The following is a 143,513-nucleotide window of genomic DNA, read 5'->3' as shown; positions in this document are numbered from 1 at the left end:
CCAAATCGAGTGGATTTGGGGGGTTCGAGCCGAAAATCCATAAATCGGGCGTCACGTGCGCGCGTTAGCAGGGGGGGTGCAAATCCCCAGCCCGTGGGCCTTGCGCTCACGGGCGGCTCGGTCTGTTTTTGCTGGTTTGGTTCAGTCTGAACCAAACCAGTTTGGTTTCCGGTTCTGGTTCGATCTGAACCAAAACCAAACCAGAGTTTGGTTCCGCGCGTGAGGAAGCGAAGCAGCGCTTCGGTACTGTCCGCGTCGCGTGAGGATGCGAAACAACGCATCCGCGCGTGAGAAGAGGAAGCAGAAGCAAAGTGTGCGTCCGCTGCTTCAAGTGTATAAATACACTTCCTCACTTCCTTCTCAACTCACTCCGAAGCAAAGCATTCCTTCTCCTTGCTGCTTCTTCTTCTTCCTTCTGAGTTCTGAGGCTTGGTTCGCGATCTGAGGTTGAGTCCGAGTGCGGCGCTCGTTTTGGAGTGCACCTACGAGCGACGCGAGCGGTTGTCGGATCTTGGGAGGATTTTGCCGGAGAGCCTCTGCACCGTGGGCGGCAATCAATTCTCTAAAGACAGTCGGCACGTCCGACGCTTCGACCGGAGATACACAATTTCTTAACCCTTACTGTTATTAACGTTTATTGCATGCTCGTCATTTATTGGTGCAATTATAGATTACTGTATTAGCGTAATTAGTTCTATTTCAATTACTACAGTTTTAGAGAATTGATTGTAGCATCAATAAACATGATGAACGATAGGGTAACGGGGTCTGATGAGGCTAGCGCCCGACCCGAAAGATTTTTCGGGCAAAACTTCAGACGTTGGCAACAACGAATGAAATTTTAGCTTACTACGCTAGGGCTATTCTCCGTTATAGAAACAGACCCTCCTTCACCCAATGAAGAGGAACCTGCCCGTAGTGCTGCCTTAGAGAGGTTTAAGCAAAGAGATTATCTCTGCCATGGGAGAATCCTATCTGCCCTCTCAGACGCACTATTTGATGTGTACTGTTCAACCGCTTCAGCTAAAGAGCTGTGGAAATCTTTGGATAAAAAATACAACTCTGAAGATTCTGGTTTAGAAAAGTACACTGTGGCAAAATTCCTAAACTTCAAAATGGTTGAAGGCAAATCTGTGATAGAGCAGACACATGAATTCCAAGTCCAAATTCATGGTCTTGCTGAAGGAGATATGCCATTACCTGAAAAATTTCAGGTCTTGTCAATCATCGAAAAATTGCCTCCGAGTTGGGAAGATTTTGGCATGACTCTTAAACATCGGAGAGGTAAAATCTCTCTCGAAGATTTGATGATTGCCTTAAATATCGAAGAAGAACATCGGAAGCAACATAAAAATGATGATATAAGAATGTCTATGGATTTTATTCCAAAGGCGAATGTAGTAGTCTCATCTGACAAGAAGAAATTCAAAAAATAGAAAATGAAAAACAAGATGAAACCCAACCCAAAGGTTCAAAAGAAAACTGGAACCAAACCTAAGTCTTGCTGGGCATGTGGACAGGTTGGACATTATGTCAAATTCTGCCCTAAGCGAAAGGACAAGGAGAAAAACCAAAGCAATATGTCCAAGGCACAAGTAAATGTCGTGACTGCTAGTGACGACACCAGCGATAGGTTTGTTACCTTCAAACCCTAACTAAACTTGATCTATCAACCCAATGAATGGTTAGTTGATACAGGTGCTAATGTACACTGTTGTGCTGATCGCTCAGCCTTCCTTACTTATCAGGTAATTGAAGGCACTTCCGTGACCATGGAGAACCATTCTGCAGCCAGGGTGTTTGGGATAGGACAAGTTGACCTGAGGTTCACCTCTGGAAAAGTCCTGTCACTGCATGAGGTGCATCACGTTCCAGCGGTCCGTCGGAATTTGATTAGCGGATCAAAGTTAGTCCGTGCTGGTTATAAGTTGAACTTTAAATGTAATAAAGTTGTAATATTACATTTAGGAACCTTTATTGGAAAAGGTTACCTTAATGAAGGTTTATTTAAACTCAATGTAGAAAATGCTACTTTAAATAAATCTTCTGATATTGGTTGTTCATATAACATTGAGTCTTATGATCTGTGGCATGATAGATTAGGACATGTTAATTTTAATACCGTAAAAAGGATGATGAATCTTGACATGATCCCTAAGCATGCTATAAATGATAAGAAAAAATGTGAAATTTGTGTGCAATATAAACAACCCCGTAAACCCTTCAAATCAGTTGATAGAAATTCTGATATTTTAGAATTAATTCATACTGATTGTTGTGAGTTTAACGGTGTAATAACGAGAGATCATAAAAGGTATTTCATTACCTTCATTGATGATCACTCTCGTTATTGTTATGTTTATTTGCTAAAAACCAAGGATGAAGCTTTAGATAAATTTATGATTTTTAAATCTGAAGCTGAGAATCAAACCGATAAAACTATTAAAAGGTTAAGGTCTGATAGGGGTAGAGAATTTACCTCGAACCTGTTTCAAAAATTTTGTCAAGATACATGTATAATCCATGAGGTAACTGCTCCATATAGTCCTCAATCCAACAGTATAGCAGAACGGAAAAATCGAACCCTTGAAGATATGATTAATTCCATGTTAGGCAGTTCTGGGTTACCCAACTTTATGTGGGGGAAGGCTATATACACTGCATGTCATGTGCTAAATAGAGTCCCAATGAAATCAAGGGATAAAACCCCATATGAGCTTTGGAAAGGTCGAATGACAAGTTTGAAATACCTTAAAGTGTGGGGGTGCCTGGCAAAGGTACTAGTACCTGAACACAGAAGGAAAAAATTTGGTCCAAAGACCGTAGATGGTATCTTCTTGGGTTATGCTCAAAATAGTATTGCATATAGGTTCCTGATTATTAAATCAGAAATTCCTGGAATAGATGCAAATACTATTGTAGAACTTCGCGATGCTATAATTTTTGAGGATATATTTCCTATGAAGACGAGAACACCTCAATCTAGTATTCCTACTAGAAATGAGCCTTCTTCCGTATAGGTCCCACTATCCGTAGTGGGTACACCTTCCTCAAGTCACTCTAGACTAGATAAATCTAGTGAGTATATAGAACCAAGAAGGAGCAAGAGGCAACGTGTGTCTACGGATTTAGGCCAGGACTTTATCACCTATAATATAGAAGGTGATCCTGTGATATATAGAGATGCTATGGCTTCTCCTGAAGCTAAACACTGGAAAGAGGTCATTAAAAGTGAAATGGACTCTATTATCTCTAATGCCACTTGGGAGTTGGTAGATTTACCTCCTGGGTGTAACACTATAGGATGTAAATGAGTGTTTAAAAGAAAACTAAAACCTGATGGGTCAGTAGATAAATTCAAAGTCCGCCTAGTTGCTAAGGGATTCAAACAGAAAGAAGGGATTGACTATTTTGACACTTATTCTCCTGTTACCAGAATTACTACAATCCGAGTGTTAATAGCATTGACGTCCATATATCATCTTGATGTCCATCAAATGGATGTTAAAACGGTATTCCTTAATGGAGATCTTGAAGAAGAGATATATATGGATCAACCTGAGGGATATGTAGTTTCTGGAAATGAGAACAAAGTCTGTAGGTTAGTCAAATCTCTTTATGGTTTGAAGCAAGCCCCAAAGCAGTGGCACGAAAAATTTGATAGAGCTATGTTATCATTTGGCTTTGAAATGAATGACTCTGATAAATGTGTGTATGCTAAAATGAAAGGTGATAATTGTATTATCTTATGTTTGTATGTAGATGATATTCTACTGTTTAGTTCTAACATTTCTATTATTAATGAGACTAAAGCCCTCTTAAGTGGTAAGTTTGATATGAAGGATATGGGTTGTGCTGATATGATTTTAGGGCTGAAGTTGACTCGTTCAACTGATGGAATAGCAATTTCTCAATCACTCTATATTGAGAGAGTATTAGAGAAATATGGCTATAGCCAAGTTAAATCTGTAGTCACACCCTATAATCTTTCAAAAACTCTCCACAAGAATAAGAGTGGTGTGGCAGTGTCTCAATTAAGATACTCACAAATAATAGGTAGTCTAATGTATTTAGCAAATTGTTCTAGACCTGATATTTCTTTTGCTATATCGAAATTGAGCAGGTTTACCAGCTGTCCGGATAGAACGCATTGAGATGCATTAGATAGAGTACTCAGATATCTGAAAGGCACTATATCCTTGGGCTTGTGGTATGGGAGATTCCCTGCAGTCCTGGAGGGATATAGTGATGCCAGTTGGATAGCTGACACTGCTGAGTGTAAAGGCGTTACTGGTTATGTCTTTACACTTGGAGGCGGTGCAGTTGCTTGGAGGTCTGTTAAACAGACGATTATAACCTGTTCTACATCTGAGGCAGAATTGTGTGCTTTGGATACTACAGTAACTGAAGCTGATTGGCTTAAGGGTCTTCTTTCTAAAATTCCCTTAATGATGAAGCCAATACCTTCTATTTCAGTGCACTGTGATAATCAAACAACAATAGCTCAGATTAGAAGCTCCAAGTATAACCAGAAACAGAAGAGACATGTACGAATAAGATTGAAATCTATTCGTGAGCTAGTATCTCTTGGAGTGGTGTCATTGGACTTTGTAAGTTCAAAAGACAATATTGTTGATCCACTCACTAAAGGACTTGATTCTGAGAAAATCAAGAGATCCAGTAAGGGAATGGGACTGAGGCCTGTCCTGGTTTCATCTATAGCGGCAACCCAACCTATCTGATTGGAGATCCCAAAAAGTAGGTTCAATGTGGTACAAACAAGCTATAAGGGTGAAACGTAAGCATCAAATTGATTGAGATGTAATCTCATAGTCTCTTCCCTGGATAGATGCTTGACTGCTAGTAAGGATGAGCTTAGGAGCTCTTAATGAGTTCAAGGTCTTAATGACAGGATGCTTGCAGTATATCCTTGGAGAACTCACCTATGTAAGTGTAACTGTGAGGCCGCAGTGTGGGGGGTCTAGGCAACTCTCCTTAGCACTTATGAAACAAGATTCGGTGGCATGGCTGTAATGCACCAATCCAGAAGGATTCAACCGTCGCCAGTGATGAGTTGTTACCAATTGATCTTCACATATAAAAGGTTTAAGATCAAGACTCTATTCTCTTCAAACCTATGTGAATAAGATTGGTGTACTTAGGTGAAAATTCAAACCGGAAGGTATTTTCACTGAAAGCTCATTGCAACCAAGCCTCAGAACATATCTTTGTTTTTGACTAAAATGATTTGAATTTGTGGGGGATTGTTGAATTTTGTTTTTAAATTCAAAGCATTTTTTTTGTAGTGTTTTTAGTCCCACATTGCTAAGTGGAGAAGCTTGGAAGGGCTTCTTCCATCCTTGCTTAGCAATGATAAGAGGACCTACACGCATGCGCGGGCCAAGCCCAAATCGAGTGGATTTGGGGGGGTTCGAGCCGGAAATCCATAAACCGAGCGCTACGTGCGCGATTAACGCTCGCAGGGGGGTGCAAATCCCCAGCCCGTGGGCCTTGCGCTCACGGGCGGCCCGGTCTGTTTTTGCTGGTTTGGTTCAGTCTGAACCAAACCAGAGTTTGGTTCCACGCGTGAGGAAGCGAAGCAGCGCTTCGGTACTGTCCGCATCGCGTGAGGATGCGAAACAACGCATCCGCGCGTGAGAAGAGGAAGCAGAAGCAAAGTGTGTGTCCCTTCCTCTGCACTGCTTCAAGTGTATAAATACACTTCCTCACTTCCTTCTCAACTCACTCCAGAAAGCAAAGCATTCCTTCTCCCTTGCTTTCTACTTCTTCTTCCTTCTTTCTGAGTTCTGAGGCTTGGTTCGCGATCTGAGGTTGAGTCCGAGTGCGGCGCTTGTTTTGGAGTGCACCTACTAGCGACGCGAGCGGTTGTCGGATCTTGGGAGGATTTTGCCGGAGAGCCTCTGCACCGTGGGCGGCAATCAATTCTCTAAAGACAGTCGACACGTCCGACGCTTCGACCGGAGATACACAATTTCTTAACCCTTACTGTTATTAACGTTTATTGCATGCTCGTCATTTATTGGTGCAATTATAGATTACTGTATTAGCGTAATTAGTTCTATTTCAATTACTACAGGTTCAAACGAGAAAATCCAATTTCTTCCATAGGTGCTCATTTTTCAGATGCATCCAGTTTCTTACGTATGTGCTCATCTGTCAGATGGAATCTTCGGAGCATTGTAGACGAGTGTAGACGAGGTTGAAGAAACGCGAAACGATTTTAGGGTTTAGACGCTTTTTGGTTTAACAGAACCAAACCGCTTTCCGTTGAAATTAACCTGGATTTATTGAATTTTTGAATTAAAATTGATTCCATTTCGCTTTTAAAAAAATGCCCTTTACTCTCTCTCCATTTCCGCCTTCTATTCAAAATTTCTCCATGAAAAATTATTCAAATTAAAATCTCCCTCGTCGCTCTCTCTCTCTCACTCCCTCCATCTCCGTCATCCATTATTCGTCGCTCGTCGGACCTCGCGCTTCCGTCGGGAAAGTTTCACCGACGTCTTCAATCTCACAGCTGCTGTGAGAGCTTACTACCTCTCTCCATTCCCAATGGTAATTCGTTTCATTTTAATTTGTTATTCCCCGCCGTTATAGCATATATATATTTGAAGGATTAATGCTATAATGTACAGGGACGACGCCGACTACAAATGCTTGCAGGCTACAACCACGTCTGCGGGTTAGCTACTACACGTTGTAGTAGCTACAAACGTGAAGCAACCACTTGGTAAGTCATTTTTTTGGTAGCTACATTTTCTAGCAAATATTACCCCTACAAATATTTAAGTTCGTGTATTTCAACTTGGTAAAAAATTATTCAAAAATTTTTTTTACTGATGCAACGCCTTTGCTTCATTTCTAAATATTGCAGCAACTACTTTGCAGTAAATTGTCCTTGTAGCTGCTACAATTTGTAGCAGCTAACTTAGAATGCTGGTCGTAAAAGGAAGGAAGGATTTATGCTATGTCGTGCAAAGCTGACGCCTGCTACAAACGTCTGCAATCACTTAGACTTTCCTTTGCTGCTATAAGTTATAGCAACTACTTTGACAATTAACTGCTACACCTTGTAGCAGCGTGTAATAGCTACTTCGGTAGTTAACTGCTACACCTTATAGCAGCTAACTCTCCATGTAGCTACTACAACTTATAGCCGCTGCTTGGTAAGTCATTTTTTTAGTAGCTATATATATTTTCTAGTAGATATTAACCCTAAAAATATTTTTATAGCTGTATATCAACTCCCTAAAAAATTATTTAAAATTATTTATGCTGCTGCAGCGCCTTTGCATTGACGCTACACGTTGTAGCAGCTACTTCGACAAGTAACTGCTACACCTTATAGCAGCTAACTTTCCATGTAGATGCTACAACTTGTAGCAGCTAACTTGGAATGTTAGCTGCTACAACGATGTAACAGTTCTTTCTTCGTTTACACTCAACAAGATGTTACACTGCATTTTCAACCAATAATAGATCATAGCTAATCTCAGTTTTTTATTTAGATCAATTAAATGAGGTTCTACACATTGTAGAAGCAACTATAGCACGTTGAAGCATCTCTACACGTTGTAGTAGCTTGTCAAGAGTGGCTGCCACACTGTGTAGCAGTTACTTCTAATTAGCTGCTACACTTTGTAGTAGCTACTCTAGAATAGCTGCTACAATGCGTAGTAGGTACTGTTGATCTCCAAATAACCTTTTCTTACCAATTACCTTTTTGCAATTAATGTGCAAATATATATACTGTGCAATTACATTTTTATCCTCATTGGCTAAAGGTTTAACCCCTAAACTTGCCGTGTGAAAAATATTTTTTGAAAGAATATCAATTATAGTAGATCGGTGCCCACACGGTGTCTTTGTCAATCAATCTCATCGCAACGACTTGTTTCTCATCCAAATCTTCACCTCCATCGTAAGTATTCTATTAGGGATGAAAGTTTTGAGTCATCTCGTTTTGTTTAGGGGTTTGAATTTTTAGGGTTTTGATTCGTATCCTAGCTACTACAATGGGGTTTAATGATTTTAGGACTCTTGGGTTTAAGATTATGGTTGAGGGAATAGAGTGTTTAAAAAAAGTTTATCTTTGTTGTAACAGCTACTGTAGTTGAACCCTATTGATTGATACAACGTGGTTAAACCCTACAGTCTCGATTGGCTTCTCGCTATTGTAGCAGCTACTTGACCCTAACTGCTACAACATGTAGCAGCTACTCATGTTTAGCAACAACTACTCACATTGTTACCTAGGAGAAATTATTGACATTATAATGTATCGAATTATGGTTAAAAAATAACAGTGTAAAGTATTATAGGTGAAAACCAATTGCATTACACTAAAGGCAACTGAGTATCACTAAGATCTTATGTATTTGTTTGACATAATTAAATGGTGAGCCAGAGAACTGCTGCTTCCCTGACATATCGTAAGAAAGTGCATTGGAAAAGTAATTACCCACCCTTCAAGGATTTTTTATCATCACTATACATAAATGACCGACAGATAGAGATGATCAATAGAAGCCCATTTGCTTGGGCAGTAGCCATGCCTGAAATTATAAATATCCAAAGCCTTATACAAAATATGTTTGACAATTGGGATGTTGGAGCCAGATGTTTCATCTTTCATGATAAGGAGATTAACTTCACGAGGAAAGATATTTCAATGATTCTAGGACTCCCAAACCAAGGCGATGTAGTAAATTTGCAGCATCATGCTGCCACCACCCCACTATTTCTTCAATACTTCAGTAATGTGGAGTGTACACAGAAGGAGTTAGAGAACAAGATGATCAGCCTCAGCAAACAACCTTCATCTGCTGAATTTGATACTCTCTTTTGCCAATTTTTAATATTGTATTTCTTTATTTATATTTTATTTACTATTACTAGCAGTATATCTAGATTACCAGTACAGTCACTAATAGATTGTGTAAATGATTTTGCTAATTTAGGTAGATATAATTGGTGTAAGGTTGTATATAACTATATGAGCCCACAGCTGGGGGTGATTGGTGTGATGCTTTCACAGAGGTCGAAACCAGAGGGCCTTGGGGGAAATCAAGCTCCCATGCTCAAAGGGTTCGCATATCTCCTAGCTGTAAGTGCTTAAATATAATGATAGTCTCATAAGATTTATGCAGAAAATATCTTATTTAAACAATTTTATTGTATTGCAGGTATGGATGTGTGAACATGTTAGAATAATGGATCCTTACAGACAGCATGCCCTTCTAAGAATATGCAGATGGAAGTGGTCAGGCTCCCGTGTGGAGACAATAAAGTCTAGGATCGCAGAATTGTCTGCTGCCAAAATAATTGTTGATTTAAGTCCATTTGACCTAAAGACATATCTGCTCTCAAACGATTCTCTAGAAGATGTTGTAGAGCATATAGATCAACAAATTGCTGAGGGGATTTTACAATTAGCTGCTGAGCAAAATCCTGAACAGGTTCCTGAGCAATTTCCTGAACAGGCAGCCGACGCTCAGGAAAATCCCCAAGCATGTCCTAAGCAGGAGAAAGAGGCTTATACAAATTGTCAAGCAAGGGAGGCCGAAATTGTTCATTTGGAGTCTATGGTTGAGGGCAAGGACCGACTCATTGCTCGGATGGAGGCCAGAATTAGTGAGTTAATTGTTGAGAATAAATTATGTGCCAGTGATGCAGAAACTTCATTAGTTTCCAAGGACAAAACAATTAATAAGAAGGACTGAATTATAGATGTAAAAGATCAAATTATAATAGAGCAAGATAGAAAAATTAAAGATCTTCAAAGTCAGTTGCTTGCTAAGGTTATAGTGTCATTACCTGTCAATTGGCCATTAACAAGGGCAAAGAGGTGTGCTACAAAGAGATGGGCACCCCCAACTGCCAAAGAGATTAAGGGAGTGTCCTTGACCAAAAGGAGTAAAAGATTCATTTTCCAAGATGAGCATGAGACAGAGATGGCCAAGGGCAAAAGAGAGGAAAATGTTGAGCCTCCTGTTAAAGTACAAGAACCCCATATCTTATCTACTGATATAGCTGCCACATCTTCATCAACTAAACTCTTGTATATGCTTGTCAAACAAAAATCCAAAATCATTAAGGTACGATTTTGGTTGATTAAATGTTTTGTCTTTTAGTCCTAATTCACATATAATTACTCACATAGAAAACTTATCTCTATGTATTTGTTCAGCAAGCGAAGTCATATTTTAAGAAAACTTAAGATGATGTGGTGGCAGAGGCATTATTAAAATTGAGTCGGCTAAAGTGAGTCAAATGTTTGTTGAGTTATACACTTACTCTAATGCAATTATATGATGAACTATGTTAATACTTCTATTGTGAACACAAGGATAAATTACATTGGAATTACCTTTTTATTGTATAGTCAAATAAACATTTCATATTGTTGAATAAAATCGACCATGGCTGATTTAGAAGTTGCTATAACACATATAATTTCTGTAACTGCTCCAATTGTAGCAACAATAGACACTATTGATGTAAAACCAAATTTATGGGCATGTTTTATTTTTGGTTGATGTAGGGCTATGACAAAGCCAATATGGTCCAACAGAACGATTTCATTGAATATGTCATCTTTCCTGTGTATTTTTTATTGGATTATCGGCAGAGATGATGATTACATAAATACATATTTTGCAATCATTACAGAGGAAGCCAAATCTTCTGGCATATCTTATTGGTCATTTATATTTTGTCCTGTTGGTTTTACTGTAAGTATAACATCAACTCCTACTATCTAGTTTTTTATTCTCCATATATTCCTCCTGTTGGTGCAATATTCCTCAGGTCAAGGTTGACCGTGTTGACTGAGCTTGAATTGAGTCAAGCTCGAGTCTTGATGTTGTGGTTTCGATGTTTGACAATACATGTAGTCAATACATGAAAATTGCAGGTGCAATTGTTCATGTGTGAAGGAGAGTCAAGTAGGTCAAGGTAGACTGGATACTTGACGTGGAAATCCTGGTGAGTGAAGCCAGGTGAAAGTCCTAACTGGGAAGTTAGACAATGGGAAATCCTAGTGAGTGAAGCTAGGTGAAAGTCCTGGTGAGTGAAGCCAGGCAGATGAAAATTCCTAACTGGAAAGTTAGGCAATGGGAAGTCCTAGTGAGTGAAGCTAGGCAGAAGGAAATCCTGGTGAGTGAAGCTAGGTGAAAGACCTAGTGAGTGAAGCTAGGCAGAAGGAAGTCCTGGTGAGTGAAGCCAGGCACGAGGAAATCCAGATAGATCAAGGCTGATCGGACATCTGGTGTTGGAAAGTCCAAGTAGGTCAAAGGGATTGACTGGATACTTGGCACGAGGAGAAAAGTCCAAGTAGGTCAAAGGGATTGACTGGATACTTGGCACGAGGAAAAAAGTCCAAGTAGGCCAAAGGAATTGACTGGATACTTGGCACAAGGAGAAAAGTCCAAGTGGGTCAAAGGGATTGACCGGACACTTGGTGAGGGTGTCCTAGCAGGTCAAGGGTGACCGGATGCTAGGCACGATGAACCAACAGGTCATGGTTGACCAGATGTTGGTTTATGAAGCTTTAGACTTGATTTTGGGAGAAACCATGAGCTGGATCGATCAGCCGATCGATTGGCTGGATCGATCAGCCGATCGATTGGCTGGATCGATCAGCCGATCGATTGGCTCATGCCCAATCGATCGACCAATCGATTGGGCGAGTCTTGCGACAAGCCTCCTCCCAATCGATCAGTGGATCGATTGGGACAAGTGTGCGATCGCACAGAACAGCGCTGGATCGATCGGTCGATCGATCCAGAGCCCCCAATCGATTAGTGGATCGATTGGGAGCTGTGATTTCGCGCGATAAGCCCTGGATCGATCGGCCGATCGATCCAGGCAATTCCCGAGAGCACAGAGGCGCTTTGGATCGATCGGTCGATCGATCCAAAGCCTCCCCAATCGATTGGGAGCAATCCGATCGATTGGGATCAGACCGTTAGCGTCGTATTTAGCTACTGGCGAGCTGTTCTCTCGGCAGAACTTACACTGTTTCATCTCAGATCTTCACAGGGCTTCCAAAGCTTCTCCACAAAGTTCTCACCGCCAGATCTTGAGGGTTCTTGGAGGTTTGTCCAAGTCAAGAGGTGGATCTACAGCAAGAAGAAGAAATCTAGGGTTAGGGTTTTCTTGTGCAAACTTGTAAGCTTTTGCTTGTATTTTGTTCCCTTTCCCTTTCTTTTTGTAGTGTGAACTTGTAGGGCTTCTCCGCCTTCGGTAGTTACCGTAAAGGAGTGTTTTATTAGTGGAGGGTGCGTGAGTGTGTGGATCCTTGGATTAGTCACCTATTGTGAGGTGGATACCAAGTAAATCCTCTTGTTAGCATTGTGTATTTTGTTTCTTTGTATTTTCCGCTGCATATCTTTGAAGAAACAAGCAATGACGAGCACGAGATCGCATCGAGCTATTCACCCCCCCTCTAGCTCCATTTTCGGTCTCAACAAGTGGTATCAGAGCAAGGTCGCTCTTCACCGGAATCATCGGTCAAAAAGCTAAAGGGTGAAGAAGTTGGAGCAAAATTCTCCAAGTCAAAGATTTCTTCAAGCTCAACTTCAACATGGAATTCCAAGACAAACTTGGATTCGACACAAGGGTGCCTCCATCATATGTATCTACAAGCTTCGATTCTTGGAGATCAAGAATTGAAAATTTCTTGATGATGGAGATAGAGCAATGGTTTGCTCTAATGGAAAGCTTTGAGGCTCCAAGAAATTCAAAGGGCAAAATCCTCAAAAAGAGCAACTGGAGCCAAGAACAAATTCAAAGGTGTGAGGCGAATAGCAAGGTAACCAAATTATTAGTTAATTTATTGTCAAGCACCATTCGTTGCAAAATTGGAGAATTTGAAGATGCAAAGGAATTGTGGAGCAAGTTGGCCAAACTTCATGAAGAACCCTCCATTGTACCAAATCAAGATAAATCCAAAGAGGGCGACTCATTGGAGTAAGACCAAGAGAAGGAGGACTCCGAAGTTGAGAGATGCTCAACTTCCAAAAAAGAAGAAGTCCAAGAAGCCTCATCTTCAAAGGAATGCAACGAAAAGGGCAAAGAGGGTGCATACTCTTTGTTTCTTGTAGAAGATGAAGATGAAGAAGCCTCCACCTCTAGGATTGAGGGGGAGCAATTTTCGATGACACCGGATCAAGAAGAAGGAAAAGTCTCCACATCCGGGTCAAGAGAAGAAGAGGATGAAGAAGCTTCCACCTCCACAAGTCGAGTCGAATCTATTGGAGGAGCATCATTATCGGATCAAGAGGAAGCCTCTACCTCCGGATCAAAAGGAGAAGATGTCATCCCTACACATGAAGGTATAAATGTTTCAAATAAAAATAAAAATCATATCATATGTTTTGAGTGTAGGGAGTCATGGGCATTATAAGAGCAAATGCTCTAAATTGGCCAAGAAAAAGAGCCAAGTGGCACCAAAGGGTAAGGAGAAGCCCAAAGAGACCGCTCCCTCAACAAAGAAGAGCAAGGAGCACATTGTGTGCTTTTTGTGCAACCAAAAGGGACATTATAGAAGTCAATGTCCCAAGGGGAATAAAGCGGTCAAGGCTCAAGAAGGAAGCACAAGTCAAGGGGGAGCCTCCAAGGTAAAATGAAAGGTATCATTTATTGAGCCTACCCCTTTAAATCATGGTAAAAAGAATGCTAGTTCTAATTTATATCATTTTAATGCTATTTACCATAAACATAAGAAGCATGATAGCATTAAGGGAAATCATATGGCTCTTCATGCTAAAACTACCACACCTAGAGTTAGGAAGGTAGATAGGAATTTAGGCAATAACTCTAAGGATTTTAGTTATAAGCCTAGAAATAGAAATGCTCATGGACTTAATGATAAATCAAAAACTAAGGATTTATGGAAAGAAAATCAAGTTTTGAGGTCAAGACTTGATAAATGGAAAGGACCCTAAAAAGGATGGAAAATATCCTAAAAGGGCAAAATGAGCAAAACCTAGGTTTAGGACAACAAAAGTCATCCAATGGCCATAGAGGTTTGGGATACAAACTTAAGGCTAAGAAGGATATAATTTCTTACCATAGGGTTCCATATAGCTATGGAACCGAGTCTAGGTCTAAGGGTCAAGTCAAAAGTACAAGGGAAGTTATCCCTAGGAGTATTTTTACAACTAAGGTGACTAAGACTTCTAAGAAGTCTAACAAAGTCACTAAAAAGATCACAAGGGAAGAAATCCCTAGGGTTGACCTAGAAAAGGTGACCAAGGCTTCTAAGAAGTCAAACAAAGTCACTAGGAATGTATCTAGGGAGGTTATCCCTAGCGAGTACCTAGAGCATCCAAGGAGCACCAATAGATTTTGGGTTCCTAGGAGCATTGTTTCTACCCCATAGATGAGTTAAAGAGTGTCAACTCAAATTGAAAGGATAGTTAACCTAATCATGATGAAGTTGACACTCAAGGAGCATTTTCAAGGTTATTATTAACCTTTGAAAATGAAAAGGACTATCATTTACTCTTAATTGGAGTAATACGTGCTATGAGTTGAGAAGTTTTGATGTATTTTCAATGGCACAATAAAATATGAGTGAAAGAAATGTCAATTTGGGATTTTGGTATTTTCTTAGAAAGTTAAGGGCAATTTAGGCCTTATTTTTAAATGGTTACTCTTGTAAGAGAAAAATGTGCCAAACCTTGAGGAATTGAGTTTCTAAATTAAATTGGCAAAATTGGGATAATAATAATAACTACCAAGTTGATATTTTGGTAGTTTCTTAAGGGATTAAAGGCAATCTATGTCTTAACTCAAATGGTTACTCTTGGAAGAGTAGATTGTGTCAAAATTTGAGGAATATAGTTAATTTTAATTGGCACAAGAAATTAAGTCTAAAGAAATGCCAAGTTGGGAGTTTGGCATTTTATTAGGGACTTAAGGGCAATCTAGGACTTAAATTTTAAGTTAGCCAAGGTTTTCGGATACTTAGATAGGCAATCTAGGCCTTTTATATGTCATGACATTATATTTATTTACTTTGGCATTCATGCTTTATTATGAAAAATACCAAAAATATCATGTCATGTCATACATACATCATGTAGTCATAAGAAATTTTCTTTTGAAAATTATTTATCTTTGATGTATGCCATAACACATCATGCATTATTTTAATTCCTTGCAATTAAGGACCAAATGACATTTGTTAACAAGTAACACCCTTGGTGGATGTTCACAACCTCAAAAATGCCTAGGTAGATATGCATGATCCCTAGACTAGGGCAAAACCAAAATTTTACATCTCACACAAAGTATAAGGTGACTTGTGTGTGTTTTCGTACACATTAGATACAAGTGAGATGTTAGGATGATGAACAAAACTCAAGATTAGGGGTGTAAATGAACCAAGCCGCTCGTGAGCTATTCGAAGCTCGATTCGATAAAAGCTCGTTTGAGCTCGTTTAATGAGGCTCGTTAAGATAAACAAACCAAATTCAAGCTTTGCAATACTCGGCTCGTTAGCTCGTGAACACGTTCGTTAAGCTCATGAATCAACTTTTAAATTAGAAAAAATAATAGTTTTGATATTAAATTTATAGATTTTACACTCTATTAATAAAAAATATAGACAAATATATTAAAATTATTTATTAAAATAAAATTATAAATTTTAATAAGAATATTATAATTTTATCTAAATATATAATTTAATTTTTAATGAATATTTGAATTTATAATTTATACTTATTAAGCTCGTTTAGGCTCGATAAAAGTTCGAATAAGCTCGTGAGTCATGAATATATTCGTTAAATAAAGCTCGAGCTCGGCTCGATTATAAACGAGTCAAGCTCAAACATTCAAGAGTTCGGCTCGGCTCGGTTCGATTACACCCCTACTCAAGATGTTGATTTAATGCATTCTTTTGAGTTTTTAGGTTCATCAAACATATAGTTATGTGTTTTCCAATCATTGGGAAAGCTAATGTACAAGTCATGTGCATTGAGCCCAAGAAACATGGTTGGATATTGGTTTTGAAAATCATTTTAAAATGCTTTTGGAAAACTTTGGTGAAGACTATCTTTTGATAGTAATCATCATTGAATAGTTGAGCACAAACTTGAAGAAAACACTAAAGTGTTTACAAGTTTTCAAGTTTGTGTCAATCTTTGAAAATATGAAGTATTTTCTTAGAAAACTATTTTTTCATGATACTATATACCCTAAATAATGTCTACAACGATTTTTATGATTTTTGAAATTTTGTAGATTTTTCTAGGGGTTTCTGAAATTTACTGAAATGGAATTTCAACTTTTTCAGAACTTCAATCAATCACCCGATCGATTGAAGGGTCTCAATCGATCGGGCGATCAATTGAGAGCAAGCTTCTTGGATCGACCCTCCTGAATCGATCAGTGGATCAATTCAAGCAGGTTCAATCGATTGGGACCCAACTCCAATCGATTGGGAATGCTGATTTTGGCTAGTAAAGCCTGATTTCAGTATTTTGGACCATCTTTAGTCTAGGTAACCATTCCAAACCCCTCAAAACATATTTATACACATTTAAGGGGAGTCTTCATGATGAAAACAAGGATGGATTGGTTAAGGAAGACTAAGTCGAAGTTTAGGTTGAGGTTTGATTTCATTATTGAATTTATGAACCTCAAAACTTCTAATTTTGGGTTTCCTAAAGGTTTAGGGATTCCAAGTCATTGTTAGTGCAATGACAGAAGTTTCGTGCATGTCTTTAGGGGGAGTTACTCTTTAAGGACATGAAAAATTCTTTTCATACACTTTGGATGGTGGTTAACCTTCTTTCACGAAAATGCTCAAGGTTGAGCATTTGAAAATAATGGAGAGTGGATATCTTCGTTATTCAAGGGGTGTCTGCTCAAGGATGAGCATTTAATAATAATGAAGGGTATGAGACATTCATTATTGTGTTGTGAGCAACGAGTGAAGTTGTAAACAACGAAGGGTAACTTTTCAGAAGGAGAGTTTGTTTTTTTTATGAGTGTCCAAAGATTGGGAATGAATTTGATGTGTGCCAATAGGGGGAGAATGAAGGGTTTAAGTTAGGCCTTCATTATCTAAGAGGGAGTTTGCCCTCTCAGGGCGAGAATGTAGGATTTAACTTACGTCTTCATTACCTAGTGGCATGAAGAAGGTTGAGGCTATGGGATTAGCCTAACTTAAAGAAGGTATTGTCAAACATCAAAAATGGGAGATTGTTGGTGCAATATTCCTCAGGTCAAGGTTGACCGTGTTGATTGAGCTTGAATTGAGTCAAGCTCGAGTCTTGATGTTGTGGTATCGATGTTTGACAATACATGTAGTCAATACATGAAAATTGCAGGTGCAATTGTTCATGTGTGAAGGAGAGTCAAGTAGGTCAAGGTAGACTGGATACTTGACGTAGAAATCCTGGTGAGTGAAGCCAGGTGAAAGTCCTAACTGGGAAGTTAGGCAATGGGAAATCCTAGTGAGTGAAGCTAGGTGAAAGTCCTGGTGAGTGAAGCCAGGTGAGTGAAGCCAGGCAGATGAAAATTCCTAACTGGAAAGTTAGGCAATGGGAAGTCCTAGTGAGTGAAGCTAAGCAGAAGGAAATCCTGGTGAGTGAAGCTAGGTGAAAGACCTAGTGAGTGAAGCTAGGCAGAAGGAAGCCCTGGTGAGTGAAGCCAGGCACGAGGAAATCCAGATAGATCAAGGCTGATCGGACATCTGGTGTTGGAAAGTCCAAGTAGGTCAAAGGGATTGACTGGATACTTGGCACGAGGAGAAAAGTCCAAGTAGGTCAAAGGGATTGACTAGATACTTGGCACGAGGAAAAAAGTCCAAGTAGGTCAAAGGAATTGACTGGATACTTGGCACAAGGAGAAAAGTCCAAGTGGGTCAAAGGGATTGACCGGACACTTGGTGAGGGTGTCCTAGCAGGTCAAGGGTGACCGGATGCTAGGCACGATGAACCAACAGGTTATGGTTGACCAGATGTTGGTTTAGGAAGCTTTAGACTTGATTTTGGGAGAAATCATGAGTTGGATCGATCAGCCGATCGATTGGCTCATGCCCAATCGATCGACCGATCGATTGGGTGAGTCTTCGCGATAAGCCTCCTCCCAATCGATCAGTGGATCGATTGGGACAAGTGTGCGATCGCACAGAACAGCGCTGGATCGATCGGTCAATCGATCCAGAGCCCCCAATCGATTAGTGGATCGATTGGGAGCTGTGATTTCGCGCGATAAGCCCTGGGTCGATCGGCCGATCGATCCAGGCAATTCCCGAGAGCACAGAGGCGCTTTGGATCGATCGGTCGATCGATCCAAAGCCTCCCCAATCGATTGGGAGCAATCCGATCGATTGGGATCAGACCGTTGGCGTCGTATTTAGCTGCTGGCGAGCTGTTCTCTCGGCAGAACTTACACTGTTTCATCTCAGATCTTCACAGGGCTTCTAAAGCTTCTCCACAAAGTTCTCACCGCCAGATCTTGAGGGTTCTTGGAGGTTTGTCCAAGTCAAGAGGCAGATCTACAGCAAGAAGAAGAAATCTAGGGTTAGGGTTTTCTTGTGCAAACTTGTAAGCTTTTGCTTGTATTTTGTTCCCTTTCCCTTTCTTTTTGTAGTGTGAACTTGTAGGGCTTCTCCGCCTTCGGTAGTTACCATAAAGGAGTGTTTTATTAGTGGAGGGTGCGTGAGTGTGTGGATCCTTGGATTAGTCACCTCTTGTGAGGTGGATATCAAGTAAATCCTCTTGTTAGCGTTGTGTATTTTGTTTCTTTATATTTTTCGCTGCATATCTTTGAAGAAACAAGCAACAACAAGCACGAGATCGCGCCGAGCTATTCACCCCTCCTCTAGCTCCATTTTCGGTCCCAACACCTCCAACAATATTTGTGTGCATACACAGGATTTGTTTGCAATGGTAAAATATGAGGCATTTGGTCTATCAGCAAGTACTGACACTGACAGCCAGTCAGATATATATTCTATCCATTAAATAATGCAGACGATCACTTACACCTACTGATCATAGACCTCCAAGAAGGTCACTATATGCATTATAACTCCCTTGGAGCCTCAAAACTCTACACATCTAAGTTTCAAAGTTCTGTAAGTACCTACCATGTTGAATCATTATGTAATGGATTTATGTGTGTATTAGTTACTTACAAACTTCATCCTAATGCAGGTAGATTTTTTAAAAAATGTGGACCCATCTTATTACGATATGTGGAATCCAGGGCTACCTCGCTAATGTCAAGAGACTTTGACGTATCTATAGTCTCGGGTCCTACACAAGTAAAATTGTAAGTATATGTTTATCCATATTTTTTATACATCTTCACACTCCTGGTTGCAATTAGATTATTAACAGTGTGAAATCAATTCTATCTTTCAGTTTAGATTGAGCAAATTTTGTTATTCGATACGCCGAAAGTTTAATGTACAGAAGACCAGCAAACTTCGGACAAGCTGGAATGAGAGCATACAGTTTTCATGTTGGTCATAAGATTTTCACTAACAAACACTAGATTACTGACAAGTTGGTGGTGTAAATTTATTATAAAACTGATATTAAATTTATTGTAAATCCCATAAATTTTGCCTAGGTGATGTAAATATTTTGTAATATTGTTGTAAGTGTCTTGTCAAGCTACTACATGGTATAACAGCTAATATCGAGTAGCTGCTACACGTTGTGGCAGTTAATCGGCAGTAGCTGCTACAACGTGTAGCAGTCAATCGACAGTATTGTGAAGATGACAAGTCCACCTTATAGCAGCTAACTGTCCATGTAGCTGTTACAACATCTAGCTCCCACTTGACAAGTCGTTTTTATAACAACTATATTTTCAAGCACATATTACCCCTAAAAATAATATTATTATTTATATCAACTTGGTCAAAAATAATTTAAAAATTTTTTAATCAGCAGTAGCTACTACAACATTGTAGCAGCTAATCAGCAGTAACTGCTACATGTTGTAGCAGCTACAACATAAAGTATAACACTATAGAGTAAATGCTACACGTTGTAGCAGCTAATCCGTAGTAGTTGCTACAACGTGTAGCAACTTATCGCCGGTAGCTACTACAGGGGATAAATACATAATGCTGGATTACAACGTGTAGCAGCTTATCGGCAATAACTGTCACACGCTGTAGCTTCTAGTCTCAGTGAGCGGTTATTACTTATTACAAGTTGGTGGTATTCTTTCTACTCTGAGACTTATGCTATTATTCCATTAATAATATGAGATGTATTACATAAAGATTAACTTTTTCTTATACTAAATTAATTTAGCGATTGAACTTGCTTCCATCATCATCCCTCTTTCTTCCAATTCTTAATTAATGGATCTGAGGGTCTCCCACAGGAGAAGTCATAATCTGAATTTAACAGGTTTAGGACAATGAAGGAAAAAGTATTTAGGATGTCATCTATATAAGGGTTTAATTTGCATAAATTCCATATCCAAATTGCGAGGCGTGGTGAAATTTATTTCAAGGAGGTGAAACATCATTTGCAAATAGCACATTAAATGGAACAAGGGAAGTTGCTAAAATGTAATTATTATAATCATGATGATATTGTAGCAGTTACTCGTCCATAACTGCTACAACACATACTTCATTCTATAGCTGCTACACGTTGTAGCAGTAACTGTGCAGTTGCAGCTACAACGTGTAGAATTTTAAAATTTGTAAAAATAAAACAATATTCATTGGACAGTGTTCCATATTATTAATTTTTTTATCAGTGTGTAAGCACTGTAGAGCTAGTAATATTTTTGATTGAAACATTTTAAGCTGTGACACGTTGTAGTAGCTTTTGTACTTTAGGTGCATGGAAGAATTCAATGCCCGACGATTGGTTATCCTTATCTTTACTATATGTCTTATAATCTTATCTTTTCCCAGGTGTTAATGAGTTGTAGTGAGTCTTTTGATGACCCATGGTATCGAAAAGAGGCTTTTGTTTAACTTGTCTTTATCAAGAGTTAGGGTTGCTTGAGCCTCTTTTCCTATAAATCGGCTATTAACCTAACAGACTCTTTCACGTTACCTTTCCTTTAGTCCACATTATAGCTCTTTCATGATCATGTCTTGCTTTAGCAGGAAGATAAAACTCACTGTGGGTGGTGTTAAAGAACCCTCTATTGAAGAGGATTCAAGCTCTACGGCTTCTTCCCTTGAAAGATCATCTGTATCAGTAAACTTGTATGCTTCTCGGTTTATATTATCCATTCTTCTTGTATTATATATATATATATATCTTTCTTTCCTTGGAATCAAGAATTTTCTAAAATAATCGTAATAGGTATCTAAGTCTAGCCATGGAACATCATGTTGTTTGTGGATATATTAAGATTCTCATAGAACAATGGAACCAAGCGAAGAAGGAGTTAGAAGTTGCCCTTTTTTGATAGAAAAAGAACTAAACTGAACTTGTGCAGCTGCGACGACAACTGTCCCAAGTCAATGGGACATTAGAGGATGCTATAAATCAAAAGAATGAGTGAAATATCATTCTTTGTGAAGCTCAGTCTCACATCTCCCTAGCGATGTTGCCCTTCTATGAGAGAAAAAGAATCAAACTGGATTTGTCCAAGTGTGACGATAACTATCTCAATTTAATGTAGCATTAGAGAATGCTATAAAGCAAATGATTTTAGCATTAATGTTTGTATTAACTTTTTGGCTTAAGATCTTGTTTGTCTTATGTTATTATCTATGTTTAGAATATTAATATTATTCTATTCATGTATATCGAATCCAACTATAGTCTCCAAGTCTTCTTCGTTTACGCTCAACAAGATGTTAGTCTGTCAATCTCAGTTTTTTATTTAAATCACTTAAATGAGCTTCCACACGTTTTATCAATTAATCTATAATTAGTTAGAAGCTGCTACATGTTGTAGCAGCTACTACAGCACATTGTAGCAGCTACTGCAGCACATTGTAGCAGCTAGTTGTCCGAAGCTGCTATAACGTGTAGCAATTTCTCAAGAGTAACTGCTACACTGTATAGCAGTTACTACGGATTAGCTACTACACATTTACGGAGAAACTCCAGACACGTAGCTGCCACATCGTGTAGCAGTTACTGTGGATTAGCTGCTACAACGTGTAGCAGCTACTCCAGAGTTGTGAGCTACCACAACATGTAGCAGCTACTGGTGATGCAACTAACAAGCCCTACTCTCTATTAAAAATTCTAAGGTCAGTTATTTATTGTAAAAATAATAAATTTATGTAGACACATCAATAATTAATGGTGGCCTACGACATCTGGTCCATTGATCCGTGACGCCCATAAAATGACCACTCATAACTGACATATATGAGAGGTATGACTAGTCATACCTGTCATAAACCATGACTTGTGAAGAATTCAAAAACCTGCTTTGTCAGAAGCCCAACTGTGGATGCGTGAATACAATTATTCCCAGATTGAATACTAAGCTCCCTTGTTTTCCTATATAACATAGGTAGCCAGGCTCATTTCATGACATCCAAAGATAAAATGAGTAGCTTATAAATGGATTGGCGGCATTTTCCCCACACCACCTTCACAATTTCTTTCATGGCATCTAGTCTACATCTTCAAGTGTTTCTTGCTCTGGAAGCGGGAATGAGAAAGTGGTCATGTTGCCTTCCACGGTCTAGTGTATGCTCCCATATTCGTAAAGGAATTTCTTTAATGTGAACACCATTGTCTAGCCCAGATCAATGCACATGCCTGAGTTTAGGCCATTCAAGGAGTAGTCTAAAATCTGAACAATTTCCTGTGTTCGCAACAAAGAGCCTCAGGAATTCGTTGAGGAATCCTCATGGAGTAACCATAGGATTCTGGCCTCGACGAACTTCTCTCATCCCCGAGCAAATGACGTGAGGCAAATGTAATCTTTAATTGACAATATTACATTTACTATGTAATCTCTGTCATATTGACAATAAATGTATTATTCTAATTTTATTTCTTAGCTATATTGTGATATGATGATGTAGTAAATTAAAATGGACTCATGAGTCATTATCAAACTCACGAACAAGGAACATGAGGTCCACGTTGTAGCAACCATAATGTGGTAGCTGCTACACCCATGTAGCAACAGGTGGAGTCGGTGAAATTTAATTATACTTAAATTGATGGTGTAGCAGTTACGGGTCTGAAACAACATATAACTTTATGTTGTAACAGTTATCTATCCGTAGCTACTACAACATAGAGAGAGACATTATGCAAGACATCTCAGATCATTAATAGAATAATAGCATAGAAATCGGAGTAGTAGCAGAAATTCTACCAACGTATAGCAGCTTCTCAAGAGTATAAAATGCAAAGACCATCTTGTTGAGCGTAAACGAAAAAAGACTTGGAGACTATAGTTGGGGTTGATATACTTGAATGGAATAATATTAATATTCTAAATAAAGATAATAACATAATATAAACAAGAAGATCTTAAGTCAAAAAGTTAATATAAACACTCAAGATTTTCCTGTCAATATAATGGAGGTATTCTCTTGATTTTTATCAATGTACGCTTCAGAAGGTCTTATTACATCCTGTTTACTTACAAAGGATTGGTGCATAGCGCCCCTAACCCAATTAACATATGTTTTTTCCTATATTAATTAAATAGATCATTTATAATCATGAACAAAAATATTATAGTAGGATGAGAGGGAATTAAAACTTAAATTGAAATGAAATACCAAGTAACTGCTCTACGTTGTACCAGTTTTCTGTCCAAGTAGCTGCTACAATGTGTAGCAACTGAATTTCCAAGTAACTGCTCCACGTTATAGCAGCTAACGTCCCAAGTTGCTTTAATAGCGTGTTGTAGTTAGGACATGTACATTGTAGCATAAATCTTTGATTGTTCCTAGAATGACCACTCATAGCAGTCATAACTCATATGACTAGTCATAGCTATCATAAATCATGACCCGTGACTACTTGTATAATTCTGCTTTGTCAAAAGGACAACTGTGGGCTCATGACTACACCTATTCCCAAATTAAATAGTATAGCGTCACTGTTTTCCTATATAACAAAGGGGTGCAACTTTCATGACATTCAAAAGAAAATGAATAGCTTATTCATGGATTGGCGACATTTTCTCGACACCACCTTCATCATTTCTTTCATGCCATCCTCTGTAAATCTTGAAGTATATCTTGCTCCCAAATGGGGAAGGAGAAAGCGGTCTTGTTGCCTTCCATCGTTTAGTGAAAGCTTCTATGTTCATAAAGGAATTTCTTTAAAGCGACCACTAGCGTCTAGCCCCGATCAACATACATGGATGAGGTTAGTTTGCTCATGCAGTGGTCGAACTTCTACCCAAAATCATGTGTTCGCGGCGAAGAGCCTCTGCAATGCCCTGAGGAATCCTCTTGGAGGAACCATAGGATGCTCGCCTGTACAAATTTTTCCCATCCCCGACCAAAGGACATGAGGGAGATGGAAAATAGCACATGGTGTATGGTGTTCAAAGCACTGAGTACGTTGATCAAGGGTGATTGCTCATGGATAATACTGTGGACACAACTCGACCAATACGAAAATGACACAACTTGTGAGAACAATGTGAGCGCTCATAGGGGTTCTGACCACTGTGTTTAATATTAAACTTATGATGTAATCGAAATGTAATTTTATTCATAATATTTTGTCAATAACGGTATAAATGTAATTTATAGTTGCTACACCTTGTTTTCTTACATGTAAGTGGCTGCTACATTATGTAACAACTACTGTCAACTAGCTGTTGTGATTATTCTGATTTCTGTGGGCTAGATGTTAAAGCATATAAATTTTTTTCATTTATCATTTGTATGCCCTTTCAAAAGGTCTTATTTTTTTTTACCCTTTACAGCATTGTAGCAGTTAACATTTTAAGTAGCTGCTACAGCGTTATAGTTGCTACAGTGTTGTAGCTGCTACAACGTTGTAGCAGCTAACCATGGTAGTTGCTGCTATAATGTTGTAGAAGCTAACCATTGAAATAACTATTTTAGTGTTGTAGCAGGTATCATTCCACGTAGCTGCTATAATGTTATAACAGCTAACTGTCAAGTTAGCTACTCGATATTAGCTGCTACACGTTTATCATCTGTATGTCAGTAATAGAGAGGTGGTAAGCACAACAGCAGCTGTGAGATTGAAGATGCCGGTGAAACTAGAATAGACGAGGGCGAGAGAGAGAGAGCGGCGAGATAGAGAGTGGCGAGCCAAGTAGCTTGCAGCGCCTTTGCTTGTTAGTTGCTGCTATATATTGTGGCAACTCACAACTCTAGAGTAGCTGCTACAATGTGTAGTAGCTAATCTACAGTAACTGCTACACGTTGTGTTAGCACCCATCTCGGGAGTAGTTGTTACAATGTGTAGCAGCTAATCCGCAATAACTGCTACACGATGTGGCAGCTCACGTGTCTGGAGTTTCTTCAAAAATGTGTATCAGCTAATCCGTATAGCTGCTACACAGTGTAGCAGCTACTCTTGAGAAGCTGCTACACATTGTAGCAGCTTCTAACAAGTAGCTGCTATATTGTACTGCAGTAGCTGCTACAACATGTAGCAGCTTGTAAGTAATTATACGTTAACTGATAAAACGTGTAAAAGCTCAATTTAAGTGATCTAAATAAAAAATTGAGATCGACAAACTAACATCTTGTTGAGCGTAAATGAAGAAAGACTTAGATACTATAGTTGGGTTTGATATACATGAATAGAATTATATATTAATATGATTTACAATACAACGTACACGCCCTGGAATTCCATGTTTTCCAACAGATGGATGGCCGCTTTAATAGTTATTTCGGTGTCTCGTGGAGGTAACGGATTGTTCCTCCCACCCCAGATAGGGGTGTGTGGCTGAATAACATGGTGGACAAAGATGAGGCATTTGCTCCATCTGCCTACGTTTATGAGACTTACCTTCGCAAGTCTATGAAAGAGAGTCTATCTCCGAGTTGGCTCGGTTTAATTCATATTGTAAGGACATTATTTTATCTGCTTGCTACTCCAAATCTTGCTGTTGTTGCGTTATTAGTCGACCATCTGCTTGGGTCTTCTTTGTCAGGATGGTGATCACGGAAGCATGCTTCAATCCCAGGTCATCCAGTTCGGCGGTCCTTTGCTCTAAGTATAAATAGGCTTTTTCTCTTAAGGCGACCTCGGCTCGAATTTGGGAATGAGCAGCAGATAGACGCACCTCAAGTTCTCCCTGTTGTGAGTGATGAAGATCCAGAGCTTGCATTGCCTGTGCTAGGGATCGTTCTTTCTTGAATAATAGCTGAGGCCAAGGGGGAAAATCTGAATTCATAGCTCTTAACAATATACTCAGGAGAAGATGGAGAAAGAAAAGGTAAGATTAGTCTAGCGAGAACGACCAAAGGTAACCCCCCCTCTTTTTAATCAGGTCATGGGACATAGGATGTAGGTGATGTGGTGGTCAAAAGTCTGGGTCAAAGTTAAATTAGCGAAATATTCCTCACATGAGATGGGGATTCACCAAAAACAAAGTTCCTGAGTCCATCCCACAGCGTCCTATAGTAAGATGTTACAAGTTATAGCAGCTACTTCGATAGTTAATTACTACACCATGTAGCAACTAATTGTCCATGTAGCTGTTACTGTTGGAGTGTATACTGAAAGCCTAAGCTTTGTAAACATTCATTATAAATAAAGAATCACATTTGATCAAATTGTCTACATTTGTTGTAGTTGTTCATTTAATTTATATTGTAGATAACATAGTATGTGGTGTCACATACAGAAGATGATGTTATCAGTACATTATAAATTATAAACAGTAGCTCACGACTAAAATGGAAAGGAACAAACCATTAGAAGGTTGTAGTGTAATTAGGTATTAGTTTATCTTGACTATATAATTACACTAGTACACTCAGAGTGTATTGAGTAGGATCATTAGAGGTCGTTTCTTTTATACTGACTTTATAAAGGAACAAAGACCTCAATTATTATGGAAGTGTGTGCTCTTAATCCTAATATAATAACAAGCACATATGTTTGATATTTATTTCTTTAATTTATCAATGGGTGAGATTTAGTTCGATGAATCAATAAACCCGATAAGTTGGAAATGGTATCACTTATAGTGTGTGTTGTTGATTATAGAAGAAAACTGTGTCCTAGAGATACTAGGTTGATAATGTCCCCAAGAGGAGCTCATAAGGATTGCCATGTTAAACCCTGCAGGTGGACTTAGTCCGACATGACGATAAGGTTGAGTGGTACTACTCTTGGACCTAGATATTAATTAAATGAGTTGTCAGTAACTCACTTAATTAGTGGACATTCGATATCTTAAACACAGGGAGACTAACATGCTCATAATAAGAAGGAGCCCAAAAATGTAATTTGGGATTGGTGCGGTAGTTCAATGATAGTTCTCTAGTGGAATGAATTATCATTGATAAAATTAAGTTGTGTGTTCGGGGCGAACACGGGATGCTTGATTTTATCGGGAGACCAAAACCAATTCCTCCTCTCGGTCCCTATCGTAGCCTCTTATTTATAGAGTACTATACCCACCTATACTCACCTTCTATACCCACTAATAGGGGGCCGGCCAAGCTAGCTTGGGAACCAAGCTAGGGCCGGCCTAGGTATGAATTTGGGTGGCCGGCCCTAGCTTGAACCCAAGCTAGTGGGGGCCGGCCAAATTAAATTAAAAAATAAATTTAATTTTAATTTTTATTATTATGTGGAAGATATAATTTAAAGAGAATTAAAATTAAAATATCTCTCTTGTAAAAGATCTACAAAAGATTAAAGAAAGAGATTAGATCTCTTTCCTTATTTGTAGATTGGAGAGATGTTTTATTTTCTCTTTAAAAATTATTCACATATTGATAAAATTAAAATTATAGAAATTTCCTTTTATCAACCATGAAGAGATTTTAAAGAGAAATTTTATTTTTTAAAATTTCCGGAAACAAATTAGGAAGTTTTAATTGTTGATTAAAACTTGTCCAATTTGTTCTCCAATGATGTGGCCGGCCATGAGATTGTAATTGGGGAAATTTTATTTTATTTTTCTAAATTAAATCATGTCAAGGAAATTGAGGAAATTTTATTGTAATTAAATTTCCTAATTTGCCTAGGCCAAGGAATATAAAAGAAGGGGTGAGGGTGCCTTCAAGAGAGACAACCTTTATTATTTCTCTCCCTCTTTTGTTCCTTGGTGTGGCCGGCCATCATCTCCTTCTCTTCCTCTTGTGGTGGCCGAACCTCTCCCTCTCCCTTGGAGCTCTTGTGGTGGCCGGATACTACTCGGAGAAGAAGAAGAAGAAGGAGAGAAAGCTAGCATCTCTTGGAGCTTGGTTAGTATTTTGGTTTTTCTCCTTGGTGAAGTTTTCCTTTGTGGCCGAACCTTGCTTGGAGGAGAAGAAGGTGGTTGGTGGTTTCTCATCTCGGTAGATCGTTGCCCACACAACGCCCGAGGTTAGAAGAGGAATACGGTAGAAGATCAAGAGGTTTTTCTACAAGGTATAACTAGTAATTTTTCCTTTCCGCATCATACTAGTTATTTATGGAAATAATACCAAATACAAGAAGCTTACGTTCTAGAATTTCGAATATGTTTTTCAAAGTTGTGTTCTTTTGTTTTTTTTCTTTTCCTTGTGATTTGATTGCTCTCTTTGGTTAACCTAAAGTTATTTTAGGAAATTAAATATTATCTTTCTATAAAAGGTTTTGTCTAGTCGGTGGTGGTTGCTCCCATATCCAAGAAGGCCATGTGCCTCGCCACGTCAGTACTGGGAACCAATTATGGAAATTAATATTTAATGGAATTAATAACTTAAGGAGACTTGGGTCAAACGTGTTAAGTTCCGCAGGAGATCCAAGTCAAAACCTAAAAGAACAAATAGATTAAGTTTTGGATCAAACGTGTTAAGTTCCGCAGGCGATCCAAAATTTAATTTAAAAGAACACATGGTAGCTAGGAAAAGGTTCAGACCTTTGTACAAAATTTTTGTACAGTGGAACCTATAGGTTTTCCGAGTAGCAACCAACAGTTACAACGTGTAGCAGCCACTTGGTAAGTCATTTTATTAGTAGCTTAATTTTCTAGCAGATATTATCCCTAAAATTATTTTTGAAGCTGTATATCAACTTGGTAAAAATAATTTTAAATTTTTTTCCCTGCTGCATCGACTATGCTTTGTTGCTACACGTTATAGCAGCTACTTGGACAAATAACTGTCACACCCTGTAACAGCTAACTGTCCATGTCACTGCTACAACGTGTAGTAGCTTACTTGGAATGTTAATTGCTACAACGATGTAGCAGGTCTTGCTTCAACAAATAGCTTACTACTGCACGCTATAGCAGTTAGGCAGCAGTTGCTGCTACACCATGTATATATTACTTCTCCCACAATTGCTAAAACGTTAAAGTGATAGACTATTTACCCTTCTGTCAAGGCTTCCACGAACATGACCACTACTAACTCATACTAAGTTCGGGAGTAGCGACCATCGCTTCGTCTACCAACCTCACTGCGACGTCTGGTTTTTGCCTTCGAATCCTCGTCCTTGTCATAAGTTAATTTGACTCTTCACTTAGGAATTAACATTTGAACTTTTAGGGGTTATATGGTTTTGAATCGCCTTCTATAATAGCGTAGTTAACTCTACGAGCATTTAAATATTTCCTCTATATTATATTTTGTCCTAATTAATCATCATCATTGATTGAAATTTATAAATTTATTTGGAGCTAAATATGTCATTCTCTAGCAATGGAAGACACCTATGATGCTAATCAGCTATACATTCCCCAAGTTGCTGAAGATCAAAAACCACGAATTGGGATGAAACTTCCATCATTGGAGGAAGCATTTTCGTTCTATAATCAATATGCACGTGAAGCCCGATTTAGTGCAAGATTAGGCAACAACAAGAAAAATAAGAGGACAAATGAAGTTGGATGGAAATAATTTGTATGCTTTAAAGAAGAACATACAGATGATAAATGGAAAAAAGAAGCATAAGTTGATAGTGTAAAGGAAAGAGCACGTGGCGAAGTAAGGACTGGATGTAGGTCAAAACCTTCACTTGTTAAAGAACAGATCGGGCTAAATTGGATTGTCACAAAATTCATGGAAAGTCATAATCATCCACTCTCCACTCCTTCGAAGGTGCATTTGCTTTACTCACATCGCCATATTTCTGAAGCCAAGAAAGTATTAATACAGCAGTTTCCAGAGGCTAATGTGCCAACTTGTCAACAAGTATGATTATTGGAGATAGATTCTGGAGGGCCTGAGCATCTAGGTTGCACAAAACAGGATATTTGAAACTTTGAGAAAGAGCTAAGGGATGAACAAAAGGGAATTGATGTCGAAACACTGATTGAGTTATTTGCAACTAAGAAAGAAAAGAATTCAGCTTTTTTCTATAATTATGAGACTGATTCAACAGAAAGATTCACTAGATGTTTCTGGACATATCATGTATCAAGGAGGGCATACAACGTCTTTGGTGATGCAGTTGTATTTGATACCACATATAACACCAACAAATATGGGTTGATTTTTGCACCCTTTGTAGGAATTAATCATCATCATCAGAGCATTGTATTTGGTTGTGTCTTTCTAAGTGATGAGAAAACTGAGTCGTTTGTTTGGTTGCTTAAGAAGTTCATAGAAGTCATGCCTAAGGTCCACCAACTGTGATCATCACTGATCAGGATCCAGCATTGACGAAGGTCATTACCCAAGTTTTCCCTTGCACGGTGCATCGATATTGTTTGTGGCACACACTCAATAAATTTCTCGATAAATTACCTCCTTTGACTTTTTGCAACTACTATCAAACCATAAATGATGTAATTGTTAGCTCCTCAACCCCTGATGAATTTGAGAAGTCATGGGAAGAAGTTATCAGGTGTTCTGGCTTGGAGAAAAATGATTGGTTAACATTGATGTATGAATTACGACAAAGGTGGGTCCCATTATTTTTTTAGCCATGTATTTTCTGCTGGAATGTCAAGTAGTCAACGATCTGAAAGCTTACATTCATTTTTCAAGAAGTATATATCACATAATAACTCATTGATGGATTTTATCACGCGTTTCAATAGAGCATTACAACACTAAAGACACAATGAGTTAGTTGCCGACCATATTGATATGGTCAAGCAGCCAAAGATTAAGACAAACTGGCCTATGGAATCTCAAATGGTTAGGGTGTACACCAAAAATAAATGGTTGGATTTTAAAAGTGACATGCGTGAGTCATGGTTATTATGTGCAACAAGCATCTATAGTTGGTGAATTAATGGTTACCATGTCATGAATTTTCAAAGTGGTTCATCTGCAAAACCAAGGGCCCTCACGCATGACAAACATACAGACTACATATCGTGTAGTTGTAGTAAATTTGAGTTCGAGGACATTCCATGTAGACATATGTTAGCTTTTTTCCGTATCAACCAAGTGTTTCTATTGCCTGATAAGTATATACTCAACAGATGGATAAGAAATGCCAAGGTTAGGGCAATCTATGATTTTGGTGAGCAAACTTCCATCGACAGTCCAAATGCGAAATTGATGCCAAGACACTCGAGGTCGTCCTATAAAGCTCAGTAGTTATCGATGATGCATCTTTGAATGATGAGGGGACAAACTTTTTGGATGACCAATTCGATTGTATATACAGTAAAATTCACGAGTTGAACATTAGCAGAAAATATGACAATCAAAGTCAAAGGAAGAAAGACATTGATGGGACCCCCTCTATTGTTGATCCTTCTTTAGTAAGGGCAAAGGGTTGTGGGACAAGATTGAAATCTTCAAAAGAGACGTCAACCTCAAAGTCTAGGCTATGTCGTGGATGCGGTCATTGAGGTGTCTCACACGACAAGCACAACTGCCCATTATTACAGCAAGGGTATGCGTCCATTATTTATGCATTTGTTGTACAAATTTAGTTGAACATAACAATGATTTTTATCCATTAATAGTAAAGTTAATGACGAGTCGATTACCAGATCAACTGCTACAGAGAAAGATAATACCAACGATGACAAATCCTATGAAGAAGATTTGGCTTCTATAGCTGGTACATTCTAGTTTTTATTTAACTATATTACTGAATCTTGATAATTTGCAGCTTATAATTATGGCACTATTGTTGTAGGTTCTAACACCTTGCCCTTTGCATCATGAGGCTAGGTTTACCAAACTCTCGGTGAGCGGTTATTACATATTACAGATGATTTTCCTTCTACTCTGAATCTTACACTATTATTCCAATAAGAATATGAGTTGTATCACATAAACCTAAATTTTGGTTATAAGAAAATTATTTTTCCATAAAACTTCCTTTCATCATCATCCCTCTTTTTGACATTAATTAATTGATGAGACTGATGGTCTCCATAAATTCAATAATTTCAAATTATATAAGTGACCATTGATTTATTAATATAGAATAAGGCTCGTTAGCTGAATAGGCAGTAGCTACTACACTTTGTAGCAGATCACGTCTCTGAAGTAGCTGCTATAATGTATAACAGCTAATCCGCATTAACTGTTACAGCGTGTAGCAGCTAATATTCAGTCACTTATTCTACTCAGATTTTCATGCTATTTAAATTATATAACTGACCATTGAGTTATTAATATACAGTGTAGCAGCTAATCCGAAGTAACTGCTACACAGTGCAGCAGCTACTCTTAAGAAGCTGCTACATCGTGTAGCAGCTCTTTATACATTAAGTTGATATAATGTGTACAAGCTCATTTTTTTATCGAAATAAAAATCACATGTGGGAATAGTTGTATTCACGCATCCACTGTTGGGCTTCTGACAAAGCAGGTTTTTAAATTGATGTTGTAGCAATTCGGGGTCAGAAATTGCTACAACATATGACTTCATGTTGTAGCAGCTATCGATCCGTAGCTGCTACAACATAGAGAGAGGCATTAGGCAAGACATCTCAGATCATTAATAGAATAACAGCATAGAAATCAGAGTAGTAGTAGAAATTCTACCAATCCTCATTATTTTAGGAAAAAGGTAACGGTTTGAGTAAACCTTACCTTGCGTAAAAATCAAAAGAGGAAACCAGACATATAGAAAATGAACGGAAATGTTTGTGAATATTCTATTATAATAGTTAATCTCTAATTATAGGCAAGGTGGCATATACATACGCTGGTCTACATATTTGTAGCAGCTATCATACTTGAGCCTAACTGCTACAACGTTGTAGCAGCTAACCGTTGAGTTAGTTGCTATAGATTTATAGCAGCTATCATTCCAAGTAGTTGCTACAGCGTTGTAGCAGCTACCTATGGAATTAATTATCTGTTTATCAGCCGAGACATCCAATAAAGATAATCAAGGATACAACCTGTAGCATATAGTCAGCCCAAGCTGCTACAACGTGTAGCAACTTCTCAAAAGTAGTTGTTACACTATGTTTCAATTAGCTGATACAAATTGAAACAGCTACTCCAGAGATGTGAGCTACTACAATGTATAGTAGCTACTGTCGATGCAGGTAACAAGGCCTAATCTCGATTAATAATTCAATGGTCACTTATATAAATTGAAAATAATGATTTTATGGAGACACATAAATAAATTAATGGCAACCTACTAAATCTAGTCCATTACTCTCTCATCGTCCATAAAATGACCACTCATAGCTGTCATAACCCATATGGCTAGTCATATCTATCATAAATCATGACCTATGACTACCTCTCCTGGTAAAATCCTGCATTGTCAAAAGGGAAACTGTGGGCTAGTGAATACACCTATTCCGTGATTGAATTGTATAGCACAAAAGTGTCCCTATATAACAGAGTGTGGCTCCATTCATGACATCCCAATGGAAATGAGTAGCTTATTCATGGAATGACGACATTTTCTCGACACCACATTCATCATTTTTTTCATGTCATCCACTGTAAATCTTGAACTGTATCTTGCTCCCAAATGGGGAAGACAAAGCGGTCTTGTTGCCTTCCACCGTCTAGTGAAAGCTTCCATGTTCGTAAAGAATTTTTTTAAAAGTGGCCACTAGCGTCTAGCCTCGATGCGTGTATGTTGAAGAGGTTAGGCCACTCATGGAGTGGATTAGGGAGAGGGTGATCGCCTTGAAGAACTTTTCCCAACCACGACTAAAGGATGCGAGGGAGGTGGGAAATAATATAAGCTGGTTAGTGTTCACAACACTCTGTACGTTGATGAAGGGTGTTCCCTTATGGAGAAGACTGTGGACATAACTCGGCCAATATGAAATTGTCGTTGTACAACTTATGAGAGCAATGTAAGCGATCATGGGGGTTCTGAACACTGTTCAATATTAAACTTACGATGTAATCGAAATGTAAATTTATTGACAATATTTTCTCGTGTAAAGGTATAAATGTATTGTGTAGGTGCTACACCTTGTTATCTTACTCCTAAGTAGCTGCTACATGATGTAGCAACTACTGCCAGTTATTTTTAATCACCCAATTAATTTATTTTTGTAGATATTATTCCTATTTTATTTCTTAAATATGTTGTCATATCATGAAGTTGTAAATTCAAATGGACTCATGAATAATGATCAAGCTCGCGAACACAGAACATGAGGTCCACGTTGTAGCAGCTAGTTTGTGGTAGACATAAACATCATTGTAGGAACTGAAAAATCATTTCCAAATAACACATTAAATGCAACGGGAGGAGTCGGTGAAATTTAATTTTATTCAAGTTGATGTTGTAGCATTTACTGGTCCGTAACTGCTACAACACAGACTTCATGTTGTAGCAGCTACCTATCAGGATCCAGTATAACAAAGACAATTATAAGACGAACTTTATCAAGATCCATTATTGAAGTGATTTACTATAACGTGTAACAACTTCTCATAAGTAGCTGCTACACTATGTAGTAGTTAGTGCGGATCGGGGATGAAAGTCCACTCCTATCAATTTTATGTAGATCGGTAGAAAGCCCGCTCGGTCGTCGAGTTAGCTGCTACAGCGTTGTAATTATTTTGGCAGCAGGTAATTCTGCGATCCTAAACTTTATTGTCTCCACACGGGAGTCTGACCACTTCTATCTACATATTCTTGGAAGGGCATGCTATCTATAAGGATCCATTATTCTGACATGTTCACACATCCAGACCTGCAATACAATAAAATTGTTTAAATAAGATAAACTTTTTTTAAACACTCTATTCCCTCAATCATAATCTTAAATCTGAAAGCCCTAAAATCATTAAACCCCGTTGTAGCAGCTAGGAGACGAATCAAACCCCTAAAAATTCAAACCCCTAAATAAAACGAGATGACTCAAAACTTCATCCCTAATAGAATACTTACGATGGAGGAGAAGATTTGGATGAGAAAAAAGTCGTCGCGGTGAGATTGATTGACGAAGACACCGCGTGGGCACCGATCTACTATGATTGATATTCTTTCGAAATATTTTTCACACGACGAGTTTAGGGGTTAAACCTTTGGCCAATGAGGGTAAAATGTAATTGCACAGTATATATATTTGCACAATAATTGTAAAAAAGTAATTGGTAAGAAAAGATTATTTGGAGATCAGTAGTACCTACTACGCGTTGTAGCAGCTATTCTGGAGTAGCTGCTACAAAGTGTAGCAGCTAATCAGAAGTAACTGCTACACAGTGTGGTAGCCACTCTTGACAAGCTGCTACAACATGTAGCAGCTTCTGACGACTAGCTACTTCAACATGCTGCAGTTGCTTCTATAATGTGTAGAACCTCATTTAATTGATCTAAATAAAAAATTAAGATTAGCTATGATTTATTATTGGTTGAAAATGCAGAGTAACATCTTATTGAGCGTAAATGAAGAAAGAGTTGTTACATCGTTGTAGCAGCAAGCATTCCAAGTTAGCTGTTACATCGTTGTAGCAGCTAACATTCCAAGTTAGCTGCTACAAGTTGTAGCAACTACATGGAAAGTTAGCTGCTACAAGGTCTAGCGATTATTTGTCGAAGTAGTTGCTACAATGTGCAGTAGCAACGCAAAGGCGCTGCAGTAGCATAAATAATTTTTTAAGAAGTTGATATACAGCTACAAAAATATTTTTAGGGTTAATATCTGCTAGAAAATATAGCTACTAAAAAAATGACTTACTAAGCGACGGCTACAAGTTACGGCAACTACATGGAGAGTTAGCTACTACAAGGTGTAGCAGTTAACTATCGAAGTAGCTGCTACAACTTGTAACAACAAAGGAAAGTCCAAGTGGCTGTAGGCGTTTGTAGCAAGCGTCGGCCTTTCACGTCGTAGCATAAAATCTTTCTTTCCTTCTACAACCACCATTCCAAGTTAGCTGCTATAAGTTGTAGCTGCTATAAGGACAGTTTGTTGCGAAGTAGTTGATGCAACGTTTAGAAGCGAAGCAAAAGTGCTGTATCAGTAAAAAAATAATTTCAAATAATTTTTTACCAAGTTGATATACATGAACTTAAATATTTGTAGGGGTAATATCTACTAGAAAATGTAGCTACCAAAAAAATGACTTACCAAGTGGCTGCTTCACGTTTGTAGCTGCTATAACATGTAGCAGCTAACGCCCAGATGTGGCTATAACCTACAGGCGTTTGTAGTTGGCGTCATCCTTGCACGTTATAGCATTAATCCTTCTAATATATGTATGCTATAAAGGTGGGGAATAATAAATTAAAATGAAACGAATTATCATTGGAAATGGAGAGAGATGGTAAGCTCTCACAGCAACTGTGATATTGAAGATGCCAGTTAAACTTTCCCGACAAGAGTGCAAGGTCCGATGGATGACGGATGACGAAGACGGAGGGAGCGAGAGAGAGAGCGATGAGGGAGATTTTAATTTGGGAAATTTCCCACGCGGAAGTTTTGAATAAAAGGCGAAAGGGGAGAGAGAATAAATGACATATTTTTGTAGCAAAATCGAGCTGGCAACGCCACGTCTGCACATCACTCACGATCGCGCACAAAGCTTCGCTCAGCATATCAAATCTGATATACATATAGATTATTATATCAGAGATATTATATATCCATCGTCTGTGCTACATCTTGGGATAATTGGATGATCCTTTTATGGTCCATTTGGAAGAGATGAGGAAAGGGTAAGTAAAGATAATGCAACTTTTACCATTATTTAGGAAGGAGGTGAGGTGAGGGAAGGGAAGGGAAGGAGAACTTTTACCCTCTCTTACCACTTATATGATATATTTCTTTACACCTTAATTTGATGTGTAAGGAAGTTATCCTCCTTTTTTTCTTTTCCTCCTTTCTCTTTTCATTAATGAACCTTCTCTCATCCCAGATGATGTGAAATCGACAGATCCGATGCGGCGAGCACCCATCGGATGAACCTTCATAACTTGGTAAACGATATGGCCTCACCGAGGTCATCGACCTTGACTACCTTGGTGGTGTTGGAAGATGTTAATAAAAAAAGTAGTGAATGGAAGATGACTAGAATTTATTATGAATGAGACGTTATTTTTATATTAGGAGTTGAGAGACACTAAGGCTGATTTAAAATAAATCACAATTATAAAAGTTGAGGATGTGTGCACGTAGCCTGCGTGAGAGGGTGAGAATCCAAGGTCTAGATTTCTCTAGCCAAGGTGACTTATGTTTAAACACTACTTGCATGCACCAAATGATGTTAGGTATGAATAAATTGAATCCGTCGATATTTGCTACCCATATCACTTTTTGCTTCTTGCTCATGTGGGAAACAAATATATTAATTTGTCGTATCTAAAACGATATGATGTTAATGACTAATTCATAACCGCTGGATAGAAACAATCAATTATTAATGGCTAGTAGATGTCATTACACTCATATATTAAATAACCTTCATTTTGTCATTCAAGTGCAGCTAAGGGTCAGAGCCCTTATATAGGGAGGTTATGAGCAAGAGGAGAAAGAAATACTGACGAAAAAGCTGAAACTCCATCCACTTTGTTTCCCCTTCAATTTCTTATTTTGTCATACATATCGCTCGACAGATCTATCCGTGATAGCATTCGAGTATATGCTTAGTTCGCCATGAACTTGTGTTTTATTGTGGGCGTGGTTTTGTCGTTGAATCTTAGAAATAGACATCCAACGTGACCTCAAAGAATCGCGGGAGAAGATAGATCTATTTTAAAGAAATTGTAATGCGGGCCTTGGTTTCTACCGTTCTGACTCATCGCTTAAGCAACAACGACTCACTCAGATTCAAGATCACTTCTCGAGTACTCAACCTTGATTCTTGATCAATTAGGCATCCTCCTAATCACGGTGACTCCGCTCCCGAGCATTTGACGATCCACCCAGTCTTGGCTGCCTTGACAGTCAACAATCGAGAGATGTAAACCATTGGCGCTCGAGTGACAACATTGCGCAAACCATTCTCTGGTGACACAACCTCTTGACCTCTTGACTCGACTCGCAAGCATCGGCGACCCATTCAAACTCGGAAGTACTAGACACTTGGACAACGACTTCCCACTCAGGTTCGGGAAGCGCTCGAGCCACTCAGACTCATGACACTCGAGATTACTCAAAGAGCGCCTTGTGCTCGAGTAACATGGCACTTTGGCTCTCACGGAACTCGACCAACACAAGTGGGTGATGGTTGAGCATTCAGCAACATAAGTTTTGATCAGATTGTACACTTGGAGCATGACCTGACTGAAGACTAAGATTATCAGTTTAGGTCATATCGACAGATAAATTTGAAATTGAATTTTGATTGTAATAGCTCCTAATCTTAAAAGAAAGATTACACATCAATATTGTAACAAGATTATCTGTGGCACCTACGGCAGCAACAACAAGCCCACCACACTCTGTGTGTCTCATCTTGAAGATACTTCAGATGCACACAGATTGTCATTGAGTTCATCAAGAATGTCGAGTACAACTAAATCGACTCTCTTAAATCATCTTGATTGATTCTTTCAGCTATTTGCATCATAAGATTAGATCCTTCGTTGGTTTATTTGCTTGGTGTGTTCGAGCTTTTAGGGGTTCTATACATGTTAGAGTAGGTGCCCTGTAAAGCCAACTATTTGTTAGGATTTTATTGATTCTTGTAAATAAACAAATTTTAATTTAATACAATTCAATTCAGTTTGGTATTTACTTTATCTTTATACTTACTTTATCTTTATACCTGTGATCGATGTATAAATAAAGTCCTTGAATATACTATAATGAGATGTGATAGTACATATGATGATCATCATGAAATACATTAATATTCACTATATATTATAAATTTATTCTTAGGCAATTGAGTCGCCTAATAAACAAGGATAAAAGATCGCTCGAACTAGAGACTAACATCTATGATGTAGTGTACCACGTTTCATTGGTAAGGACAGAGAGATGTTCAAATATACACATGGTGATCATACGATGAGTTCGTCAAATATCCCTTACACATACTTCCAAAATGGTTATCATTTATCAAGTAGATAAGTCATTAATTCTGATTGTACATTAGTAATCCTAATGACCCGAGATAACACTGAGACTCTATATGCTGGAGTTGTATTTTGACTCATTTACCGACTCTATTAGGGTCATCAGGTGGTAAGATTAGGTGTAGTAATGAACATATAAGAGTCAATACATTATAGTTGGGGATCCACCATACATCCACGAGTGTGAATATCTTATATAATGTATTATTCTATAGTGTATGGAGTCTCCAATCAGAGTGATTGGATATGCCCGATGCGGTGTGTATTAAAAACATGTTTCGTAAACATACACAGTGAAGACTTAATGATAAATAAACTAATTTATTACACTACACATACCACACGTATACAAGATACAATCGCGTAGACAAGATCATAAAATAAAACGAAATCGAATAACAATTATTCTAGAAATACCTTACGGATAACTTGTAACGAGAAGGGCATCTACCTTTTGCGATGTTATCGAATCTCGTCTCTATTCGTATCCACGCCGAGCTCTTCAAGACAACTCCAAGAGTACAAGCTTCGCCTTCGGAAGGTACAAGCCACGAGCAAAGGAGAAGGATCAAGTAGAGGAAAAAGAAGCAAAAGGAAGATCTTCTTCCTTTGGGTGGCTCATGGCAATAAGAGGAGACCCTCTTGTTGTGGCTGACGACAAGAGAGAGAGGTATCGGGTTTAGATTTTTAAAACATAATCAAGTAAATAATGAATTGTGTATTAATTCTCTTTTGACCATATCAATATATAGTCCTCTTTAATATGTTGGATTAGAAAGCTCAAATCCAACCCATTATGCCTTAACAAAAAATTAGTTCATTAACTCCTTGGTTTGATTCACAACTAAATCAAGTTGGTTCATGGCTAAACCAAATAGGGTCCAGCTCTTTCATAAGAGATGTGGCTCATCCGCGCTTATGTTCCGATAAATATTTCTATATTTGTCTTATGTATGGTCCAACCAAACATTTATCTCTTGATCTGAGAATCTTATTCTCTAACTTGTTTTACGTTTTTTAGAAACTTGTAGTATGTGTGACCCAATAGGTTCCCGATTTATCTTGGTTGTCTATAATTAACTACTTAATCATGGAATGATCGTGAATGGCACCTAACAGTATATCATGATCTCCAATTAATCAAAAAAGTATAGTTGATCTTAGAACTAATTTGGAACCCTTCAGCAGCTATAGTGAGTCATATCTCGTTCCTTTCACCCGTCTTATACTCACTTAGTTCAGGACATGATCTATGTGTATGCTCCCACTAGGCTAACTACGTCACACATAGCCTAAGTAATACTTTCTCGTTCTATGGATTCAAATTACTCGTACATGTATACAAAAGTCTTATACTCTTAATATGTGATGCTTTAACCAAAGATTTTGAGTATAATTTTAATGAGTGGTCATAGGGTATACATCTTCTCATAAGGAGCGGTGAATTCTCTGTGGGATTTTCAAACATCTTCGAGCACTTTGACTTATATCCAATCATCTCGAGTCCACACCTCTAAAAAGATGTTTACTTAAGATGTCAAAGTATAAGCCTCCATGACCAAGGTGATTTATATACCTCAAATCTAAGGAAACTTGCACTCGAGCTACAGTAGAGACTTCACAGACATATCCATAAATGTAGAGAATCATATAAAGTCTTACTGCAAGTCACTCCAATAAACTAGTTAATATAACTAGCATTCATATTTAATTCTCGACATCCCAATGTTTCTAGCTAGTGAGAAATAGTTGATTGGTCAAATCAATGAGTATAACTCATGCTAGTCTTACAGAATTGATGATGTCTGAATGCACCAATTCGATGACTAGGAAAATTCCAATACGTTCATCATTACACATGTAGAGATAATCACAAGTTGTGATCCAATCATAAATTCTCTCATGCTATGAATTGTATTACAGACATTCAGTAAATGAGTTTAAGACTATTCAAACATATAATATGTACTCAAATAGTGAATCTATATTTATCAAATAAATAGCAAAACCATAAGGTGATTGTCTTAGAACATCCCTCAAAATCTAACACAGAGCTATAAGATGTGCTTTAGGAAAGGAGTTTCCTAGTTGCACACGTGTCGTCACTATAAGATACTGTTGGATCGCGACAGCCGGCTAGAAGGGGGGTTGAATACCCTGGAAAAAAAAGCACAATCTTTCTCGATTTTTCTTAAACTAACACTTGCAAAATATAAAAGCAGTAAATTAAGACAGAAAAGAAGAGGCACGCAGGGATTTACTTGGTTACAACCGGGGAGGTTGTTAATCCAAGGAAGATGTCGCACTAGTATCTCCTTCAGGCGGAGAAGCCTCTTACAATGATTAAGCGCAAAAAGAAAGAAGCTAAACTCTAAAGAAGCACACAAGTACTGGAATTACAATTCTTGAGTTGATGTAAAGCTTCTGGACCAAGGCTGTATTTATAGCCTTGGTCGGGGCGCCCTGAAGTGTTTCAGGCGCCCTGGGAGGATAAAACTTTATCCCCAACTCATAGATCTCGGTTCGACCGAGATATGGATATATTTTCAGTCCAAGCGCCCGGAAGGATTTCGGGCGCCTCGGACTGTTCTGGGCGCCCCGGGCAGGAAAGTTAACCCCGTTGACTTTTTCATCCCTGGTCTTCTGCTCCGGCTCCATTAGCCTCAGTCCGAGTCTTCCACTCTCTTGGGTGATCTCTGCCGTCCGGAATAGGGCTCACCCGAACCCAACTTCCGGTCTTCTCGAGTAGGTTTCCGCTCCGATTTCTCGTCCCTCAGAATCGTCGCGTGCTTCCTTCTCATCCGCCAACGTACTCATCCGTAGTCCTCGTCCCTTGGTCGTAACTCATGCCGACCTTCTCACTATCTGCATCTCTTGCTCCCCCAGCAGTCTTTCGCTCCGGCTTCTCGTCCCTCGGAACCACCTCACGCTTCCTTCTTGTCCGCCGGTGTACTCTTCCACAGCGCCTCGTCCCTCGGACGCACCGCGTGTCGTCCTTCTCGCTAGCTGCGTCTTCCGCTCGACTACCTGTGCTCTTAAGCTCCTGCACACTTAGACACAAGGTTAAAATACACACAGGACCTAACTTAACTTGTTGATCACACCAAAACAATCTTGAGGTTCCAACAATCTCCCTTTTTTGATGTAAGTAACCCAAGTTAAGCTAGGGTAAATAGACATAAAAAATAAACTAACTAATTTTGCAATAAAGTGCAAAAAGATAGAAAGTTTAAATTTTGGTGTACCTCCCCCTAGACTTATACTTTACCTTCTCCCCTTTTGATCACATAAAAATTGGGGTTCAAAGAAAAAACTCTAAGGGAAAAAAAATTATGAAAATTTTTCTAAGTAAAAATTTAAGCAGAATTTCTAATTTCAGAAGGACTTTTAACTTATTTTTCTAAGTAAAAGTTTTACGCAAAAATTTTCACATAAAGAGTCTCTAAGTAAAAAAAAAATTCTAAGTAAACTTTAAGTAAGAAAATTTTTCTAAGAAAACTCTAAGTTAAAAAAATTTTAAAAAAAATTCTGACTTAGGCAACTTTGCAAAAAAAAAATTCTAAAAAATAATGTTTAAAGGACTTTTTAAAGCATTATTAAATTTCAACCTTAATGGTTTATCAGAAAGTTAATTAAACATTTTATTTCAATATTTTGACTTCCAGGTCGTGGCGAGGCACTAGGCCCTCTTGGTTATTGGAGCAACAATCACTTCCTTAAACAAAGCCTCATAAAGAAACTCACTGTTTAATTTTCTCACTGAAAGCGCAAAATCTGATTAAAATTTAGTTTAAGAAAGACTTAGGAACCCAGTATAGGTTCCAGCCAACTGGATTAACTAAGAATTTCTTAGGGGCATATTTCTTTGAAATATTTCTAATTTGTCTCTTATGATATCTAAAATACCAATTTAAATTGTTAAATTTTCTAACATTGAGCATGCATATTTTTTTAAGTTATTTACTTGTACTTTTAAATTATCATTTTCTACTTTTAATTTTTTATTTTCTAATTTAATTCTGTCGAATTCTTCTATTGGACAAGATTTAGCTAATATTATTTTCAAATTTTTAATTTCTTTTTCTAATTTACAGCAATTCTTTGTTAACAATTTAACGAACTTAAACAATTTGTCGGGAAGAAGAGATCATACATGACTTACGTTGTCGATCTTGTTGTCCGTGTCTCCCCCTAAATTGCTGCTTTCTTTCGACGCAGCTCCCCCTTCATCGATGCTCTCGATGCTCATTTCGGAAGAGCTTGAATCGCAATCGTCATCTTGATGACTCGCCATTAATGCAAGTCCGGAGAAAGCTTCGACTTCCGATTCGGACGACGTATCATCCCACGTCGCTTTTAATTCCTTGCACTTTTGGACAGGCTTCTTTCTTTTATCCTTGTCCTTGTTCTTGTTCTTTAGCTTAGGGCAGTTATCCTTGACGTGCCCTTCTTCGTCGCAGTGGTAGTAGCGGATGGTCCTTTTCTTTTTACCCTGCGGATGGTTAGTTTTTCTAGACTTACAAAGATTCTTGAATTGTCTTACCATCACTACCATTTCCTCGTCGTCGAGAGAAGACTCCGACTCAGGTTCGTCTCTCGATGCTTTGAGGGCGATGTTGTTCTTGGGCTTCTTTATACCTGCATATCTTGATTCGTGCACTTCAAATGTGGAAAAGAATTCTTCTAATGTAATTTTTTCTAAGTCTTTTGAAATATAAAAGGCATCTACTAGTGACGCCCATTTTGAATTTCTAGGAAAGGAATTTAGTGCGTACCTTAGCGAATCTCGGTTACTTATCGTCTCTCCGAGATTCGAAAGTCCAGTGATGATTTCTTTAATTCTCGATTGCAGATGCGCAACTATCTCGTCTTCCCCAAGTCGCAAGCTGGTGAGCTGATTGCGAAGTAGATCTCGTCTAGCGAGCTTGGCTTCGAACGTTCCTTCGTGCAGCTCAAGGAACTTCTCCCAAAGTTCCTTTACGGAGTTGTAGTTGTCGATCTGGTTGACTTCTTGTGGCGGAAGAACAGTTAGTAGATGGTACTCTACTTTGTCGTTTGCCACGTAGTCGGCCTGCTCCTTTTTCGTCTAGTGGTATTTCTCCTTACGTTCCGGTGCTGTAAAACCGAATTCCATAATTAACATTAAATCAAAATCAATTTTGAAAAATACCTGCATTCGCTTTTTCCATCTAGCGAATTCCCCTTCGAACTTCGACGAGTAGATGCTTGGTCCGGCCATTATTTCGTTGCTTCATTCGGCGGTTAGTCCTCCTGAAGCACGTTTGCTCTGATACCACTTGTTGGATCACGGAGGCCGGCTAGAAGGGGGGTTGAATAGCCTAAAAAACAAAAGCACAACCCTTCTCGATTTTTCTTAAATTAACACTTGCAAAATATAAAAGCAGTAAATTAAAATAGAAAAGAAGAGGCACACAGGGATTTACTTGGTTACAACCAGGGAGGTTGTTAATTCAAGGAAGATGTCGCACTAGTATCTCCTTCAGGCGGAGAAGCCTCTTACAACGATTAAGCACAAAAAGAAAGAAGTTAAACTCTAAAGAAGCACACAAGTGTTGGAATAACAATTCTATAGTTGATGTAAAGCTTCTGGACCAAGGCTGTATTTATAGCCTTGGTCGGGGCGCTCCGAAGTGTTCTGGGTGCCCTAGGGGGATAAAATTTTATCCCCAACGCATAGATTTCGGTTTGACCGAGATCTGGATATATTTTTGGTCCGGGCGCCCCGGGCGGGAAAGTCAACCCTGTTGACTTTTTCAGCCCGGGTCTTCTGCTTCGGCTCCGTTCGCCTTAGTCTGAGTCTTCCGCTCGCTTGGGTGATCTCTGTCATCCGAAATAGGGCTCACCCGAATCCAACTTCTGATCTTCTCGGGCAAGCTTCCGCTCCGGCTTCTCATCCCTCGGAATCATCGCATGCTTCCTTCTCGTCCGCCAACGTACTCATCCGCAGTCTTCGTCCCTCGGTCGCAACCCATGCCGACCTTCTCGCTAGCTGCGTCTCTTGCTCCCCGAGCAGTCTTCCGCTCTGGCTTCTCGTCCCTTGGAACCACCGCACGCTTCCTTCTCGTCCGCCGGTGTACTCTTCCGCAGTGCCTCGTCCCTCGGGCGCACCACGTGTCGTCCTTCTTGCTAGCTACGTCTTCCCCTCGACTGACTGCACTCCTGAGCTCCTGCACACTTAGACACAAGGTTAAAAATACACATGACCTAACTTAACTTGTTGATCACACTAAAACAACCTTGGGGTTTCAACATATACATCATATGGTTGTCAAATCAATATACAACCCTAAATGTGTTAGGACCGATTGAGCTAGAGGGGGGTAAATTGCTCACTTCAATTTCTTGATTGACTTGATTTTGCACTGCGAAAACTTGAAGGCAATGTTATCACCTTGTATTTACTTAGTATCCACCTCCTTGAGGTAACTAATCCAATGATCCACACCACAGTCATATTTTTTACTATAAAACTTCTCCTTCTCGGATCAACACCGAATGTAGAGAAACCTTACACAATAATCCACAACCCTCTCTCAACAAGAATACCTCACAAGGAAGAAGAAGATAAGAGATTAGGGTTTTGAGTACACCTTCTTCTTCTTTGAGTGACTTGAGATTGTAGTACTAGGGAGAGCTTGAATGCTTAAACTTGAGCTTAAGCTTGAGCACTGTGAGCATTGGACAATTGAAAACTCTATGGCGCAATGGAACAGTGCTCAAAATAGGCTCTTCAAGTCTTCTTAAACCTTTCGAGAAAGAGCCATTTTTCCTGTCATTTTGTGAATCTTAATCGATTAAGAAATGACCTTAATCGATTACCCATCATTAATTGATTAGAGTAGTTGATTTGGCGCGTATTTCATTTACGTGACTCCTCCAAATCGCATACCATAATCGATTATGATTTAGGATAATCGATTAGCTCAGTCGATTAGGGATTATTCTGTTTCGAGCATAATGTCCTGTAAGCGACTGAGCTAATCGCTTAAGCTTCAAACAGAAACATTTTGTTAGAAGAAAAAGACACTGTAAGTGATTGGTCCAATCACTTACGACGTCCTAATCGATTAGGAAACCTTTTGTTTGAAACAGAAGGTTTGTTAAGCGATTAGCTCAATCGCTTAACACCTTCTTAATCGATTAGCACACTTGCTTGCGTTGATTATCAATTGCCTCGCCAAGATTCTGATTCTTGACCTCCCTGAAATTCTTTTGACTTACATCCGGTCTTTTGATCTACAAGAGCTTCTCCTGTTCCAAAGATCTAGTCCCCTGATCTCCTTGGAATTCTCTTGCCTTACATCTGGTCTTCCGACCTGCAAGGGCTTCTCTTGTCAGAAATCCGATCCTGAACCTTTTTGGTTCTGTAAACTTAAACTCATATTAGATCCAATGTATTAGCCTAAACTTAAATAATTGTCAACCGTCGAAATTTCTTCTTTAGGGCATGATTGCACCAACACAATGTACCAATGGTTATAGATTTGACTGTGATATATGAGATGAAGGGACCGGACTATACGTTAACCATACTCGACTAGTTCTTGCATGCACTATTCAATGATACCTAGGGAGTCATGGGGCAGTGTTGTTAGTGTTGGGATCCTTTGAACGGCTAGAGAGGGGGTGTGAATAGCCGACCCCAATCTTTCGCGTTTCTTCCTACGATTAGGTTAGTGCAGCGGAAAATACAAAGAAACGAAAGAGAAGAAAAACAAACCTTAACACAAGGATGTAACGAGGTTCGGAGATTAGGGCTCCTACTCCTCGGCGTGTCCGTAAGGTGGACGAGTCCAGTCAATCCGTCGGTGGATGAGTCCCCGGAGAACCGGCTAATACACTATACTCCTTGTGGGTGGAGAAACCTCGCCACAAATGTTTGCAACAGCAAACAAAGAGTACAAGAACAAAGAGTAAGCAAGAAATACAATAAGAATACACAAGCACTCTACCAATCTTGCTTTCGTCGATTGGAGTCCGGATGAAGCAGCAGCTTCAAAAACTCTAACAACAGCAGCTGGAAGCTCACGCGAAGCTTTGGACGAGCTCAACAAAACTCAAGCACAACAGCACTTAGCAGAAGAGAAGAAGAATCGCGCAGCAGCCCTCGACCCCTTTATACTGCGAAGAAGAAGCGAAGAAACTGGCCGTTGCGTCGCAACGGCTAGAACATCGGTCTGCAGACCGATCAAGGAGGAAGTGGATCGTCACCGATCGTGGACCGATCAGAGTGTCTGATCGGTCCACGCACCGATCGGCGCTTTCTCCGAACTCGCTATCGTGCTCGATCGGTCGTGGGGACCGATCGGGCCTATCTTGATCGGCCCCGGACCGATCGAAGGCTTCAGAGAGTTGCCCAACTCTCGTGTGGAATCTGATCGGTCCCCGGACCGATCAGCCGGTCCCCGATCGGTCCGGGGACCGATCAGCTTCACTGAATGCTCCTGATCGATCAGTCGAAAATCAGCATTTTAGCACGCCCGATCGGTCACCGGACCGATCGAGGGAAGTATCTGATCGGCGGACCGATCCAGAGCTTGGTTTTTCCCAAACCAAGTCCCAAGTCTCCCAAGCCAACATCCGGTCAACCTTGACCTGTTGGTATATCATGCTTAGCATCCGGTCACTCCCTTGACCTGCTAAGACTCTCCACCAAGTGTCCGGTCAATCCCTTTGACCTACTTGGACTTTTCCACACCAGACGTCCGATCATCCCTGATCCATCTGGATTTTCCTCTTCGTGCCAAGTATCCGATCACTCTCTTGACCTACTTGGACTTTCCAACACCAGAAGTCCGATCATCCCTGATCCATCTGGATTTTCCCTTGCCTGGTTTCACTCACCAGAACTTTCCAACTGCCTAACATCCCAGTTAGGACTTTCCCACTGCCTGGCTTCACTCACCAGGACTTTCCACACTGCCTAACATCCCAGTTAGGACTTTCCCACTGCCTGGCTCCACTCACCAGGACTTTCCACACTGCCTAACATCCCAGTTAGGACTTTCCCACGTGCCAAGCTCCCTGCTTGGACTTTTCCAGTGTCAAGTCTCCATACTTGGACTTTTCCCGTGCCAAGCTCCCTGCTTGGACTTTTCCGTTGCCAAGTCTCCATACTTGGACTTTTTCCCGAATCAGGTCAACCAGGTCAACCTTGACCTACGGTTGCACCAATAATCTCCCAAACATCTATTCTTGTCCCATATCAAGAATAGAACTCTCTCACGAGTGTCAAACATCAACATGCAACTCAACTAGGTCAATCTTGACCTAAAGTTGCATCAACAATCTTCCCAAGTCAAACATCAAAATACAACTCGAGTCAAGTCAACTCGAGTCGGGTCAACCAGGTCAACCTTGACCTAAGGTTGCACCAACAGTTAGATGCTCTTATCATGATTCGTTGGGTACTAATCAGAATTAGTTTTGACATCCTATAATTAAGCGGTTTATTATAGAATGAGCTATTAAAGGTATGCCCGAATAAAGGACGAGCATCATCCTGAATCACAAAGAGTTGTGAATTCATGGCTAGTTGTATCCATGAACCATTGAGGATTACACAAGTATTGGTTTTCTTATTTTCCGTTGAGAAAGTCAAATTCAATTAATTGAATTTGGTGAATAAAGTTTGATATGATCAAATGTTATGAGTGATTTCCAATCAATGAAAACAAAAAAAAATGGAAGAGTTCTACATAGAGTCTACAAATCGAATTTGTGTTGTGATAATAGTACGCAAGTGTGCTCATGACACCGGTGATTTTGGATCATTGATATGATTTTGATGGACTCACATCATTGGGTTACACCCTAATGGATTTAGATGGAAGAGATATAATGGGCCTAGAAAGCCAAGCCCCTTATAATCACATTAATTTTATCTAAAATTATGAGAAGAAAAATAAGGAAGATAAAAAAAAAATTAAGACTTAATTCAAAGTATCATGAGGAATTGTTCTCTTCACGGCCACTTTCTCCACTCTTTCACTAACTCCACTCCTCCATGAATATTTGGATAGCTACCTCTTCATTTTTCTTTGCAGAACTCGGACAGCAAGATTCTTCTTCTGCTTGGTGATTTTCGACAGCCCAAAAAGAGAAAGAAAATGAGAATTTCTTTTGATCAAATTTGATCCAAGTTGTTGCCCCTCTGAAAAGAAGGAGATAGAGATATTCTTCCCTTTTCTTCGATGAAGAAATTGTAAGATCGTTGTGCTAGAGGGGGTGAATAGCGCTCACGGCTTTTTCATACTTTTCGAAAAACATAGAATAAACGCAGCAGAAATAGAAAGCAAGATAAAACAAACGCTAACAAGTATTGGTTTTACTTAGTTCAGAGCTTGTGACGACTCTTACTCCAAGGCACACGATCGTCGATCGTTTTCATTGGACAATTTACTATCAGTTCAAATATTACAAGAATAGTTGAATTACAATATAGATGCAAATATTAAAAGTTATCGACAACTACATATTTTGAAGATTCTTGACTTTCATTGTCGGAGCCTCGTTTGGCTGTTGTTGAGTCATTTCTAGAGTAGCGCACAGGAGAGAAATTTTTTTGGAATGTTGTCATCAAGGTGTTGGTCGAATTCTCCTTTTATAGCCCACTCCGGGCACCTGGAACCTCCCCCCGCCCCCCCCCCCCCCCCAATAGGGCTAACGTAACGTGCTCTCGTCTAAACTCGATATGCAAAAATTATCCAGCCTCGGGCGCCCAAACTGTGACGTAGCTCCGCCAGCCTGTGCGCTCCAACTATCTGAGTATATCAAATTTTAGTTGTCTGAGCGCCTGGAGCAACTCTGAGCACCCGGGCCACTAGGGCGCCTAGCCAAGCACTCTGCTTGTCGACGAAGCCAGTCCGGGCACCTGAACCAGCTCCAGGCGCCTGGACTACCATTTTCTACCACTTTGTCTTCCTGCAAAATAAGGTTAGTCCAGACAAATAATATGTAAAAAATGATAAGATTTGATAGTCTTCGGACTGTCCGGTCCTGACTTTGAGTTTTGCTTAAATTCTAGGTCGGGCCGACGCCTACTAGGGAACACGTCCTTACCTACTCCTCTCAGAAGAAATTACCTTTTTCCAGACCATCTAGACTTTTGGTCAACGTCCAAGACTTCATGCATTTATGCTGAACATCTGATCCATGACCCGTCTAGTCTTCCACTTGATATCTACGACCCTTAAGATTTTCACCTAGAGTCCTCGACTCTAAGATTTCGCCCAAAGTCCTCGACCCGTCAAAACTTTGCTCAGTCCCCCGGACTAGGATTTCATTGCCTAACCAACGTTAGGACTTTCCTTGGCTTAAGATCACTTAGGACTTTCCTGTACACTTAATCATACTTGTTAGATCATAAGATAACTTAACTTTGAAAATCTTTGTCATTATCAAAATATATGTTTGATCATCTGATGTTCCTTGCACCAACAGAAATTTGCTCCAAAGACAGCCCCTTCTTCTTCTCCTTGATGAATTTCGACAACCACCTCTTATCTTGGAGTTTCGGTAGCCACCTCTTCTCTTCTCTTTAGAATTTCGGTAGCCATCTCATTATCATCTCTTTGAAGAATTTTAGCAATACCTCTTAAAGGAGATCTCCTTCCCTCTCTTCCATTGAAAGAGACCCCTCTCTTTATTGTTGCTTCTCCTCTTCGAGAAGCATTGTTACCGCCCATAACTTTGCAGATTTTTCTACGATTACCGCTCCTTGTTGAGGATTCCTTATGTAGCCCCTTGTGAAGAGGTAATTGGGCAGCATCTCCCTCATCTTCGAGGAAGATTTTTCTACTATGTCGACAAAAAAGGGTACTTGATCTCTAGTGCGATCAAGCGTTGGAAAGAGGATTCCGATCGTGGACCGGATTAGGCGGTGAAAGCATGAGTTTGAGACATTACAAAACAAAGGTAGTTTGGGAGATATAATTTTTCATATATATTTTTGATTCATATGTATAATGATGCATGTGTTAATAGTTTTATTTAGGTTATACTTAAATGATCTAGTATATTAAATTAGATAATTTTGTTTATCTAAATAAAATAATTAAATTGACATTAGATGTTTCAATCATATGATAGTTTATCTTGGATATCCATTTGTTTGTATGTTTAGATTAAAGATTATATTTATATTTGTTTTAAAAATTCTTGCGAATACTCCTTTGATTTAATTGTTAAATTATAAAATAAAATTTAAAATTTTCATTGTACATAGAGGTGTAGAACACGATATACGAATTTTAAATTCACTTCAACAATACATGCGACTCGCAGGCTCAGTGACTGACTTGTTTCGCTAATTGGAGCTCCCCCTACAATTATACGGAACTAGAATAAGGTAATTTCCTGATGGAAGAACTTTTAGCTGAAAGCTAAAAACAGGTAAGCTTCATCCTTGTGCTAATTTGATTGTTTTAAAACAACTCCTATTGTACGCAATCAAATGAGTTAGATGGTGCTTATATTGCTGTTAGCTGATGACTGGTTTCAGGGAGACGAAATCATTGATGAGCTCCCCACAGAGGGTTACTCGCGTGGCATTGCCCTCCTTCCTGTCCAGGAAAGGTACTTTAACTAGATTTTAATTTGCAATGTTATTATTTGATAATTGCTATTAGTTTGGTTATGCAAAAGAAAAAAAAAAAAAAAAAAACTTATCTAAGGATTCAACCAAGGTAACAAGACAAGAAAGTGGTGTGGTGGTCGGGGAAAACTTCATGTAAAACTAGACTATTGGAATTAAGGTATATAAGATTCTCCAAACAAGTAATATAGCATGGAATTCATAAAGAACTCGAGTTTTATTCTTTAAATACAACATAACAGTAATTTAGCAGCCACCCATAAATTAAACAAGTGAATAAATAATTTTTTATAGCCGGTTAGTTTTGGCCAAGAGGAAGACAGTGAGGGAGGTGACTGCAGGGATGAGTATGTCATCAGAAACCGATGCACCTCCAGGGATGAATCTTTTGGCAAAGAGAGCACCGATTGGGGCTCCAAACAAGAAGGCAATGGCGTCGAGGGCTCCCTTTCCCACTGTGAAACTGTCAAACGTGATGATTTCCTTCACAATTCTGCGGAACTCATCCTTTGTCAATGTTTTACTTTTATTCCCTTTCGTAATGCTCTGCAGCCATCAGTTTACATATTACTCGTAATAAATCAAATATTCATTTTTTTTATAGATTCACAAGAAATATAATTAGAAGTAGACTCACGTCAAACCTTTCCTTCAGTTCATCTCTTTTAGGCAATTTGATCTGTATCGCCCCTTTCTCCTCATTAAGCTTTCTGTCGTCCACATAAATTTAAAATATTCAGAAAAAAACAACAAGTATATGAGTGAATTAGATAAATAATAATGGAGAAGTTACCCGATGATCTCATAAATAATATGACAAAAATCGTCATCAGTGGTCTCTTTGTTGAGAATTTGAGGATAGTTTTCGATTATACGATCTAGCGATTCCTTTGAAGGAGTTTTATTTCCTGTTCCATCTCATACAAATTAATAAGACTGATAATGAAATCTAATCTTAAGTATATATGCACTACTACCTACCTTTCTTGCCATTGTTTGCCATTTCTCGAGCTCTTGATTTGTTTCAAGTGTGCGTTGCTTCTCCCCTTTTATGATTAATTAATTTTCTTGATGGGAATTGATATACATATATAGAAGGTGAAGAAGGAGAAGGGCACGCAAGTCCATTCGTGGCCATGGCATTGCTCTGGGAGGAAGCAAAGTTTAGAATTGAGCAATTAGAGAGAGAAAGAGCAAGCAAAGTTTAAGTTCTTAGCTTAGTTCGTGCGTGCATGCATCTCGCGTGACTTTGAGCAATTATTGAAGCAAGCACAGATTCTCTAATGGCCTTCAAGAAAGTCTGAGATTATTACAGATTAACTGATACTGAATTTTTGCTGAATCACACAGATAGCTTTTATATTTGGGCAAAAGTCACAAGGACACTCTATGTTTTTTGCTAAATCATGAAAGGGGTGGCATCCTATGTTGACTTTTTGTCAAAAAGATATCGATAAAATAACATAACTGTCCTCTACTACTATTTTTATTATTAGTCTATCTCAATCCTAAATTAATAAATATTTTTGTGGTTTCAAAAATACCATAATATGGGGGAAAGCAAATTAAGATTAAAATTATTCAAAGCTTTTGAAAAGGATTTAAACAATATTTTTCTAGCATGAAATTGGATCGATACGAGTTTCACCTTGTAATCAGTTGTAGATATATGAACAAGTATTGATTTGATATATTATGTGACATGTGGTTTAACTCGAGTCAAAAGTTATAACCTCTCAAAGTTTATGATTTACCTTTTTATTATAACATTTACGGTTTCAAAGTTGCTATAACCGAGATATCATGTAGTAGTTACAGTTTTATAATTATTACAATGTGAATGATAAATCTTAAACTTTGAGAGGTCATAACTTTTGATTCGGGTTGAGCAGGGTCGACCCTGAGGCATGTCACCGAGGCCGATGGCCTAGGGCCCCAGATTTTTAGGGGCTCCAAATTGACATGCATATACAATATATATTATATATAATTAAATTATTTTAATAAAAATCCCAAAAATATATTTTATTAGATTATTTTAATAAAGGCCCAAATATATATATATATATATATATTGTTGGATTGTTTTAATAGTCTAAAAATATATATATTATTGGATTATTTTAATAAAGGCCCAAAAATATATATTTTTCATTAAAAAATCTAAAAAGGAAAAGAAATAAAAAAAAATGTAAATGATCCTTTTTTCTTCTTTTCCAAAATTTTATTTCTTGTACAACTTTTTCTTTATTAATTCGTTTATACTAAGAGTAAAGTTTGAATCACGAACGTTAATTTCCTCCCTTCTTTTCTTTTGAATTTTTTCTAATTAAATAAAAAAGATACAACGTAAGTTATCTACTTATCTATATTTTTTCTTATTGTCAATATTCAATATTAATTTTTAATATTGTATTGGAGTATAATATTTTATGATTTTTCTTACAGATTTAAAAGAGTAAAATAAATCATTCCAATTTTAATCATTATAGAATAGATTATGTCGATTGCTTCAAGTACAAACAAGACTTTATTGCTCTTTCACTATAATTTTTACTGCTTGTGTTTGTTTCATTGCTAGTTTTGTGTGTTTTATTTTTACATTTGAAATTTGTAGTACAACCATATTTCTAAAGAAATATCAATCTGGAAGTTAGAAAAAAAAAGTGGAACAAATTATTAAAATTCACAAAGGTGTTCATCATAAGTTTTTTAAAGTTGGCTTTTCAATTAAAGATTCAGTTGATGAATTACAAGAAGAAAGCCAAGAAGAATTAAATGATCATGTAATAAATAAGCAACAATCGAGTAATCAAGAAGAACTAGATGATTATGCAATCAATGAGCAAGAAGAAGTGAGAGAAAATGATAATCATAATTATGCAATGAATGAGCACGGAGAATTGAGAGAAAATGATAATAATAATTTGAATGCAAATGACTTGACAATTTTATGCATCGAAAATTAGGTATTAGAAAAGCTTGATTTTGAAGACCTTATTGTTGATTTTGCTTCTCAAAATGCTAAAGATCTAGATCTTTTCAATGATTAGTTTATACTTATTTTATTTTTGTATTAGTAGGTATTGCACTTTTTGGAGAAATTTGGGAAATGTATTTTGTATGGTGTTACACTTTTTAAAGAATCTTGAGAAATATATTTTATATGGAGTTTATCATATTTTAAATAAAATATATTGATTTTTAAGTTTTCTATTAAACACTATTCAAATTGTATATTAGTAAAAAAAAAAATCCTATAGAGGTTCCTTTTCTCTTTTCATCAAGGGTCTCTAAAAGTCAAGGCTGACCCTAGGGTTGAACCACGTGACGTATAGTATATTAAATTGAAGCTTTTTCATATATCTACAACTAATTATTATGTGGAACCTATAACAACCCAATTTTAGATAAAAAAAATATTATTTAAATTCTTTTCGGATACTCCAAATAATTTTAGTCTTTTATTCAAGCCAAATTCACAGGCCTAAACAACTAACATTGTGACCTCAACTTTTAAAATTGAAACAGTCAGCATTGATGTTAAAATGCATTAGTTGGATGGGGATGCATAGATGATACGGCGGGATAAGGCAATCGACAATGGTCAATGAATGTGAGTATCCAAATCTCCATTCCTCAATCTCATGATATGGCTATGAAGTTGAGAGTCGAGGGCTCAAATCGTTGCTAACGTTTTATTGCATAAATTTTAACTTTTGACACGATGAATTTACGACATTTTATTAAACTGCATGAGCAAGATTCAGTATTATTCATTTCAAGAATTCAAGTTTTAAAATTTTAAGATTAAGAGAATTATGAATTACTCCAAATTAATGCTCTCATATCTCAATTTGATAGTACAAATTAAAAGCAATGAATATTTAAACTCGCAAAAGCTTGATAAAAAATTTGTCACAAATTTATTATAAGACATAATAGAATGGTGCTCACTAATCAAAATCATCAATAAATTTGTAGGACTCCTGTTATTTTAAAAATATCAAACTTGAATTTTTTAATGGTATAGATTTATCAATTTTGTCTGAAATCGACTAATGGATATAGAGAATTTTGAATTATTTCAAATCAAAATCAATATATTCCTATAAATTTCTTAATATATTTATGTTTTTATATCTAAATTTGACTCTGTAAATTAAGAAGAGTGAAATTTTAAACGAATTGAAAAAAAAAAAAAAAAACTTGATCGTGAAAGGGTGATGTGAAATTTTAAATTTTGAATAGGTAAAATGGATAATACTTAATTAAGACCCTTTTATCAAAGAGTTGTTTGTTTTGTGGATATTTGGTTCGATTATTTTGCTATGACAATTTCATTTGCTTATTATATAAACTAAATCAACACCTAATTGTAAGTTCAGTTTCTATCCTAACAACTTAAACTTTAACACTAAGATTTATCAACAATAACGATTTATGTTGATTTTTCAATCACAGCTAAGTCAATTAACTTAACTTCAAGAATTTTACATTTAAATCCTATTAGTTTTGGCCAAGACGATGGCAGTTAAGGAAGTGACTGCAGGGGCCAATATGTCATCGAGGGCTAATGAGGTCCCTCCAGGAATGAGCCTTGTTGCTACAACAGCGCCGATTGGAGCCCCAAACATGAAGAAGATGGTTTCGAGGGCTAGTTTTCTCCATGTAATTTTGTCAATTTTCAGGGTGTCCTTTGCAATTTTGTCGAACTCCTCCCTCGTCAATTTCTCGCCTTCTTTGCGGGGTCCACGGTGTTCCTGCAAACCATTGGTTGATTTTTTTTATTAATATGTCAAAAAACTAATGCTTAATTGCCATTATCACCACGCAAATATGACAACATATAAAGATCATGTTGATTAGTATTTTTAATTAATTCGACGAATATATATTCTTTAAGTATAAATTCAAACAAAGAAACAGAAAAAAATCTCACCTCATATTTGTTCTTCAACTCTTCTTTGCTTGGCAATCTGAATTGTATTGCTCTCTTCCTTTCATTAAGCTTTCTATTAAGATTTAAAATCTGTGACTTCTACTTACCAATTAAAAAATAGAGAAAATGTAGAATTGTCTTACATTTAACTAATATTTGATATCTTACTCTATGATCTCATAAATTGCATGATAGAAATCATGATCACTGCCCACCGTTTCCACATATGTAGTATGATATTGGTCATTTATAATCTCTCCCAGTTCCTTCTCAAGAGCTGTAAAAAGTTCAAAATTATTTAGATAAAAAAGTGAATGAAAATGAAATTAACTTCAATATAAATGAGAAAACAGTCCTAAATGACATATAAATCAATTAGGTTCAATGCAAATCAACCCTAAATTTGTATCCCTATAGACACGCACGAAAAAGAGTCTCATCAATAATATTCAAAATATTTTTAAATTGTGATTAAATATAAATCAAATTTGTCAATATAAAATTTCTAATACAAGTTGTTCTCCATTCAAATTGGAGTCAATTTCATCAATTTTTTATTTTTTTTTCAACATGCCCAACCTCTTCGTAATGAATAATAACAACAACAACATTAATAATATATGCATCTCAAAAGCAAGAAATGGCCTTTTATTTCTAATGATCAAAATGATTATGATACAAACTAGTCTATAATCAAGATTAATAATCATATTAAACTTTTGGTGGAAAGTAAACACATTGTGATGTAAACACAATCTAATTTGATTGAAGGAAGAGAAACGATAATAAATTATACCAAGAGGGATTCAATACTAACCATGCTGGTAGACTCTTTTTTTTTCCCAACCAAAATATCGATCATCAAAACATATCTAATTTTTGGTTCAAACAATAAATAATAATAAAAAAAAAACACTTCCCATTCTTCACTGGTTCAGATCATCAAATTGTACCTGGAACTTTTTTAGGCACGAATTTCTTCTCCACTGAAAGTAGAAACTTGCGTGCATTTGTAGATTCAGGAATAGAAGTTCGAATATTCTTTGCTATTTTGCTTTTGATAATCATCAGACTCAAACGATTGGATCGTTCCCATTTCTCATAAAGGAATTTTTCTTCTACCGAGGTTGCATCTGTTGGCTTTGAAGGTTCATCAGCTTGAAGGCAAAAATCCAAATCTAGACACCCCAAGGTGATGAGCACTTGCTCATGCCAATCAGAAAAGTTTGATCCATTCAGCTCTGGAATGTTCGACAGCATGAACCCTGTGAGTGGAGCTGGAGTGAAAACTGCATAAACATATTATTAGGGGCACATAATATTCAGGAAGCTGCTAATTAAGTAACAATGGAATTACTTTACCTTTCCTTCCATTTCTGGCGAAGCTCATTTCCTCTTTTGTTGACTTTCTTGATCGGCTTCTGCCCTGACTTTGCAAATATATAGATAAAAAGAAGAAGAAATAAGTTCTTTGGGTGCAAAAATGGCAATGGCATTACCCTTTAATGAAGCAAGGCCAATTCGAGTGAGCAAGCAAGTAGTTCTTTTCTCATAGAGGAAGGCATAGCTTCCTTTCCAATATCATGAACCTATTCATAATTTCCCCTACATAAGTCTCATGCATAAGGGAAGTCAAATCACTAAAACAAAGACAAGAATCTTGAATAGATACTCAATGGAACAATGAAGAACAAATCATAAGTTTACAATGATGACTAACCAAAACCTCTCTTATAATCCCCAGTTTTTTCATTGAAAAAAAAAATGAACTAAGAGCAAGAAATGGTGTGCTGTTCCTCCTTTTACAATCTACCTCACTCACAACCCAAAAACATAAGCCAAAGTAACCAACATTGTAGCCACCATAACCCCCAATCTCTTGCTCAACCCTTTGGCAGCGCTGCAATCATCGTTATTGCCACTGAAACACCCTGGATGGACATCCTTTGCGACGCCTCCCTCAAGCACAAAGCTATTGTTCCCCTTCCCATTACTGAACAGCACACACCAAAAATATGGTGAGCCCCCATCCGTGCCACTCACTGCAGCTCCTACCGTGGTGTGGTTCCTACTATGGAGAATCTGTAAGCTCCGAGCATCGTCAACCAAAATGTTAAAGGCATCCTGGGGAGAGGCATAGGAGCTCTGGCAGGCAATCAGGCGGCCAGAGATTGGTGCAAGTGTTGCAACCTCAACACCACAATTGGGGGCAAAGGTGTCAGTGAAGCTGGAGTTAGGTGGCCTCATCATTTCACCTACCTTGTTGCATTCACCGTTGTAGCCCTTGATGTACTCCAAGGCAATGCAGCCAAGGCCTGCATTGTCAAAGAGTCTTGGGGAATTGGACGAGGTTCGGTTGGTGTTGATTACTGCCACCAGTTGATCTGCAGGATTGTCTGCACCAAAAGATAAACTCTTAATGAAAATGTAAGTGAATAGGAAAGAGAATGAATTTGAACCCTTTCAAAAGCAAAAAAAAAGAAAACTGCATAAGAGTTCCAATTCTCTATCTGCCTTTTAGTACACAAAGTTATAAAAGAGTCTGATCAAAATGAGATAACTAGGACTCTTCATGCTGATCAAAATGAGATAACTTGGATCTTTCATGCACATTTGATTTCCCAGAATCTCACTCTTCCAGATCCTTTCATAAGGTGAAGAACTTACTCATGACAGAATAGTATAGAATAACTAAACATTAATTTTTTAATCATCTTTCTCAAAGGAATCTCATAAGATTAAAAATAAAAATTCCTACCAAATATTTTATCAAAAACTCTTCCTTTGAACTCACTCCACCGACAGAGAAGAGTGAGTCAAACGAGCAGGTAGAAAAGAGGCATACAACAGTTCCTCCTCGGACAAAACAGATACTACATTCAAATCCTAGTGAAAGAAATGGACACAAAAATGAACGCTCATGATGAACAATGACCTCCATTCTCCATGCCATCAGGTCCTTTCTATGAAAGAGTATTTGCCATGATTCAACTCCGCTAAAAAATGGAACCTTCGAAGATGGATCTACTGAAAACTTTAGAGCAAACCCACAGATCTCAAAAGACATGCATCTCTCGAGCAGATCTATAATGTAAAAGAAATCAAAGAAGTAAAAGACTCACTTGTACTATCAGTAGCTGAAGTGAGGGAGGAGGAGAGGAGAAGGAGGAGGAGAAAGGAAGAGAGAAAGGAGGAGGAGGAGATCTCCATTTTCCTCGAGCAGCTTTGAGTTTGAGCACCCTGTTTTCTTCCCTTCTTGCCCTGGCGGTGTTTATTATACCGATCGATGCGATATTCTAGAATTTCTGGAGAAGTTTCATTTCACCCCTCATATCTTATCCATTTTAAAAATAATAAATATTTAATCATTTTTAAAATTTCAAAGTAATAAAAATTTTCTAATAGTATGTTCTTCTATGTGATGATAAAAATAAATTCTCGCACTATTATTTATTATAATGTAAATAATTTGATCAAAATTATTTATAATTAAGTTAGTGTGATCTTAATATAATTTTGACTAAAATATTTTAATATAATATAGTAAATTCAATTAAATATAAATTATTTTATTTTATATTTCTAATGGTTACTAAAACTGCCGCAATAATTTTAAAAATAAATTTATTTTTAAGTGAAAAATAAGATGCGATTTTTAAAATGTTTTTTAGAGTATAATAAAGGTAATATATAAGATTTGTATTTTGATAAAAATATATGGATTAAAATCCCTTTTTAGTTCAACATTAAATTGTAAAGTTTAAATCCACCGACACGAGAGAATGCATGACATCTTAACAACCATGTGGCCACTTTTTGAGTGATTCATAAATTTTTCTTTTTCTTATTTTTTTATAGATTATTTTTTTTTATTTTTAAATTGGTGCTCGAGAGTTTGACCAAAAAAATAAACAAGATTCTAGACAAATGAACAGTTCGCATATCATTAAATGGTGGGAGTAGTTAAAACTGGATCCAAAAATTGCACGTGAGAAAAAAGATAGTCCACTTTGTCTTTATATTATTTTATAGGAGTGGAGAAAACTACATTTCTCCTTAATGACTTTGAGAGCCCAACTAATCATTTGATTAGGATGTATAAACAGATGATTATACAAAAAAGCTTAAATTAAAAAAGAATTTTTAATCTAATCCTTTTCAGTTCACCACCTAATCAAGTTATTGGGCCAGATCTTGATCCGGCCCAACATATGACCCATATATATATATATATATATATATTTTAGAAAAATCAAAGGAACTCCCTCAAATTAAGAATAACATAATAAGAGTATCCATTTAAAAAAAAAATAAATGGACGCCCTTGGATAATTCTAAAATTATCCCTTGAACCAGAATTGTTATAAAATCTATATGATAGCTACAATAATGTATATAAATTATTTAATAGTTGTTATAATCTATTTATAATGAGTTTAAGATTTATATAGTATATAACTAGTAATTACAATGTATTTAAAGTGAGATTAGAATTTAGGATTTAGAATATCTCTATTATATAAAAAAAATCTTTTATAACTGTGTTAACTTCTACAATAATATTGGATTAAGTGATAATTTTAAGATAAAATTATAAGACGAGCCCTCATTTAATTCTTATGGAAAAAAGAGACTTCTTTTGCTGATTTATAAAATCTTCACGCCCTTTTAATTTTGCCCTATACTGTCAGCAAAATTTTTTTTCTCCTAAATCAAATTTCTTTTGAATAAAAAATAAAATATGGATATATTTTTTTCTATGACATCAAATTGATTTTTTTTTCCTTTCGATTTTGTCACGTAAAATGTTAAATTTTGTTTTATTGTTTTTAAAAGTCCTGGTTTGGACTAGTGTCTCTGTATTGATAATAAAAAACGTTACAGGGGAAAACTGTAAATCTGTCTTTATATGTCCACTGCGATCTAGGGTTTAGCCTCGCCGATTCTTTCTCGCTTGTCTTCGTCATGAGCCGATCAGGCCAACCCCCGGATCTCAAGAAGTGAGTTGCTCATCAATTTCCTTTTTCTTTCATCTTTTGAATTGAAGTTTGATTGTTACTCCCTCTACTTGCCTTGTTGTTTCAGGTACATGGACAAGCAGCTGCAAAGTGAGTTTTTTTTTTGTTTGTGCCATTACACTCTGGATCTACTTTTTTCTCGCCTTTTCCTTTTGGAAAATCGTAGAATCTGATTTCATGGCGTTTTGTTTAGATTCGAAAACTCGAAACTGATCGTTCTAACACAGTAGGTTTTTCCGTTTTAGGTATTGGCATGCCATTTCTGGACACTGAATTTTTCCTATGTTCACTCAAATTGCTTGTCATTACTTTTCCGTTGTTGCCCTCATGGTAGTTGTCATCATTTTTCTTTGTTCATACAAGTGTTTGATAATATCAATATTACTTAAGTTTACGTTTATGTACTATGTGCTACAGTGACGGATCGAACTGTGTTGTCAGCTTTCAGATCATGTTTAGAAAGTAGAACTCTGGTTAGGTTTTTGAAGCTATTATGCACGATAAAGCAAGGCTATGATAATGTTACTGATCATGCCATATGTTTCATACTCCCTTATCGTAGTAGTGTCAACTCTGGTCGTTTGAGATACATCTATGCCACTAGAAGTCGATTAATAAATAGTTAAATTAGTTGAAAGGAACTTCTTTTAAGTATTGACAACGGAAGCAAACACATATGGTCTCTAGATCAGCACAACTGTAAAGACTAATACCACTAGAAGTAGATTAATAAATAGTGATATAAATTAGTTGAAAGCAACTTCTTTACAATGGAAGCAAACACATTTGGTCTCTAGATCAGCACAACAGTAAGGACCAATGGCACCCAAGAAAATAGTTTCTTATCTGAATGTAAATGTAAAACTAGCAATAGTGAATGTACTAGGAAATTGAACAAAGACAAGACAGGAAACACAAATGAAGTGATGTTACTTATTCCATTCCTCTTAATTGATCAATGAATTTAATAACAGCAACAAAAAAGAGAGAATAGCATCATTGACGAATAATGTGGTTACATGTTTTGTCAAATGTTCAGATATTGAAAGGTGTTTCTTCATTCCTATATAACAAACAGCTTGAAAAAACTGTTAAATTTTGCTGATAGCTTTTGATTGATAGTCACCAACATAAGCAGTCTCTTTATCTAAATAATACAGCACATAAAAAGTGAACTTTTTCATAAATGATGCCGAACTAATAATCGTGTTGTGATAAATTTAAGAATTTACATGCTCTCGCAGTTTATATTAAAGGGAAAAGATGGCCTATCGTAAAATTTTATTCAAAGTTGTGAAGTGTTGTCTAGGTGATAATGGGGTTTTATTCAAATTTCCTTGCATTAAACCTATGCCATATTACATAATAGTGCTTAAATAGGACCCTTACATAGGTTTATATTTTTTATTCATTTACTCTGAGATTTGTAGCATTTTTCATTGCAAATTTGCATACTTGAATGACTTCTTGTTGTCAAATATTTTTTTCTGCATACAATTTTGGCGCCCTTGTATACGTGGTGCGAGATGGATGTGAGATAAAACCTTCATGTCCTGTCCTATTTGCTTGCTTCGCTTGAATTTATTTTAATGGATATATATTACACATATTTGTATGGTTTTATTATTTTTTATTGCTGAACACTGAACATGACCCGCATGAGAAGCGGGTGGGGCAGGACAAGAATGGTGAACAAAAAATTTTCTCCTGCCCCCGCCCACCATCTTTAGATATAATAAAGATGTTCTTAGCAACTATTGTTTGATGTCATCTGTTCTGTACATATCTATTATCTATCAAGGGGCAGGCAAGCTGATACTATTTGAATTAAAACATATAAAATCTTGAAGATTTGGATTAGAAAATTTTAAATTTTATGAGTTTTGAAGTTGTAAGATTTGTTTTGATTCAAACCATTCTAGTACGAACTACCGCACCAATCCCATATTACATTATGGGTTTTTTCTTATTATGAGTGTGTTAATCTCCCTATGTTTAAAATATCGAATGTCCATTAATCAAATGAGTTACTGACACTCACTTAATAAACATCTAGCTCCAAGAGTAGTACCATTCAACTTCATTGTCATGCCGTACTAAGTCCACCTGCAGGGTTTACATGACAATCCTTATGAGCTCCTCAAGGGGACATCATCAACCTAGATTATTAGAACACAGTTTACTTCTATAATCAGCAACACACCATATAAATAATATTATTTCCCAACTTATCGGACCTCTTGATTCAACGAACTAAATCTCATTCATTGATAAATTAAAGAAATAAATACTAAGTATATGTGCTTATTATTATATCGGGATTAAGAGCGCACATTTCCATAATAACAGAGGTCATGTTCTTTAATAATATCTGAATAGGTCAATGTTTGGTCATTCAAAAGAGACCTAACTCTCAGGATTAGTTGGTTAAACAACTCAATCTGGTGTCAACTATAAAAAAGACAACCTAAGTCCTAGTGATAAGATCTGAATACATGGTATTAAAAAAAAAAAGAGGGCTAACTCCTTTGTTTTGAAATTTTCCAGGTTAATAATATTTTTTCCCATGAGTTTGTTGTTTGTGCTAGATTATTGATTTATTGTGCTGCATCACTTGCTAAATGAGGCAATTGTTAAATTTTATAGATTTCTTCTCATTCAATTTGAAACTTTTGTTTTCAGTAAAACTGAATGCAAACCGGGTCGTGGTCGGCACACTTCGTGGGTTTGACCAATTTATGAACCTTGTCATCGACAACACTGTGGAGGTGAATGGCAATGAGAAGAATGATATTGGCATGGTGGTTAGTTCCTCTTTGCCCAAACAATCTCGTTTATTTCCAGCATTTCTTGTTTAACTGTAACGAACAATTTTTTTCCTCTTCTTTAGGTTATTCGAGGAAACAGCGTGGTGATGATTGAAGCCTTAGAGCCGGTCGCAAGAACATAATTCATCTTCTTTTTTTTTTTCATTTAGCTCACTCTTCGCTGTAGCAGTTGATGCGAGTTTATGAAGTTTTATAACATCTGTTATTGATGCGAACTATGCTGTGCTTTCCCAGAACCTGGTTTAAAATAGTATTTGTAGGTTGGTGACACTATCACTTGATGTGTCAATCTTAGTGTTTCTTAACATGGTTAGCTCCTAGAGCTCTCAATGCTTAATCTTAGTGTTAAATTATTTGCTTGCTTGTGCGGATGCTTAATAATAGTTGTCCATGTGGTTTTCTTTCAAAGTTTAAAGGACGCCAAAATTTCAATATTTTTGCTGAAATATCGTAATCTTAAAAGTTTACTTGTGAGAGTATCATATGATATTCATGAATATTATTGGATAAAAATTAAAAGGATTTTTTTATTGGAATAATTAAAATAATATTATTTATTTATTTATTTATTATTAAAATAATGTTTACTCTATTTCAATTTTTTTTTAATGTTGTCTTAGTAATTATTGGATAACGTGCAGCACGTGGGGGAAAATTATTTGTGAAACAATATTATAGGATGACTGCTAATCTGGGAGGTAATATAAAAGGGTTAGGTGGAAAAGGAGATTAGTAGTCTGGTTTAAATGACCAAACAAAATGTTGAATCGATCTTGATCTCAGGGTCTCCTTGGCGCCTCCGACTTTAAAGTCCTTTCGTCTTTTGATGCCTTGTCACATGGACGTCTCGTCTCCATGGCGTCATAACTATGAGGTGTCCTCGTATGATCGTCTCCACTTCAAGGTGCCCTCATCTCTTTGTTACCCCGTCTCCTTCGTGACTCGACTTGAAATTCAAGATTATTTTAGGAAAAAGATAATGATAGCGGAAATTTAGGAATTCATGATTATTTCAAGAAAAAAGATAACGATCACGTGAATTTCAGGATTCAAAACTATTTCAGGAAAAAAATAATGCTCACGTGGATTTTAGGATTTTAGAATTTAAGACTATTTCAGGAAAAAGATAATACTCACGTGGATTTTAGGATTTTAGAATTTCAGAATTCAAGACTATTTCAGAAAGAAGATAATATTCGTGTGAATTTTAGGATTTTAGAATGTTCAAGAAACAAATAATAATTTCATAGGATGAGAGGATACGTGGACATAGGGATTAGCTCTTGTCCTATAAAAGATAGTCCTCTCTAACGACGGTAGGTACACGCATATATGTATCAAAATTTTAATACTCTCATTCGTTCTTCTTCTTCCATGACTATTGTTGAAAGCTAACTTGAGCATCGAAGAGGCGGTGCCAAGGAACCCCTAGCCATAATTCTAACTGCTTTTTTTCGTGATTACAATTTTTTCCTCTTCTTCTTCCATGTCCAGCAGTAGGGCTGTAAATGAACTATGTGTTCGTGAACAAGTTTGGTGTTCGACCTGATAAAAGTTTGTTTATATTCGTTCAATATACACAAGATTAATTAAACAAACAAGCTTGAACAACTCGTTAAACTAAATAAATAAGTTTAAACACATATATGTTTAACTCGTTAACATTCGTGAACAATATTCGTGAACAATGTTCATGAACCATATTTATTAATAAAACTCTTTTCAATATACTTAATAAATAATAAAATAAAATAAATAAATAAGTATAAATTATCAAGCTCAATAACCAAACAAATAACTAAAAGTTTCAAACAATTAAACAACCTTGAATTAAGCGCTCGATAATATCTGAATGAACTAAACTCGAACAAGTTCAAGCCAAGCTTGACTTGAGAGCTCGATAACATCTAAACGAACTGAGCTCGAGTCAAGCTTTAAACAAGTTTAAGTTCATAAAAAATAAACTAAGTCAAGCTTGATCAATTATTACAAAAGTTTGATTCATTTTAAGCTCAATTCGGCTCGACTTGATTATCTTATCAAATAAGTTTGAACATCCTAAAGTTCAGTTCGACTCATTTATAGCCTCATCCAACAGATCTCCTTATCGATTCTGATTGTTGCTAAATTATGGGTGATAAGTTAACATCCACATCAACTCATGGTAGGTGACCTGGTCTCATAATAATTCGTGGATGTTCTCAGCAAAATGACATAATCGTACAGTCTCGTAATAATTGCTAAAATAATAATATAGTTGTACTGTCTTATAATTTAAAGGTACCTCCAATGTATAATTTTTGAGAGATTTGTCAAAAATAAAAATAAAAATAAAAATAAAAATAAAAATAAAAAAAGTCTAACAAAAAAAGCTCTAATCAGTAGGGGTGAAGAAGTTTGAAGTTTTTAGTTCAACAATAATAGTAAATTTTAAATTTGTTTTCTCTCAAAATTAGTAATGCAGATGAGACCCTTCGAACTAAAGATTACAATTTGATAACATACAACCTATAGAAAAGTTATAAAGATGTTATTTTTTTATAGGAAAGAGAATAATATTTTTTTAATGCTTATGACGTGATAATGATGATATATTAAGATCATAAGAAAAAATGAAAAAAATATCTTTAACTTCCTCTATTTTAGTTATATTTTACCCCTGTATTACCCTCTTTGACCAAAGTTAAATGTGAAAATAATACTCTCAGAACATAGTGTAGACAGTGGATATATGACATCTCTAGCGTAATCGACAGAAGTTGATTCTCTAGAACTAACGACATGAAGTTTACCCTACTATGTGGAACCGCCACATCAGCGGCCCCTTAGAGCTGGTCCTACGGATATGGAGGGAGGTAAATACAGGTACACAGGTGGAAAGTACATGGCGGAGACGTTAACCCCAGGCAGTGACACCCCGGGGATCGACCCCTGGACCTTTCAGCCACAGAACCATGCACTCCCCATCTGTGCTACGCCCTGGGGACAAAGTTTACCCTACTATGCATCTATGACATATGTACCTATATGTACCTCCCTTTGGTGCGATACTAAGATAGTGGATCTATGTTTAAATATGAAAATAATTGTAAAAGATAATTATGTTATTATGTTTTTGATTTTTTTTAATAATATTAAAAGGGGAAAAATATATTGAATTGATATGTAAAATAATTATATATATCTTCAGTATATCTTTAGAGTCATTTCTTTAATTATTGATTAGTTATATCGATAGTATACAGAGGGAAAAAAATATACATAAAATAAAAAAAATATAGAAGCATCCAGTGATGATGTCCTTCATCACTCGTTCAAATTTGTGGTTGATGTCGGTTTATCGGTGCGTCCGCTCTTGTTGTCCTACAGAGTAAAACTTATCAGCTAAGGATTGACATTGTCGGTGTTACCCTTTTTGACGATCAAGTCAGTGATGAACTGAGATGTGAGGTTCGTGTGCATTCATGAGAAAGTAAAAGAGTTCAAAGAAGACTAAAAACATTTATCTTCGCATAAAAAAAAATTTATATCTTCACCAATTTTACGGAACCTTATATAATCACGAATAGGGGCGGATTTAAAATTTTATATTTATGGAGAAGTGAAAAAATTAACATGACAGTCAAGGCCACAAAAAAATATATTTTAAACTACTAAATTTTATTTTATTCATATAATTAAGTATTAATTTTTAATTAGGTAATAAGTAGGGTTAAAAATATCAATTAGAATTTTGAATTATCTATAATTAGTTTAGTCATAAAAAAAAATCAACATAAATTATTAATAAATTCAATACTATTTTTTCTTCTTAAATTAGAAAAAAAAAGAAAAATAAAAAATTAATGATGTAATTATTTTTTACTATTTTTTTATATTTGACTTTGATCAAAGGATTAAATATTATTTTTAAAATACATAAGATAAAATACTATTTGATAGAACATAAAGAGGCTAAAAAGATTTTTTTTTAAAAAAAAATCATTCAGAGTTTGTCTGAGATGTCTTTAGTCTTTACCACAGGTTTTTAAGATAAAAAAAAAAGTGTAATTATAACAATTATGAGATGTATTCTGTTAAAATCGAATCGAATAGATCGAAAATCGAATAAATCAATTTTTTTTCAACCAACTGAATCGATCGAATTCTCTATAAAAATTGAACCGATAAAAGATCGGTTAATTCTGTTTTTGACTGAATTAACCGAATTTTAAAACTTTATTTAATTTTAATTAAGAAAATAAAAGATTTTATTTTATTTATTATATTTTTAAATACAAATAAATTAATAAATATTTTTATTCGGTTTAATCGGTTATTCGGTTTAACCGAATTACAAAACTTAAAATCGAAACCAAATCGAATTCACCGAAAACCGAACCGAATTTAAAAAAAAAATCGAAAACCGAATTAACCTAATCGAATTCCTAAATTCGATCGGTTCAGTTCGATTAATTCGGTTTTACAGAATTTTTGCTCACCTGAGCATTCGGTCAAAACCGAACCGACCGAAAATCGAATAAACTGATTTTTTTTCAACCAACCGAATCGATCGAATTCTTTACAAAAACCGAACCGATAAAAGATCGGTTAATTTGATTTTTGACCGAATTAACCGAATTTTAAAATTTTATTTGATTTTAATTAAAAAAAGAAGATATTTTATTTTATTTATTATATTTTTAAATAAAAATAAATTAATAAATATTTTTATTCGGTTTAATCGGTTTAATCGAATTACAAAACTTAAAATTGAAACCAAACTGAATTCACCGAAAACCGAACCGAATTTTTAAAAAAATCGAAAACCGAATTAACTGAACTGAATTTCTAAATTCAGTCGGTTCGATTCGGTTAATTCAATTTTATTGAATTTTTACTCACCCCTAGATATAATAGTTATGAATTTATAACGGTTATAATTTATGTATTATAGTTGTTATAACATCATGAAAATAAAGATATTTTTAAAAATAAAATATGGAATTTTTAAACAAATATTTTATTTTATTTTTTATTTTTATTCATAAATAATTATAGTTTTAATTTATAAATATTAATAAATTCAACATAATTATGTTTGATTAAGTAATAAGTGATGTGATTTTAATTATTGAAGCATATCCGTGGAGATATAATTTGAAATCTAATTATCTTAGAAGTGTAAGATTTTAAGGGAGAGTTTGGTAGAACTTTTACTAAATGCTTCTTAAATTCTAGCTATATGAAAGAATTTGAGTGTTTATAAATGTCAATTTCTATTTTAGTTCTGTAATTTTTTTTTTCAAAATATAGAAGTAAAAATTTGATATTTTTCTTATTTCTGTTTTTTATTTATGATTTAAAATTTAAAATTAATATTTATGTTCTTAATAAATTTATCATTTTACATAATTATTATCATATTTTTTTCTTTAATAAAATTATTATTCTACATAATTATCACGATATTAATTATGAATTAATAATTTTTTCCTTACTTTTTTCATAAATTAGTATTTTATAAATTTAATCGAACAATATTAAATTATATTTTATTTTTCAAAATTTTGATTATACGATTACTTAATAATAAATAACTAATATTATACCCCCACTTAATATGAAATTATTATACTTAAGTTTCTCCACCGTGCTCAACTTCGTGGATGGGTTTGATCGTCATGTGTTGGGAAGCGACTTATGATTTTCATTACAAACCACCCATAACGGCTTGACGAGGCACTACTCTAGACAAGGCGGATGGATCACAATATCCACCTCTTGTACTGTAAACTGACAGCGTTCCGAATCCTAACAAAGAATTATCTAGAAGCAAGGGAGACTCACCCCGTGGCAAAAGGCGAAACCCTCGCCCTCAGGGCCCCCGCCGCACCCTGCCCAGGGTCATCACGAGGGAGGTAAATCACGGTAGCTCGGTGGCAAGTACGCAGTGGGCCGAGACTTTTTTACACAGGGATAGGGAATAAATCCCCGTTGCCTGCAGACTCGAACCCATGTTCTCAGTGGCAAACTTCCACGCCTTTACCAGCCGAGATAACCCCGTGGGGCAAGGGAGACTCACCCCGTGGATTCTGAAGGAGGAGGTTCTAGAGATATGTAAATTGTTTTTCCCATCCCCTCTGACAGCCCCTCTCTCTCTCTCCCCTATTAAATGACCCTTTAACCCCTCTTTCTTTAAATAATAAGTTTTTTTTTTCTAATTTTATTTACCTCTTTAATTTTTTTTTTCAATTTTATTTACTTCTTTAGTTTTATTTTTTTAATAAATTTTGTTTATTATTTTTTCATCAATTTTTTTATTTTTTATCCATATTTTACTTTTAAATTTTTTATAAATAATAACCCCTAAAATTTACTATTAAAAAAAATATTACAAGAGATCTAATCCTCTATTCTAATATCACCTGCTCCTGTTCCTACTCGTTGCCTCAGTCCACCGTCGACGGCACCACCGGCGGCCCTCGGTCGTCATCTCGATTAAAATTATATCTTAGGAGAAAGGTGAACGTAATGGGGTCGCATCGACGCAATCAGCGTCGAAATTTGGCCGGATCTGAACAGACTTTCCTTCACCGTCGATCTGAGTCTCTGCTTAGATTCGGTCAAATTTCGATATCGATCGTGTCGATGGCGATCTCCCTTGATTTACCTTCCCCCTAAGGCATAGTTATGGTCGAGGCGACGACCATAGGTCGTTGGTAGTGGGCTGGAGGCGACGAGTGGAACACGGGGAGAGAGAAAATTGAGGACATAGGATCCGATTTTATATTACAAATATAAAAATAGTATGATATTTTTGCCGAAAAAATACTTAATAAAAAAATATAAAAAATAAAAATAAATATAATAAAAAATATTATAAAGGTAAATAATATGATGGAGCTGAAAGAGAGCATGTGAAATGTGAAAATCTATGACTAAAAAATAAATAAAATATTACAAATATATAATAAAAAATTATTTAAAAAGAATAAAATTGATAAAAACTGATTAAAAATAAAACTGTTAAAAAAAATTTGATAAAAAACTGATTAAAAAGAAATAAAAATTTGTAAAAAAAAAACGTGAACACTTAATAAGGGGTATAAAGGTAAAAAAAAATGGATAATAAGGGATATAAAGGTCAAAAAACATGGATGGGGGCAGGAGGTGAGGGTGTCAGGAGAGGAGGGAAAAGCGGGTCTCTAGAGATATTCACGAGATGTGACGTTGAGGGAGAGGGCACTGATGCTACAATGAATTAGGTGGTGGAGGAGTGGTGGCAAAGGAATAGATCGTCGTTGGACGACAACATAATGCGTTGAAAATTAAAGGCAAAGGATATTTTTGTAAATTATAATTAATAAAAATTTTACATATAAAAAAATTATACATAAATTTTGTCATTATATTTTAATTTTGGTTATGTGATGATTTTTTTTTTATTTGTATTTGTGATATGTGGTTTTTTGCTTTCCCTTGATAAAATTTCTAGATTTATCCTTTATATGAAATATAAATTATTAGGTCAATTTATAACGAACCGTCAATAATCAGAGGGTGATAACCAACCGTTGAAAATTAATTCATATCCCGTTATAAAAAAATCTGTCCCTTACATTCATTTATAACTAAATGTCTCCCTTCTATGTTAGTCATTATTCTCAAAGTTAATAATCATCCATGATTTATCTCCTCCGTATTAATCCTAAGATGAGTGGACGGGAGAACACTAGAGACTAACGTATTCACATTTTTTGTCATCATTTATAGCCTTATAACATAGACCTTATCAGATAGATTCGGTCAGGTTTAGCCCGACATGAGTCCAACACCGACCCGGTGAGCCAGGTCCGGATCCGATCAATTGGCACTGTGTTTTTCTAATGCCGACGGTCCTGATTCTCTCGATCTCTTATCATCCATCTCAATCGTCGATTTTATAAACCAAGCATCCTGACCGTATGATCATTCGACTAAACCCGTATTTAACATCAAAGTACTCCGCCCCGATATCTAGGGTTGCGTCGAAGACGAGTGCACAGCACACCGAGGCGAGTAGGCGGCGGTGGTAGTGCGGTTTGCCATGGCGACGCAGATGAGCAAGAAACGAAAGGTTGCTCCTCCTTTTCCGATCTAAGTTTCTCCTTTTTAGCATATCTTTTTGATCTACCGTTCTCATAAATCATTTGCTTTGGTGGACTCCTTTCGCTGCCACAGTTTGTGGCGGATGGAGTTTTCTTCGCCGAGTTGAACGAGGTCCTGACTAGAGAGCTTGCGGAGGATGGGTATTCGGGTGTCGAGGTAAGGGTTACGCCCATGAGAACTGAGATCATTATTCGTGCTACTCGCACTCAGAACGTACTCGGTGAGTTGTTTGTTTTCCTTTTTTTTTGCATTGTAATTAATACTTACTGTTTGATTGCTTGTCGAATGGCGGTTTAGGCGAGAAGGGTAGAAGAATCAGGGAGTTAACGTCGGTGGTGCAGAAAAGATTCAAATTTCCTGAGAATGGCGTTGAGCTCTATGCAGAGAAGGTGAACAATAGGGGGCTCTGTGCCATTGCTCAAGCTGAATCGCTGCGCTACAAGCTTCTTGGTGGCCTTGCTGTTCGAAGGTTGGGAGTTGTTTCATTCCTCGTTTCAAATATAAGTTCGATTACTGACACCATCTCTCTGTCGTTGCATGTTTCTAATAAATCTCGATATATGTTTATTGTTTTGTCCCAAGAAGATATTACTTTTTCCTAGATTTTGTTCAAACTATTCAAATTATTTAACATAATTTTTTATTTATGTTGTAAGCGAATCATGATCCTACTTCTACTCTTCGATTCTGATGCTTGTCATCTATAAAGCAAATAGGTTAATAAATACCAACTTTGTGTCGGAAGGTGACAATATTGAGATTGCCATTGGTGCAGTTGTGATCATGATGTCACTTGATTTCATGTTAATGGCTCCTGGTAACATGTTTTTGCAGCATAGTTATTCAAACGTTTTTTTATTTTTCATATTCAAATTATGTTTGCTTTATTGATTTGTTTATTGCCCTGTAGATTCCTACCCTAATTTCAGAATCTACATTATGCAAATTTTGTTAGTTGATTTTATTTGTGATGTCTGTCATCTATAAAGCAAATAGGTTTTCAGTGCCAACTTTGTGTCGGAAGGTGACTATATTGATCTGGCCATGATGTTATGATCATGTTTTCTCTTGATATCATGCTAATAGCTCATGGTGACATGCTAATGCTTTATTACCTACCAAACTTTCTTTATGATTTTTGTTTTTAATTTTATTTTTGCTATCCAGTTTTTTATTCTCCTGAAAAATTCTACTTTTTATCCAAGTTATCTTAATTTTACTTTCTAGATGTCATTTTCTGTTTATATCAATTATTTTAGATAATTTATGCGACCTCACTTGACTATGCTGATATTATTTGTTTATTGTATTTTATCAACTAGTAGAAGGCTTATTTTATATGCTTTCAAATTACTGTTGAATGGTTCTTTTCTATGCGTATGTACTTGTTTTGTTTTCTAAGATTTTATTTTATTTTTAGTTTTTCCTTGTAGTTTATGCTTCTGTTTTGGGATTTGATCTGTAGTTATATATTTGATTAAACCCTATATCCTATGTTTAATGCTTCTGTACTCAACATTTTATATTCTATGCTATGTTGTGTCAATATAAGTTTCTAGGTTTTGGGTTCTTGCAGTCACATTTTCTAATGTATTTTCTTAATATGTGAGTCACAAACTAGTTGAAAGCTCTATTTTTTCCCCTTTAAGAAAAGTAATATGGTTCTTATATCCTTGATTCAATAAAAAACATGCTACTTATCAGCTATGGTTAGCTAGGTTCAGAGATACAGTTACTTGTTTATTTTTGTATTTCCTCTTCCTTGTTCTTTGATGTTGTTATTACTTTACTAATTATGTTACAATAGAAATGGTGTCTGATCTGCATAGTATTTTTTTCAGGGCATGTTATGGTGTGTTGAGGTTTGTCATGGAGAGTGGTGCAAAAGGATGTGAGGTATCCTTGTTTTACACTTTAGAGCGATTGACAGTTCCATGAAGTGGGATATTGATTTCCATTTTTGTTTCAGGTAATTGTGAGTGGAAAACTTAGGGCCCAGCGAGCTAAATCTATGAAGTTCAAAGATGGGTACATGATTTCTTCTGGTCAGCCAGTCAAGGAATACATTGACTCAGCAGTGAGGCATGTTCTCCTTAGACAGGTATGTATGTGGAATCCATCATGTTGTCCATCTATTCTTCTATCAAAGGAGAAACCAGCTTAGTTTAATTTTATTCCTTGAAATAAATCCAAACCCCATTGAGGCATGGAGAGAGTAGGCAAACCTTATACATACCTCAAAGATGGCATCCCTGCAAATGTCTTGGAAGTCATGTATTTCTTAGGTTTAGTGAGAGATGAGTCAATCCTTGTTTCAAGATGGTATAGGAGTAACTTGGAATTACTCGAGGTTCTTGGAGAAGTTCGCAGGCTGCTACTGGAGGAAAGGCTATGAATGATTTTTGGGGAGAGATTGAAGAACTTGGAAGTGTAATCATTTTGGAAGGATAGACCTATGATATTTAGACTGGGTATTGTATCCCATCCCTTGCATGCCGACACAACACAGCATGGGTGTGGATAAAATAATAGTTCGGAGCAGTCACACTCACTTGTGAGAGCAAGAGGGAGAACTTCACAACAAAACCTAGTTGCATAATAAGGTGGGAGTGCCTCACATTGCCATGGAGGAAAAGTAATGCCTTGCATTGTGTCCAAGGAAAGGGAGTGCCTTGCATCAAAAGTAGAAGTGCCAATGGGCAATGGCTCTGCAACTATATTAAGTGCCAGGTGCGACTCTTAAGTTCTCCAAGAGGTGACCCTGCTCAAGCTTGCAGTCCACTTGGTGCTAGGTTCAAATTTTTAAATATTATATATATTTTTTTTACAATTACTAAGAAATTACTAAAAAATCAAAAAAATTAAATTAAATTCCATTAGAAGTGATACTTTGTATAATTTTTTTTGAAGGTATTTGTATTTATAATTAATACTAATATATTTGGAAAAAAAACAGCAGTACTGCTCGTTTGACACCTAGTTGGGAGGGAGTGGGGTGGCTTGTGTTGGAGAATGGAGAGTTGGGTTACGTTTCGATGGTGTTGCTTCACCACTTGCATTGCAAGGTTTGGTAGGGAACGGCTGAGAGCTGGAGGTGGGTTAGGGATATAAGGAAATAGAAAACTGGCAAGTTAATATAATCTAATATAAAAATATTATAAGCTATAATATAACTGAAAAGCTAATATAAAGGTATTATAACTGATAAATTATGAGGAATGAGGTGATGTTATAATCCCTGGAATTTACATAGCAGTTATAAATACTATTATTAAATCATAAATTATAATATAAGTCATGGCTGTCTTAGATTATATTTTCAGTTATAATATTGCTGTATCCATATCTGAATTTAAACTCTTTTTGGCAAGTGCCATGACCTCATTTTGAATAAAATCTTATGGACGGGAAAGAGGTTGAGACGATGGAACAAGAGTTGTCAAGGTTACTAAATTCTTCCAACAATGGAAGCAGGGAAACAATAAAAAGATGAACAGGCGTGAGTCAGTTGGCAGACCAAGTCAATTAAGGATTCTGGAGCTGTTGTGAGCGTGGGCTGAAGGATTTTGGGTGAGGGTAGTATCGAGTCAGATTGCAATATCATAACTTTGGGTGAGGGTAGTATCGAGTCAGATTGCGATATCATAACTTTTCACAGCTGCTTTGTTCACTATTCTTAAAAATCTTAGTTTCATACTTTCATTATTGAATGCACCACTGTTTGTCTCTGCACTTGTTTTGGAATGTGTTTAGCCTTCAACTTTTCTGCATCTAACCTTTTCCGTCAACTACATAGGGTGTTCTTGGAATCAAGGTCAAAATTATGTTGGATTGGGATCCGAAAGGGAAGCAAGGCCCCACCACCCCTCTTCCTGATCTCGTCACCATCCATCCAGCAAAGGATGAAGAGGAATACCTTAAGCCAGCACTGCTGGTGCCTGCAGATATTCCCGTTGCCTGATCTCAACTCCTTTTCCCATGCCTTTTACTCTTTAGAGATGTTCACTTCCTCATGACTTGTAATGAGAAGGTTGTCTTTGCTTTAGCCTTTATTTTTTTTAAGGATTTCAGACTTATTCTAAATTAATGTTAATTGTGTTTGCTGGTCCTTTTGCTTCTGTAATTTTCTTTTACTGAAAAGTAGGCTCTCAAATAAACTTATATGGATATTTGTTGTATTTCTCTAGGGTTTAATTATGATTATACTGGAGTGGAGTGACTAAAGTAAAGCATGTTATTGGCTTCTGACTCTTGTGCCTCTGCATCCCGACTTATTTATTTTAAGATTGCCCTTTTATTAATTAAATAAATGTAATTAGAAAAAAGCATCCATTTCGTAGTCCTATATCAGTGAGTGGTAGATTGCCTCTGTTCTCTTAGGATGGTATATTGATTAAGTTATGGGGTATTATCACATGAGGTTTTGAGAATGATTAAGATAGTATTATTACATGAAGTTTTGAGAATCAAAATTTGATGTATCCGAGCATATTTTTCTTTATGTCTTGATTATCTTAACGAATAGCTAGTAGTTATTCATAATTTATTTTTTTTATATTGACTTAGAGACGAGATGATGGAAATGTTAAGAGTGAATCGTCTTTTGCCATATGAGTGATAGACCACCTTTGAATTGCTACTTTGCCACAAAAATGTTGGTTGTTTGAATAGATTGCAAAAGTAAATTTTGATGGTCCGAAAACTTGTATAGTGCCAAATCAGTCATCAGAACTGAATAACACATTCTCCCGCCTTAAGCCTTCATAATTAGTTTTGTTCCATTAGTCCTGTTTCACAGCCCAAAACTATCGCATGGGGTTTTTCTAAATTTACAGTTTTATCAATTTTGCTCCACGAACAAGCATTTTTTAAAAAACTCGACAAACAGTTTGTTCTAAAGTCGGCAACTTGAGCGATAATATCTAAATCCGACTGGAGCTAGTTGGTACTCTCAATATTATGCAATTCTCGTTCATAATAATATAGCAATGTTATATACCAAGCTAATTGATGATGAATGACATAGCGTGGGAGAGGACAAGTCGTTTCTCTGCAATTTTTTTTTTTCGAAAACAAAAAGATAAAACACAGCTGTTAAGAACGAAAGTGTGGTTTCTCATGAACAATATATATGTACATATTTTAATAAAGTTCTTTTGGATAATTAAAAAAATGGAACTGAAAATAAATGAAAAAACAAAAATAGCGTCGCCTGAGAGATTCGAACTCTCGCGGGGAAACCCCATGTACTTAGCAGGCACACGCCTTAACCACTCGGCCAAAGCGACTTGTTGTTTTGATGGTTCATATTTAATATTTCTTTTAAAATTGACCATAAACTTCAAAATCAATCGAGCATTTTCAACCATTAATTCCTTTTTTATTTATTCGTTATCCTCTCGCATGTATTTTGCATACTCAGCCTTTTCTCCATTTTTATTCGACGTCATCAATATGTTTGAGTATATTATTAGTCCACTAAACCTAAGCATCCATTACACCTTTAATTTCTACCCATATAATGACTTCTCGATCATTTGATCAAGATAAGTGAGTTGTGATCTTAAAAGCGATACACATATTTTATCACCTTTAAGATTAGTTCTTTTTTAATTGCTTGTAATTTTCCAATAAATCAAATACATAATCCATAAGAACACATGTTATATTCCATAAACCAATTACAAAATAGACGTTTCTGTTTTCTTTCCAGTGAGTTGTTCCATGTGTTAGGAATAGTTATTCCATTCTTTACCTAACTCCATGAAATCAAATACACTACAGCAGGAGTGTAACTCAATTGAGATTACACAAAGCAATACTGGTTGCTCTAAAACTCATCCACTGCCTCAACTGCTGGATGATTGAATCTATGCAAGACAACAGCATCAAAGACGACCTTCGTCGTATCATGTATAAACTCTAAAGAGTCTAGTATGACTATGGACATGAAAGCATTTGTAGTTGAACATGAAGAATGTTTGGTGATGAGGATGAGAACTATAATTATCAGATCAATTATTCGGGGTATTAGTCCGCGTTAGACGCTTCTGCCGATATCTCCAAGCTACTTGAATGCGAGTTACAGCGATGTTGCGCCAATACGGGGATTCGTACCTGGTACACAAATGCCAAGGCAATATTAGATGTTTCAGTTACACAAAATGTAACTATAATGAGCAATTTAAAGGAATACTGGAAGCCTTCAAATGATTGCAGTCACGCAATCCAAATGCAAAATGGGTTTCGTTCCTCCGAAACAAGAATAGATAGATGGTATATGCCAATCTACCATGTCGCACCACAAACATCAATGCATTTTTTGTACATTAATACTTGCAAAAAATGTATCAAATGTTGTTTCCATCAATTTGCTGCAATCCAGAAAATTAGCTTTCCTTCAGCAGGGTTTAGAGGGTCAAATAGCAGCATGACGTTCATTAGCAGAGTGCATTGTGTTCCAAAGAAACTAAAATTTACCTGATAGCACCCTGCACACGTGGGTTTCTCAAGAACCGGGAGAATAAAGCAGTAACTTCTTCTAGATCAGCAGCACGTAGAACAAATGCTTCGACATTTGTTAGGCATCTGACAGTACGAGTAGAAAACAACCGCGATCCATGGAACCGAATTTTTCCTCCCTCTGCAGGGACGTGAAATCCCCAGAAAACAAGATTTTAGCATGCTTCTGTGAATCTATATAGAGTTATGATTCAAGACAGTATATAAGGTATTTCTATACAGGGTACTCGATAATGTCATAGGTAAATTACACCCTCGAGCAGTTAAAACAATCTTAACACTATCATAATGGCTCACAAGCATTGCAAGAATCTTAAGGCGAAACTACCTCTATTTATTGAAGTGTGCTCGAGACACCATGTTAGAAGCTCCTCACCACATACATCTCCCTCTGCAAGGGGAGCTATGTTTCCATCTGCTCCAATACTTTCCAATTTTCCGCGGACAACAAAAACCATCTTCTCGACTGAACCTCCCTTGTAGAAGATGTCACTTCCTCTAATATACAAGTTTTGCTTCAACTTCTCGTACACAGCATCTAACATTGGCTCATCCATTAGGGAGAAAATGCGGACCTTGAAACCAAATCAAATTCTTCATTATTGGATTTTGATGAATATACATAAAGTACAATGAGGACAACATATGGACTTGCATTCAAAAGAAAATTATTAAGACATACTTGAAGATAAAGTCAAAGTAAACTTTGGGTTAATGCTACTAATTGCATCTTTTTCTCTAATTTTGATACAAGATTTGTAAGAGAACAAACAATGCAGAAATCTGTGAGACAAACAAATTACTTGCTGCAAAGCCAATTGACAAACTTGATATGTCCTGAACCGAGTTGGACTGTAGTGCATATTATGCAGATCAATGGCATGGGCATTATACTTTTTGGCCATATTAGTAGATTTACCAAGATGATCATTTTAACCAGGAATAGCATTGTGCCTATCACATGCGCCATGTGCCTATCATAATGTGCCACTCCATGTTACAACATGGTTCCATTATCCATATTGGACTATTGGAGTAGTGATTTAATTCTAGTTTAACCAAAGGCTGCAATCTAAGATATGCAATGTGTTAGTAACTAACATTGTTGAGAAACCCAAAGAAATGGCGATGTATTTCTCTCTGCACGTCCTCCGGAAAATTTTCTAGTAACTTTTCTTCCTCAATGCCACGGGCAGCAGCCCAAGTAAATCTCTCAGCCTGTCTTACTTTCCTGCAATATCAAAGAACAGATCTGTCAAACCAAAAATTTCAACCAGTGGAATAGAGAAGCAATACAAAAAAATATTAAAAAGAAACAGACAATGATAAAGGCAGAATTCTCAAGCTTCAAAATTACTTCAGATGTCAATTATTTTTCTTAATCAGTTTATCATTTATTATAATCAAGTAAAATCTTGCTCAATCAACCATTTATTATCATGATATGTGACAGTATAAGAATTGAAGCAGGCAAACCTTCTTAATGCTTCAGGTAATCTCCGATGGCTCATCCATCTTTCAACATCACGCCGTCGAAGTTGCATTTCTACCCTCCTTGGATAGAAAACAAAAAGAATGAGAAGTTCATGGATCAAAGTCCAGAAACATTATTTCTTGTATCCTTAAACATTCATAATTTTGTAAAACCATTAACCTTTGCTTAACCATTAGATAGTCGAGTATTACAAATCAAAGAAATTACTAAATTAAGTCTTCCATGATATTTATATAAGAGATTAAGAATGTATGTTGAAGAAACTGAAGATGTTCGATTGCATAGAGCTCAATGGAGGCTAAACCCCAAATAGTTGGGACTAACAGAGATTGATACTTCAATGCATAAATATAGACTTCTTGATGTGTATCGTTGAGTTCATCCTTATGACTTTTAATTCTTAATGATAATGTGGTAGTAACAGATATTTTGAAAAAGAATAAGACATAATAAAGTATCATACAAAATAAGAACGGCTATAATCGTGCAAATAGGATTACTGTATTTTCTGAAAAATGATCTTCAGTAAAATTTACCTTAACAATGCATATTATCATGGGTAAATTCAAAATCTGTTTCCTCCAAAAAATAAAAACCTTAATTATGGACCACATCAAAATTACAGAAGCTACAGTTGGAAGACTTTTACCTTCTTCCAAGAGACTGGAGAAAATTTTGCACATTCCCAATGAGCAGTGCAAAAAGCAGAAGTCCTAATCCAATGATTGCCATACAGAATAAAACTTCCCATGGAAAATAACTCGGAACTTGATTACCAGCAAAGGTACTGATTTGCTAGAAAAACAAAAGAGTCTAAAAATTAAACATCGTGAAAACAATGGTGTTTTTCTGCTTATGTTGACAAATATTCAGACTCCAGAAATGAATCATAAATAAAAATGTTACAAGCTGCTCATGCATATAAAAAAAATTAATTGTTGTATAGTTTGCAACAATTGAAGTAGATGAAAGTTCTACAACACTAGCAAGTTAAACAAGACAAATTCCTACTGATCGTACCTTGAATATGCAAACTATAGATGAAGACCTTTGAAGAGACAACTGAATATGGGGAAAATTTGTGTATATGATTATTGAATTACAAAAGGAGAAGACAATGTACATATATATGAGATCAGTTCAAACTAATCTAGGAAACTAAATATATAATCAATCATACAAATTGAAAAACACATTATTTCTAAACATCATCATATCCCTTTCCTCGATTATGAGATCTTTCAATTCTTTCCCATAATAACCTTGGGCATTTAGAATGGATTTACTAACCAAATTAAAAAGCAAAAAAAAATTTCCATAGAAGCTGAATGTTTGACATTTTATTTTATTTTTATATATTTGCAATTTTGAAGAACTTATAAAGTATGAAAAAGGTTTATATTTCATGTCTAACATTAAAGGTAAATCAAGACAAGCAAATAATCCCCTAAAATTCTCATTTCTCACATCAGGATTTTTAATGTACCAATGTTCGTTTACGTCAACACTACTGTACGTGTGATAGGAAGAAAAAATAATAATAATTTATTCACATGTGCAAAAAGAAAGAACAATTGCTAGCCACAGTTTCGACGTATGGTACTAGTGGAATTGGGTTGGGAAGGAAAAGGACAAAAAAGAAGAATAAGAAGATAACACATGTATTTCTAACTCCCATACGGAATCATACAATTTTCACATTGTATTGCACAAACAAAAAGGCAACCCGATGCACAAAGCTTCTGCAAATGTGGGGTCACGGGGAAGGGTCTATTGTACGCAACCTTATGTTGCTTTGCAAGAGATTGTTTCTGATACTTGAACCCGTGACCCTAGGTCACATGATAATAATTTTACCGTTGCGGCAAGATTCCCCTTTATTGTATTGCATGAACAAAAGCTAACAAAATAATAAACATTATTTCAACACCTTGACGCATTTTGTAGCATGTTAAGGGAAGTCGAATGTTAGTATGACACGAGATTTAGGGCATGATTGACACAACACAAGATAGATTACTTGTGTCAAGTAGTTTTGGGTAGTTTCGAGTTCTGATAATTTATTGAAATGATGCATTTCGACTGTGCCACCCAACACAATAAGAGATTTCAAACTATGATGCCAAGTGACCAGATCAAAAGTACTTGTCGCCTCAAAAATAGATTTTGCTAAATTAAATTTCTTTATCATTTGTGATTTATAAGGTTTCATTTTACTTTAATCATAGGATGGATAGCTTTAGATTACTATACATTGTAAATGCTATTTAAATTGATTCTGCAACACATTACGATGAACATGTTTGTCCCAACTATATAGTGTTGGAGTGATGGAATTCATCTCTCCATTAAATTCTAAACAAAGTTATATTACTTGTAGTATTCAAAACAATTAAATTATTTTTTATTATATGAACTAAAGTTTGCTTTTGTCTCCAACTAACTCTTTCACCTTCTACTCTAATTGATTCAACTAATTTTAAATATGTCAACAAAATGACATAGGACAATTTTTATAATGTATACAAAAAACATATATATAACATTATAAAAACGATTTAATTCCAAACATGGGAAAAGTGCATGGATTATTTCAATTAAAATATTTTTCTAATTTTTTTTTATCAAATATAAGCTTTTGAACACTTTTCAATTATAACCGCTTGTTAGCCTTATTTAAATTCATTATTATCACATGCCACATGGCCTAAATAAACTATTGACATGATTTGTATACCCTTGGAAAACATGACAATCCACATTAGATTTACATTGTTTAGGCATAGTATAGATTTCAGATAATAAACTTTAGCAGTCACAACGAATGACTTCAATTTCACTCCAATTTTCCTATAATAACCTTTTGAACTTATTTCAAGCATAACACATCGTTAGCCCTAACTAAGCAAACTATTGTTCTTTTTGACATATATTAAACACATGTCAGTTAGGTGCAATTAAATATTATCTCTCTGACACACTGGTTATTTAAATTAATCAAACTCATTGCAAAGAAGCGATATTCAATGATACACTAGTATAAGTGGCATATCATTGAATGTAATAGCGGACCTTAATATTAGGGTTAAAATATCATTTAGCATCATATGACACTAGATTAGTGTTGACATGTATCCCACATCAGTTAAAGAGAGCTATCTTCTATTGATAAATGGTCCCAACTGATTAAAGGTCATTTTTGGAGAAACATAGCAAAAACCCTTGCAATCAAGGTAAATTTTCAAATTTGATACATGACCATAAATCCCAAAAGCCTATGGTTGTAGAAAAAACTAAGTTTAGATGTTCATAATTTAACATATTCCTATCATCAGACAACCCAAACTAACCACACACAAACAGGTGCAGGATGGATAAATTCTTCTAGACGCTACCCAATAAAAAAAAATCAAGGTCACGAAAAACAAAATAGAAGCTTAGCCAGTAATAAACTCCTTTGCCTGTCCTTTGAATCATTAAATGACTGGATTGACAACTAATTCCAAAAACATAACCTAGTATTGATCTATGATTTAGCAAGGCATCACAATTAAATAAAATTCCAACAGATAACTACTAGAAACTGGATGGATTATTTGAGGAAGAAAGATAATGTTGATTTTGGTAAAAGGTGTATATCAATATACCTGAAAACCCCAAAATAAAGAGTATACATATCTTTTTGCAGCACTAGGTTCTGTGGACAGCAGAACTAAATTTTGGTAAATTCCATAATTAAAGCCTCCATTAGCAGAATCAAAGCAAGAAGTAGAAGTGCTTTCATTTTTCCAACTATCCCTATCTTCTTGTGCATCAACTCCACGACCACAATCTATCATAATTCTACAACTTGTAACATTTGATGAAGCACAAGCATTTTGTAGACATTGATTTACTCTCTGGAAAAAAAAAGAAGGATTTTTAATAATAGTTATGATGATGGCATCTAGGACAGATTTAAACATGCACAAAAGTGCAGAAACTCACACTGATTTTATCAACAAGATAGTGTTCAAGTATGCAACAATTATGTAGTGAACAAGCTTCTAAATGATAATAGTATTACTATTTCAAAGCAAGTGAACAACGATTGTAATATAAGTATTTACTATTAAATTAGTTCATCCGAGAAATTATACCCTAGAACCCATTTATGTAATTGTCAAAAAGAAGGAAAAAGTTGCACATGATTTTTTTACTCAATAAAAAATCTCTAATAGAGTTCACAGAGATCTAATGATTTGGCAATACTAGAAAAAGAAGGATCCTATAGATATTAATAGCGACAAATCACTTGACCTTGCTTTAGCATTATTAGAATAGAATATCCAGAAAGTTCAAATGTTCAATTTGCACAAATTATTGGGAAATAAATCACTTAATTGTTTTCTAAAACTGGAAGTGAGAAAAAGTAATAAATTGAAGATTATGATTTCACAATCAACTTTTCTCTACAAGTCAAATTCCTTCATAGAAGTCTTAAAAGTAAGACCCGCTAGTAATCAATTCTGTTTTATACCAACAACAAAGAAACTATTTCTCATGCTGATTACTAAGAGTTAGAAGAAGAGAGGTCATACACAAGGTTTTATCTATTCAAAAGGCACCAATAGAGTTCCACTGAAACTGAATGGCTTCTAACAGTTGTTGGGGAACAACACATTTTAGATAAAAGAATATACATAGTTTGTGTATCAATGTCATCAAAAGTCTAAGGGAAAATATCAAGGCATAAAAATGCTGCAAATAATGATACTTCTACTTGCATCATTTTCTAAAGTGCATAATCTGTTTTGAAATTATCGCTACGTCTAATTTGTCATAATGTTCCTGAAACTATATAATTTTATCACTTTCTGATATTTCCCATAAGTCCGTATTAGTGTACCCATGCAAGCCAGAAAAGAGCAAGGCTTGCTTTCAAAGGATAAGCATAAAATATCATTCAGTAGGTGTTAATATGAAGTTGGACCAGGACTAGCATATGACAATTCATGATAAAATCTCACCATAAAATTATCAGTCTACAAAAATAGAGAGAAAAATTAAAAAAAAATGAAATAATCATATTTACAAGGAATGTTGATAGTCTCCTATAGAAAAAAAGAATTATAAATCCCTTAAAAAAGCAATATTCAAGACCTAACAACCTGCAAGCCAAAAAGGTACCAACATGAACCCACTACATGCCCAGCCAACACAAACATAAGAAGATTAATGACAAAGTTTGCCCATGCTGATTCAAAGATGAAACCACTTGCAGACTGCCCGCCGAGCAATGGAATAAATCTAATTAGTCGTGGGATATATTGAAGGAGGACTGTGACACGTAAAAGATTTTTGGCATAATTTGCTTCTGAAGATCCCATATAACTTGGTAGCACTGCTAATATCATTACCTTCATAACATGGAAGACAAAATGAGTGTCCATGAATAGCCAATAAATTTGAAGCATTAGACATCAAGACATATTTACATCATTCTGTGTAAGAGTTTAAACTGAAGTTCCATAAATAGTCTGAAAGAAGCTTATCAAAAGTCTCATTGAGCTTAATTCAGTTGGAGCATGAAAACTGGTGTACCATATTTTTTTTTAAAGATGGTCAAGTTAAGCTCTTACCAAGTTAGCTAACCTTGAATTTACAAGCCTCTTAACCATATTAGAAACAAGCTCCAAAAAAGAGTAAGCTTATTATGGTCTGCTATTCAAAAACTTATCTGCATGTTTGTTTTCGGTAATGTCAAAAGACTCAAACACTAATTTATACATCTATTATTAGAGTAACATACACAAAAGAGATTGTGAGTGCCAGAGACCTAATTGTAAATACTACTACTATGACCTACTTGTACATACTATATAACAAGGTGTAAAGTAAAATTATTGATGAATAATAAACATAGGTAAAGGTACCAGAGTATCAAATCTTAACAATTTCACTTCCCATTGCAATATGGTATCTAAGCCTTTATTGTCGTTGTGATACCTGAGCCTTTCTCTTCCCAATGATTCCATATAATACAAGTATAAAGCGTAAGTTTTCGTTGATGAATAATAAATATAGGTAGAAGAGACTACTTGGGATATCAAGTCTTAATAATCTCCCCATCATAATATGGTATTGGAGACATTCTCATAGTTTTCAAATGAAATCTTCATTAGTCAAATGCTAGCAGTCCTGACACACACTTCTCCTTCTTGCAATTCAATTGTTCACAGCGAGCAGCTTCTGCTTGCAAACCAATCAAGCATCTATCCATTGGTAGCAAAAGTGACCCCTGTTGAGCAACATTATCAGACGCTCAGCTTCCTCCAACTATCTTGAGGGCATCACACCATCTTGATTCATCAGTAATAGTAGTGATCCATAACATTAGCTCTCAACTCTGACGTCTCCTCCTTTCCATGCAGAAGCAAAAAGATAGTAACCCGGTTGCATAGAGTAAAACATCTGCCAGGACCGTCATTCACTCAGCTTCCATATACCCCCCAACACTCGTCATAGTCGGATGCTACTGAGGCCACTAGATCACAGAGAGGCCCTTAGCTCCATGTGATTAGCACAAGCATCCTACCATACCATCCAAAAAGTGAACTGGATATGAGACACCTGTCTACTGGATTAATCTAGACCTGAATATTCTTCCATAGTGAAGAAAGATCTCCCACATTAGCTATTTTTTCTTCACAACTTCACCTGCTCGTGTATGGGGAATTCTTCAAGAACTACGTTCGATCCCAAGTCTGGTAATCCTCAACTACTTCTCAATTACCATTCACCATCAGCCTTTTTGGCCTTTCAGTCTCTATGATAATTACCACAAAGAAGTTGAAGGAGAAGTTGAATGAGAAAAAGTATGCTTAATGAGCTACAACTATTCATGTTTAGTTCATAGGCCAAGGTCAAGTAGAGCATCACACCACCTGAGCATCGAGATTCTTGAGTCAACCAAAGCCTCTCAGTAGTGTATTGATGCACAACTGTTCGACCTCCTTTAGCAGTTCATTGATTTTGATATCATGAGCATATTCTAGTGCATCTCATACTATGAGACTTGGATATAGTCTCACGATCAATACATGAGCACTATATCTCAAGCCTACAATGTGATTGATAGTCTCGACTCTCTTCTAACTTCAGTAGTTAGACACAATAATGATTTCAAGATATCTTCTCAATCACATCTGATGTTAAAGTTATACAAGATCATTTTTGCAAGCTTCTCATTGTTATATTTTTTCATATGGTTCACTCTAGTTGGGGTCTCTGAAGACTCAAATTTTGGAGGCACCTCAAGTTCCACTATGTTTATATGAGGATGTCGAGGATGACATCACATCTATACTATCATTTTACTCCTCAACACATTTTACTCCTCAACGTGTTAATCTTGTAATTTGTAACTATGAGGTAGTTCCCTAACCCATCTTCTATACCTCATGATCATTTGAAGACAACCTTAAGAATTTTATGGTACATAAAGAACACTAAGGAAAGGACATTTATATGAGGATTGAGGTCACCTTTAGATTGTAAGATATATTGACATTTTCAGGATGCCCCTAATAACCAACGAATGACAAGTGTTTTCCTTGTGTAGATCCTATTTCAATAGGAACTTGATGGATCGATCCGCCTACACGTCTTGCTTTTACCGCCATATCAGGAGTTACTCTACATATTTCTTAACATAAAATAGATAGTCGATTTATTTTTGTCTTTTGTTGAATCTTTTTCATGTCTCCATAGAAAATTCGATAGCAAATGATTTTTTTTCCATGTATATATTGGTAGGTTCACCTATGGATAAAAGGCCCATATAGGGATATCCCGTTCTTCTTAGAGGTAATTTGATTTCATGGAAAAGCAAAAAGCACTAGGAAGTGTAAAGGCATAATATAGGAGTATTACCCCTAGCTACATGTGAGTTTATGCAGAATATTAATCAATTGATGACTAAGCTATAAAATGTTTCTAACAGATCATGTAGTTGTACTATGAATCTATGACAATCAAGTTTTTATGTACAGAGCCCCTAATCTAGTATTGCATGTGGAACAAACCATATAGATTAATTGCCACTTTATGAGAGGAAAAGTACAATATTTGCTACAAAATTTGTCAGTTTTAGTGTTTGGTTAACAAATTCATGGACCAAACACTTAAAAGATCATACAATTGAGTACATATGTAATAAATTGAATGAGCCAATTTGAGGGGAAGTGTTAGGGACCAAATTATACACATAGTTTAAAATCTTGTATAGTGGCGAGTGATACAGTCAAAGCTTATGATTTTGATAACTTACCAAAAGTCGATATTAATCGTCACTGAGATAATATCTCCTATGTTGTGTCAATCATGTCGACAAGGATCATTTCATACCAAAACTTAACACACCTTGGCATACTAAAATTGAGATAACTTTTTTTTTTGGTAATTTGTCTCCAGATAAAATAATATCAAAATCATAGCATTCCAGATGGAAGGCAACCATTGAATTAATTATATAGTTGTCTTATCTTTTTCTTCCTTATTTGTTTCCTCCTTCCACCACCAATTTGCTACCGACACCATACATCAGAACGTCAACATGATACTGAAAACGTATCTATTAAATCAAAGACCAAAACATTGATACAACTCAAGATTTCAAACCTTGATTATCCATATGAGAATCCTACTTATAAATAGTTAAATACCATGTAATACTAACAATCATAGTTGAGTGGATTACTTGGGTACTAAAGCCTAATAATTTTCCCATGACAAGAATAAATAATAGATTAAAGAACAAAAATAATAACAACAACTATATATCCCACCTATTCAATGTTGGAGATACTATATCATTGAGACCTATCTAAAGTCATGTTATTAGTAATATATTGGTCATTGATCTCTTTTAATTATATTAAGTCAATTTCTCTTTTACCTTCTTTTATGTAATGGAGAGAAGAAAATGGATAGCGTAAAAGTAACAACAACAACAACAACAACCAAGCCTTTTCCCACTAGGTGGGGTCGGCTGTATGAATCCTTTTACGCCATTGAGCTCTATCTCCTATTATATCATCATCTATATTTAAATATATTTTATCTTGTTTTATTGTTGCTAACCAAGTCTTTTTTGGTCTTCCTCTTCCTCGTTTGATATGCATATTTATCATAGTTTCACATCGCCTAACTGGAGCATTTATTGGTCGTCTAAGTACATGTTCGTACCATCTTAAACGTGTCTCTCGGAGTTTTCCCTCAATAGATGCAACTCCGACTTTCTCTCTAATGCTCTCATTTCTTATTTTGTCCATCTTTGTATGTCCACACATCCACCTTAACATCCTCATCTCTGCAACTCTCATCTTCTGCTCGTGTGCTCGAGTCATAGCCCAACATTCAGCTCCATATAACATAGCAGGTCTAACTGCGGTTTTATAGAACTTACCTTTAAGTTTAAGAGGTACTTTACGGTCACATAAAACACTCGACGCTCCCCTCCATTTCACCCATCCTGCTTGTATTCTATGTAAGACATCTCTCTCAATCCCTCCATCATTTTGTAAAAATGATCCTAAATATTTAAATCGCTCGGTTCCAGGCAACTCGTCCTCTCCTATCTTAACAATTGTTTCATTACTTCTAATATTGCTAAACTTAAATTCCATATATTCTGTCTTTAATCTACTAAGCTTAAAACCTTTCCCTTCTAGTGTTTCCCTCTAAGATTCTAGCTTAGCATTTACTCCTTCACGTGTCTCATCTACCAAAATAATATCATCTGCAAACAACATGCACCACGGTACTGTGTCTTGAATGTGCGCAGTGAGTTCGTCCATAATTAGTGTAAAAAGATAGGGACTTAGAGCTGATCCTTGATGTAACCCTATCTTTATTGGAAATGCTTCAGTTACTCCGCCTGAAGTCTTTACTCTGGTCGTTACATCCTCGTACATATCCTTAATTAGTTCAATATATGTTACGCTAACACCTCTCTTTTCTAAAATTCGCCATATAATTTCTCTTGGGACTTTATCATACGCTTTTTCTAAGTCAATGAATACCATGTGTAGATCTTGTTTTTGCTCCCGATAGCGTAAAAGTAACAAAGTTAAAGAAATAAATTGAAGAATAATTTGAGATTTATGCATCTATAATTAAAGAAAATACATTAGAGAATAATTTGAGATTGGCGCATTTGCAATTAAATTTTAAATTCAATTTTTATTATTTGGTAATTTACAATTGCAACATTTTACTTTTTGATAAATAATTAAGGATTATGTATTTTCCATGCATGTTCTTCTAATTTGGACTACTTATTTTCTCATTTGCTTTAGGATTGCATCTATAAAAGAAGTTTAGAGTCTGTGTAACTAACATCTTGCGGTCAATAATAATTTGGAATTATTTTTCTCAGTGAGAGAGAGTTTACTCTGTGTGGGATTCATTCGCTTGTTCGTCTATCGTACTACATCATTATCCAACACATTTTAAATGATAAACATATTTAAATTCAATAGTGACAAACATTATTTATCGTACATTAACGTCTTCATACTAGCTTAACCAAAATTCTCTCATTTTATCAACTACTTTGGCTACACCTACTTGTTCAATATCAAGAACATTTCTTTACATCTCCTATAGTAACCTATTACGACCAACTCAATATCTTCACCTCTAGTACATAAATACGTATCTTGGCAAAAATAAATATAAAAACTTTTTAAGTGTATTATTTCTGTTATGAGCAACACGTGACCCTCAAAACATCAGCTAAAATGCAGTTTTATTAATTTTTCATACAGATTAAGGGGCATAGAATGATTAAGTCAATATAACAAACACATTGTCAACTTCATTTGAACACTTAAGATCTTGACCAAAATCAAGATAGTTTTAAGTCTACATTTTTAGGAGCTGATCATGCATCCAAGCACATTGTCCTTCCAACTTCAATTCATTCTTAAACCTGCTCCAGTCTCCTATTTGTTGTAATTTCTCCTTGTTTTTTCAACCCTTCTCCACTATAAAGCTTCCTATTTTACTTTGTGTCAATTCTCTTCTCAATCTGAAATCATTATAATAAAAATATAAAATCATGTAGATTGTCATAAGAAACTAACAAAGAAGTCTTTAAGAAGGTCATCCAATGGATACCACATGCTGTGGGATGACAATGACAAATATTTAGTAGAGCCCAATCTCTTGAAAAATGTCTAATCATTAGGGTGTGCTGAAAATGTCTAATCATTAGGGTGTGCTACCTTTTACTCGTAAGCACACCACACAATCCTTATTGGCATGTGATGAAGGATTAAGTCCACGTGGGTGGGCTTAATCCGATTAAGTCCACGTGGGTGGGCTTAATCTACATAAGGTGGACTTTCATTTGATTAACACACACACACACACAACTAATTATCATTAAGGAACTAAACCCCAATTAAGTGATCTAATGCTTTTAGCATGAAGGGGGTTTAGATTATCGGATGTGGATTCAATGTGTAGATTCGTTAACCCGGTTCATTAACATTAATGGGTTGTTAATGATTATGGGCTTTTATGTGGATGATCCCTATAGGATGGGCTTGGTATATAAGGGAAGAAGCTACCAATTAGGGTATAATCTTGAACCTTGGAATTCAAGAGAGAGCTTCTTCTTCCTCCTCTCTTCCCCATCAAGGACAATGGCTAATGCGATGGATTTAGGTTAGACCATTCGTTTTCCATTGCTTTCGATTTCTATCCAATGTAGCTCTTATGGATGATGATAACTAGATCCGTAGATGCATCCTTTAGTTTGTTTTGATGTATCTACATTGCTTTCATGTGAGACTATGCATTCCATGAATTTGAATAATGACAAACAGTAATCATCATAAATGAACATATTCATACAAGCTTGACCATATTTCTCTCATTTTAAAACATTTCTTTTCAGCTTCCCTAATAACCTCGTATGGCCAACTCAATATTTTCACCTCTAGATCATAAACTTTGGTATGCACTCGTGCAAAATAAATAAAAAATAACTTTTATATGTATTATTTCTGTTATGCGCACCGCATGACCTTCCAAACATTAGTTATAATAAAAGTTGATTAGTTTTTCTTCTACATTAAGGGGCATAGAACGACCAAATCAATATGGCAAACACATTGCCAACTTCATTTGAACACTCTAAATAGTGAAGAAATTGAGATAGTTTTAAGTCTACACTTTTAGGAGCTAAGCAGCCACCCAAGCATTTTGTCCTTCCAACTTCAATTGTTAAAATACTGAATTTTTTCATGTATTAATTTATTTATTTTTGACGAATTGGGGATAATTTTCTCTCCACTCTTTCTCTCCCTCGTGTTTTCTCTTCAACTACTGCATGACAAGAATGCATCCACCCTTCCATGGGCCAATCTCTCCTCCCCTATCTTCTTCTTCTTTCTGTTGATCCTCCCGTTTTTCTTCTTCTTCCAGCATCAATCCAAAATCACCCATCACCAGCACTTCTCCTGCAGCCCTCCCTCTTCCTCCTTCCTCTATTTTCTTCTTCTTCCTCATTTTTCCGGCTGACAACAGCAACAACAACAACAACATCTCCTCTTCTTCCAGCATCATTCTAGCTGCCATCCCAGCACCAGAAAACCTATAGCCACTCCCTCTTCTTCTCCTTCCTTCTTCGTGTTTTTTCAGTGACAGGCCAACACCAGCAGACTTCTTCCTCTCTTCCAACCAAAAACAGCTAGCAACCTGATCGGCTGCAGCTCCTCTCTTCGCACTCTCCATGCCATTGCTCCTCTCTTAAACAAATTAAATTCAAGTATATATATCCTATTACCCACTTAGCAAATTTGTGCTTGCTTTTTATTTTTCTTAGCCTCTAGTTTTGCAGGCAAAGACATCCTTTTGATATCATAAATTGGTTTCAATTAGTTCATAGAATTGCTTAAAGATCTTAAGCTGTTGATTCCTGATTTGATTTTATTCCAATGTTTTCCATTCTATTCATATGATCTTTTATTTTATACAATTTTATTGTATTTGTAGTAAAATATAGGCAAATAAATATTTAAAATTTATTGAATTTCTTGATTATTATGAGTTAGTAATTGTTCATATGGCTCGGTTCCTTTTTATTACGCTGTCAACAAGTGAGGTACTTCTTAGTAAGTGGAAATTATACCTTCGGGCATGAAATCAATTCATTCTTAAACCTGCTCTAGTCTCCTATTCGTTGTAGTTTCTCTTGCAACATCCTTGATTTTTCCACCCTTCTGCACTACAAAACTTTCGGTATTTACTTTGTTTGAATTCTCTTCTTCTGAAATCATTACAATAAAAATTGAAAAACATGTAGATCCCCTCCCCCGCTCTAGAAATCACACTAAGCCCTTAATCAACGCATAATCCCACATACAACTTTTTCTCTTCTACTTTCCTACATTATTACTGAATCCACAATACCAACTCTTAAAACAACAAATTACTAAAGATTTTCTTAATATTGCATCAAATAAAGAAAACCTGAAGAATAGCCAAAAAAAATTCATACCTGAGGAAGTGGTAATAATATAAAAAAATCCAAGAAAAAGTATCCATATAGATAATTAAGAGCAATTTTCTTCGGCTGATCCACTAGATCCCCAGCACCCACCACTCTAGATTCAGGAGCAACATATGCCAGTCTAAACTGCACAGATGGGTCACATAAATGCCATTTACACATATTGAGGTATGGTATAAGTACAAGAAAAAGAAAAAATTGATACTTTTTCACACATTTACACTAAGGGATGTTGATTTTGTTGCATGGATCAACAAAAGGAAAAATGCATGTAAACATGAGAAGTTGCTTTCAGTTGTAACACTATTACACATATTCAGGTAAGTCTAATTATAAATTAGCAATTTAACATCATTGGTTAACAATCAGAGTCAAAAGAAGAATATTGTGACAATCAGAATTTTTTACTAACACATGCTTGTAGGTCAAACATTTGCAGATGATAGAGGAACATAGGAGTGCACAAGCTGGGTTTGTTTAGCTACTAAAACTCATTGAGATCAACATCAAATTTGGTTAGTTCTGACCTCTCTATAATGTTGCTTCACTACTAAAAAATTTCATGTTTATAAGTGGTGAATTGGTCACTAAAGTAGCTAATTGATGTACACTTTAAACAAGATGCTCAGTTAATAATGTATTAGGAAAAAGCTAACTAATAATCCTATCTAAAAAATTTCCGTTTATGATGGGAAAATAATGGCATTTTGTTCATATTTTACCTGAAGAACCATGTTCAACAAGTAAGTGAAATCAGTCATACTCCTTACGACTGCAATCGTAATTGCCAAAGACCAATTAAAAACTATACATTTGTTCTCCTGCATAAAATGAAAATGGTAAGTGATCTACATTCTGAAAGTTTCAAAAAAAAAAAAAAAACATAAATGCACCTAATTTCAGAAAAGTTAACATATAAATGGAATCTTTAGAAAATTCATTTTCAAGTAAATGATAAAGAAACATTAACAAAAATACGAAGTTATGTGATAAAGGCATCCATCATCTACTTTGTTGCAGGTTCGACTCAAAGTCAATCCAATTAAAATTACCAAGAGTTTGAGATTCTAGAAGGCTTCATTTAAGAGAGATCCAAGGTTGCTTGACCCTTATAAGCCTAGGAGAATCATTACCCCTATAAAATAAGGGGACTTAGCTATGTTTTAGGCATCTCTCTGTAGGTGCCCCAGACAGGATATGAAAGGGCTTAACACTTAGAACCATCATTGTATTATTATAATTAATTGAAGTGCTATAGAACACTATTGCTTAGGAGTGTGGATCACCCACAGAGCCTTTCATGTGTGTAAGTCTTGTTCATGACCTGTTAACCAAACTAATGTTAAGTTGGGTGCAGCGCCTTACTAATATTTTTTATCTTCTCTTATTCTCTATTCTGTGATGTTTATGATCCTCAGAAATTTAGAAACTCTTTTGATTCATCGATGCAATGGTCTTTCTACAATGAATCATGTCCATCAAAAGCAATAACATAATGCCTTCTGAAGTCTAATTGAGTATCTAGACAATGAAAACTTATCACACTACAACAAAAGTAGATTCACCTTTGTAGTATAGAAAGGCACAAGGTACAAAGTGGAACTTTGGAGAAATATAACTTGTTTAATGGGTATTAAATTGAATTATAGAGATTTTCATAGATTTTAACTCAATGCTTGAACAAATACACACTAGCTTTCAAAATTTTAATGAGGAGGACAAGGACAACATTAATTTATCAAAAGTATTGCTGTTAGATAAACTCAAACGAATTGCACCTAGATCAGGTATCCTAAAAGCAAATGAAATTATACATCTATGCATAATTGGGATTCTTGTGCACAAAGACCAAATCTAGGGGGAATAATCTAGCAACATTTTCCCAGATTGAGCTAGCCTACTCTTGCTGATTCTTTATTTCCCCAAAACATTACAGTGTGAGATAGAAACTTCTTGGCTTCCTATAATGGCAGTCAGTTAAAGGTGATTTCAGCTTCTTTGAAGAGTCTGAAAAATGGAAGTTGTAGTTTTTTATGTAAATTGGACATAATGTAATACTCTGAAGAAAAAGAATCGTCCAACATCTAATAATGCTCACTTGAGAAAATCGAGATAACTATATCAGACAAATATTTTCCACTTCAAGATTGTAAAACTACATGATAAAACCAAATATAAAGATTAGAGGTCAAAATAGGTAATAGTGTACCCCCTCTACTGACAGCAGAAAGAAAAACAGTGGGTCGATGAAGATTGCAACAAAGCAAGAAATGAGGTAGAATTTGTTCCATCGTTGCACAACTTTAGTGTGAGGATTCATGATGGGGAAATATGTATCAAGACGAGAAGCCCATTTTTTGGTCCAGCTATCATTATTCCCATATAGAATGTCACGGAGCTGCATGACACAAGAACAAAGGCAGGAGAATGTAAAAAGTGAGACTTCAAAAGCATTATCAATAATGGGGGCATTTGGAGATGAAGTATTTCTGAAAAACAACTAGTTTGTTAAATCATGCCATATACATGGAAAACCAATTAGAGGGACAGATGCACTGGAATTTCTAAATAAACAAATGAGAAGTTAATCATAGAAATAACGGTGTCAACTACATAAATCCACCCAAATGGGAGAACTAGGCCATCAACTTGATAGGTCAACCATTAGCATAAAGTGCTTAAGATCAAATTGATGGTAGTTCAGTTGCCTAAATTCTTCACTCCCCTTATCAGGTCACAACTTTTGATGTGGGGCTAAACTAAAATGTCAGAACCACACCCACCTAGGACTTAAGGTCCTCTTCAGATTTGAAATCTCTTTGAGCAAAAGGGAGGAAAAGTTGCACCTTTTTATCCATAGACATGGAGCCCCTTTGAAGTCCTCTTTTGGTTTTATAAGCTGAGGGGCACTCAGTGCAGTCAGGGTCATTGCATGATCCCAAAGGCCCAGACATCATCAGATGTTCACTTCTCTTGACATCAGTGCCATAGCGCGGATAGTCTCGATCAGCAAGATGTTTTCTATCCATCTACTTTACAACTACATTAAGCAACATAAACAACAAGGTAATCGAGAAGGGCAAGCTCTGGCGATCCCGATACAAACCTCGCGGCGACCTAGCAGCATAGGATGTGAGAATACCGATGGACCTACCGAGGGTACAGATACATTCGATCGCGGAGCTGCGTAGCGCAGGCGAGACTCCGGGGCGTCTCCTACCAAAGGAGGCGCCTCTCCATTGACCTGAGGCGGGCAGGGACTAAGGAAGCTCCCTCCCATGGGAGACGAAGAGTTTATATATTCCAAATTTTAATTTTTACTAAATTTCATTTTAGTACCCAACTGAAGGTAATTTTCTAAATATACTCTCGCCAAAGTTTAGCGACGGTTTCAAAATGCCTTCTTAAAATACTATTTTTTTCAAACTACTCCAAAATAGTTTATTACATTGACCCTCCCCGATGATGAACGAGTGATTTGAATGATAATATTTTATTTTTTTTGCTGAAATAAAGTATTTAATAGTAAAATAAAATTTACATAAAAAATATTTCGATAATCTTTTTTAAAGACTTACTTGAAGAGTATTTAATGTTTGCATGATATGATTTTAAAGATTTCTATGAGAACCATTCAATTCAATTCTAGTATGATTATTGTGATAAGTCCTCGTGACTTATTCTCTTCAAAAATATGGGCGACGTAATAACGATGTTACTTGTTTTTACCATCAAAGTATTCACTAACTGTAGTATACTTTATATTTTATCAAAATTTATCAAAATAATATATTTGTTGTCTAAAATGTCATTCTAAATAAGAAAAGAAAAGAAAACGAACGGGTCACTGTTAACTCGGTCAACGTCTTGACTTCGGGCACGTGTTCTCGTGAAGACTTTGGTGAATATTTTTAGGCAAAATCAAAATCATTTTTATGTAATAAATATTAGCTGAATTGGTATTTAGTTGTGTGATAGATTTTAGGAGGGTGGATTCTTGGTCCGTAAAGATTGAATTAATTCATGATCCAGTCTTTATATTAGTGGGGAAATGGATCCATACTTGTTAATAGATGAGGATTATTATTTTTCACCAATCCCTTCGTCCCGATTCAAGAGTGGATCAGGATAAAGAGATCAAAGGATCCGGATTCAGATTTGATGATAATTTACTTCCCTTCCATGTGACTTTAAGGGGAGGATAACACTATGGCCTGTGTACCTGCATGAACCTCCCTCCATATCCGTGGGGCCGGCACTAGGGGGGCCGCTAAGGTAGCGGATCTACCTTTTTTTTTTTAAGGGGAGGATAACAAATTTATTTGAGATAAAAATTAATTTTTGATTGTTGTATATCTTTGAAACAAAATTCCTTAGGAAAAGTTTTACTATCACTCCTGATATAAATTTACTTTATAATTTATTTTTTTTCATATAATTTGAAAATGAACTGTAAATAATATTCGAGATTAATGAAATCATCTTTTATTATAATTATAATGGAGCGGACACGAGAGCTTGGGGCGGACATGATGTACAGCATAAGTCTTGCTATCAATGTGTTACTTCGATCAACAAGCAAGAGAAGGAACGCAAAAGAAGAAAATTTGAAAAATTAATAGTTTAATACAAAATTAATTTCCCGTGGCACATTACAAAATATAGAGCAGAAAATAATAAGATTACAAGTTCCTCAAAAATAATGTTTAATTCAGGATTATTGAAAATATCCAATTAATCACTGGGAATAGAATTTTTAAAAAATAAATATATAATAATAATTGCAGATCACCATTAAGTAGACCTATCCAAGTGAGTAATTTGAACTGATCTCTTCGATGCGTTCTGCTGCGAACCATCTTATTGTTCTGGTAGTTGGTCGGAAGATGGTTTAGAAACATTTCCTGTGCACAATCGATGGACCGGACTCATCGTACTCTGCCTTTGCAATCCACATCTGCAATGCCGACGTTGTTTTTACGATTTCTGGAGGATATAATTTTAACAGTCTAAAAATTCCGAAGACGTCGATCTTTCAGTTGAAGAAGACATACCTGTTGGAACGTGCTGAGGGAAGCTAAAATGGAGCCTCCGATCCACACACTGTACTTCCTCTCCGGCGGCGCCACCACCTTAATCTTCATGCTGCTCGGCGCCAGCGCCGTGATCTCCTTGCTCATCCTGTCCGCGATCCCCGTGAACATGGTCGTCCCCCCGCTGAGCACGATGTTCCCGTACAAGTCCTTCCTTATGTCCACGTCGCACTTCATGATGGAATTATACGTGGTCTCGTGGATGCCGGCGGCTTCCATTCCGATCATCGACGGCTGGAAGAGCACCTCCGGGCAGCGGAACCGCTCGGCGCCGATGGTGATCACTTGGCCGTCGGGCAGCTCGTAGTTCTTCTCCACGGAGGAGCTGGTCTTGGCCATCTCCAGCTCCTGCTCGAAGTCGAGGGCGATGTAGGCGAGCTTCTCCTTGATGTCGCGCACGATTTCGCGTTCGGCCGTGGTGGTGAAGGAGTACCCGCGCTCCGTCAGGATCTTCATCAGCGCGTCGGTGAGGTCACGGCCGGCGAGGTCGAGACGGAGGATGGCGTGGGGGAGCGCGTAGCCCTCGTAGATGGGAACGGTGTGGCTGACACCGTCACCGGAGTCCAGCACAATGCCTGAGATACATGGCAACAGAGGTGAGTGCTAAATCTTTACACATTTTCTATTGGGCTGAGGAGAAATTGATAACTAAGATTCTGCATGATTACTGTCACTTATGAATTATGATTAAGTACCCATTGCGTTATTAGAGAATTGACAATGCATTGACGTGAGGTATTAGCTCAGATAATACAAGGATCTTGTGCGTACTCTAATAAATTAAAGATCACATTAATGAACAGGATCATATGGTTACTGAAGATGCAAAGGCACACTGTTTAACTATTCAAACTTAGTAGAGATGCTCATAGAATGTAACTCGATCTTCCTGGCATCAACTCCACACTAAACTAATCTTTATCTCATTCAATCAAAGTCTTCAAGGGATCGGTTAATTTAGTCAGTCATTATGAATAGATATCTACAAGTAGATACAAAGAAAAGCTTGTTTGAAATGCAAAAGCAAGTGCAAGATTATATATTGATACATTGACATAAAGTACTTAATTTTCAATTGATTGTAACAACATTTGGAGAAATCCAATGAGGAATCCGATGTCACTTCATCTATGTAACACCTCAAGTACTCCTCTAACTATATAGATTGATGGAGTAGATGAAATTCCATTAACCTCTTGCATATTTTTTCTACCATATTCTCATCTGATTAGGCATATTCTTTCTTCCATCTTACCATGCTACTGATGGAGAGGGGCATCTCTTACATTTGGAGCAGTGCCTAGCATGCTTCGAAGTTTATTTTTATTTTGTGCATTTTTCTCAAAACTTTTGTGTTAAATCTTATTAGCTATAGATCTAGCTCATAATCTGTTATATCTCAGCATAACATTGAAATATTGACAGCATAATTTACCTGTTGTTCGGCCACTAGCATAGAGAGAAAGAACAGCTTGGATGGCCACATACATTGCTGGAGCATTGAAAGTCTCAAACATGATCTGAGTCATCTTCTCACGATTAGCTTTGGGATTCAAAGGGGCTTCGGTGAGAAGAATAGGATGCTCTTCAGGTGCCACACGGAGCTCATTGTAGAAAGTGTGATGCCAAATCTTCTCCATATCATCCCAATTGTTAACAATGCCGTGCTCAATTGGATATTTCAGTGTTAGGATACCCCTTTTCGATTGAGCCTCATCACCTACATATGCATCTTTCTGGCCCATTCCTACCATCACACCAGTGTGGCGAGGTCGACCCACAATGCTAGGGAACACGGCTCTTGGCGCATCATCTCCCGCAAATCCAGCCTAAAGAATAAGCAATCAAGTTTACGTTATTCAGTTCAAGCCGGTGTGAAATCAAACAAGTGTTATACAGTGGCCGAATCATAGATTGGTTTCTTTGATCTATTCAAATACTTTGTTAAATTACTCAAACAAAAACAAGCTACTAGTGAACGCTCCTAATGCATTCATGGAAACATGAGACAGAATATATCAATCTTAAAAGATATAAAGGTGAAATTGTACCTTAACCATTCCAGTTCCATTGTCACAGACGAGGGGCTGGATATCCTCAGATTCTGCCATCTTCTATATCTGGCACGAAAGAAGATGCGAGCTTGAGATTGAAAGCAATTTGTCAGTTGTAAAAGGATGAACACAGAATTATCTGCGAAGCTATCAAACGCGATTCAAGGTAAACCAAATTATGCAAACTAGTAACCCAGCAACAAGCACCAATATATTGCAACTCCAACCTAAACTCTAGGAGAGACAGAAAAGGCAATAACAAAAAATCAGATCAAGCGAATCATTGATTTTCCTGGAAATAAATGGGCATTAAGATTGAGTCGCGCAAGCATTCAAGAGAACATACAGCCCGAGTTATGAGTCAAGACATCAGCCCCATTGATCAAAACGGAAGGGAAAACATGATGAACAAGGACCAAATATTTGATTTTGGAACGAGAAGCAACAGAGAGACGACAGGAGGATTGCGAGATTACCAGCAAACAAGAAACGGGGAGCCGGGGCGATACTGGAATCGGTCGATCGAGAACTCGCCTGTCGAATCTCCCACTATATGCCCGATCGCTTGACGCCGCGGCGCCAAAAGAGGGCAAGAGGAAGATGTGGCGCGAAATGGGATCGCAGGTTGCCCGAATCCCTCGCCGCCAAGAGGGCACGTAAAGTTGGGTCCGCCCGCATCCGCCGGCCCGCTACTCGGATTCAAGTCAATTCTCCCTCAGCGCCCCGATCCATCGCGACCGTTCGCTGGCGGTTCAATTCTCGGTGCCGGCCTGAGCCAACCATCGAGTAATTAATTTTCTTTAAAGGCTATTAATGTGTATATATACATATATTTCGAGAGCTACTAAATATCAACTTGTATAATTATTACAAACTAAATGCATCTTCCTAAATTATAATTGCTTTTTTGAATGCTTATTAATTGCTAAATTAAATTTACAAAAAAAATTTGAATGCGGGGACGGTGCACAGTTTTTACTGTAACGTGATGGACGTGCACGGCCATTAATATGGTACGACCGTGCGATGAATATTCCTAACGCCCACTTAATTATCAGTTATGAATTGGAATGAGCATAAATCAAAAGGCACCTAAATTATATAAATCATAAAAGACATCTTTTTCTCAAAGAAAAAAAAAGCAAACAACATTCTACCATATATTTTATTTTTGAGAATACCCTTACTTTCAAAGTTATTATAACAACTGTGACTAACTACTGTAACATATAAAAACTACTCAATAATTATTACAATATGTAACATTTAATATAATATTGTTGTAATAACTATGTGATAGTTTGTACTTCTTATAGTAGTAGTTACTATTTATTTTCAAATGATGTTAACCAATTTAAATTATTTCTGATGATAATGAAATTTAAATCATTTTGACTAAATTTGTAAAGACTATTTTGATATAATAGTATATATAATTTTTATAATTTAGATTTAACATTTAATTATAATTATTTTAAATGATTTGATTAATTTAAAATGATTTTGATAAAATTTAAATAATTTTGATCATAACAAATATTTTGATACAATAAAGATCTTGTGTGTAATAATTTTGATTAAAATGAAATAATTGATTTTTTACATTGTAACAACTACCAATAGCTACTATACAATTGTACTTAAATATTAAATGCTAAATATCATTATATCAAAACACTCTTATCAAAATTGATGAAGTTTAAAATTACTTTAAAACAATTGAAATAATTATAACATTTTAAACATTATAGTAGCGGGTAGTAACTGCTATAAAATCATTAGAAGTAAGCAACAACCTTTTAATATCTTTTCAAACAGATTAATTAGTTCGATTAGATGAGAACTTAGGGGTACTATTTTGAAATTAATGAAGCTTTAGGAGGCAAGTTGTAAAGCCGTTAAAAAGTGCGGGGCCGTTTTGAAAAAATAACCAAATTCACGCAACCCGCGTTTACTGCTTGCATGCAAGAAGAGCCTGGCAGTTGACCGACTCATTCCCAACCGACTGGAGTTGGTCAACCTTCGGAAAAGTGAGACGTGAGTCTCTTTTTTGCTATTGGTCTCCGCCGGTTTAGCACGTTCAACCTTCCACGGTCAACGTTCAAATTAATCCGCGAGGTTTCTATATAAAAGCACGCATCGATGGCGAGTCTCTTCCAAGTTCGATTCCTCCTCACTCTTCGGTCACAAATCGAAGGCAAGATTTCTAACTCGATTGCTTCCGCCATGGCTTCGCCCAAGCTCAGCTCAAGACTCGCCTTCAGCGCCCCCCTGCCGCCGCCGGATCTGCCGGTGCCCGCCGCCTTTCGCTGCCCCATCTCGCTCGACCTCATGAAGGACCCAGTCACGCTGCACACCGGCATTACCTACGACCGCCACGGCATCGAGACGTGGCTCGACGCCGGGCACCGCGCCTGCCCCGTCACCAACCAGCCCCTCCTCTCCGACGACCTCGTCCCCAACCACGCGCTCCGCCGGATGATCCAGGCCTGGTGCGTCGCCCACCGGTCGCTGGGCATGGAGCGGATCCCGACGCCAAGGATCCCGGTGGCCCCCGCCCAAGCCTCCGATTTGCTGGCGGACGTCACCTTCGCCGGCCGCCGAGGAGACCGCGCCCGCCTCCGCGAATCTGTCGGGAAAATCAAAGCTTTGGCGAAGGAAAGCGAGCGCAACCGGAGATGCTTGGCAGAGGGCGGCGCCGGCCGCGTCCTCTCCGCCCTCTTCGGCGAATGGGGCGACGAGGAGATCCTCTCCGCATTAGCCTTATTTCTACCCTTGGATCAAGATACGTGTCGGCAGATCGGATCGAACAAGTCGCTCGATTTCGTGGTCTCCTTCCTCAAATCTGGCGATTTCGATGCGGGGCTCAACGCGGCGCTAGTCCTCAAAAACCTAACCTCTTCTCTTCCGCCGGAGCGGATCGAGGTCCTCGCGAGGACGGACGGGCTAATCGAGGCACTGGTGAAGCTAATCGAGAAGCCGATCTCGCCGCGGACCACCAAGGCGGCCCTGGCGGCGGCATTCTACCTGGTCTCGACCCACGAGAGGATCGCGGCTAGGGTTTCGGAATCGGGGATCGTCCCCCTACTACTCGAGATCCTCGTCGACGCCGACAGGAGCACCGCCGAGAAAGCTCTAGCGGTGCTGGACGGCGCTCTGGGCTGCGGCCGCGGCAGGGAGGCGGCGCGCGGCCACGCCCTGGCGGTGCCGGTGCTGGTGAAGAACATGCTGCGGGTGTCGGAGACGGCGACGCAGTTCGCCGTGTCGGCGCTGTGGAAGCTCTGCAAGAGCGAGAGGCAAGGCGAGCGGGCCGCGGAGGCCATCAAAGTCGGGGCCTTCCAGAAGCTTCTCATTCTGCTCCAGGTCGGGTGCTCTGCGCCGACGAAGGAGAAGGTGAGCGAGCTGCTCAGGCTGCTGAACGCGCACAGGGGAGGCTCGGAGTGCACAGAGAGGATGGATTTTGGGGGATTGAAGAAGTCCTTCTAATCGCTAACCCTAGATTGTAGATTGATGATTACACAACATACATTTTGTAGAGAAAAGATAGAACATTGATTGGATTTTTTTTATATATAAAAAAAAATACACACTTGATTCTTCAGTGAATGCAAGCACATTGATCTCAAAACTAAGCTTGTCTGTTCTTGATTGCTCACTGACTTTGCTCCTTGAAATCTTTGAAGATTTTCAGTAAATCTGCATCCATTCTTTTGATTCGCAATTATGCTGAAAATTTTTGTGAGTTTTGACTTGTCAATCATGGAGTTCTAGGGTTGACCTACCTAATCTCATTTTTCAATGACCAAAAATTAGAAGGGTCATTTTTTTCTTCTAAATTATCGAACATTTTGATTTTTTATAAAGGGGCATTTCTTGTTCAATTGTGAATAATTCCTCAATTGCACTCTAGTATTATTCAATTGTGTATATAGGGGTGTAAACAAGTTGAGCCGAGCTTTGAGGTGTTCAAGTTTGTTTGATAAGATAATCGAACCGAGCCGAGCTTAAAATGAACCAAACTTTTGAAATGAGTGTTCAAGCTTGACTTAGTTTATTTTTTATAAGCTCGAGCTTATTTGAAGCTTGGCTTGAACTTGGTTCGTTTAGATGTTATCAAGCTCTCAATTCAAGCTTGGCTTGAGCTTGGTTCGTTTAGATGTTATTAAGCTCTCAATTCATTGTTGAAACTTTTAATTATTTGATTGATTATTAAATTGATAATTTAAATTTATTTATTTATTTATTTTATTTTATTTTATTATTTATTTAATATATTGAAAAGAGTTTTATTAATAAATATGGTTCGTGAACATTGTTCATGAACGTTATTCATAAACGTTGTTCACGAACATTGTTCACGAACGTTGTTCACGAACGTTGTTCACGAACGTTGTTCACGAACGTTAACGAGCTGAACACATATGTATTTAAGTTTGTTTGTTTAACTTAACGAGTTGTTCAAGCTTGTTTGTTTAATTAATCTAATGTATATTGAACGAACATAAACAAGCTCTTACCAAGCCGAACATCAAGCTTATTCACGAACGCTTGGTTCATTTACAACCCTATGTGTATAAAAACTCTTGAGTATTGTTCAATATTATTCTCCAATCTAAATCACCTCACCAGTGTTTCACTTTGATTTTTTACGGGCATCCCACTCCACTATTCATTTGGATATAATTACTCAACTATCTTATAGTATTATTCAATATTATTCTTATTATTTTCCCATCTAAATTTTGAATCGATTAGGCACGTTGTAACAGTTTTGAAATGTTATAGCAACTATAATTTTGTAATTGCTACAACATGAATGCTATATCAGTATATTGAATTCGTATTTTAACAGTTACGTCATAGTTGTTACAACTTGAATGGTAAATAAACAGGTTGAATCTACTTTGTAGCGATTATAAAATCATAATTGTTACAACATAAATATTTTTACACATGTTAAATATGTATTGGAGTTTTGAAACTATCGCTATTACATGTATAGTAGTTACAAAATCCTAATTGTTACAAGTCACTTGACTGATCGAAAATAATAATGCAAACAGTAGTAGAAGACAAGCTAGTCAAGTAATTATACATTGTTAAATAATAAAATAGGATTTTTTTTATTAAAAAAATAGTAAATAAAAATAGGGTGCCCTGTGATTTGGGAAAAAAACTTTGTTTTTTTTTTAAAAAAACTTTTATAGGATTTAGGTCTTTTTGTCTCATTTAAATGATGTTTGGTTAGGTGCAGCTTTCCACCAGGATTTGTTCTCGTTGATGGATGTTGGGTTTGGTGTCTAACTTCATTTTTAGCAAAAAAAAAAAAAAAAAAAAAAAAAAAAAAAAAAAAAAAAATTTTTTTTGATAAAAAAATAATAATAATAAATAAAAGTAGGGTGCTCTTTGGTTTGTGTAAAAAAAAACTTTTATAGGATTTAGGTGTTAGTGTCTAATTTAAATGGTGTTTGGTTAGTGTAGCTTTCCACGAGGATTTGTTCCCGTTGATTAATGTTTGGTTTGGTGTCTAACTTCATTTTTATTTTTAGCAAAAACAAAAGATTGCGCATCCGGGGAATCGAACCCCGGTCAGTACCGTGGGAGGGTACTATGATACCACTACACCAGATGCGCTCTTGTTGGGTTTGCCTATCCACAATCTATCTGTTATATAGAATCAACCACGTAATTTAAATGCTGTTTGGTTAGGTTCAGCTTTCCGTGAGGATTTGTTCTCGTTGATGAACGTTTGGTTTGGTGACTTAACTTCATTTTAATTTTTAGAAAAAATAAAAAATTGCGCATCCGGGGAATCGAACCCCGGTCAGTACCGTGGGAGGGTACTATGATACCACTACACCAGATGCGCTCTTGTTAGGTCTGCCTATCCATAATCTATGTGATATATAGTATCAACCAAGTTAAGAAACTATTTTCTAGTGACTTAGAACTTGCTAAATAAAGGAAAATATTTTTTTAACCGACTCATTTAGTGTTCTATTAAAAAATTCCTTAAATTAACTAATTCAAATATTCAGTTTTTTGAATTGTCTAATTTGACCATAGAATAAATCTAGAAATATAAATGAAAACGATCCAACCATTTAAAGTCTTAGGGAGCGTTTTGTTAAATGATGAGAATGACTATGGGTATGGGTTGATAGTAGGATGGAATGAGAATAGGAATAGAAATGAAACCGATCAAGTTATATGGGTTAGATTGATTCCCATAAATCTAGTAATCATTCCCAAAATGTCATTCCTAAATTCATAATTCAAATATTATCTTTTACTATCATTACATTCTCTCATTCACAAACCCATCAACCAAATACCCCCTTAAAATAAAGGCTTTTGAAACATGAACCACGAGTTGTGACCGCTCCCATGGTCGTTGATGCACCATCATTCTACTAGTTCAGAGCTGCTTTTGTTCATGGCTTGTTGTAGCATTACTAACGTATTTGGATACGTTTCTTTGCTTTGAAACGTTGACCGGACAGGAATGCCAGTAACCGATGTAGGAGATTATGATATGATCTATAATGAAAAATAAAACGTTGACTAATTCAAATTAGGGGTGGCTACGAATCATATATTAGGCTTTTAGAAACGTTGACTTAAAGGTGCCGGTCCAAAATACATCGGGAACCCATCTAAGATCGAGGAGAAATGCACCAGCTGGTCCTAGTCTACTTGCAAGTTCAATATTCTAATCGAATTCAAACTCAAACTCAAGTTGAATATGATTAGTAAGCATGATAAAGCATTCAAATCCTATTGAAAATTACTTTTATTATTTCATTGGGCTTTGTATATATTTTATTTTTTAAGTTATATCATATATTTAACTTAGACAAACTAATTTTAGAGGAGATCAATCTAACTCTAAAAATTTACAAATGATCATCAAAATGAATCAAGAAGCTTTTGTAGTAAACGGCCCATCAACCCAACGTTCTTAGATCAATTACTCAATAAGAAAAGTTTATTCATTAATTCATTAAAACTAGGACTTAATACGTAGATGTATGAGAAATTAAAAAAACTACACCATCATCCCGAAGGCTGATCTTTGTATCTATTTCAAAGCTAGAGAATGTGAATTCTACAACTAGATTGTTGAAATAATGAGATATCGATAATTGGAGGTGATCAGTGGTATGCATCAAAAAACCAAGCAGACCAAAACAAAATTAAAGATATTAAAAATCACCAAAGAAATTTAACGCATTTATTTATTCTTAATATTGTCAGCTAACTAATTAAGGAAGCTAACTAATTACAAATGCAAGTTTTTAGTATGAAATCCACACTATGTACTAAATTTGGCAAGTTTTAAAGGTAGTACAAGATTTAAAAAAATAAACAAAAAACACAGGCTGTGTTAGATTTATTTGTTTCCCTTGAACATTTATTTCACAACAGGATTCACAGCTTATTTCATCTCTCTCTCAACAAAATCAGCTGAATCGCTGCTTGTCAACTAATAATTTGACCATCCAAATATTCATGTAGATTTAACTCCAGCAAAATGGCATGAGCTGAAACTTCACACGAGGAAACCTGTGGCAGATTCTAAAGGTGTTTTTATCAAGGAGGTGACCTTGACCTTTACAAATATTCTAAACACTAGGTGGATCTCAATGGAACTAAGAGTAATTTCTTTGTGGTATTTGTACCTGGAAAGAGCAGCGCTACAAGAAACCTTCAATTCCACGGCCGGCCATGGTTTCTCTGTAGATAGAAAGTGCTTCCTCCATCACATTAGCTTGAGACAGCAATTGTGCCCTCTTTTTGCTGGATGGATGGGTTGAGAGGTAATCTTTCCATGCAGAGTCGCCAGTGAGTTTGCCCAGTTTCTCGTAAACTTGTGGTGCAATGCGTGGATCACATCCAGCAGCGGCAAGCAGCAATAGTCCAATGTAATCTGCCTCCATTTCCATCCTAGTGAACAGTTCATTTATTACACAACTACAGCGTTGCTTTGCTTATGGCCATGATGCAACTAGAAAGAGAAGGGGAATTCATGAACTTTCAGAAGACAATTAACTGGATAGGTAACTTTGGGATAACCTATTTTTTGTTTTTAAGTCTGTCTAACTCTAAATGATTTTGTTATCCTATCATCTATGTGTAAGCGTATCAATATAGAAACCCAAATTACAATTTCTCTTAGAAGCAAAATCCATCAAGCAATCATACTTCAGGGGAAACTAAGCAAGTAATTGAATTGTAAGTGTTGAACTATGCAAAACAAGCAGCATAAGACACAACACTACTTGAAGGAAACAACTTTTGTGACTGAACCAGGAATTGCTGGATTATCCAGAATTTTCTGTCTTCACTTAAATCAGTTAAAGTCTCAACTAAGTTTCTCGTGCACTATTTCTAATGGATCTCAACAAAGGTGGTTTTACCTAGAAGTGAGCAAAAGTTCGGTTAAACCGAATTAATCGACTGAACTGACCAAATTTAAAAGTTCAGTTCGGTTATTTTGAAAATTCAGTTTTCTTTAATATTGGTTATTTCAGTTAATTCGATTCGATTTCGATTTTAAAACTCCTAATTCGATTAAACCAAATAAGCTAGACCTTAAATCCCTAAACCGGGAAAATGTAAGTTCCTAATTCCGAATAGAAAGTTAAAATCGAATAGAAATGTATAATTGTTGAAAAGTTCAGTTAATTTGCTCAAAAATCAAATTAACCGATATTTTATTGGTTTGATTTATTTGGTTTTTGTTGAAAAGTTTGGTCGGTTCGAAGAAAGTTCGGTTTGTTCAGTTGCGGTTAAATCGGCTTGGTTAGTTCAGTTTTGAACTGATTCCTCAGCCCAAGTTTCACCAACTCAGCTAGATTCCAAATATATCTCAATATATATTCAAAGGATTATAACAATTCAAATTAGTTATCACCAAATTTCAGTAAACATTTTCCTTTAATCTTTTGCCAAAGTATTAGAGTTACTAGGTGTTAGAAGCAGTGGATTCAGTTCCGTCCACACTAATTCTTTTAGGTTTAGAGGTTTATCTACGAGTCCTATATATACTATGAAATAGTATATCTTGGGAGTAACATAATATAATATAATATTTCTCCTCCCCAAACTTAACACCTTTCTTTTAATCCAAAATGGTATCATACACACACAATTTAGGTGATCTAATAAAATCCCTGTCTTTGTATCTTTAATGTCAAGTCCACTCCTAAGCTCAATAGCCTTCAAAAATCTATTTACTTTTTAGTACTAATTCTTGTTGGCCGGCATCTTCAAGGTACGTATATATGGTCAATTAGAACACTGGGATCAAATGATAGCACAGTTTGAGCTCTATGTTCAGCTTGGGTAATCAGCAAAGGAAACTTCCTAGATGCACGGCACGGACTATGGTAGCAAAAGATGGAATCCGCCACGTAGCAGCCCTACATGATCGGCCCCGCGACAATATGTGAGGAGGTAAATCCAGTACGGGGAGGGTTTTTTTTCTTCCATTTTGCCGAGATTCAAACTCTTGCCTTATGGTAGCAACTCTGCCCTGTACTAGCCAACTCAACCCTGCCCCGGGGGCCTTGGATGCATGGACTAGCTACTAAACGAAGTTGACAAAAAATGGAGATAATTGACAATGCAAAACTAGCCACCATTGCAGCACATGTAGAAACCAAACCCTAGTCCTGAATGGAATCAGATTCAAAATGAAGATTTTGTTCCAAAGTAGCGGTAATTGTAGTGGTAATATGGAAAAGAATTTTGTGAGAAAATAAAATAATTCAAGAAAATAGAAAAAATGAATAATGCACAAAAAAAAAATAGTTGAAGAAAATAAATTGAGATTAATTTAAGATTAACGAGTTCCCAATAAAAGAAAACTAATTGAAAAATCTTCAAGATAAGCACATTCATAACAACTTTTGAATGAGTTTTCTCATTTGATAATTTGAAGTCAATTAGCATTTTCGATTTTGATAATACTTAGAGAATAATTATAATCTCAATTAGAGTCAAGTTTATGAAAGAAGCCATCCTGATTACTATAATATACATCTTTGAATTAATATAAATTTTAATTGTATTCTTTGTATGAGAGTTGTTCCTCCTGAGTGAAATTCAAGTCCTTGTTTGTCTTGTGTCACATCAAATGGTCACTAGTATTTCTAAGACGGAGAAAACTATGCAATCAATTTCTCTTATTGAGGGTACCTATTTTGTTTTTAAAAAATCTAATGTGTATAGCCTCTTTGGAGTTATTCAAATTTCTACCTAGGCTTTATTTGCCTGCTGAAAAATAATTTATTTGTAGAAAATATTTTTAGATCAACTTTTCATGAAAAATAATAGATAATTTTTCTATTATTTGCATGTGATAATAACATATGTTGAAAAAGATTTTTTTTTTTTATTTGGAAGTTAAAGGATACAACAACAACAATAACCAAGCCTTTTCCTATTAGGTGAGGGCGGCTGTATGAATCCTTTTACGCCATTGAGCTCTAGCTCCTATTATATCATCATCTATATTTAAATAAATTTTATCTTGTTTTATTATTGCTAACCAAGTCTTTTTTGATCTTCCTCTTCCTCGTTTAATATGTCTGTTTATCATAGTTTCACATCGCCTAACTGACGCATTTATTGGTCGTCTAAGTACATGTCCGTATCATCTTAAACGTGTCTCTCGAAATTTTTCCTCAATAGATACAACTCCGACTTTCTCTCTAATGCTCTCATTTCTTATTTTGTCCATCCTCGTATGTCCACACATCCACCTTAACATCCTCATCTCTGCAACTCTCATCTTCTGCTCATGTGCTCGAGTTATACCTCAACATTCAGCTCCATATAACATATCAGGTCTAACTGCGGTTTTATAGAATTTACCTTTAAGTTTAAGAAGTACTTTACGGTCACATAAAACACTCGACGCTCCCCTCCATTTCACCCATCCTGCTTGTATTCTATGTAAGACATCTCTCTCAATCCTTCCATCATTTTGCAAAAATGATCCTAAATATTTAAATCTCTCGGTTCCGAACAACTCATTCTCTCCTATCTTAACAATTGTTTCATTACTTCTAATATTGCTAAACTTAAATTCCATATATTCTGTCTTTAATCTACTAAGCTTAAACCTTTCCCTTCTAGTGTTTCCCTCCAAGATTCTAGTTTAGCATTTACTCCTTCACGTGTCTCATCTATCAAAATAATATCATCTGCAAATAACATGCACCACGGTACTGTGTCTCGAATATCCGCAGTGAGTTCGTCCATAATTAATGTAAAAAGATAGGGACTTAGAACTGATCCTTGATATAACCCTATCTTTATTGGAAATGCTTCAGTTACTTCGCCTGAAGTCTTTACTTTGGTCGTTACATCTGTTGGAACCCCAAGGTTGTTTTGATGTGATCAATAAGTTAAGTTAAGTCCTGTGTGTTTCTAACTTTGTGTCTAAGTGTGCAGGAGCTTAGGAGCACAGGTAGTCGAGCGGAAGACGCAGCTAGCGAGAAGGACGACATGCGGTGCGTCCGAGGGACGAGGCACTGCGGAAGAGTATGCCGACCGACAAGAAGGAAGCGTGCGGTGGTTCCGAGGGACGAGAAGCCGAAGCGGAAGACTGCTCAGGGAGCAAGAGACGCAGCTAGCGAGAAGGTCAGCACGGGGTGCGACCGAGGGACGAGGACTGCGGATGAGTACGCTAGCGGGCGAGAAGGAAACACGCGGCGATTCCGAGGGACGAGAAGCCGGAGCGAAAGTCTGTTCGAGAAGACCGGAACTTGGGTTCGGGTGAACCCTATTCCGGATGGCAGAGATCACCCAAGTGAGTGAAGACTCGGTCTGAGGCGAACGGAGCCGGAGCAGAAGACCCAGGCGGAAAAAAGTCAACGGGGTTGACTTTTCCCTCCGGGGCGCCCGGAGTTAACTTTTTCACAGGATCGAGTTTTGACTCGATCTGAACGTTGGGGTATAAAATGTATCCCTCCCGAGCGCCCGGAACCCTTCGGGGCGCCCCAACCAAGGCTATAATATAGCCTTGGTCCAGAAGCTTTTCAACAACTCAAGCAATTCATTCTTTCTACACTTGTACGCTTTATTAGTAGTTGAGCTTCTGTTTTCTGCGCTTCATCGTTGTAAGAGGCTTCTTCGCCTGAAGGAGTTTTTAGTGCGACATCTTTCTTGGATTAACAACCTCCTCGGTTGTAACCAAGTTAAATCTTGTGAGTCTCGTCTTTCTGTTTTATTTATTTACTCTTTATATGCAAGTGTCAGTTTAAGAAGTCGAGAAAGGTTTGTGCTTTATTTTTGCAGGCTATTTAATCCCCTTCTAGCCGGCCGCCGCGATCCTACAAGTGGTATCAGAGCCAAGATGCTTTAAGAGGACTAACCGCCAATCGAAGCAAAGATAATGGCCGGACCAAGCATCTACCCATCGAAATTCGAAAGGGAATTCGCTAGCTGGAAAAAGCGAATGCAGGTATTCTTTAAAACTGATTTCAATTTAATGTTAATTATGGAATTCGATTTTACAGCACCGGAAGGTAAGGAAAAACACCACTGGACGAAAAAGGTGCAGACCGACTACGTGGTAAACGACAAAGCTGAGTATCATCTACTAACCATTCTTCCGCCATAAGAAGTCAACCGGATCGACAACTACGACTCCGCGAAGGAACTTTGGGAGAAGTTCCTTGAACTGCACGAAAGAACGTCCGAAGCAAAACTCGCAAAATGGGATCTACTCCGCAGCCAGCTCACCAGCCTGCAACTTGGGGAAGACGAGACAATTGCCTATCTGCACTCGAGAATCAAAGAGATCATCACCGGACCGTCGAATCTTGGAGAAAAGGTAAGTAACCGAGATTCGCTAAGGTACGCGTTAAATTCTTTTCCAAGAAATTCAAAATGGGCGTCACTAGTAGATGTCTTTTATATTTCAAAAGACTTAGAAAAAATTTCATTAGAAGAATTCTTTTTTACATTTAAAGTGTACGAATCAAGATGTGCAGGTACGAAGGAGCCCAAGAACAACGTCACCCTCAAAGCATCAAGAGACGAACCTGAGTCGGAGTCTTCTCTCGACGACGAGGAAATGGTAATGATGGTAAGACGGTTTAAAAAACTTTGTAAATCTAGAACCTCTAACCATCCGTAGGGTAAAAAGAAAAGGATGATCCGCTGCTACCACTGCGACGAAGAAGGACACGTCAAGAACAACTGCCCCAAGCTAAAGAACAAGGACAAGGAAAAAAGCAAGAAGCCTGTCCAAAAGCGCAGGGCATTAAAAGCGACGTGGGACGATATGTCGTTCGAATCGGAAGTCGAAGCCTTCTCCGGACTTGCACTAATGGCAAGTCATCAAGACGACGACTACGAGTCAAGCTCTTTCGAAATGAGCATCGAGAGTATCGATGAAGGGGGAGCCACGTTGGAAGAAAGCAGCAGTTCAGGGGAAGATACGGATAACGAGATCGACAAGGTAATTGAGGTACGATCTCTTCCTCCCGATAAACTTTTTAAGTTTGTTAAGTTGCTAACTGCAAATTAGAAAAAGAAATTAAGAATTTAAAAATAATATTAGCTAAATCTTGCCCTTTAGAAGAATTAGATAAAGTTAAATTAGAAAATGAGAAATTGAAATCAGAAAATGAAAATTTGAAATTTAAGTAGATAACTTGAAAAATCGTGCATGGTTATCTAATACAAATTTTAGAAAGTTTAATAATTTAAATTGGTATTATAGATATCACAAGGGATAAATTAGGAATATTTCAAGAAAATATGTCCCTAAGAAATTTTTTGTTAATCCAGTAGGCTGGAACATATATTGGATTCCCAAATTTTGCTTAACCTAAATTTTAATCAAAATTAGCGCTTTCAGCGAGAAAATTAAACAATAAATTTCTTTATGAGGCTTTGTCTAAGGAAGTGGTTGTTGCTCTAATAACCAAGAAGGTCTAGTGCCTCGCCACGACCTGGAAGCCAAAATACCGAAATTAAATGTTTAATTAACTTTCTGATAAAGTATTAAAATTAGAATTTAATAATGCTTTAAAAAGTCTATTAAACATTTTTCAAAATTTTTTTTTTTTTACTTAGAATTTTTTTTTAAAAAAAATCTGAAATTAAACATTTTTTTGATTAAATTTTTACTTAGAAATTTTTGTTGCAAAATTTCCTAAGTCAGAATTTCTTAGTTTTTTTTTTTTTTTTTTGAGTTTTTTCTTAAGAAAAAATTTTCTTACCTAAAATTTTTTAAACTTAGAATATTTTTGCTGAAAATTATTGCAAAATCTTTAACTTAGAATTTATTTTAGAAAATTAGAAATTTTTTAAAAAAAACCCTTAGATTTTTTTTCGGACCCCAATTTTTTATGTGATCAAAGGGGGAGAAGGAAAAATATAAGTCTAAAGGGAGGTAGACCCAACAAATTAACAAATTAAATTTTCTATATTTTTGCACTTTATTGCAAAATTAGTTAGTTTAATTTTTATGTCTATTTTTACCCTATCTTAACTTGGGTTGCTCACATCAAAAAGGGGGAGATTTTTGGAACCCCAAGGTTATTTTGGTGTGATCAACAAATTAAGTTAGGTCCTGTGTGTTTCTAACCTTATGTCTAAGTGTGTAGGAGCTTAGGAGCACAGGTAGTCGAGCGGAAGACGTAGCTAGCGAGAAGGACGGCACGCGGTGCGTCCGAGGGACGAGGCGCTGCGGAAGAATACGCCGGCGGACGAGAAGGAAGCGTGCGGTAGTTCCGAGGGACGAGAAGCCGGAGCGGAAGACTGCTCGGGGAGCAAGAGACGCAGCTAGCGAGAAGGTCGGCACGGGGTGTGACTGAGGGACAAAGACTGCGGATGAGTACGCTGGCGGACGAGAAGGAAACATGCGGCGATTTCGAGGGACGAGAAGCCGGAGCGGAAGCCTGCTCGAGAAGACCGGAACTTGGGTTCAGGTGAGCCCTATTCCAGATGGCAGAGATCACCCAAGTGAGCGGAAGACTCGGTCTAAGGCGAATGGAGCCGGAGCAGAAGACCCAAGCGGAAAAAAGTCAACGGGGTTGACTTTTCCCTTCGGGGTGCCCGGAGCCCTCCGGGCCGCCTAGAACCCTTCCGAGCGCCCGGAGTTGACTTTTTCACAGGATCGAGTTTTGACTCGATCTGAACGTTGGGGAATAAAATTTATCCCCTCGGGCGCCCGGAACCCTTCGGAGCGCCTCGACCAAGGCTATAAATATAGCCCTGGTCTAGAAGTTTTTCAACAACTCAAGCAATTCATTCTTTCTACACTTGTACGCTTTATTAGTAGTTGAGCTTCTATTTTCTGCGCTTCATCGTTGTAAGAGGCTTCTCCGTCTGTAGGAGTTTTTAGTGCGACATCTTCCTTGGATTAACAACCTCCCCAGTTGTAACCAAGTCAAATCTTGTGAGTCTCGTCTTTCTGTTTTATTTATTTACTCTTTATATGCAAGTGTCAGTTTAAGAAGTCGAGAAAGGTTTGTGCTTTATTTTTGCAGACTATTCAACCCCCTTCTAGTCGGCCGCCGCGATCCTACAATATCCTCATACATATCCTTAATTAGTTCAATATATGTTACGTTAACACCTCTCTTTTCTAAAATTCTCAATATAATTTCTCTTGAGACTCTATCATAAACTTTTTCTAAGTCAATGAATACCATCTGTAGATCTTGTTTTTGCTCCTGATATTTTTCAATTAATTGTCTAAGAAGAAGTATAGCGACCTTCCAGGCATTAACCCAAATTGATTTTTTGTCACTCTGGTCTCCTTATTTAATTTTTTTCTATTACTTTTTCCCAAAGTTTCATAGTATGACTCAGTAGTTTAATATCTCTATAGTTTGCACAATTTTGTATGTCTCCTATGTTCTTATATAAGGGAACTAGAGTACTTATCCTCCATTGATCAGACATTTTTTTCGTTTTTAATATCATGTTAAATAATTTTGTAAATCATTCAATACCTTGTTTCCCTAAGCACTTCCATACCTCTATCGGAATATCATCTGATCCAATGACTTTTCTATTGTGCATCTCATTTAAAGTTTGTTTTACTTCTGAAGTTTGAATTCTACGATAAAAATTAAAATTTCTATGCTCATTTGACCTACTTAAATTACCTAAGTTAAGTTGGTCACCTAAACCTTCATTAAAAAGTTGATGAAAATACTTCTTCTACCGCTCTTTTATTTCTCCATCATTTACTAATACCCTATTACATTCATCTTTAATATATTTTATTTGGCTAAGATCTCTTGTTTTCCTTTCTCTCACTTTAGTTATTCTATAAATGTCTCTTTCTCCTTCTTTTGTATCCAATTTTTGATATAACCGTTCAAAAGTTTCATTTTTTGCTTCACTCACTACTTTCTTAGCTTCTTTCTTGGCTATTGTATATTTTTTTAAGTTTTCCTCATTCTTACAAATATATAATTCCTTATAAGTTATTCGTTTTTCCTTCACTTTCTCTTGTACTTTTTCATTCTACCACCAAGATTCTTTACTTAATGGTGCATGTCCCTTTGACTCACCGAGTACACTCTTAGCTACTATTTTCAACTTTGATATCATCTTATCCCATGTTGTATTAGAGTCATCGCATATTTCACCTAATGCTTGTACTTCTACCTTCTCCTTAAATATATTTTGCTTCACATCCTTTAACTTCCACCACTTAATTTTAGAAATTGTATATATTTTCTTTTTATTGATACTATGTTTGACGCATATATCCAACACTACTACCCTATGTTGGGTAGTTAAGCTTTTTCCAGGGATGATTTTGCAATCTTTACAAATCTTTCTATCCTTCTTCCTAACCATAAGAAAGTCAATTTGCGATTTATTATTCCCACTTTTGAATATGACTAAGTGTTCTTCTCTTTTCTTAAAAAATGTATTAGCTAATATAAGGTCATATGCTATCGCAAAATCTAATATAGTTTTCTCTTCCTTATTCCTCGTTCCAAACCCATAACTCTCATGTACTTTCTCATATTCCTCATTTTTCACTCCGACATGCCCATTTAGATCACCTCCTATTAAAATCATTTCATTGGTGGAATATTTTGTAATATTTCATCTAAGTCCTCCCAAAACCTTGATTTGGTAGCATCATCTAATCCTATTTGTGGTGCATATACGCTAATTATATTTATAATTTCTTTCGCCACTATTATCTTAAGGGCTATAATTCTATCATCTTTTCTAACTACTCCTACAACTTCATCCTTTAACAAACTATCGACAATAATACACACTCCATTTCTTGCTTTACTCTTTCCAGTATACCATAACTTAAAACCCGAGTTCTCCATCATTTTTGCCTTCTCGCCTGTCCATTTGGTCTCTTGTACACACAAAATACTTATTCTTCTCCTAATCATCATATCTACTACCTACATTGATTTACTAGTGAAAGTTCCTATGTTCCATGTTCCAAGTTTTAGATTATTAGTTTTGTTGTCATATTTGTTCTTATCCAACCTATAGTGTGAGAACTCTTGCTTATTTAACACTACACCCAAGTTCTCATGGAGATGTAGCGATCCTTGCTGAGACGTTACAGTCGAACGCCGTAACACAAACTCTTACATATTTAGCACTACACCCGAGTTCTGGAGATGTAACGGTCCTTGCCGAGACGTTACAATCGGACCCTGCAATGCGTTCCTTTCGGGGAACAACCTAGCATTAGCACAATAGTTTAATGAATTCATTCATTGAGGTTAAAGGATGAGAAACAAAATATATTCAAGGAGAAGGTAGGAGAACAAGCATTGGGTGAAATATACGGTGATTCTAATATAACATGGGATAAGATGGTACCAAAGTTGAAAATAGTAGCTAAGAGTGTACTCGGTGAGTCAAAGGGACATGCACCACTAAATTAGGAATTTTGATGGTGGAATGAGAAAGTACAAAAGAAAGTGAAGGACAACGAATAGTTTATAAGGAATTATATATTTGTAAGAACGAGGAAAACTTAAAAAAAATATACAATAGCCAAGAAATAAGCTAAGAGAGTAGTGAATGAAGCAAAGAATGAAACTTTTGAATAATTATATCAAAATTGGATACAAAAGATGGAGAAAGAGACATTTATAAAATAGTTACAGTGAGAGAAAGGAAGACAAGAAATTTTATCCAAATAAAATGTATTAAAGATGAATGTAATAGGATACTAGTAAACGAGGGAGAAATAAAAGAGCGGTGGAAGAGATATTTTCATCAACTTTTTAATTAATGTTTAGGTGATCAACTTAACTTAGGTAATTTAAATAGGTCAAATGAGCATAGATATAATGAGACAATTGTTAAAATAGGAGACGACAAGTTGCCTGGAATCGAGAGGTTTAGATATTTAGGAATATTTTTGTAAAATGATGGAGGGATTGAGAGAGATGTCTTACATAGAATATAAGCAAAATGGTTGAAATGGAAAAAAGCGTTGAGTGTTTTATGTGACCGTAAAGTACCTTTAAAACTTAAAGTAAAATTCTACAAAGTCGCAATTAGACCTGCTATGTAATATGGAGCTGAATGTTGGGCTATGACTCGAGCACATAAACAGAAGATGAGAGTTGCAGAGATGAGGATGTTAAGGTGGATGTGTGAATAGACGAGAATGAACAGAATAAGAAATGAGAGCATTAGAAAGAAAGTCGGAATTGCATCTATTGAGGGAAAACTCCGAAAGATACATTTAAGATGGTACAGGCATATACTTAGACGACCACTAAATGCTCCAATTAGGCAAAACTATGACAAACACGCATATCAAACGAGAAAGAGGAGGAAGACCAAAATGGACTTGGTTAGCCACGATAAACCAAGATAAACTTTATTTAAATATAGATGATGGTATGGTTAGAGATAGAGCTTAATGACATAAAAGGATCCATATAGCCGACCCCACCTAGTGGATAAGGCTTGGTTGTTGTTGTTTGGTATTTGGTGTATACAGAGGTAGGGTAGGTCAGGTGAGTCGTCAGACCTACCTTATACACAGGTAGGGTAGGTCAGGTGAGTCGTCAGACCTACCTGACCCATTCATCTAGCTTGATCAATCTATCCGCCTAAGTCGCACACATGAGCTCCAACATTTAACAGTCTTTTCCCTAAATGAAAAGCTCAGTTTTTCATTGTTTAACAGAACCCTAAACGTTATCTAGGCAATCAAAAGGCCACCATAAGGAACAGCTGAGCTTGGGTTTAAATGAAGATTTTTGTATCCATTAACTATCATACCATCAGTGTTAAGCCCCATCTAGTTTGGCATCCAGGTATTATTATCTTTTTCCTTTCTTTTTTTATGCATATCATTAACACTCAACATGATTACAATCCTAGATGTTCCCTCATGGTATATCCCTTCAAGAAACCTTTCAATTTGATATACATTATTCGACAGTGACCCAATCAGTATAGGCGATAACTTCATTCTGACAGTAGATCGCTATTCTCTCTATAAACATTCAGCTTGAAGCAGAATCAATCCTAAGCTAGTTGTCCCAAGTGAAAACACATCTTGCAGATTAATCAAGTAGACATATGTAAACACCATTCATGTAGTAATTGAGATGAGATCACATACCTGCGTGAGAAAGGTAATCTAAGGAGAAGATTTGACATTGCATTGACAAGGTCAGGCATTGCAAAGAATTGAAGAATGATCAACTGCAATATGGCAAACCACAGGTTTTTCGTGATCATTTCAGCAGAGTGCCGAGCAACAGCGTGGCCAACCTACAATTAAATCGGCTTATGAAAAATATCAACTTGGATCCCAAATGGCACTCAATTCCAAAATCAAGAGAGGAAGACCTCGTGCCCAATGACGGTAGCAATCTCGGCATCGCTCTTGAAATGATCAAGCAATCCAGTGAAAACAACAATCTTTCCACCCGGAAGGCAGAAGGCGTTAATGGCATTGTCTCTGACCACCAGAACCTCCCAATTGAGCCCCTCCAAGTGTTTGGTTGCTGACTGAACTCCTGTGTCCTCGCCCTTCTTCCTGCTATGGTGGATCCATTGGTCATCAAGAATCTCATCCTCGTGGCTCCACTTGCCCTCTTCCCTCTCGCTCAGGGCCCAGATAGACTCCTGTGTCTTTCCCGGCGTATCAAACTCCGGCCGGGTGCTCACCGCGGCATACTCAGGGTCGCTATATTGTTGCTCGTCGTGGCGCAGCCCCCGTTTGAGCGCCTGGATGATGTCCTTCGAGACGAGCCGCACGCGGACACTGTCCGGGTGGAGGGCGGGCAGGATCTTACCGCGGAACCCCAACTTGAGCTTCTCGAACTCCGACTCGCCGAGCTGGCGCTCGAGGGAGGGGGAGATGAGCACGAAGTGACGCCGCTTTGTGTAGGGAACGGTCTCGAGGTTGCCGTAGTAGATCGAGACGACGGAGACTCCGCCGACAACAACGACGACGAGAATGGCGCGCGGGTTTTGGTACCACCGGGGCTTTCGGCGGAAGTGCTGAACCTGGGGGGTGGAGACGTAGTAGTACGACCGTCTGACGATGGCGGAGAAGGGGGGAGGCGACGAGAAGGGTTTCGCCGGGGAGAGAAAAGACGAGGAGGGAGCACAGGATGAGGAGGATCGGGGAGGAAACGGGTTCGAGAATTTGGATCTGATCTTGGAGGAGACGCGGTATACGAAAGAGGGAACAAGCGAGGACTTCGCCCGCCGGAAAAAACTCATAGCGGAGGTTGCGGCGGATGCAGCAGAAGAAAAAAAAAAGGCGGAGGAGCGACCGCACAGGCCCGATGGCTGGCGAAGTAGAAGAAGCGGATCGGCGACCGCCGCTGCGAGGTGGGAGTAGAAAGCAGAAGCCCGTGGACGAGTCTGGAATCTGCTGACGTCATCAGTGCTTAATTTTTATATAATTGAAATCTCCGCCGTTGATGTAATTAATTATTGCTATAATAGAAATAATTTCGAAAATAAAAATTAAAAAATTCTAATAAAAAACGCTTGCCGTGCCCTCTTTTATATTAAAAGAATGCCCGTATAATATTTGATAATAATATCAAACACTAATTATGTTATTTTACGGATGAAATGGAACTCTCTTTTCACAAAATAAGATTTTTATTTCGGTAAATTAGAAAAAAATCTTCAATCATAATGTTAACTTTGCATATAATTCCGATGTCCAAAAAATTTTATTTCCACTCCTTGCATGCAAATTATTACTTGTTTCAACTCCCTCATGCAAATATTGATACCTAAATTACCCCTCAGATTTTTTAGGTACAAAAAATTCAAAATTGAGTACAAAAAGTCCAAAAACGAGTATAATTCTTCTTAAAGTCAGTACTTTATATTAAAAATCGAGTATATTTTCTATCAAAATTGTCCCTCTTATTTTTAGGTATAAAAGTCTAAAAATAAGTATAATTCTTGTTAAATTCAGCACTTTACACTATAATCTAATATTCTATACTAGGATCTAGTATATTTTCTATCGAAATTAACTCTCATATTTTTCGGTACAATAGTCTAAAAATGAGTATAATTCCTATTAAATTCAACACATTAAATTAAAATTGAGTATATTTTCAGGTGAAAAAAAAAAGCGTACTCAATTTGATAGAAAATATACTAGATTCTAATTTAATATACTAAATTTAAGAAGATTTATACTGATTTTTGAACTTTTTGTACCTAAAAATATCATGGACAATTAGATAAATATGTTTGACTGAAGAGTGAAAACAAAGATTTTAATGAATGAAGACTGCATGCAAAGATTTATTTACCAATGAAGACTGCATGTAAATTTTCCCTTTTTATTTTACTCAAAAATAATTGAATCTGGACGGGCAACTCAAAAGGAACTCTACTACCAACCCAGTGATTTAACGGCACTCAGTGTAGCACATCAAATGGCCAGTGGATATGATGCAGTCTAGTATAAATTCAATTTTTGGTGGAGTCAGCTACACGTCGTATCGCCATCTTCTTTTCTTTTGCACATTCAGCGAAAAGCTAATCGGCAGTACTTTCTTTTGCTCAAGTTATACTTTCATAATTAATCAAGGCTTTCACAGGTCGATTCTTAATTTTCTTCAGCCTCTGCTCTCCAGCTTGCCATCGAAGCATGCATATATATCGATCCATCACTCCCTCTCCAAATGCTAAATCCTCATCGACAGAATTAACCTTTATTCCGCAATTGTTAAAAGTAGTTAGCGAATTAGGTACGACACGTGTGCATGAGATCCCGAGTTGAAACCGTGGCCCATGGAGTCATCATCATCGCTATAAAAGGAAAGGCGAAGGCGATCGGCAATGGCCTCTTCTTCTTCCCCCTTCCTCTGCTCTCTCATCTCCTCGCTAGGCCGGCTCTAACCGGCAAGACATGGGAAGGCAGCCTTGCTGTGACAAAGTAGGACTGAAGAAGGGGCCATGGACGGCGGAAGAAGACAGGAAGCTCGTCAATTTCATCCTCACCAACGGCCATTGCTGCTGGAGGACTGTCCCCAAGCTCGCAGGTCCTCCTGATCGATCTTCTCTAAAGATTTGTCTTTTGATTTCATGTTTTTGTTTACAATTAAAATCGTCCAGGGCTTCTGAGGTGTGGAAAGAGTTGCAGGCTCAGGTGGACCAATTACCTCAGGCCTGACCTCAAGCGAGGACTGCTTTCGGAAGCAGAGGAAAAATTGGTCATCGATCTCCACTCTCAGCTGGGAAACAGGTTGACCGTATAATTGTTGTGGATTACTTAAAACTTGCTTGATTGGATTCCTCGTCAGGTGGTCCAAGATCGCGTCGAATCTTCCCGGGAGGACGGACAACGAGATCAAGAACCACTGGAACACCCACATCAAGAAGAAGCTGGGGAAGCTGGGGATCGACCCCTCGACTCATAGGCCTTTCACAGCCGCCGCCGCAGCCGCGAGTAATGAAAGCGATGAGGCTGGTTCCGACGTAGCGTCGCCTGGCTTCTGCATTGACGAGGTGCCCATGGTTCATGAAGACGAGATCGTACAGTTTCCGTGCATGGAGTGGCCGGAGGAGGATGAGCTGAGTGGGTGGGACTGCACCATATATCCCTGATCAGGAAGCAGCTGCAGCAGTGTCGAGGATCTTCGGATCGGGAATTCATGGAGATTTCAGCTTTTTCTAGTTAGTTTTGTGATTGCGTATAGAAATAAAGAGGAAGCAGATTGAAGGAGAGATCTTGTTTTTTTTTAAAAAATTATTATTGTGCAGGAGGTTTTGGAGTGTCCAGGTCATGCATGACGTAATCTGTTATGACTTCAGGGTTTCTCTTCTGACTCTTCTAGTTTCGTTGACCGCGCTTCTTTTTTACGTTGCTGTAAAAGCAAACGGGCAAACAGCTAGGTCAGTTAAGAAAATAAAATCATATATATAACTTTTTTTTAAAAAAATATGGATATAATTTATTTTTTTGTAATTAAGATATCATCTAATTAATCTCGAGATGATAGTTCCGTCCTATGAAAATTTTTAATCGAAAAGTGTAGATAGCTCCTATGTCACAAGTAATTTGAATTTCTCAGATATAATATTTTATGTGTTAGATTCGAATCCTTATTGTTTTAAGAGGTGTCTTGCAGTTTATTATCGAACCAAAACGTCGAGAGAAAAATGTTAGTTTGATGCGTTAGGTCATCTCCAATGGAGCGTGAGGTTTCTAATTTTCTCCTTCCTAAATTTTTACCGATAAAAATAAGGAGGTGGTTCAAAATTTCAAATGTTCCTCTAGTTAACTGACAAGTGATTAGAGGATGAAAAGAATTTTTTTTTCCGTGTCGTCAAATACAAAGATAAAATCTATCATTACCTTAAGAACTTGAAAATTTGATCCCATGACAAAGTTTGCACTCTTGTAGGTCCATGCATGAACATCAATAATTGTGAAACAATATAAACTCACAAAAGTACTTTCAAATTTTTAATATGGTACTAAAATCTTATTTACAATTCATTTCCTTATATATATGCTATTGCTCCTCCCTTTCAAATAGTGGAGACCCACCCTGAAAAAGCTGCTATATCCAACAGAAGATTCCACCGAACGTCGGAAGAACGACCTCCAAATTGCATGCCATTCTTGTGCATACATGATTTAATTTGTCAACAGGGCAGTAAGCACAAATTCTAAGAAAATGACTTCAGACTCACATCATCAATCAATCACCAAACAAAGTCAAAGTAATTAAGCAGATCGATCGCAGACTTGTTCGAGAACTAGCTAATTAAGAAGACTCTATACGTCGTCAGTGCAAGTCAGTATCACTACATTAATGGCATCCAAAGAGAAGGTAAAAGCCTCTTTATTTATGAGCTAGCTTAATTGTTCCGAGCAGTTGGACTACGTACGTCATGGTTGAGTCAGCGATGACAGAGGCAGCTAGCCAAGGGAAGGGAAGGGAAGGGAAGGGAAGGGAGGAGGACCAGTGAGGCACCCAAACGACACTGCAGAGGCCACTGCACGCCGAGCAATCCACTTAACCAGTGCTGCTCGAATGAGATTAGTGAAAACTGAAAAAGGCCGCAGCGCATGCAGCACACATTCCGCTGCCCCCCACAAACTAACTGGCAACGATGACCTGCTTTACTTCTTATCTGGGTCTTAACTTTGGAACTCCAAGGAAGGAAGGAAGGAAGGAGGAGAAAAAGATAAAGGATAAATTTATCTGAAAATGGCTGGTGAAGGGGCAATGATTGCCGACCTACTTAGTGAAGTGGATGATGAGGAAGGGAGACTTTTGGGAGTTAACGTACAGTGAAGGATTTGAAGCTGATGCATTGATGATGAGGTTATGAAGCTAGCTAGCTTTCGGCTTGAAAATAATTTTTTAATTGTTTCTTAAATAATTAAACTATTTCAAGCAAAAATAAATGTATAACTTGTATCCAAACTATATGTAAGATATGAATGACTAGCTAGTAAAATAAATCCACTCGATAGAAAAGCCTTAACATAAATAAATTATTGAGTACACTAAAATCACATACAAGAATTAATGCAACATAATGAATCAATATGCTTGATTATAATTTATGTAATATATATATATATATATATATATCCTGTCCGAATGCTGAATCAACGGACACTGGGCACGGGGCGCTCTCCTACTGCTGGCGTGGATCTTCAACTGATGGCGCGAAGCTCCGGCGAACCTGCACAGAAGTCGGGCCGGGAAGGGGTTCCCGGCGGCGACCCTCCGACGCTCAAGTCAGGCGAAGCTCAAGAGAGAAAAAGTGGCTCCAAAACTCGTAGAATGCGTACCTCCGGCGAAGGATGAGGGCCTTTATATAGGGCAGTAAAGAAGCGAGTGTACACATATCGAGGTGTACACGTGTCCATGGCCCATGCCCTAGTAAGGGCTTGTCAGTGAGCTTACCTAACCCATACTGCTACAGTCCAAGCATGTCCTCGATGGGACAGCGGAACCTCCCGTCAGAAGATTTGGAGTATGGCCTACACGTGAAACATACCTGCTGTCAGAAAAAGATGTCCCTTGTCCTTTTCCCCTTTACTCCATATCTGGCGTCCAGCCGGACAGTTCCCTCAACATCCGGCCGGTCATATGCGATGGTTTACTTGGGGAGATTCTCCATCACGTGCTTTGTGGAGACTATTAGCAGTACGTTACCTTATGGCTTTGGCCGAGCGTGCAGTCCGCTCGGCCCTGCGACCTTCTCCACTGAGCGCCGGAACCCTGATTTCGACAGGGCGCCTTTAACCATCAGCCAAACACCGGGCGGTCGGTCGGTCGGTCGGACCCATCCATCTCCGGACGTTCGATTCCACCGGACGGTCGGCCGGTCGGTCGGACCCGACCCTCCCCGGATGGACAACTGCCACTTTGACTTCCACGTGGCGTTGACTCCACAGGACGGGGTCCCCTGTTCTTACTACCGGATCACTTGCCTCTCCTTCAAGTCTAGTCGAAGGAGGCGAATAGTCCGACTGACTGGACAACGAAGCTAGCCGAACGGCTCCTCAGTGCTAGTACACTCCGCTCGGCCAACCATAGAGATAGCCTTGAGCGAATCAAGAATGGCATTCACAGGATCTCCTCGTGTTCTGCGCCAATCTTCGACATTAAGGTTGAGCATGCTTTCATTAAATGCTCCGAATGATTGCATGCCACGTGGAGCACTGCCATCAGCATACGGCGGCGGCGGCATGGTGTTTTGATGTGATCGAAGCAATTTGAAATGGACGGCTCGATGCATGCTTTGATTCCCGTGACCTGGATCCGACGGTGGAGGCCGCCCGGCCTTCACCCTATAAATTCTTCGTTTCCTTCTCTCCCTCACTTGCCTCCGCGATTTCAACCACTGCCCCCTGCGCTTTGGAGCTCCGGCGATCCTGTTTCTGCTCTCCGACGCTCTCCGGCGCCTTTTCCTTGATCCCTTTCCCCGCAGTAAGGTTTTATATCTTTCCTTCCTCCTTTCCGGTGTTTCCTCCGCATTTCTTTCTCAGTTTCGATCCTTGAAACCTCCTTTCGTTTGCTGTTGTTTTTCTCCTGCCTTTTTGCCTTTTGATTCCTTCCGATCGGCCCATGGCTAGCTCTTGCAATCCCGAAGATCAGTCGCTCGGCCCATGGTACACCACCATGCAGTCCCGATTCGACCAGCGTGATTTTGATATTCTGACAGACAATTTTGAAATCCCAGAGGATTTCAAAATTCGCTTAGCTGGTCCTTCTGCTCGGCCTCACAGGCCGCCGCGCGGAGCCTTCTGTGTCTTCCGCGACCAATTTACCGCCGGTCTGCGGTTCCCTGTACATCCTTTCATCGTAGATGTTTGTAATTTTTTCGGTGTGCCGCTCGGCAGTTTAGTACCCAATACCTTCCGTCTCCTCTGCGGTGTTGTTGTTTTGTTTAAGATTCACAACATCCCCCTCCGACCGGAGGTCTTCTTTTATTTCTACTACCCCAAGCAAGCCGAGCCAGGCACCTTCATGTTCCAAGCTCGACCCGGCTTAGTCTTCTTCAATAAACTACCTACTTCCAATAAGCATTGGAAGGATTATTTTTTCTACATCTGTATGCCCGATCGGGCCAACTTCCCGACTCAGTGGCAGGTCAGCCTACCTCCCACTCCCGAGCTGAAGAAATTCAAGACCCAACCGGACTATCTCCACGCTGCGAATATACTAGCCGGTCTGCGACTTGACATCAACAAGCTTCTTCATGAAGGAGTGATGTACATCTTCGGCCTGAGTCCTATACGGACTCCTCTTCCGACCGGATTCGGTAAGAATTTTGTTCGGGTTGCAACTTTAAGACAAGGCTACATCCGCTCGGCCGAATTTTCGGAGAAAATCTGCGAGCGGATGTACACCGCCTTTGATTTGGCAATGACCGCCACCATGACTTATCTGAAGTTGAAGGGCCTTCTCCCCGAGTCCGCCTCTATTCCGGCCGGCGACCAGGTGGCTCTTCTGGATAACATCCCCAAGACCCTTTATGATTATATTGAGTAGTTTCTATAATTGGGGCACTGGATGTCATCTCTTTTTGTAATGAGGCCGCTCGGCCTAAAGTTTTAACTTTAATGCAATGTTTTCCTTGTATTTGCTGCCTCTTTACATAACTAAATTGTGTGTTTATCCGCTCGCCCATTATTACTTCTCGTGCTCCCGCTCGGCGAAATATACCATGTCCCTCTTTCAAGATGTTAGAGCTCGTATTCAAGATGTCAAGTACCTTTGGATACTGGGCCAATCAGAGCGTGGAGACGGTTGAACGGTATCGAAATCGCATACCTCGGGACACTTGTCGTACTTTTTATTGCTATAATATGCTTGGACGTTTATAGACGCCGGCTCGTCTCTCGATATTTAACGTCGGAGCTCGACGGTCTTCCGCTTGGACGTTTATAGACGCCGGCTCGTCTCTCGATATTTAACGTCGGAGCTCGACGGTCTTCCGCTCGGACGTTTATAGACGTCGGCTCGTCTCTCGATATTTAACGTCGGAGCTCGACGGCCTTCCGCTCGGACGTTTATAGACGCCGACTCGTCTTTAGATATTTAACGTCGGAGCTCGACGGCCTTCCGCACGTCGGAGCTCGACGGTCTTCCGCGCGGACGTTTATAGACGCCGGCTCATCTCTCGATATTTAACGTCGGAGTTCGACGGTCTTCCGCGCGGACGTTTATAGACGCCGGCTCGTCTCTCGATATTTAACGTCGGAGCTCGACGGTCTTCCGCTCGGACGTTTATAGACGTCGGCTCGTCTCTCGATATTTAACGTCGGAGCTCGACGGTCTTCCGCTCGGACGTTTATAGACGCCGGCTCGTCTTTCGATATTTAACGTCGGAGCTCGACGATCTTCCGGCCGCGTTTATAGACGCCGCTCGCTCTCGATATTTAACGCCGGAGCTCGACGGTCTTCCGCCGGCTTATAGACGCGGCTCGCCTCTCGATATTTAACGCCGGAGCTCGACGGTCTTCCGCTTCGGCTGACGATGCCCTCGCTCGATATTTAATGTCGGAGCTCGGCGGTCTTCCGCTCGGACGTTTATAGATGCCGGCTCGTCTTCGATATTTAACGCCGGAGCTCGACGGTCTTCCGCCGGACGTTTATAGACGCCGTCGCTCTCTCGATAACGGCCGAGCTCGACGGTCTTCCGCTGACGCTTATGACGCCGCTCGTCTCGATATTTAACGCCGAGCTCGACGGTCTTCCGCCGGACGCGTTATAGACGCCACTGCGTCTCGATATTTAACGCCGAGCTCGACGGCCTTCCGCCGGGACGTGCTTGCCGCCTCGATATTTAACGTCGGAGTTCGACGGCCTTCCGCTCGGACGTTTATAGACGTCGGCTCGTCTCTCGATATTTAACGTCGGAGTTCGACGGCCTTCCGCTCGGACGTTTATAGACGCCGGCTCGTCTCTCGATATTTAACGTCGGAGCTCGACGGCCTTCCTTAAGGCTAACTTCAATACAGCCGCTCGGCATACCCATTGACCTTCCTTTGAATTAATTTTGCTTCCTGCATTACAGGGGTACGGGCAACCAAAATATATGCAAAAATAAGTTACATTAGTGCACCTTTCACCCAGCCCGATAAGGCTGGAGATGATTCGCGCTCCACGGCCGGTCCAGTTGACGCCCGTCTTCATCCTCCAAATAATAAGCGTCTGAGCGGAGCTTTTCAATAACCTTGAAGGGACCCCCCAAGGAGCTTCCAGCTTGCCAACGTCGCCGACCGGCTTAACTCTCTTTCAGACAAGATCGCCGATCTGGAATGATCTGGGGATTACGCGGCGGTTGTAGTTTTGCTTCATCCGCTGCCGGTACGCCATCAGCCGCACGGATGCCTTGGCTCTTTCTTCTTCGACCAAGTCCAGCTCTATGTTTCTCCGCTCGGCGTTGTCCTCATCATAATTTTGGATCCGAGCGGCTTCGACGCCGACTTCGACAGGAATGACTGCTTCGCCGCCATACACCAGGTGGAAAGGCACGCCCGTCCCTTCCTTTGGAGTCATTCGGATGGCCCATAAGACGCCTGGCACTTCATCCACCCAACTTCCTCCCAAATGGTCGAGCCAAGCGCGCAGGATGCGAAGAATTTCCCGATTGGCTACTTCGGCTTGACCGTTGCTTTGGGGATAGGCCACGGACGTGAAGTGTTGCTCGATGTCATAGCTTTTGCACCAATCCTCGAGCAACTTCCCGGTGAATTGTCGCCCATTGTCGGAAACCAGTCGGCGAGGTATGCCGAACTGACAGATGATGTGTTGCCAGATGAATTTTATTACCATCTGTTCGGTGATCCTGGCTAGCGGCTCGGCTTCCACCCACTTGGAAAAATAATCGACCGCCACTAGCAGAAATTTTCGCTGCCCGGTCGCCATCGGAAATGGACCAACAATATCCATTCCCCATTGATCGAACGGACATGAAACTATTGATGCCTTCATTTCCTCTGCCGGTCGGTGGTAGAAGTTATGGTACTTCTGGCACGAAAGGCACGTCGACACGGTCCGAGCGGCGTCTGCTTGTAAGGTTGGCCAGAAGTATCTTCTTAGCTAGCAATCGTCCGCCCGGATGCCCTCCGCACGATCCTTGATGTACTTCTTGGAGGATATAAACCGAGTCCTCGGAGCTCACACATTTCAACAACGGGCGTGAGAAAGCCTTCTTGTAAAGCTGATCGCCGATGAGTGTGAACCGACCGGCTTTCCTCCTTAGCAGCTGGGCTTCATTCTGATCGGACGGTGTGGCGCCCGAACGGAGGAACTCCGTAATGGGTGCTCTCCAGTCGCTCGGAAACGTAAGGTCTTCCATGCGGTCGATGTGCGCCACCAACAACACTTGTTCAATTGGCTGCTGAATGGCAATCGGCTTTATTGAGCTCGCGAGTTTGGCCAACTCATCGGCCGCTTGATTTTCTGCTCTGGGTATCTTCTGGACAATAACTTCTCTAAAATCGCCTTTAAGCCTTTCAAAGGCTTCAGCGTAGAGCTTGAGTCGAGCACTGTTGATTTCGAAGGTACCAGAGAGCTGCTGAGCGGCCAACTGGGAATCCGAATGAAGCGTTACCCGACCGGCTCCCACATGTCGTGCTGCCTGCAAGCCGGCTATGAGGGCCTCATACTCTGCCTCATTGTTTGTAGCTTTATAATCCAGCCGGACGGATAAGTGCATCTTCTCTTCTTAGGGAGAGAGCAGAAGTATTCCAATCCCGCTTCCGAGCCGAGTGGACAACCCGTCCACATATATTCTCCACATAGCTTCCGGCTCCGATTTTTGCACCTCAGTCACAAAATCGGCCAAGGACTGCGCTTTGATTGCCGAGCGGGGCTGGTATTGGATGTCAAATTCACTTAACTCTGTCGTCCATTTGATGAGCCGCCCGGACGCTTCCGGATTCAGTAATACACGCCTGAGCGGGCTATTGGTTTTGACAATGATGGTATGCGTCAGGAAGTATGGGCGAAGTCGCCGAGCGGCGAGGACTAGAGCGAAAGCCAGCTTCTCGAGCCCAGTGTAGCGAGATTCGGCATCTTTTAAAATATGACTAAGGAAATACACGGACTCTTCTCTGCTCGCCCTCACTAACGCCGAGCCGATTGCATGCTCGGTTGAAGACAAGTACATATAAAGTGGCTCACCCGCAGTCGGCTTGGCCAATACCAGGAGAGAGTTCAGATATGTCTTTAAGTCTTCGAACGCCCGATCGCATTCTTCATCCCAGTGAAACTTAGTGGCCTTGCGCAAGATTTTGAAGAAAGGGAGGCTCCGGTCGGCAGTTTTGGAGATGAATCGGGACAGAGCAGTTATCCGACCGGTCAAACGTTGCACTTCCCTTGTATTTCTTGGAGGCGACATGTCTTGTAGAGCTTTCACCTTGCTGGGATTTGCTTCGATTCCCCGCTCGGTCACTATGTATCCCAGAAAACGCCCTCCTTTTGCTCCGAACAGGCACTTCTGGGGATTTAGCTTGACTCCATATTTGCGCAGCGTTCGGAAGGTTTCCTCTATGTCTCTGAAGAGATCGGCCGCTCGGACGGTCTTGATGAGAATGTCGTCCACATACACTTCCAGATTTCGCCCGATCTGCTCTCTGAATACTTTATTCATCAAGCGTTGATAGGTGGCTCCGGCATTCTTCAATCCAAACGACATCACATTATAGCAATATGTGCCGTCGGCCGTCACGAAGCTGACTTTTTCTTGATCTTCACGAGCGAGCGGCACTTGATGATAGCCTTGGTAAGCGTCGAGCATACAAATTAATTCGCAGCCGGCCGTAGAGTCCACTAGCTGATCTATCCTGGGCAGAGGATAAAAGTCTTTTGGGCAGGCTTTGTTGAGATCCCGAAAATCTATGCATACTCTCCACTTGTTGCCCGGCTTGGAGACTAATACTACGTTCGCCAGCCAGCTCGGGAACTGCACCTCGCGTATATGACCGGCCTCCAGAAGCTTCTCCACCTCCGCCCGGATGATGGCATTCTGCTCGGCGCTGAAATCTCTTTTTCTCTGCTTGCGCAATACTTGGTGCAATTCCGAGCAGCTCATGTGTCGACCAGACGAAGACATCATGGTTTCTTCTGAGGCATTGGATCAACTCCTCTTTCTGCTTCACCTCCAGATCAGACGCGATGAAGGTCGTGGCCTCCGATCGGGTCGGGTGTATCTGCACTTCCTCTTTTTCTTCATAAACTAAAGAGGGAGGCTTTTCAGTTATGGTGTTTACCTCGATCCGGGGCGATTTCCGAGCGGAACTTGCTTCTGCTCGGACCATTTCAATGTAGCATCGCCGAGCTGCCAGCTGGTCTCCCCGTACCTCTCCTACTTTGTGTTCGACGGGGAATTTGATCTTCTGGTGGAAGGTGGAGACGGCCGCCCGGAACTCGCTGAGCGCTGGTCGTCCCAAAATGACGTTGTATGACGAGGGAGAGTCGACCACCACGAAGTTTGTAGTTCGCGTCCTTCTGAGCGGCTCCTCTCCCAACGAGATAGCTAGCCGGACTTGCCCCACCGGCAGGACTTCATTGCCCGTAAACCCGTAGAGCGGGGTTGTCATGGGCAGCAGCTCGGCTTGGTCGATTTGTAGTTGATCGAACGTCTTCTTAAATATGATGTTGACCGAGCTTCCTGTGTCAATAAATACGCGGTGAACAGTGTAATTGGCTATTACCGCTTTGATGAGTAGGGCATAGTCATGGGGTACTTCAACTCCTTCCAAGTCCCCTGGCCCGAAACTGATTTCTGGTCCGCTCGCCCGCTCTCTGCTGCAGCCGACTGCATGGATTTGGAGCTGCCGGACGCTCACCTTTCTTGCTCGGTTGGAGTCTCCTCCGGTCGAGCCACCAGCAATGATGTTGATCTCGCCTCGGGAAGTATTACTTCTATTCTCTTCTTCCCGAGCGGATGGTCGAGACCTTTCTCGTGACATTCGGCGATTCTCCTGCCATGGAGAACGATGCCGATCGGGAGTCTGTTGCTGTCGAAAATCGGTTCGCGTCTGATCGGCTTCATGTGCTCTCTGTCGCCTGTCGACTGAGGGAGACCGTCGGCCGCCATTCCGGGGCACGGGATGAGCCACGAAGGGAAGACTTCGACAATCCCTGGTGTTGTGCGTATCTGTCCGGTGGAAGGAGCAGAACATCGGGGTCCATTTCTTCTTTGGCTTGGGCCGGGTGGCAGCTACTTCTTGCACGCGGGACCTGACATGGGGGGATCGGATTGCTTCGGCTCTCGGTCCTCTGGGCGGCTGATGAGCGGCGTGCTGTTTCCGCTCGGCAGGAGGAGCCCGCTCGGTTGGGGTTTCTTTTTTCCTGGCCGCTTGCGCTTCTTCCACGTTGATGTATTCGTTGGCCCGGTGTAGCATATGATCATAGTCTCGGGGCGGCTTTCGAATGAACGATCGGAAGAAATCCCCATCCACTAGGCCTTGTGTGAAGGCATTCATCATGGTTTCCGAGGTGGTCGTTGGAATGTCCATCGCCACTTTGTTGAACCGCTAGATGTAAGCTCGAAGCGATTCACGGGCTTCTTACTTGATGGCGAACAGACTCACACTCGTTTTCTGGTAGCGTCGACTGCTTGCAAAATGGTGGAGGAAGGCCGTTCAGAAATCCTTGAAGCTCGTGATGGATCCGTCCGGCAGCCTCCGAAACCACCGTTGAGCCGACCCAGAGAGGGTGGTGAGGAAAACCCGACACTTCACCCCATCTATGTATTGATGCAGGGTTGCCGTGTTATCAAACTTACCCAGATGATCATCTGGGTCGGTTGTCCCATTATACTCGCCGATCGTCGGAGGCACGTAGTGCTTCGGCAGAGGATCTCGTAGAATAGCCTCTGAAAATTGGCGATTAATCCTCTCGGGCGATGCATCCGCTCGAGGGGCTTTCCATTTTCTGTCATCTCGTCTAGGCATTTCGTCCGAAGAAGATCCCTGATCTCTATGAGCTGCTGCGGCTTCAGGGGTGCGAAATAGGGCTCGACGAAATGCAACGGTGGCTGGCGGTGCTTCCACTCGACCACCAGACGCTGACGTTGCTTGCTGCTCCGGCCGCTCGGCTGTGGCTTTCTGTTTTTGCTCCACAAGCTTGGCGGCCCTTATCTCGATCAGAGCGTCGAGTTCCTCCGTCAAAAACGTCACCGTGTGTTGTCGTCCAGCCTCGTCCATTGTTTCCGTTCGGATGCAGGAGCGTTCCCACAGACGGCGCCAAATTGATCCTGCCCGAATGCTGAATCAACGGACACTGGGCACGGGGCGCTCTCCTACTGCTGGCGTGGATCTTCGACTGATAGCGCGAAGCTCCGGCGAACCTGCACAGAAGTCGGGTCGGGAAGGGGTTCCCGGCGGCGACCCTCCGACGCTCAAGTCAGGCGAAGCTCAAGAGAGAAAAAGTGGCTCCAAAACTCGTAGAATGCGTACCTCCGGCGAAGGATGAGGGCCTTTATATAGGGCAGCAAAGAAGCGAGTGTACACATATCGAGGTGTACACGTGTCCATGGCCCATGCCCTAGTAAGGGCTTGTCAGTGAGCTTACCTAACCCATACTGCTACAGTCCAAGCATGTCCTCGATGGGACAGCGGAACCTCCCGTCAGAAGATTTGGAGTATGGCCTACACGTGAAACATACCCGCTGTCAGAAAAAGATGTCCCTTGTCCTTTTCCCCTTTACTCCATATCTGGCGTCCGGTCGGACAGTTCCCTCAACATCCGGCCGGTCATATGCGATGGTTTACTTGGGGAGATTCTCCATCACGTGCTTTGTGGAGACTATTAGCAGTACATTACCTTATGGCTTTGGCCGAGCGTGCAGTCCGCTCGGCCCTGCGACCTTCTCCACTGAGCGCCGGAACCCTGATTTCGACAGGGCGCCTTTAACCATCAGCCGAACACCGGGCGGTCGGCCGGTCGGTCGGACCCATCCATCTCCGGACGTTCGATTCCACCGGACGGTCGGCCGGTCGGTCGGACCCGGCCCTCCCCGGATGGACAACTGTCACTTTGACTTCCACGTGGCGTTGACTCCACAGGACGGGGTCCCCTGTTCTTACTACCGGATCATATATATATATATATATATGAAAAGGAATTTTTATTTTTTTTTACATCAATGATAAAATTGGACAATTTTTTTCAACTTCAATCAATAAACAGGACTTATGGATCCTGATACAGCGATGAAGATGAGCTCCCTAAAAGTAAAAGTAGAAGGTAGTCAAAATTAATAGGAGGTCAAAGGTACTCATAATATTTTGAATAGCCCGATCAAATTACACGATTGGTCGGACATGAAGGCTCGATCGACATCCGGCTTGCTATCTTTTCAGCTTTCGGATATAATCAGATTCATTGTGGATCAAGCAGGATATATTTAATTCATCAACATGAACATAATTTTTTTTTTACATATTTACAATGAGCTAACTCCACCCATGATGAACAAGTTATGACCCATCCTAAGTCCAGATAAAGAAGGAGGACTGCGTTAAGTTGTCAACCAACTTTAAAACTATAACAAATGTTCAATGCATAGATCCATTAAATTATTTTACTAATGTTGTTGATGCAGTTTGTATTAACGATCTAATTCAGGTTTTGATGAATGACAAGTAAGTTAAGTTAGGTGTTGGTGTGATCTAACCACCTTACTATGTGTGCAGGAAATTAACCAGATAGGTCAACGGGTTGACCGGATATTTGACACGAAGTCCAGATAGGTCAACGAGCCGACCGGATATCTAGCAAAAAATCCATCTAGGTCAACGGGTCGATCGGATAGCCGGTGCGAAGTCGAGATAGGTCGACGGGCTGACTGGATATATGGCAGGAAGTCCAGTTAGGTATGCAGACCGGACAATTAGAAAAATGATAAGTAAAGGTAAGTCACTGGAGGAGAGTGACTAAATGAGGATGCGTCTCGGTTAAGGGGACAGTAGGCGTCGGCCCAAGTTAGGTCCATGTAGGATCCCTAATCTGAGACTTTGACTAGTTTCTGGTCCTGGGAGGATAGAAACTAATTACTACCACTTATTATTGTGCTAACTTTGTTTTGGAGGGTAGATGTTTTAGTTATTAGACTAACACATTTTGCAAGGCAAAAAGGAGCAAAAATCTTCAGATGAATAGTGTCCGAAGGCGCCTTCAAGCAGTGAAGACCCCTTCATATTGTTCATGGAAGGCGCCTTCCATGGCTATGGAAGGTGCCTTCCAAGGGATGAAGTTTGGCGTTCAGAGCACAGAATTTACGGGATAAAATTTATCCCATTAGAGGCGCCTTCAACACCTATGGAAGGCGTCTTCCATACTCTTTATAAGCCTACTCGCCTAAAGCTTCATCAACAATACTAGTATACGATCTACTGTGCATCTATTTGAGCTTCTGACTGCTCCAGGCTCCTGCTACGACTCTGTTACGAAGCTACTGCACCTGACAACTATTCCGAGGACTTCTGATCGCGACCGGTAAACCGACACCAACACACGAACACTCTCACACTCGATCCTTACGTATTGGTAACACGTTCTATTTGTGTACTTAATTACTGCAAAAGGACAAGTGCAGTGTGTTGCACTTGTTCTAATCTTCTTGTACTCGATTCCCTCTTCCAGATGTATTGGAACAGGTTTTTTAGTCGATTAACCATCGATAGGTCCGCGGGACCTGGGTTTTGGAGTAGGAGTCGCCGAATGCTCCAAACCAAGTAAATCGATAGTATTTTCTTGTGTTATTTGTTCTCGCTATCTTATTTCTTTCTTCACTGCGTACTTTGTTTCTAGATTTTAAAAAGAAAAGACGAGTTTTTGAAAATCACGTGATTCACCCCCCCTCTCTCCCGTGTGTATTGATCCAACAAATGCTAGATTATTCCCCAGAAGGACCCATTACAGGGTTCGACTGTAACGTCTCAGCAAGGATCGTTACATCTCCAGAACTCGAGTGTAGTGCTAAATATGTAAGAGTTCACGTTGTAGAGTTTGACTATAATATATCGACAAGGACCGTTATATCTTCATGAGAACTTGGATGTAGTGTTCAATAGGCAATAATTCTCACACCATAGGTTGGATAAGAATAAATATGATAGGAAAACTAATAGTTTAAAATTTGAAACATGAAACATAGAAACTGTTGGATCGTGATGTTTCGATAGAGGGGGTGAATATTGATTCAAAAAATTCTTCGATAAGAGTTAAACGCAGCGGAAAAAATTAAGCAATGTAAATACAGACCAATTTTATTTGGTTCGAAGCCTGTGTTGCCAAGGCCCGCACTCTTTAAGTGCTTTCGGTGGGCAATCACTAGCAATTCAAAATTTATTACAAACTACGTACAGAAAATGCTAATGAAACTAAAAGAAATACCGACAAAGAAATAAATCGAAAAGGAGAGGTGTGTTGTCGAAACTTCGTTAGCGTCACAGGAGCGCAGAGCATCAGAGCAAGCAGTAGAAGATCTTCTTGTCAGTTGTTGTTTTGAGCTCCACCCCTGACCCTCCTTTTATATGAGGCTCGGGGCGCCCCGGATCCCTTTCGAGCGCCCTGGTGAGACGTGGCAGGTCCAACCAGCGAGCTCCACATGACGACGACGCGATAGGATAAAAGTTGCCTCTCGGGCGCTCGGACCACCTTTTTCCAGGGAACATCTTTCCTATAAAACAAGGTTAGTCTGAGGCAAATAGATAATGTATATCCTGCAAAACAAAGTGTTAGCACAGTTTATAAGTTCAATATAAAAAGTATGACTTAGATTCCGTCTTTCCGATACCGAAATCTAGTCACGATCTCGACTTAGATATCCGAAATGCATCTAAGTCGAATCGACGCCTAATGTTTCCTTCCCGGGAACGCGTCCTCACAGTCACTCCCTTCTAGTGACTTACCTTTACTCACTTGTCAGACGTCCGGTCAGCCCTTCGACCCGTCTGGACTTCTCGCCAAGCGTCCGGTCAGCCCGTCGACCCGCTTGGACTTCTCGCCAGCTATCCGGTTAGCCCGTCGACCTAGCTGGACTTCTCGTCAAGCGTCCGGTCAGCCCGTCAACCCGCTTGGACTTCGTGCCAGACATCCGGTCAGCCCGTCGACCTGTCTGGACTTCGCCTGCACACTCGGTCAGAATGTTAGATCACGACAAACCTAACTTAACCTGATTTGTCATTCATCAAAACCTGAGTTAGACCGTTAGTGCTAACTACACCAACAATCTCTCCCTTTTTGATGGGATGACAACCTGGTTAAGTTAGTGAAAAATATACGAGTAAAAACCAGCATGATTTTTAAGGTTTAAGTTAGTTTTTAACTTTGACATTTTGTTTCTCTAACTTAACCACCTATCACTCCCCCTTTGGCATTCATCAAACAAGGACATAAGTCAAACACTCAAAAATACAGAATACAGACAAAGTTAAAATGTAAGGAATGATGTCAAGTTAACTTGGGGGAGTTTAAACTTTTGAAGATTTGTTTAATGCATTAGCTTTAGCTTTTAGAAAATAGCTAAGTTTTGAAAAAGTAGCAAGATAACTTAGTGATGAGTCATTTTTAAAGATAATTTTTGCAAAATTAATTTAATTTTCAGAAATAAATTTGCAAACTCAAAGAGAATTTTCTAATCAGAAATTTGAAAAGCTAATTTTCAAGTATACGTGAATAAGTTTCAAATTTTAAGATAAATTTTCAAAATACGTTTAAATTTTGAAATATTTTTCAAACATAAGTTTTCAAAATCAAAGTTTCAAGATCAAGGTGTAGATTTTTCAAAATAAGTTTCAACTTTGAAACGTTTTTCAAACCTGAGTTTTCAAGACCAAAATTTCAAAATCAAGATTTAAATTTTCAAAATAAGTTTCAACTTTGAAACAATGAGTTTTTAAAACCAGAATTTCAAAATTAAGTTTAAAAAAAATCTACTTTGCAAAACTAATTAAGACTAAGTTTGCAAAAGATTCAATTTTTAAAAACTTAGTTTATAAAATCCAATTTAAAAGCTTAGTTTTATAAAAACTAGTTTTCAAAAATAGGTTTATTAAAAAATTTGAAACATAAGTGTTCCAAATTAAAGATTTCAAAATTGAGTTTGAAAAATCTATTTTTCAATACTGACTAAGTTTGTAAAAACTTCAAATTTAAAAACCAAAATTTAATCTCAAAACTGAAAAAAAAAAAATTAGAAAAGATATTATGTTTAAGGTGGAGAAAATAATTTTGGTGTTAAGTGTTGATTTAATCCTCCCCCCAAACCTGACATCTAAAATAGTTGTCTAACCAATTAGGTACTTACTCACTATCAGAAGATAGCAGCTTTCACTTGGTTAGTCAAGTTAAGTTCATTGTAATCAGTTAGCGGATGACTAAACTGAATAACTTAACTTGATCATTGTATGTTTGGTGTTTAACGCCCAGACTTATATTGATGCATTGACATAAGCATCTTAAGTCCAGGTAATTGGCCTATACATCTCACCACTTTCTATATATGTTTGTCAATCACAAGCAAGGTTGTTGGGTTTCAATCAAAGTCCCACATTGGAAAGATTTGGTAAAGACCATGGGGTTAAAAGGATGCATGATATCTCCATTGGCATGAGGCCTTTTGGGGAGAGCCCAAGAGCAAATCCATGAGGGTCTAAGCCCAAAGTGGACAATATCATGTCATTGTGGAGATATATATGGATATCCTTTGGGCACAACAAATGGTATCAGAGCCATGGTCCGGACCAGATGTCAAGTGGGACGACCTTGGACGAAGTTGAGGGTGGGCCCGGAGTAGGTCAGGGTGACCGGATGTTCGTGGGAGGCTTGGAGCAGGTCAGGGTGATCGGATACTTGTGCGGAAGCAAGTAGGTCAGAGTGACCAGATGCTCGCAGGGAAGGCCCGAAGCAGGTTAGGGTGACCAGATACTCGCGAGGAGGCCTGGAGCAGGTCAGGGTGACCAGGTACTTGCGGTGAGGCAAGTAGGTCAGGGTGGCCGGATGCTCGCAGGTAGGCCCGGAGTAGGTCAAGGTGACCGAGCACGGATGCTGGCGGGAAGGCCCGGAGCAGGTTAAGGTGACCGAATACTTGCAGGGGGCAAGTAGGTCAGGGTGACCGGATGCTCACGGGGAGGCCCGAAGCAGGTCAGGATGACCGAGTACTTGCGGGGGGAGGCCTGGAGCAGGTCAGGGTGACCGGGTACTTGCGGTGAGGTGAGTAGGTCAGGATGACCGGATGCTCGCAGGTAGGCCCGAAGTAGGTCAAGGTGACCAGGCGCGAATGCTTGTGGGGAGGCCCAGAGCATGTCAGGATGACCAGATTCTTGCGGGGAGACCCGGACTATGAGAGTAATTATGGTCCTTCGTTTGAGGGGAAGATTGTTGGGTTTCAATCAAAGTCCCACATTGGAAAGATTTGGTAAAGATCATGGGGTTAAAAGGATGCATGATATCTCCATTGGCATGAGGTCTTTTGGGTAGAGCCCAAGAGCAAAGTCATGAGGTGGAGATATGTGGACATCCTTTGGCACAACAAGTGGTATCGGAGTCATGGTCCGGACCATATGCCAAGTGGGACGGCTTTAAACGAAGTTGAGGGTGGGCCCGGAGTAGGTCAGGGTGACCAGATGCTCGTGGGAGGCCTAGAGCAGGTTAGGGTGATCAGATACTTGTGCAGAAGCAAGTAGGTCAGAGTGACCAGATGCTCGCGAGGAGGCCCGAAGCAGGTCAGGGTGACCAGATACTTACGGGGAGGCCTGGAGCAGGTCAGGGTGACCGGGTACTTACGATGAGGCGAGTAGGTCAGGGTGGTCGGATGCTCGCAGGTCAGCCCGTCGACCCGCTTGGACTTCTCGCCAGCTATCCGATCAGCCCGTCGACCTAGCTGAATTTCTCGCCAAGCGTCCGGTCAGCTCGTCGACCTGTCTGGACTTCGCCTGCACATTCGGTCAGAGTGTTAGATCACGACAAACCTAACTTAACCTGATTTGTCATTCATCAAAACCTGAGTTAGACCGTTAGTGCTAACCGCACCAACAAAAACCCTCATTGGTAAATCAATGGAGGTAATAGATACAATGATTAGGAGAAGAATTAGTATTTTATGTGTATAAGAGACAAAATATATAGGCAAGAAGACAAAGATAATAGAGAACTCAGGTTTTAAGTTATGATATACAGGAAAGGGTAAAGTAAGCAATGAAGTGGATAATGTTCTAGATAGTTCGTTAAAGGATGAAATTGTAGAAGTAGTTAGAAAAGGGGATCGAATTATAGACCTTAAGATAATAGTAATGAAAGAAACTATGAACATAATTAGCATATATGCACCGTAAGTAGGATTAGATGAAACTACCAAATTAAGATTTTGGGATAACTTAGATGAAGTATTACAAAATATTCTGCCAAATAAAATGATTTTCATAAGAGGTGATCCAAATGGGCATGTCAGAGTGAAAAATAAAGAATATGAGAGGGTACATGGGAGGTTATGGATTTGGAATGAGAAATGAAAAAGTAAAAAACTATATTAGATTTTGCGATACCATATGACCTTATATTAGCTAATACATTTTTTAAGACAAGAAAAATAACACTTAGTCATGTTCAAAAGTGGAAATAATAAATCTCAAATTGACTTTCTTATTGTTAGGAAAAATAATAGAAAATTTTATAAAGATTGTGTTCCTGTCTGAAAGCTGAGTCGATGGACGCTGGAGATGTGGCGCTCCCGTTGACTGGTCGGAGACTTTCC

The 143,513-nt window shown here is 38.1% G+C and overlaps 10 protein-coding genes and 3 non-coding genes across 15 annotated transcripts; 4 read left to right on the top strand and 9 right to left on the bottom strand.

The window, feature by feature from the left end:
* Positions 1-52,287: 52,287 nt before the first annotated feature.
* Positions 52,288-53,459, bottom strand: LOC121990471. The gene is made up of 4 exons (XM_042544599.1): positions 53,122-53,459; positions 52,934-53,048; positions 52,778-52,850; positions 52,288-52,686 (listed from the first exon to the last, which is right to left on the bottom strand). The coding sequence occupies exons 1-4, from the start codon at positions 53,141-53,143 to the stop codon at positions 52,429-52,431; spliced, it is 468 nt and encodes a 155-aa protein (XP_042400533.1). The 5' UTR covers positions 53,144-53,459; the 3' UTR covers positions 52,288-52,428.
* A 3,104-nt stretch (positions 53,460-56,563) lies between these two features.
* On the bottom strand, positions 56,564-58,720 carry LOC121988445. Its single transcript, XM_042541877.1, has 6 exons — positions 58,582-58,720; positions 58,445-58,508; positions 58,036-58,371; positions 57,251-57,359; positions 57,083-57,155; positions 56,564-56,903 (listed from the first exon to the last, which is right to left on the bottom strand). Exons 2-6 carry the CDS (start codon positions 58,470-58,472, stop codon positions 56,640-56,642), a joined length of 810 nt encoding a protein of 269 aa, XP_042397811.1. The 5' UTR covers positions 58,473-58,508; positions 58,582-58,720; the 3' UTR covers positions 56,564-56,639.
* A 3-nt stretch (positions 58,721-58,723) lies between these two features.
* Positions 58,724-60,362, bottom strand: LOC121988446. 2 transcript variants are annotated; one of them, XM_042541879.1, is made up of 3 exons: positions 60,205-60,351; positions 60,018-60,116; positions 58,724-59,478 (listed from the first exon to the last, which is right to left on the bottom strand). In XM_042541879.1, the coding sequence occupies exons 2-3, from the start codon at positions 60,028-60,030 to the stop codon at positions 58,901-58,903; spliced, it is 591 nt and encodes a 196-aa protein (XP_042397813.1). In that variant the 5' UTR covers positions 60,031-60,116; positions 60,205-60,351; the 3' UTR covers positions 58,724-58,900. The 2 variants fall into 2 exon arrangements, with proteins under 2 accessions (XP_042397813.1, XP_042397812.1); XM_042541878.1 differs by lacking the exon at positions 60,018-60,116 and having other exon boundaries at positions 60,205-60,362.
* A 1,585-nt stretch (positions 60,363-61,947) lies between these two features.
* LOC121988444 (probable small nuclear ribonucleoprotein G) lies at positions 61,948-65,291 on the top strand. Its single transcript, XM_042541876.1, has 4 exons — positions 61,948-62,082; positions 62,168-62,190; positions 64,783-64,904; positions 64,991-65,291. The coding sequence occupies exons 1-4, from the start codon at positions 62,048-62,050 to the stop codon at positions 65,048-65,050; spliced, it is 240 nt and encodes a 79-aa protein (XP_042397810.1). The 5' UTR covers positions 61,948-62,047; the 3' UTR covers positions 65,051-65,291.
* A 7,595-nt stretch (positions 65,292-72,886) lies between these two features.
* Positions 72,887-77,310, top strand: LOC121988443 (40S ribosomal protein S3-3-like). Its single transcript, XM_042541874.1, has 6 exons — positions 72,887-73,026; positions 73,131-73,278; positions 73,356-73,527; positions 74,900-74,954; positions 75,028-75,159; positions 76,855-77,310. Exons 1-6 carry the CDS (start codon positions 72,997-72,999, stop codon positions 77,017-77,019), a joined length of 702 nt encoding a protein of 233 aa, XP_042397808.1. The 5' UTR covers positions 72,887-72,996; the 3' UTR covers positions 77,020-77,310.
* A 954-nt stretch (positions 77,311-78,264) lies between these two features.
* On the bottom strand, positions 78,265-78,346 carry TRNAS-GCU. Its single transcript has one exon. It is a non-coding gene; the product is annotated as a tRNA-Ser (tRNA).
* Positions 78,347-78,714: 368 nt separating this feature from the next.
* On the bottom strand, positions 78,715-97,893 carry LOC121988441 (probable cyclic nucleotide-gated ion channel 20, chloroplastic). 2 transcript variants are annotated; one of them, XM_042541871.1, is made up of 13 exons: positions 97,746-97,893; positions 97,486-97,668; positions 96,849-97,037; positions 95,362-95,460; positions 94,628-94,765; positions 86,226-86,474; positions 84,723-84,974; positions 81,725-81,870; positions 81,057-81,134; positions 80,682-80,811; positions 79,909-80,155; positions 79,539-79,701; positions 78,715-79,175 (listed from the first exon to the last, which is right to left on the bottom strand). In XM_042541871.1, exons 1-13 carry the CDS (start codon positions 97,764-97,766, stop codon positions 79,073-79,075), a joined length of 1,998 nt encoding a protein of 665 aa, XP_042397805.1. In that variant the 5' UTR covers positions 97,767-97,893; the 3' UTR covers positions 78,715-79,072. The 2 variants fall into 2 exon arrangements, with proteins under 2 accessions (XP_042397805.1, XP_042397806.1); XM_042541872.1 differs by lacking the exon at positions 96,849-97,037.
* Positions 97,894-99,245: 1,352 nt separating this feature from the next.
* Positions 99,246-102,534, bottom strand: LOC121988442 (actin-like). Its single transcript, XM_042541873.1, has 5 exons — positions 102,263-102,534; positions 101,784-101,852; positions 101,168-101,561; positions 99,694-100,307; positions 99,246-99,596 (listed from the first exon to the last, which is right to left on the bottom strand). Exons 2-5 carry the CDS (start codon positions 101,841-101,843, stop codon positions 99,531-99,533), a joined length of 1,134 nt encoding a protein of 377 aa, XP_042397807.1. The 5' UTR covers positions 101,844-101,852; positions 102,263-102,534; the 3' UTR covers positions 99,246-99,530.
* Positions 102,535-103,913: 1,379 nt separating this feature from the next.
* LOC121988440 (U-box domain-containing protein 21-like) lies at positions 103,914-105,397 on the top strand. Its single transcript, XM_042541870.1, has one exon. The coding sequence runs from the start codon at positions 103,929-103,931 to the stop codon at positions 105,270-105,272; it is 1,344 nt and encodes a 447-aa protein (XP_042397804.1). The 5' UTR covers positions 103,914-103,928; the 3' UTR covers positions 105,273-105,397.
* A 1,952-nt stretch (positions 105,398-107,349) lies between these two features.
* On the bottom strand, positions 107,350-107,420 carry TRNAG-CCC. Its single transcript has one exon. It is a non-coding gene; the product is annotated as a tRNA-Gly (tRNA).
* A 164-nt stretch (positions 107,421-107,584) lies between these two features.
* TRNAG-CCC lies at positions 107,585-107,655 on the bottom strand. Its single transcript has one exon. It is a non-coding gene; the product is annotated as a tRNA-Gly (tRNA).
* Positions 107,656-109,006: 1,351 nt separating this feature from the next.
* Positions 109,007-122,678, bottom strand: LOC121988439 (mitochondrial metalloendopeptidase OMA1-like). Its single transcript, XM_042541869.1, has 3 exons — positions 121,632-122,678; positions 121,402-121,553; positions 109,007-109,733 (listed from the first exon to the last, which is right to left on the bottom strand). The coding sequence occupies exons 1-3, from the start codon at positions 122,511-122,513 to the stop codon at positions 109,484-109,486; spliced, it is 1,284 nt and encodes a 427-aa protein (XP_042397803.1). The 5' UTR covers positions 122,514-122,678; the 3' UTR covers positions 109,007-109,483.
* Positions 122,679-124,100: 1,422 nt separating this feature from the next.
* LOC121990470 (transcription factor MYB20-like) lies at positions 124,101-125,092 on the top strand. Its single transcript, XM_042544598.1, has 3 exons — positions 124,101-124,309; positions 124,383-124,512; positions 124,571-125,092. The coding sequence occupies exons 1-3, from the start codon at positions 124,177-124,179 to the stop codon at positions 124,872-124,874; spliced, it is 567 nt and encodes a 188-aa protein (XP_042400532.1). The 5' UTR covers positions 124,101-124,176; the 3' UTR covers positions 124,875-125,092.
* The last annotated feature ends 18,421 nt before the right edge of the window (positions 125,093-143,513 follow it).

The sequence above is a fragment of the Zingiber officinale genome, chromosome 6B (assembly GCF_018446385.1).
Source record: "Zingiber officinale cultivar Zhangliang chromosome 6B, Zo_v1.1, whole genome shotgun sequence".
NCBI lineage: Eukaryota > Viridiplantae > Streptophyta > Magnoliopsida > Zingiberales > Zingiberaceae > Zingiber > Zingiber officinale.
The sequence above is the reverse complement of the archived record's forward strand: the minus strand, read 5'-3'. Positions and strand labels throughout refer to the sequence as shown.

Bases quoted from the DNA above. Each gene is read 5' to 3' on its own strand.
- LOC121990471 (XM_042544599.1), bottom strand. From the start codon at position 53,143: ATGGCAAACAATGGCAAGAAAG. The intron at 53,049-53,121 runs GTAGGTAGTAGT...GAGATGGAACAG, and splicing joins GGCAAACAATGGCAAGAAAG to GAAATAAAACTCCTTCAAAG. The intron at 52,687-52,777 runs GTGAGTCTACTT...TGATGGCTGCAG, and splicing joins AACTGAAGGAAAGGTTTGAC to AGCATTACGAAAGGGAATAA.
- LOC121988445 (XM_042541877.1), bottom strand. From the start codon at position 58,472: ATGAGCTTCGCCAGAAATGGAAGGAAAG. The intron at 58,372-58,444 runs GTAAAGTAATTC...ATGTTTATGCAG, and splicing joins CGCCAGAAATGGAAGGAAAG to TTTTCACTCCAGCTCCACTC. The intron at 56,904-57,082 runs GTGAGATTTTTT...AATGGTTTGCAG, and splicing joins AGTTGAAGAACAAATATGAG to GAACACCGTGGACCCCGCAA.
- LOC121988446 (XM_042541878.1), bottom strand. From the start codon at position 60,292: ATGGAGATCTCCTCCTCCTCCTTTCTCTCTTCCTTTCTCCTCCTCCTT. The intron at 59,479-60,204 runs GTGAGTCTTTTA...CTTTTGGTGCAG, and splicing joins TTCAGCTACTGATAGTACAA to ACAATCCTGCAGATCAACTG.
- LOC121988444 (XM_042541876.1), top strand. From the start codon at position 62,048: ATGAGCCGATCAGGCCAACCCCCGGATCTCAAGAA. The intron at 62,083-62,167 runs GTGAGTTGCTCA...TTGTTGTTTCAG, and splicing joins CAACCCCCGGATCTCAAGAA to GTACATGGACAAGCAGCTGC. The intron at 62,191-64,782 runs GTGAGTTTTTTT...TTTTGTTTTCAG, and splicing joins CATGGACAAGCAGCTGCAAA to TAAAACTGAATGCAAACCGG.
- LOC121988443 (XM_042541874.1), top strand. From the start codon at position 72,997: ATGGCGACGCAGATGAGCAAGAAACGAAAG. The intron at 73,279-73,355 runs GTGAGTTGTTTG...ATGGCGGTTTAG, and splicing joins TCGCACTCAGAACGTACTCG to GCGAGAAGGGTAGAAGAATC. The intron at 74,955-75,027 runs GTATCCTTGTTT...TTTTTGTTTCAG, and splicing joins GTGGTGCAAAAGGATGTGAG to GTAATTGTGAGTGGAAAACT.
- LOC121988441 (XM_042541871.1), bottom strand. From the start codon at position 97,766: ATGCTGCTAGGTCGCCGCGAG. The intron at 86,475-94,627 runs GTATGAATTTTT...CATGTTATGAAG, and splicing joins TATTATTACCACTTCCTCAG to GTAATGATATTAGCAGTGCT. The intron at 84,975-86,225 runs GTTGTTAGGTCT...TTTTTTTTCCAG, and splicing joins GGTACCTTTTTGGCTTGCAG to AGAGTAAATCAATGTCTACA.
- LOC121988442 (XM_042541873.1), bottom strand. From the start codon at position 101,843: ATGGCAGAATCTGAGGATATCCAGCCCCTCGTCTGTGACAATGGAACT. The intron at 100,308-101,167 runs GTAAATTATGCT...CATGTATCTCAG, and splicing joins TGCTAGTGGCCGAACAACAG to GCATTGTGCTGGACTCCGGT. The intron at 99,597-99,693 runs GTATGTCTTCTT...TCGGCATTGCAG, and splicing joins CCCTCAGCACGTTCCAACAG to ATGTGGATTGCAAAGGCAGA.
- LOC121988440 (XM_042541870.1), top strand. From the start codon at position 103,929: ATGGCGAGTCTCTTCCAAGTTCGATTCCTCCTCACTCTTCGGTCACAA.
- LOC121988439 (XM_042541869.1), bottom strand. From the start codon at position 122,513: ATGAGTTTTTTCCGGCGGGCGAAGTCCTCGCTTGTTCCCTCTTTCGTA. The intron at 121,554-121,631 runs GTCTTCCTCTCT...ATTTAATTGTAG, and splicing joins CTACCGTCATTGGGCACGAG to GTTGGCCACGCTGTTGCTCG. The intron at 109,734-121,401 runs GTATGTGATCTC...ACTGTTCACTAG, and splicing joins AGATTACCTTTCTCACGCAG to GATGGAAATGGAGGCAGATT.
- LOC121990470 (XM_042544598.1), top strand. From the start codon at position 124,177: ATGGGAAGGCAGCCTTGCTGTGACAAAGTAGGACTGAAGAAGGGGCCA. The intron at 124,310-124,382 runs GTCCTCCTGATC...AAAATCGTCCAG, and splicing joins GACTGTCCCCAAGCTCGCAG to GGCTTCTGAGGTGTGGAAAG. The intron at 124,513-124,570 runs GTTGACCGTATA...ATTCCTCGTCAG, and splicing joins CACTCTCAGCTGGGAAACAG to GTGGTCCAAGATCGCGTCGA.